This window comes from Dendropsophus ebraccatus, chromosome 1, assembly GCF_027789765.1.
Source record: "Dendropsophus ebraccatus isolate aDenEbr1 chromosome 1, aDenEbr1.pat, whole genome shotgun sequence".
Classification (NCBI taxonomy): Eukaryota; Metazoa; Chordata; class Amphibia; order Anura; family Hylidae; genus Dendropsophus; species Dendropsophus ebraccatus.
Genome location: NC_091454.1, coordinates 104,815,116 through 104,959,294, shown reverse-complemented (window position 1 = coordinate 104,959,294; position 144,179 = coordinate 104,815,116). Strand labels below are relative to the sequence as shown.

Genomic DNA, 144,179 nt, shown 5'->3' with positions numbered 1-144,179 from the left:
AGGAGTATTCCAGGAAAAATTAACAGGATAGAGGAAAAGTTGAAGATCGCGGGGGTCCAACCCCTGAACCTCCCAGTGACCACTGTATTGGACACTGCCAGCTCTGTTATGAATAGGGCCCCGGGTCGGGATGCGCCCCACGGCTCTATTCATTCCTATGGAGCGACAGAAAGAGACGAGTACATCGCTCTTCCAGCATACTCGGCTCTTTCCGTCGCTCCATAGGATTGAATAGAGCCGCGGGTCGCGTGCTGACCCGGGGCTCTATTCATAACAGAGCCGTCGGGGTGCGATACGGAGATCGCCAGGGGGTTTGGAAGTCGGATCCCCCACAATTTCCTACTTTCCCCTATCCTGTGGACAGGGGAAAAGTAATTTTTTTCCGGGATACCCCTTTAAGTATTAGTCAAATCGTTAGTAACCATATTAGAAGACAGAAGTTAAAGTCATTTTTCAAAAAAAACATACATACAGCTTATATTTTTACCTTGGCAATTCAATAACAATTTCTTTTCTCTGACAAATATGAAAGACTAGTATACATCTTTTTTTACATTATCTTACAATTTCCTGCCAATGAAAATTTCTGATTCTTCCTTCCTGCATTCAAGATACGCAGTCACTAAATGTGAATAAGCAGAATCCTGTGTTTTCATTTAAATTTGGATTAAGAACTTTTGTAACCTGTGTCGTAATGTTCACCTGATATGACTCTCATTTTATTCTCATGCATGGTCAGGAAGCCACGGCTTAGTGCATCCCTAGAAGCTAGTCTGATGGAACATGCTTCTGTCAGATTCATGTAAACTCACTCAGAACAAAATCTGCATATCTCTGTGTGAAACTGGATGTGCACAAAAATACAGTAGAACAACTTTATACTTCTTTGGAAGCCCCATTACAGCTCCACACATACAGTAGCTGTAACATATATTTAATTCTAATTTTCAAATTTTCAGTCTATAGTAAAAAATAATCTCGGAGAATCACAATAGATTTACACTTCCTGTTATTTAAAGATGAGCCATGTCATGTAGAAAAAATAAAATATCTTTTGTATAAATAAATTTAGAGGCAGATAACACAGGATCCTCCATTTACTCTAGCTGGTTTTCAAAGTTTACCTATTCCCATAATCTGCACTGTGACTCCCAGTCTAAAGGTAAAACTAGTTGTTTAAAAAGCAATTCATATCAGACCCAAGACAAGATGTAGTATAGCTAATTAATAGTGATGAGCGAGCATGCTCGTCCGAGCTTGGTACTCGATCGAGTATTAGGGTACTCAATGGTACTCGTTACTCGGACGAACATCTTGCGATACTCGAGAAAATCTCATCATCCGTTTTCTATAAGTTTGGGCACTATTTCTCAGCCAATAAACATGCAGGAGACTCTTTGGTACATCCTGCGATCACCTGGGACCCATACATGTCGATAGCGATTAGTTGGCCAGATCAGATGACCCTGCCATTTAAAGCGCACAGCCGGCAGTGCTTCAGACGCATGCTTTGAGAGATTAGGGACAGAGCTGCTGCTTCTCAGGGAAAGCGTCAGTGTAGGATTTAGCGTTCCAGTAGGCAAGGGATACTAGCAATACAAACACACAGCCCTTTTCAGGGCTTCAAATCGTTTTTTAATAGTATTACTACAGACTGCTGTCTGGGACTTGCAGTGCTTCTACCACGATTTAACCAGACTGGTGATCGGCTGCTGGCAGAAAGGGGACATTAGGTGTTGCATACAGACCCCTAAAAAGTGCTCAGTGTACTCTTTTTTGATTTTGGGTCTGGTGGTGCTGCTGTACTACATTGGATTGCTGGGATTTGTAGTACACCTGCATAGAACTTCACTGCTCATTGGACAGGGGTGTCAGAGAGTGTGTCTAGGTCCAGCCACTACCAGATTGTATCATACAGCCCCCCCTAAACTAGTGGGTACTACACTGTATTGCTGGGATTTGTAGTACACCTGCATAAAACTTCACTGCTCATTGTAAGGGGGTATCACAGAGTGTGTATCTAGGTCCAGCCACTACCACATTGTACTGTACAGCCCCCCCTAAACTAGTGGGTACTACACTGTATTGCTGGGATTTGTAGTACACCTGCATAGAACTTCAATAGAATGTTAACCCGACTGCTACAGTTAAATTGAAAACCGACAGGGTGCTGGGGGTAGAAGGCTACTTGTTGGCTACAGCTGGGCCTTCACTGGCATCCATGTTGACTACTGCTGGGCCTTTACTGGCATCCATGTTGACTACTGGTGTGCCTGCCCTTGCCTCCATGTTGGCTACTGCTGATCCTGCCTGCCCTCCATGTTGACTACTGTTGCTCCTGCCTGGCCTCCATGTTGGTTACTGTTGTTCCTGCCTGGCCTCCATGTTGGCTACTGCTGCTCCCGGGAGTTCTCTGTGTGCTCAATGCCATGCTGTGTCTGGCTTATTTTTTGGAAGGCTCACTTGCTTCCTCACTCACTTTTAATGGTTCTCTGTGTGCTCACTGCCATGCTAGGTCTGGTATAATTTTTGGAAGGCTGACTGGCTACCGCTTCTACCTTGTTCACTCTGTCCTCACAGCCATGCTGTGTCAGGCTGAAATTTTTGGCTGGTTCATGCTATGCTACCTCTGTTTTAATGGTTTCCTGTGTTCTCACTGCCATGCTGTGTCAGGCTGAGTTTTTGGGTGGTCCATATGCCTACCTCTGTTTTAACTAGGCTGTTGCACAGAATTAGGCATAATGGTGCCATAGGCAGCCTCAGAGGCATGCACACATGCTGCCCCTACTGCTTCCTTCCATTTCCATGGTGTTTCCATAATTTTTTGAGGTTGACAGGATTTCACACGACCTTCCCCCTACCGAACTTGGGTCCCCTGCAAAAATGCTTGAGTCTCCCATTGACTTAAATGGGGTTCGTTACTCGAAACGAGCACTCTAGTATCGGGAGATATTTGTCTCGAGTAACGAGCACCCGAGCATTTTAGTACTCGCTCATCACTACTTATTAATAAGAAGTGGTTTTAGAACTATTAGCATTTGTTTAGCAAATATTTAGAATACGCAGTAGGTATTGCCAATTAGCAACATGAACAGTTTTTTTTAAATGTATGTAAGGCTTGCATTTTTAGCTTTTTTAAAGTGTTTCTGGGTGTGCATTTGGTGGTTGCACACCAGGTCCCTGCCTCGCACCACTTTCTAGCCTCCATCTTGACATGCAAGGAAAGCCCCCAAAGCCAATCATGGGAACTATGTAACTGATTATAAGCACTTGCAGGCAGGGTCCTCTCTCCCTATGTCAGTCATCTACTTTATTCATGTAAATTTTTGTTGATTTTAAGTTACATTCTGCATTGTTATAGAGTGAGCATGCTCTATATATTGCTTGATTGAGCATCGGGGGTGCTTGGGTCAATTGACAGCATACCTCTGGAGCTCTAGTGTGTCTTGCAGTATTGGGCTGGGTTCACACTACGTATATTTTAGTCAGTATTGTGGTCCTCATATTGCAACCAAAACCAGGAGTGGATTAAAAACACAGAAAGGCTCTGTTCACACAATGTTGAAATTGAGTGGATGGCCGCCATATAACAGTAAATAACTGCTATTATTTCAATACAACAGCCGATGTTTTAAAATAACAGCAAATATTTGCCATTAAATGGCGGCCATCCACTCAATTTCAGCATTGTGTGAACAGATCCTTTCTGTGTTTTCAATCCACTCCTGGTTTTGGTTGCAATGAGGACCACAATACTGACTGAAATATACGTAGTGTAAACCCAGCCTTGTATTGTATGTTTTCATTCAAATTTTTGTATATTTAGTCTTTTGAGGGGATGTGTAAACCAAATATACAAAAATTATCAAAAATAGAGGTGGGGGTCACCTAGCTAATAGTGACCACAACATAGTAAGTTTTCAATTATACTTCAATAAAATGCTTAATTCCTTAATGCTAATTTCCAGTGGGTAAAGTATTTGAGGGGTTTGTAAGAGATGCTATACTGGAGTATCTTAATGAAAATAATCTTATGACGCAGCACCAGCATGGATTTATGTGGGATCGGTCCTGTCAGACTAATCTGATCGGCTTCTATGAAGAGATCAGTTATAGACTGGACCTGGGGGAGGCTATGGATGTTGTGTATCTGGACTTTTCACAGGCATTTGATACTGTGGTGAATGAAAGATTGCTCTACAAAGTGAGGATGCTGGGACTAGGGGAAAACATATGCAAATGGGTAAGTAACTGGTTGAGTGATAGAAAACTGTGGGTGGTCATTGATAGAACATATTCAGATTGGGTTTTAGTTACTAGTGGGGTACCACAGGGGTCAGTATTGGGTCCACTTCTTTTTAATATTTTTATTAATGATCTTGTAGAGGGGCTACAGAGTAGAATCTCCATTTTTGCAGAGGATACTAAACTGGGTAATTAGTACAGAGGAGGATAATATCATATTACAGAGGGATTTGGAAAAACTAGAGGTTTGGCGGTGAAATGGCACATAAAGTTTAATGTGGATAAATGTAAGGTTATGCATTTGGGCCGTAGAAATAATAAGTACACTTATGTGCTAAATAATAAAACACTGTGTAAAACTGCTTCCGAAAAAGTACTGGGGGTATTGGTGAACAGTAAACTGAACTTTATTGAGCAGTGCCAGTCAGCAGCTGCCAAGGCAAATAGGGGTAACATATGGAATACTGTTTACAGTTTTGGGCACCGGTATATAAGAAGGACACAGCTGAACTGGATCGGGTGCAGAGGAGGGCCACAAAGGTCATTGAGGGAATGGGTGGGTTACAGTACAAGGACAGGTTTTCAAGCTTGGGGTTATTTACGCTAGAAAAAAGACATCTTAGGGGCGATCTGATCACAATGTACAAATATTTGAATGGACAGTACAGAGATCTTTGTAGTGATCTTTTTACTCCCAGGTCTATAACCATGACAAGGGGGAATCCTCTACGTCTAGAAGAAAGAAGATTTCACCATCAGCATCAACGCGGGTTCTTTACTGTACGAGCCATAAGACTGTGGAACTCTCTGCCACATGAAGTTGTCATGACCGATTCATTAAATAAGTTCAAGGGAGGCCTGGATGCTTTTCTTGAAAAATATAATATTACAAGTTATGGGCATTAGATTTTTGGTGAAACATTGACCCAGGGATTATTCTGATTGCCATTTAAATTGGGAAGGAATTTTCTCCCTGTGATGGGGCAACTGTTATCTGCCTCATAAGGGTTTTTGCCTTCCCCTGGATTAACAAAGTAGGGTTTTCCTAGGTTGAACATGATGGACTCCTTCTTTCAACCTTATTTACTATGTTACTATGTAAAAAGATGCAATACGTTACTGCAAGACACAATAGAACTCAGGAAGTATTACATTCTTTTGTTCTAATTTCATTTACACATCCCTTGAAAGTGAACCAGGCACCCTCCACTCTGCCGAGCAGGGGGCACCTGGTTAAATGCTCTAGTCTCCCGTTGATTTCAATAGGGTTAATCAAGCACTCAAGCATTGGAAAATGCTTGATTTGGGTAACAAGCACTCAAGCATGTTAGTGCTTGCTCAACACTATTCTGTACATGAAAATTCTCTATGTTAACCCTTATCATTTGTATTGCGCTCTGGAATCAAAGGCCTTTTTGAAAAATAAATATGAATAATAATGTATTAATAACAGTGACCAGTGGAGACCTTAAAGAGGATGTACCATCAGGTACATCCTCTTTAATATGACCCACAGATAGAACGGCGCCGTCACGGGAAAGCCGGTGGTCCGTTTTTTGAACTGCGGCCTGGTTCCCATGTACAGCGCCGTTCTATCTACGGGAACTGGGCCGGGGCTGAAGCACTGGAGGTGGGCCGGACCAGCCCCCAGTCGGAAGGAATTCCCTCCCTTCTATGACACAGCTCCTTTAGAATCAATAGAGCCATGTCATAGAGGGGCAGGGGATTCCTCCCACTGGGGGCGGGCTGGCCCACCACCAGTGCTTTAGCCCCGGCCTGGTACTCGTGGATAGAACAACGCCGTACACAGGAACCGGGCCGCAATTCAAAAAATGGACAGCGGCACCGGCTTCCCCGTGACAGCGCAATTCTATCCGTGGATCATGTTAAAGAGAATGTACCTGATGACCTCTTTAACCCCTTACCCTTCTTGTGTTTAAAAGCCCATAGCACTTGCATTTTTCCACCTAGAGACCCACATGAGCCATGATTTTTTGCGTCACTAATTGTACTTTGCAATGACAGGCTGAATTTTTGCATAAAGTACACTGCGAAACCAGGAAAAAATTCAAAGTGGGGTGAAATTGAACAAAAAAACACATTTTTTTTATTTATGGGTTTTTCTGTTTTTACGCCATTCGCCATGGGGTAAAACTGATTTGTCATGCATGTTCCTCAAGTCGTTATGATTTCAATGATATATAACATGTATAACTTTTATTGTATCTGATGGCCTGTAAAAAATTCAAACCATTGTTAACAAATATATGTTCCTCAAATTCGCTCCATTCCCATTCTTATAACGCTTTTTTCCTTTGATCTTTGGGGCTGTGTGAGGTGTCATTTTTTTGTGCCATGATGTGTTCTTTCTATCGGTACCTTGATTGCGCATATCCGACTTTTTGATCGCTTTTTATTAAAAAATTTTCTGGATTTGCTGCGACCAAAAATTTGCAATTTTGCACTTAAGGATTTTTTTGCGCTGACGCTGTTACCATGCGAGATCAGTAATGTGATTAATTAATAGTTCGGGCAATTACGTACGCAGTGATAACAAACATGTTTATTTATTTTTTTTTATTTATAACCTGGGAAAAGGTGGGTGATTTAGACTTTTATTAGGGGAGGGGGCTTTTTACTAATAACAACACTTTTTTTTTTTTTACACGTATACTAGAAGCCCCCCTGGGGGACTTCTAGTATAAGTGCATTGATCTCTCATTGAGATCTTTGCTGTATAGTTATACAGCAAAGATCAATGAGATCGGCACTCGGATGCTTTCGGCTGCTGCAGCCGAAAGCATCCGAGTGCCGAGCCGGGATCAGCGCCATTTTGGAGCTGACACCCGTCCGGTACAGATGCGTGGATCGCTTCTCCGGGACATGTCCCGGAGGAGCGATCCACCCCCCTAGACACCAGGGAAGTGCTGGATCCGGTAATCGGATGCAGCTGTCATCGCAGCACCCGAAACTGCGGCGGTTCAGAGCGGGGTCGCCGCGCGGCCCCGCTCTGAACACGTCTTGTGGACATATGACATACAGGTACGTCATATTTCCCTAAGAGGTTAAGGATTGTAATGGCAGCAGTAAGGGCTTGGCCTGGTGAATGTTTTTTTTTCTTCATACAGTACATAGCCTGGCCCAATTTAAATAAAATGTTCTAAATGACAGACAACTCATTTACCCCTTCATAACCCAGAACATAACTATACGTCCTGGTTCAGGTAGGGGGGTCAGAGAGGGGTCCCATGGTGACCCTTCTCTGAACCGCCACGATCCTGGCTGCTATTAGTAGCCGGGGACCGCAGCAGTTAACGGGCGCAGTCCAGTTGCCGCGCCGCTAATTAGCGATTTAGATGCAACTGTCAACGCTTTTAAGAAGATTTTTTCTGGGTTAAAAAAGTAGTCTTATATGCAGGAAAATTCAGTATACAAAAGTTAATGTTACCCAATACCACTGCAGCAAGTTTGGATTGCCTAACTTGCCTAACCTGTGAAAGATTGAACTTGATTGCCCAGAGTATTATATTGTTTCCACTGGCTTGCTTTTTGCAAGTGCATCCTGTTACCATCATTTTCCCTATGTAAGCTACACACGGCACCTGGATTGATGTCCATATGTGATTTATCAGAGCAGCTTTTTTCTATGGCTTTATTGTCCAGTTCTGATATATATGTCAATTCTAAGTGTTTTAGGGTTTTACTGGAGTCTGGGGACTTCTCTGAGGCAATGTGGCTCCATACACAAAAAGCTGCAGCACTAGTAGGTAAAAAACACTGGGAACACCCCACAATACTGTCTTCAAAGCTACAACCACATAGTGATCGTAATGTAAAAAATAGAGAGGTTCCTGCAGACAAAGAATAAAAATCTAGACATTTAGAGGGAGATTTATCGAACATAGTGTAAAGTGAAACTGGCTCAGTTGCCCCTAGCAACCAATCAGATTCCCCCTTTCATTCCTCACAGGCTCTTTGGAAAATGAAAGGTGGAATCTGATTGGTTGCTAGGGGCAACTGAGCCAGTTTCACTTTACACCATGTTTCATAAGTCTCCCACTTAGTGTGGTATTTTACACCCCAAAGAGGGTGGATCCTATAGTTAGCTGAAAAATAACTTTCTGTCACTTCCCTAATGGTTCAAATGGTTATCTTTTTTTTTTTTTAGTTTAATTGATGGCCTATGATTAAGATCAGACACTCTAGGGACATTGGGGCAGTGTGCCTAGCTAAAAGCCTATCAATCATGGGGGGGGGGGGGGGGGGCTACAACAGTGGACTCATCTCAGGAAGAATGTGACACGGTGTAAATGATTTAAAACTATACTGTCCTACAGCATCAAGGACAGACTGATGGAGATAGTGTGTCTGTCCCTATATTAGGCTGTCCCTATATTAGGCTGTCTTTTAATATAAAAAGCAAAGAAAATACCACACTATACTGTAATATTTGCAGACATCAGATCCATCTATAATTCTTTTTATTAGCGTTGTATTTCTAGCATTGTATAATCTAATTAACACAATAATCACCACTTAGCTGTAATTACATTTTGTGCGTTTTACGTTTTATTTCCTAACAGAATAAGTCTACAGAACAACATGTTCCAGTGCTTTGAAGTTTAAGTAGTTTCCTGTCATGAGAAGCAGTTATTACATTAACCCCTTCATGACATAGTAAATTTTCATTTTTGCACCTTTTTTTATTTTCTTCTTTAGTATAAAAACTCATAGCTCTTTAATCTACAGACCCATATAAGATCTTTTTTGCCACGCCAATTGTACTTTGTAATTACACTCTTAATTTTTCCATAAACTGCTGCAAACTGAAAAAAAAATATCTGAGATAAAAATAAAAATATTAAAATTTCAGGTGGGTTTCGGTTTTACGCCGTTCTCCATGTGGTAAATGTTACATCTTATCTAAATTCCTTAAGTCAGTACAACAACAATGATTTATATAACCAATTTTATATAACATTTATTTTATTTAACTACTAAAATTAAAACATTTTAAAAACAAATTGCTGAGACTTCCGGTTCCGGCGCCATGCGGTGAGGACGCGTCTGGCCACAGCTCCGTGCCTGCTTCTCTCGTGCTGACAACTTATACCCGCACCACTGATCCTGATACCGCTCGGAAGCGCTCTTGAACCCCCCGCTGCTGTCATGGACCGGTATGTGCAGACAATGGGCCGGAGGACCCGCAGCCAAGCGCAGATCCAATCTTTCCGCGAGGCGGTTGTAATGGCGGGGGTCCACAGTGACGCAGGTCAGAGAGAACTTTCCCCGACACACTCAGCCAGCTGTGTCTCTGAGGGGGAGGAGGAGAGGGATTTGGTCAAGATAGACTATAAAAAGCTGGCTGTGGAGGTGGCCAAGAGACTTGTGCCAGATATACAGGAAACATTAGCCAATACTATTGCCTTGTCATTCCAACAACTGCAAGCTGAGGTGTCCCAACATGGCGGCCGCTTAGATGAAGCGGAGACACGCATAAAGAACCTAGAGGACACTGAAGACTCCTCCTCCTCCACTGTTCATGATCTTACACATGAGACACGCAGACTGTGGGATAAAATCCAGGACCTGGAAGACCGTTCCCGACGGAACAATCTTCGGATTGTGGGGGTTCCGGAGACTGTTGCACAGAAAGACCTGGCTTCATTGTGCGAACATACCCTCCCTAGCATTCTGGGACTACAACGTTCCTGTAAAGTTGAGCGGGCTCACCGGCTAGGCCCGGATCTACGTCCTGCTCCTGGGGACACCTCTCATCCCGCTCTGCAGCATAGAAACCGCCCGCGCCAGGTCATCGTCCGTTACCTGGATTATACTGATAGAATGGACATTCTTAAGGCTTACCGTAAAATGTCTGCGGGTTTGATCTACAAGGACGCTAAACTTCTAGTGTTTGGAGATTATTAGGTGGAAACTTCAAGACAAAGGAGACTGTTCTCTCCCATTTGCTCGGTGCTCTACCGGAATTACACCCAGCGTTGTTACGCATCTTTCACCAGGATGGATCTATGTCTACGTTCAGGTCTCCGGAGGAGGCGAAAGAGGGTCTGGCCACTTTGCTGGACGATGTAACCTCCCCATCAGGTCGTTTGCGACTTAACAACAGCAAGACCTCTCCGCGTCGTACCTAGGCGGATTCTCCTCGGTCTGATTCTCAGAGGGATACTGAGTGGTTCGCCGCTCCTAAAGAGCAGAGGAAACGTCGCTCTTCATTACCGGACATGTGAAGTATATACAGAACTGAGGGACTAGATGTGCTGATTATATTCTGGGTCGCTCGGGAACCAGCCAGCAGTTTCCTCCAGGGGGGAATATAATGTTCTCTTAAAGTATAGTTTTATAGCGCTAACGGTGAATAGTTAGCATGTGCTGCTTTACTGTATCTTTTCCTGTAGCAGGCACGGGGAGTAGGCTAAGGGTAAAGTATTGCAGCCTGTCTGTTGGATGTTCCGTATGGGAAGAAGTGAAGTCTGGAGACTATGCTTCCTTGTTAGGATTTCCAGATATGGGTATACAAGGATGCCTGTCGGGTTATGTTGTTTTTATGTTTGGGGGGGGGAGGGTTGGGAAGGGAGGTTTGGTTTTTGTGTTTGGGGGGGGATGGTTGGGAGGGGAGGGTTGTTCTTGCAGGAATGGGGTCTGATAATGTTCTTCACAATGATTTATATCCTTTTATTTTCCAGAGATGCTTCGCTTGGTTTCCTGGAACGTAAAGGGATTACGATCCCCTCACAAACGAGGGATGCTCTTAAGGCGCCTTAAAAAACTCCGACCGGACCTTGTTCTGCTGCAGGAGACACATTTGGATTCTTCAGATTTTTTTCGACTCCGTAAATTTTGGGTCAGGGAGGTGTATGGGTCTCCTGCAGTAGACCATAAGGCTGGCGTTATAATCTTAGTACACAGGGCATTCCAGGGTACCATTTTAGGTTCCTCTCATGACAGTCTGGGCCGCGGGTGTGCACTACAGGTACGTCTCCCAACGGAGGACATCTCCATTTATAACATTTACGGCCGTAATGGTCCTAGCACATCCTTCTTCAGTGCCTTATCCTCACAAATGTTGGCCGATCCCAATCCTGCCAAAATCGTAGCAGGCGATTTTAATGAAGTGATGTCCTCTGTGGAAGACCGTTCTCAGCAGCGCGCTTCCCATGCCCCACATTCTCCCCTAATCTCTGCCAGTCACAGGCCTTGACTGACACTTGGAGATACTTACACCCAGATGCGCGGGAATTTACCTACTATTCCCCGGTGCATGATGTCTGGTCAAGAATTGACTATGTCTTTGTCTCAGCCCCTCTCCTTCCTAAATTACAGGCTCATGACATTGAAGAGCTGATTCTTTCTGATCATGCACCGCTGCTTTGCACTTTTCATACGCAACTTCCTTGAGGTACTGATTTCCTATGGAAGTTCCCTGTGGGGATTGCCAAGGATGATGAATTTAAAACTCTACTGAAAGCCTGGTGGCTTGAATATGCTCATGATAATACGGGGCAAACCTCACAACCTCAATTATAATGGGATACCGCTAAAGCGGTCCTTAGGGGCCGTATTATGGTTTACAAAGCAGCATTGCAGAAAAAGATTAATGCTCAGGTCCAGAAAGATAGTGTGTCATTACGGGCGGCTTACACTTTGTTTCAGTTGTCTCCTTCAGAGGTGACCAGAGCGGTGTGGAAGGATGCCCGTTCTGGGTATGAGCAGTGTCTGAAAAAAAGAGAGGATATTCATAGATCCTATTATGAGGCCTTATTATTTCGCCATGGCAGTAAGGCGGGGCGCCTACTGGTGCGGTTTGCCAAAGGCCCCTTTGCGACTAACCCTATTTCTCAACTGGTGGATGGGGGGGTTGTGTGCAGCGTGACCCGCAACTGATTACTTCTATTTTAAAGGATTACTATGAGCAGCTGTATGTGGCCCCTCCTTCCCCGCTGGAACCGGTAGCCAGCTGGCTGAGGGATGCTGGTCTGACGACATTGTCGGAGGACCACCTTACCCTACTGAACTCCCCAATCTCTGAGGAGGAAGTTAAACGGTGCATAAAGCAGCTGAAGTCACAAAAGGCCCCTGGTCCTGATGGGTTATCTGCCGATTTCTATAAAATATTGAGTGAGGATATCTCCCCTACGTTACATTCTTTATTCTCTCTTTATCTGCAGGGGGAGATGGTCCCTAGCTCGTCCAACACCGCCTACATCAAGCTTTTGCTTAAACCCGGGAAAAATCCACAGCATCCAAACTCATATCGCCCTATCTCGTTGTTAAATCTAGATTTAAAGCTTATCTCCAAGATTATGGCGGGTTGCCTTGCGGAGGTGCTTCCGGATCTCATTTCTCCGGCCCAAGTTGGCTTTGTGAGAGGGAGGTCAGCTACTATTAACATACGGAAAGTTATGGCGGTTTTGGACGAGATACGGGCTAGACCTCATTTGCATCAATCCCCAGCTCTTCTCTCGATTGATGCCGAGAAGGCTTTTGACAGCGTGAGCTGGGGATGGATGTTTGGGGTGTTGGAGAGGATGGGTTTTGCGGGAACCTTTCTAGATTACATTAGGGCATTGTATGCCTCTCCGGTGGCAAGGATACATATTCCAGGCTTTCTTTCTTCTCCTTTTCCCCTCTATAAAGGCATGCAACAGGGGTGCCCCCTTTCCCCTTTACTTTTCAATCTTGCTATAGAACCTCTCTCCCGTAAGTTGCAAGCTCTGCCTGATGTGGAGGGTATCACAGTGGGCTCTAAAACCCTGAAAATTACCTTTTTTGCCGATGATCTTTTAGTTTTTTTTAGCAAATCCGGCGAGAGATCTGGCTAGGGTGTTTGATTTTCTGGCCAATTTTGTGGCCTGTTTTCAGGTTTTAAGGTCAATGTGGATAAAAGTGACCTGTTAGACTTATCTCCTGCCTCCACGCATAACCTTAAACTCCCTGTCTCTATACCTTTGCAATATTCCCGCACATGTATAACATACTTAGGCATTAGAATAGGGACCCTGTCCCGCTCCCTATGTACCCTAAATTTTCCCCCGATAATTAGGAAAATACAATCCGATTTACAGAAATGGTCACATTTACCCCTGTCACTCTTTGCTAGGGTGGCACTGGTAAAGATGATGGGATTTGCAAAGATTTTATACCCTCTCCAGACGATCCCGCTTTTGCTGTGCCATACTGATGTTACTTTACTAAGATCGGCCATATCTAAATTTATCTGGGCTTCTAGGAGGCCACGGCTTGCTCAGAAAAAAATGTTGCTGCCCAAGGATAAGGGAGGTTTGAACCTTCCAGACGTACGCTTGTATAATTTGGCCTGTCTCATGAGGCATGGCTTTGATTGGATGAGAGGCTCAAGCAATTTTTCAAACTATGAGCTGGAATCACATTTGGCTCAGCCATGGTCTTTGAATTGCCTTCTTCACACCAAATTTGGAGCCCTTCCGCCCGCTATTCGGCAGAGCTTGCTATTTCAGGATTCCATCAAGGCTTGGCAGGCAGGAAGGAAAGTGTTAGGACTGTCTTGGCAGATGAGTGCACATTTTGACCCTTGGCATCACCCGGAGTTCATATCGGGTATTCAGAATCCGCTTTTTTGCAAATGGAAAGAAGCTGGAAAAACTAAAGTGATAGACTTCATACATGTCACTGAACTCCAGACAAAGTAGTGCCTGGGGCCGGGTAATTTCTTAGCATATAGCCAGCTACATAGCTACATACTTTGTCTGCCCTATATTCCACTCTAAGGGATGCTGATAATAGGGGTCTAGCTCAGTCACTGTTTAAATATTGGTAGGATAAATGGCCCTTGCCTGATCTTAATGCACTGATTCTGAAAGGATGGAACGCGGTGCGGCAAGCGGTGGTATATGAACAATGGAGAGAGACCCAATACCGTATTATGCACCATGCCACTTATGGCTTTTCCTTTCCTCGGACCCCGTCCCATCCGGATAGAATCATAGCATGTCCTAATTGTGGGGTGGGGGGTACGGATCTGGAGCATGGCTTATACTCTTGCTCCAAGGTACAGTTATTTTGAAAAACTTTGATTGACTGGCTGAATAGCAGTAGAATAGATTTCCTTTTCTCTGGATCCTCATTTGATCCTCTTACACTTCTCCCCTGCTGATGAGCCTGTCACTCTTTTACTTCATACTTTCATCTTAGTTGCTAAGCGGTGTTTATTAGCTAGATGGTTGACAGCTGAGATGCCAACTACTACGCATGTTTTACAGCAAGCGACGTGGCTAGATTAGATGGAGGCCATACCAGCACGTGAAATGAGGGCAAAGGCATTTTTAAAAAAATGGAAATGCTTCATACCTTTCCGAAATACAGCTTGGTATTTACGAGCGGATATTGCTGGTGCCCTGGGTGCCTTGAGATTACCTGACTGATCTTCTCTCCTTGGAAATTTTCCTTGTCCTTGAGGTGGAGTTGGGACCTCATTTCTGCAAGACGGGGAGGGGAGGGGGGGGGAATTGTTTTTGTTTATGTGAACAGTGTACCTGTTTCAGCAGATCATGTATATATATCGGTGGAGGGGGGGGGGGGGGAGTTTGCTTATGTCTGTTTGTGTGATTAGTTTATCTGCTCCAGCAGATTATGTATACATATCTGTGGAGGGTATGTTTCTCTCCCTCAAGATGCTATTCTTGTGTTCTTTAGACCTGCTTATTTGTATAGTAAAAACTTCTAATAAAAATATGTTTGCAAAAAAACAAAAAAAAAAAAACAAATTGCTTGAAATTGCTCTATTTTGACTCCTATAAAGGAGTGACCCAACCTAGTAGATGCCCAAAGGCCTAACCAAGGGCAACAGGTTATCAAAACAATGCAGACACATGAGGGATTGGTAAATCTATATCTTTAAAACATTTACACTATACAAAATGCTTGTACATTTAAAAAAGGTTTCATTTAACATAATGCACCTAGACCCCTTTAAATCTTCAAGCACAAGTTGATGTGTGATGCTGTATTGTAGAGAAAACAAATGTAGCATTCTGTTCAAAACCCTTATCTGTGGTTTTGTCAGCCACAGGGTATCAATTTATTATGCCCCGTGCAGCAGTAAAATATATAAACTTTCCTGACTGTGAAGGGATTTCAATGTGTGCAGGGCCATTTCAATGCAATCGGTCCTGCATACATTACTATCCCCAAACCCGGGCATAATGACAGGCAGCCGCGGTCCTGCAGATGCTTGTCATCAACCCCCTTAACCCCTTGCCTCCGCAGCCTGTTTTGGCCTTAATGACCAGGCTCATTTTTTCAAAATCTGACCTGTCTCACTTTATGCGCTTATAGCTCAGTGATGCTTAAAAGTATGCAAGCGATTCTGAGACTGTTTTTTCGTCACATATGGCACTTTATATTAGTGGCAAAATTTGGTCGTTACTTTGTGTGTTTTTTGTGAAAAATATCAAAATATCATGAAAAATTTGAAAATTTAGCATTTTATGAACTTCTGAAATTCTCTGCTTCTAAAAAAGGAACTCATAGCACATAAATTAGTTACTAAATCACATTACCAATATGTCCTCTTTATTCTGGCATAATTTGGGAAACATATTTTACTTTTTTAGGCTGCTATGGGGCTTAGAAATATATTAGCAAATTATCAAATTTTGTGAAAGTTTCCAAAACTGATTTTTTTTTAGGGACCAGTTCTTTTTTTAAGTTGATTTAGGAGGCTTGTATGCTGTAAACCCCCATAAATGACCCCATTTTGGAAACTAGACACCTTAAAGAATTAATCTAGCGGTATAATGATCATTTTAACCCTACAGGGGCTGGAGGAAAGTATTCACAATTAGGCCGTAAAAAAATCGAAAATTTTAATTTTCCAATAATATATATGTTTAGATTAAAGTTTCTCCTTTCCAAAAGAAACATGAGAGAATCTGCACCCCAAAATTTGTAACACAGGTTCTCTTGAGTACAACGGTACCCCATATGTGGGCGTAAACCACTGTATGGGCACACAGCCAGGCTCAGAAGGGAAGGAGCGCCAATTAGCTTTTTTAATGCAGATTTTTCTGAAAAAGTTTCTGAGCGCCAGGTGCGTTTGCAGCGCCCCTGTAGTGTCCGTAGAAGAGAACCCCCCCAAAAGTCACCCCATTTTGGAAAGTACACCCCTCAAAGAATTCATCTTGGGGTGTGGTGACCATTTTGACCCCACAGGTATTAGAGGAAAGTATTTAAAATTAGACAGTAAAAATGAAAAACTCGAATTTTTCCAATAGTATGTTCGTTTAGTTTAAAATTTCTCAATTTCACAAGGAACATGAGAGAATCCGCACCACAAAATTTGTAACGCAGGTTCTCCTGAGTACAACGGTACCCCATATGGGGGGCATAAACCACTGTATGGGCACACAGGAGGGCTCAGAAGGAAGGGAGCGCCAATTAGCATTTTCAGTTCAGATTTTGCTGAAGAAGTTTCTGAGCGCCAGGTGCGTTTGCAGTGCCCCTGTAGTGTCCGCAGAAGAGAACCCCCCCAAAAGTCACCCCATTTTGGAAAGTGCACCCCTCAAAGAATTCATCTTGGGGTGTGGTGACCATTTTGACCCCACAGGTATTAGAGGAAAGTATTCAAAATAAGACGGTAAAATTGAAAAACTAGAATTTTTCCAATAATATGTTCGTTTAGTTTGAAATTTCTCAATTTCACGAGGAACAGGAGAGAAGTTGCATGCCAAAATCTGTAACGCAGGTTCTCCTGAGTAGAACGGTACCGCATATGTGGGCATAAACCACTGTATGGGCACACAGCTGGGCTCAGAAGGGAAGGAGCGCCAATTAGCATTTTCAGTGCAGATTTTTCCGAAGAAGTTTCTGAGCGCCAGGTGCGTTTGCAGTGCCCCTGTAGTGTCAGCAGAAGAGAACCCCCCCAAAAGTACCCCATTTTGGAAAGTACACCCCTCAAAGAATTCATCTTGGGGTGCAGTGAGCGGTTTGACCCCACAGGTATTAGAGGAAAGTATTCAAAATAAGACAGTAAAAATGAAAAACTCACATTTTTCCAATATATGTTCGCTTAGTTTAAAATTTCTCAATTTCACAAGGAATGGGAGAAAAAACGTACCCCAAAATCTGTAACGCAGCTTCTTCTGAGTAGAACGGTACCCCATATGTGGGCATAAACCACTGTATGGGCACACAGCAGGGCTCAGAAGGAAGGGAGCGCCAATTTGCTGGAGCAAAACCCCAGCTAGTAATGGTTATTAGAATAGCGCAGTTACTAAAATACAATAAAAAAAATGAGATTACAGGTAATGTGGGGTGGTTGCGGGTAATCTGGGGTGGTTATGGGCAACCTGCGGGGGTTACGGGCAACCTGCGGTGGTTACGGGCAACGTGGGGTGGTAACGGGCAACGTGGGGTGGTTACGGATAAACTGAAGTGCTTATAGGTAATCTGGGATGGGAACCTGTAATTTGGGGTAGTTACGGGCAATCTGGAGAGGGTCACTGGCAATTTGGGGTGGTCGGGGGCAACGTGCGGTGGTCGGGGGCAACGTGCGGTAGTCGGAGGCAACGTGCAGTGGTCGGGGGCAACGTGCGGTGGTCGGGGGCAATGTGCGGTGGTCGGGGCAACGTGCGGTGGTCATAGGCAACGTGCGGTGGTCAGAGGCAATCTGGGGGGAATTACATGTGATTAGGGGCAACCTGGGGGGGTTACAGACAATCTGCGGTGGTTATGGGCAACATGGGGTGGTTTCAGACAATCTGCGGTGGTTACGGGCAACATGAGGTGGTTACAGACAATCTGGGGTGGTTACAGATAAACTGAAGTGCTTATAGGTAATCAGGGGTGCGTACATGTAATTTTGGGTGGTTACGGCAATCTGGTGTGGTTACGGGCAATCTGGAGGGGGTCACTGGCAACGTGTGTGAGTTAGAGGCAACGTGCAGTGGTTAGAGGCAACGTGCGGTGGTTACGTGCAATATGGGGGGGTTACGGGCAATCGGGGCTGATTACGGACCATCTGGAGGGGCTCACTGGCAATTTGGGGTGGTTACAGGCAACGTGCGGTGGTTATGGGCAACGTGCGGTGGTTATGGGCAACGTGCGGTGGTTATGGGAAATGTGTGGTGGTTATAGGCAATGTGGGGTGGTTATAGGCAACGTGCGGTGGTTATGGGCAACGTGCGGTGGTTATGGGCAATGTGTGGTGGTTATAGGCAATGTGTGGTGGTTATAGGCAATGTGCGGTGGTTATGGGCAATGTGCGGTGGTTAGTGGCAACGTGCGGTGGTTAGGGGCAGCGTGCGGTGGTTATGGGCAACGTGCGGTGGTTATGGGCAACGTGCGGTGGTTAGTGGCAACGTGCGGTGGTTAGTGGCAACGTGCGGTGGTTATGGGCAACGTGCGGTGGTTATGGGCAACGTGCAGTGGTTATGGGCAACGTACGGTGATTACGTGCAATCTGGGGCGGATACGTGCAATCTGGGGCAGATACGTGCAATCTGGGGCAGATATGGGCAACCTGCGGTGGTTACGGGTAATTTGGGGGGGGGGTTAGGGGTAATCTGGGAGTAAACTGCAATTATTACTATAATAAAAAGTGTGTGTTTTATTTTTTTGTATGTTTTTCACTTTTTGTACTTTATACATTAATTTTCACTGTATTACTATAATTATTGTGATATTTTCTATCACAGTAATCATAGTTCAGTGACAGAGACGAAATTGGTCTCTGTCACTTAAAATTTTCTGAGATAACTGATTCTGGAGCGCATGCGCACTTCAGAATCAGCCTGGATGTCGAGGAGGACGGACCTCCCTGGATCAGGTAATGTATGTGCGGTAGGGGGGGGGACGGGGGTGACTGGGGGGGTGGGGGGCGACTTGGGGGGGGGCACGGTGACACTTTTTATCCCCTGTCACCAATGATTTATGGTGATAGGGGATAAAAAGTGCTGATCAGCACTGGGAACAGGCGATCGGCGGTATATAGTATATACCGCCGATCGCCTGCTCCGGGAACATCTACTCTCAGGCAAACTCTATGCACAGATTTTATGCATAGAGTTCTGTACTGTATTTTTTATGATTTTTTTTTACGCTGCTAGAGTTACAAAGAAAATAAAAAAAGATGCTATTCTTACCCCACTGCTCTCCCAGGTGTCCTGCTGCGGCGTCTTCGTTTCCCTCTTCTGAACAATCCCACCACCACTTCTGAGACAGACTGACTTAGCCCGCATTGACAGCCTGCTCAACCAATCACAGCACATCGGCCAATGATTAGCTGAGCAGGCTGTCACTGCTGAGACAAGTCCATCTCAGAAGTGGTGGTGGGATTGCAGTTTCATTGCAGTGCGGTCATATTACTGCAGCATTTTCACTGTAATTATGCAGTACCGCAACAGTAATGCAATGAAACTGTAATGTGTTAACACAGCCTTAGAGACCGTTTTCAAATATAGCAAATCTATCAAAGCACATCAGGTTGATTAACAAATCTGGTGTAGCTAAAAACAACACAGTCTTATTCACACGTCCCATAATTAACAGATGCTTATTTCTGTATCCGAGTTAGTGCCCATTGATGTTTATTGGGATATTCACACATCAGTAGATTACAAGGATGCAAAGCACTGCTGACAAAAAAGGAAATGTCCTAGTGTGGACCAAGATTTTTTTACGGATACTCTCATAGAAATCAATGGGATTCGCTATTTATACAGATTACCTGTTTGGCATCCGTATTTCTGTGACTTATTTTAGGGGTTGGGCATGCTGGTGCTAGTTTTTTTTACCTACTCAACTTTATTAACTTGTATTGTGCACTCAGTACAAAAAAACGGATTTCCGGATATATGGATGCGCAATCCGTAATTTTTAGCGGGTTGTACGGGTCATATTACTGAACGTGTGAATAAGGCCTTAGGCCAGATTCACACATTTTCTTAGCTGTCCACAGTTGTGGACCTGCAGCTACGGACAGGACTAAAGATATGCTTCCGTAACTGTCTGCATTAGCACTCTAGCATTTATTAAAAATGTGACTGCAGGGATCCCAATCGATTTCTCTGACTTTCAGAGGTATACTTCAGATTCTGTCAGACTCTATTAAAAGATCATAGATAACTTTGATCAATGCCATGCAATGGCATAGCATTAACTATTGTTAGCAATCCAATGATTGCATTTAATAGTCCACTAACGGGACTTAAAAAGTGTAAAAAAAAAGGAGCCAGTAAACCAGAAAAGAGTCCATAAGTCTAATAAAGCATAATCTATTGCAAAGGAGCTGATGGAGCTGGAAGGAAAGGAGATGTTGATTATTGAAATGTTATTTGAAATACCTTATGACATGTCATCTCACTGCCAAGACCTGCTGCGATCCAGAGATTAGAGTCTATGAAGTAAAAGAGATGTTTGGCTGGCTAGTTGGTGCAGTGCATTACTATGCACCAACCACTCTCCCCCATCCCCCGGCCCCCCCCCCCCCCCGCCTCTATCTCTGATTCAAAGTGGATATCGGCAGTGAGACTTACTGAAATAAATAAGTTTTGACATGTTTGATGGCATAAAAGTTATTTCAATTGACAATCATGCTTTAAGTAACTAGTGACATGTGAAGAAAGAGATTGGATGAGGTATGACATAATAGTCACTAGAAAATGGTCATTAGAGCAGGTGGGGTTGGGGGGGATGGGAGAGGAAGAGAGATTCCTTGAGATTTCTTCTCTGGGTTACAGGCTTAAAGTGTCACCGTCGTTAATTTTTTTTATTGCAGAAATCAATAGTACAGGCGATTTTAAGAAACTTTGTAAGTGGGTTTATTAGCCGAAAAATGAATTTTTATCATGAAAAAGCAATTTGAAGCTCTCCCCCTGTCTTCATGGTTTTCCTATGACCACTGTGACCACTGACCTCTCTGACCTCTGAATAGGGCTCTGAATAGCTGAATAGCTGAGCAATCCTTTGTTTTTGACTCTCAGCTGCCCGCTAATCTCGCCCCTTCCCCCTCCCCCTTCTCCTCTTCATAGACCAGAAAGATACGACTAATGAAAAAACAGTCGAGATTTCCTGATTCTGAGCAGTGGATGACAGAAAGGAGAGGGGGGGACCTGGGAAGAGGGTTTTTACAGGCAGATAATGGCATATTTGCCTAATAAATCCAATTACAAAGTTTCTTAAAATCGCCTGGACTATTGATTTCTGCAAAAAAAAATTTAACGACAGTGACTCTTTAAAGTATTGAAGAGGAAATGTGAAAGGAAGTAGAATCTATAGTACTAGGAAATGATCTCTTGAGGGATGTTATAAATTTTATCTTTGAAATAGGAGGCCAGGTCTTCAGCAAAGAGGTCAGTGAAAGGTGTCTGTACTTTAAGTTTGAAGAGGTGTTTTAGTTTGTTAGACAAAGAAAGAGATAAGTGAGATATAGTAATTGTGCATAACAGAGTGAACAATAATACCTTAAATTAGAAAGTTCAGCACATACTCTGGCACATACTCTAGGTGGGTCACTGTTACTTGTGGGGTACCAGATCTTGCTGAGGGATTGCACAGTAAAGTGTACATTTTTGTAGATGGTACTGAGCTGTGTAAAGTGATACATTCAGTAGAGGACAGTGCACTTTACGAATGGATTTGGAGAGGTTGTAGGCTTGGGTCGAAAAGTGGCAATGAGGATAAACAGTGATAAATGTAAGATCATGCACACAAAGTGGAATATTTAGACTGGATTAAAAACATAAATTAAACAACACTGGGTACTACTTAAAACTAAAAGAACTTAGGAGTTTTAGTTTACAGTAAATTTAATTGTAGCACCCAGTGTCAGGCAGCTACTGCCAATGCTAATAAGATCATGGGGTGAGTCAAAAGGGGCCTAGCTGCACATTACAAAGAAATAGTTCTACCATAGTACAAATTACTAGTCAGACCACACATGGAATAGTGTGTACAGTGTGGGCACTAGTGAATAAGAAAGATATAGTGTAGCTGGAGAAAGTCCAAAAACAGGCAGCCAGTGTAATGAATGAAAGAGGTGGACTAGAATAACCAGAAAGATAATTAAGATGAGGGTTAGAGTGGTCCCTCATCATACAATATTAATTGGTTCCAGGACGACCATTGTATGTTGAAAACATTGTATGTTGAGACCAAAATTCTATGGAACACTGGCCCAGATAAAGAGCAGCACAGGACATGTAGTATCACACTATACTCAGAGAATCACTACTAGACAGCCAACCAGTGCAGACACTTCACTAATACTGGGGTTTTACCAGTAAAATGGCCAGTTTCATTGGTTGATCATCTCGTTATTTACATGTGCTGCAGATCCTGACTGTGCATAGCATTGTATGTTGAGTCTGGTCTCAAGTTACGATCATCCAGAAAGAAACATTGTATGTGGAAAATATTGTATCTTGAGGCCATTGTAAGTTGAGAGATCACTGTATTTCGTTTAGAAAAAAGACAGCTGAAGCAGGACCTAATAGCTGGGTATATATATATATATATATATATATATATATATATATATACACTCACCGGCCACTTTATTAGGTACACCATGCTAGTAACGGGTTGGACCCCCTTTTGCCTTCAGAACTGCCTCAATTCTTCATGGCATAGATTCAACAAGGTGCTGGAAGCATTCCTAAGAGATTTTGGTCCATATTGACATGATGGCATCACACAGTAGCCGCAGATTTGTCGGCTGCACATCCATGATGCGAATCTCCCGTTCCACCACATCCCAAAAATGCTCTATTGGATTGAGATCTGGTGACTGTGGAGGCCATTTGAGTACAGTGAACTCATTGTCATGTTCAAGAAACCAGTCTGAGATGATTCTAGCTTTATGACATGGCGCATTATCCTGCTAAAAGTAGCCATCAGATGTTGGGTACATTGTGGTCATAAAGGGATGTACATGGTCAGCAACAATACTCAGGTAGGCTGTGGCGTTGCAACGATGCTCAATTGGTACCAAGGGGCCCAAAGAGTGCCAAGAAAATATTCCCCACACCATGACACCACCACCACCAGCCTGAACCGTTGATACAAGGCAGGATGGATCCATGCTTTCATGTTGTTGACGCCAAATTCTGACCCTACCATCCGAATGTCACAGCAAAAATCGAGACTCATCAGACCAGGCAACGTTTTTCCAATCTTCTACTGTCCAATTTCGATGAGCTTGTGCAAATTGTAGCCTCAGTTTCCTGTTCTTAGCTGAAAGGAGTGGCACCCGGTGTGGTCTTCTGCTGCTGTAGCCCATCTGCCTCAAAGTTCGATGTACTGTGCGTTCAGAGATGCTCTTCTGCCTACCTTGGTTGTAACGGTTGGCTATTTGAGTCATTGTTGCCTTTCTATCAGCTCGAACCAGTCTGCCCATTCTCCTCTGACCTCTGGCATCAACAAGGCATTTCCGCCCACAGAACTGCCGCTCACTGGATGTTTTTTCTTTTTCGGACCATTCTCTGTAAACCCTAGAGATGGTTGTGCGTCAAAATCCCAGTAGATCAGCAGTTTCTGAAATACTCAGACCAGCCCTTCTGGCACCAACAACCATGCCACATTCAAAAGCACTCAAATCACCTTTCTTCCCCATACTGATGCTCGGTTTGAACTGCAGGAGATTGTCTTGACCATGTCTACATGCCTAAATGCACTGAGTTGCCGCCATGTGATTGGCTGATTAGAAATTAAGTGGTAACGTGCAGTTGGACAGGTGTACCTAATAAAGTGGCCGGTGAGTGTATATATATATATATATATATATATAGATATATATAGATATATATCTCACAGGGCAATACAAAGATCTCTCCCTTGACCTATTTATACGCAGCATGTTACAAAGGGACATTCTATATATCGAAAGACAAAAAAGTTTCCATACTAGCACAAAAAAGGTAGTATGTTGACATCTTTTAGAGCAGTCATCTCCAACATTTTGGAACTTTAACTCAACTTGAAGTTGCAAAAATAATAATTTATGTTGTACTTGAAATGATACAAATAAAGTCTTTCACATAAATAGAATACAAAAAAGTTACCACAGTGTATAGGACGGACGCCAGATGGTCTTCGCACCACGCTCCGGTGCTAGGCAGATCCCAGTCCTATCGAGGCTCTCACCCTCTGGGGAATGATGACGTAGACTCGTACGCTACGTTTCGAGGGAGGAGCTCTCTTTCTCAAGCGCTGTCAGTAAGTGAACCCGCCACCATATTTATACTAAACACATAATATTATTACGTGTTTAGTATAAATATGGTGGCGGGTTCACTTACTGACAGCGCTTGAGAAAGAGGGCTCCTCCCTCGAAACGTAGCGTACGAGTCTACGTCATCATTCCCCAGAGGGTGAGAGCCTCGATAGGACTGGGATCTGCCTAGCACCGGAGCGTGGTGCGAAGACCATCTGGCGTCCGTCCTATACACTGTGGTGACTTTTTTGTATTCTATTTATGTGAAAGACTTTATTTGTATCATTTCAAGTACAACATAAATTATTATTTTTGCAACTTCAAGTTGAGTTAAAGTTCCATTGCTTTATTTTTATTGGTTTGGATACCGAGTCAGTGGCTTGGTTTTTCTGGGACGCAGTCACACAGTGTACTCAGCACCAGCACTACATATACTATCTCCAACATTTTGCCTTTCATAAGCCACATTCAACTTTAAGTAAATTGTAACACTGGGAGAAAATTTACTAATACTGACATCTCATGAGCTAGTCTTAAGTAATCCCCCATCAGCGTAAAATCATGCTGCGGCAGCATTAGAAATCTATGCCAGCTCTAACCTTGTGTTGCTATAATTTGAACGTCCTGTTATATGTTTCCCATTGTCGGAACCGATTGTGATCTTTTAACATGGCTTAACACTTGGACTGTGGACCATGTGTTTCATGTTATACATTTTTTAAATTTTTTTAAATAAAATATTTGTAAAAGAAACCTTTGCCAGCTCTAAATTTAGCAAATGTAAATTGGAGCTAACTGGCCATGCCCCCTTCACACACAACTATGCTTGCTTTGTATAGTATAACAGAGAAAAAAAAAGTAGTAAAAAAAAAAAGATTGCGACACTCACCTGATGACTTCTATTCCTATTTAATTGTGTTGTACACATAAACATTGCAGGGAGGGAGATGAGGAAATCCATCAGGGACACCCTAATGGCATTCCTTTCCTGCTCTCTGCAGTGTTTTTGCATGTACTCTAAGATAAAATAAGAATACAAGAACTTTATAAAAATATAAGGTGAAAATGCCTTTTCACTGAGCACAACCTACTTGATTTTTTCCGCTAGTTCTCACCCTCTGTATGCTCTATCCACTAGGATTAATTGCAGTGCCAAGAGCACCTGCTTCTTGTTTGGTTAACCCCTAGAGGACTAAGGACGTACCTGTACGCCTTGGAAGCCTGTCCCCAGACGATCCTGGGTGTACAGGTATGTCCTATGTTATGAAGTGTGCTCTGAAGAGGGCCGTGCTTCATAGCAGGGGGGGCCGGCTGCAATCAGTAGCTAGGCCCTCACTGCTAATGGCAGACTGCAGCGATTGCACTGCAGCCTGTCATTAAAGGGGTATTCCCCCAAGAGCTAAAAAAATAAAATGCTCCCAAACCTAGCTATTCTTACTCACCAAGTCCCCCTGAGAAATTTGAGCCGTCTCCTGTCTTTCTAGCTGCTGCCTTTCCTGAGTTACAAGTTTTTTAGAAAGCCGAACTATATCCAACATGGCTCCAGCCAGAAAAATACATCTCCCATCATGCAATGCTTACGTCTGATTGGTCCATGATGTAGCAGAGCTGATATCCACAAGATATAACAGAGTTGAGAGCGTAGCATAACAGAGTTGTGTGCGTTGCATAGCAGTGTTGTGTGCGTTGCATAGCAGTGTTGTGTGCGTTGCATAGCAGAGTTGTGTGCGTTGCATAGCAGAGTTGTGTGCGTTGCATAGCAGAGTTGTGTGCGTTGCATAGCAGAGTTGTGTGCGTTGCATAGCAGTGTTGTGTGCGTTGCATAGCAGAGTTGTGTGCGTTGCATAGCAGAGTTGTGTGCGTTGCATAGCAGAGTTGTGTGTGTTGCATAGCAGAGTTGAGAGTGTTGCTTAGCAGAGTTGAGTTATTTGAGTGAGGGGGGCCGCAGGTCAGCCGGTGAGCCGTGCGTGGGGGGTTGGGTGCAGTGGGTTGAGTTGCGAAGTATAATGACCCTATATATCTATATCGAGGAGGGAGGGAGAGAGAGGGTGAAGATGGAGGAGAGAGGAGGTGATGGGGGAGATGGAGGTGGGAGGGAGAGAGGAGGTGAAGGTGTGGGGGGGGGAGATGTGAAAGGGGGGAGAGAGAGATGTGAAGGGGGGGAGAGAGATGTGAAGGGGGGGAGAGAGAGATGTGAAGGGGGAGAGAGAGATGTGAAGGGGGGGAGAGAAATGTGAAGGGGGGAGAGAGGAGGTGAAGGCTTGGGGGGTGAGACACCACCACCCCCGTTCCCACCCTCAGCACCTCGCCCCCCCCGTCTCACCCGTAGCACAGCTGGGAGCGGCGGTACCAACACCCCCGGACCCCACACAGCTCAGTACAGCACCCCCTGCTGCCGGCTACTCTGCTTGGTTGCCGGGATGCGGGGGGTGCTATGCGGCGCTCACTAATCATCCAATTCCCCCCCCCCTCCTATACCAAATACATCACCCATCACCCCCTCATCAGATCTGCAGCGCCGGGCCGTCTCTCAGCTTCCATCAGCTGCAGCAGCTCACAGCCTTCTGTGCGGGACAGAGCACGGTGAGCTGCTGCAGCTGCTGTGATGGAAGCTGAGAGACGGCCCGGCGCTGCAGATCTGATGAGGGGGTGATGGGTGATGTATTTGGTATCGGAGGGGGGGTGATGTACTTGGTATAAGAGGGGAGGGGATCGGACGATTAGGGAGCGCCGCATAGCACCCCCCACATCCCGGCAACCAAGCAGAGTAGCCGGCGGCAGGGGGTGCTGTACTGAGCTGTGTGGGGTAAGGGGGTGTTGGTACTGCCGCTCCCTGCCAGCTGTGCCACGGGTGAGATGGGGGGGGCGAGGTGCTGCGGGTGGGAACGGGGTTGGTGGTGCCACAGGTGAGAGTGGGGGTGGTGGTGCCGCGAGTGAGAACGGGGGTTGTGGTGCTGGTGAGTCCCGGAGGGGGGGCGGGGGGTGCCGAGGTGAGCTGCGGGGGTGGGGGTGGCAACGTCAGGGGGCACAGTGTGAGGGCCACAGGTGTGTTCAGGGGCGAGGGGGCACACAGGTGACCTGGGGGGAGGCAGTCGGGAGACAGCAGCAACAGCTGTCAGTGTCCTCCCTCACTTCAACAGGCAGGGTTAGAATCCAGCCCATTGAAGAGAGGGAGGACACGTGATGCCGTCTCAGAGGGTGAGGGCCGGGAGAAAGGAAGTGTGTCAGGTTGGACTGAGATCTGATGATTCTAAGCAAACGGTGGGGGTGAGTGTTTCTAGATAACAGCAAAACTGTGCAGAATCCGTAATAACTTTATATTGGAAAGATGGAAAGCTACGGGTGGGCAACGTATTAATGCAAAATTTTTTTGGGGGGGAATACCCCTTTAACCCCTTAAATACCCCTTGAGTGTAAGTGACAGGGGAAGCTCCTGTCACTTACCAATCGGGACTCCCGCAGTGTGACTGCGGGGGTCCCTATAGCTGTGTCAGACCGCTGAAGGTATCTAACCTTCCTTCGTGCAGTCTGTTTGGCAATCTGCTCACTGAGTCTGCCACAGACAGGCTCAATGAGCAGAGCGCCTATTACCCTAATCAATACTATGCCCATGGCATAGCAGGGATCAGTGTATGCAATCTGTTGATTGCAGGTAAAAGTCCCCCAAGGGAACGTAAAGTGTGTAAGAAAAAAAAGTAAAAAACGTAGGTAAAAAACTAAAACCGTTATAAGAGTCACAATAGGGCCGTTTTATTAATAATTAACTGCAAAAAAACTAAAGGATTTCATAATATATATATATATATATATATATATATATATATATAAATCTGTGTAAACCTACATATGGTTGTGTTCAGACTGACCTATAGAATAATGGTATCATGTCGCTTTTACCATATAGTGCATTACATAGACACAGGACCCCCCCCCCCCCCAAAGTTACAATATTGCATTTGTTTCCAATTATACCAATTTATATTTTCATAAATAATATTTTGGGGTTCCATCATACATGTTATGGTAAAATGAAAGAAGCCATTACAAAAAACACCTGTTCCTGAAAAAAACAAGCCACCACATCGCCTTGTAGATAGAAAGATGAAAATGCTTGAACTCTTAGAAGCGGAGGAGGAAAAACGAAAGCGCAAAAATAAAAATTGGCGCGGTCCACTGGCTCATTTTGGGCTTGGTCTTCAAAGGGTTAATATGTTTCTATTGTGCTTAGCCCCACCCAGTTTACAAGTGCATTACACAGCAGTAATAAGCTGCAGGAGATCTGAGTTTTGCACCAAAATTTGTGACCTTTTGCTGTTTCGCACAAGATACAGACTTTGATAAATTCCCCCTATTGTTGATTATTACATCATCCAAATTGTAATCGTTCTGTTATTAGGATATGTTTGCAGTGTTGTTGATGTCAGTTTAATCATAACTCATAACCCCATGGAGACCCCCGTTTTAGGTGATAAAAAACCTGTACACAATGAACATCTGCAGCACATGCTTTAAGTACAACAATATGTATAATGTTCTGTAAATTTGGGGAACTTCAAAACCAATTCTATATTGTACCATTTGCTTTAAAAAAAAATTGCTGTCTTTGTATATTCCTAACTTTTGTGTAGCTAGTTTCAGAGATTGCAAAAGAACCAAAACTAGCGAGCTTAACAAAATTTGTCATTTAGGTCAATGGGCATATGTTAAATCAAATCCCAGTGTGCGCTATCTGCATTTGGTTCTGGGTTTTTAGTGAAGTTTAGAAAAGGTCTTTGAACAATCGGTACATTCATCACTGAAATATAATTTCATGCTTGATTCACATTTCCTTGAACCAGTAGATGAAATTAAACTTTTCTAACAATGGGGTAAATATCATGGGGACTGTGTAGCTTTATATAGAAAGAACATGAATAACCATAAATCCATTCATTTATTATTATCATGAGATCCATGTTGACAAACAGTTCAGTAAATAAATATATAACATGGGCAATGTACTTTTGAAGTTATTTCATGTCTGGTAGTGTTCACTCTGTATACTGCCTACACTTTTTAGCTTCTTTTCAGTCTTCATATAACCAAGCAATTGGTGGATTACAACAGACACCAAAAATTTGTTAAGTCAAACTTTTTACGGAAAAAAAGAAAAAAAAAAAGAAAAAAGGGAACAGTAAAAAAAAGCAAGTGTTCTATTTATGGTTAATACCTTAATCCACATTGGCCCCCAGTCAGTGAATTGCAACAGGCTTTCTTCACAGGGGAAGATGGAACTGAGTAATACTCAACCTTAAGATGAACATTTGTAAAAGTGGGATCTAAAGATAATCACATTCATGATTGGATAACTTTGCCCTGGTGCTATATTTGTTTTGAGTGTTTATAACAACACAAGCTAAACAGATTCAAGGACAACTCCGGCCAGAACTATTTTTTAATATGTTATTACTTATGGAAAGTTAGGCAAATTTCAAATGTACATTAATTATGGGAAATGCACATATAGGGTTATTTCCCCTAATTTAGTAGATCAGGGAGCTGGGTTATATGGCTGAGATCGCCGCTGCCACCGCTCATGCTGCCACGCAGGGGAGCCGCTCATCACTGTGCAGCAGCTATTATCCCCCTCCGCTCCCCCCTCCTGCTTCTTCCGGATTCGGGCACACTTTACACTATCTGATGGCTGACTCCCTGCCCGGCCGCCGGCATGTGTGATCGGACAGAGGCAACCGGGCGGGGAGTCAACCTTCAGATAGTGTAAAGTTTGCCCGGATCCCGGAAGAAGCAGGAGAAGGGGAGCGGAGGGGGATGATAGCTGCTGCACAGTGATGAGCTGCTCCCCTGCGCGGCAGCATCAGTGGCGGCGATCTCAGCCATATAACCCAGCTACTATCTCCCATCACCTGCTCATGCTATGAGCCAGGTGATGAGAGTAGTAGTTGAGTGTAGTCCAGAGCGGCGGTGGGCGTTCGGTAGCGGCAGGCAGCGGCGGTTCAGCGGGCTTACTGTGATGTACTGATTGATTACATTTATGGAATACTTTGGGGAGCAAGGACACTTGCTCCCCAAAGTATTCCATAAATGTATTCAATCAAAAACACTGTATATTCCATTTACATACACATCCATTGTAATTCCAATGGAGTGTCCAGCAGGGGCGCACTATATATAGAAGTCAATGGTACTCATTAACTTCTATATATATATAGTGCGCCCCTTCTGGACACTCCATTGGAATTACACACGTGGTTCGTGACGGCACGGTTTTTTGGAGAATCTAAAGTCTCCCTGATATACTAAATTAAGGGAAATAGCCCTATATGTGCATTTTCCATAATTAATGTACATTAGAAATTTGTCATAACTTTCCATAAGTAATAACATATAAAAAAATAGTTTTGGCCGGACTTCTCCTTTAATTTACTGTAAACTACTGTATCAGCAACAAGAACACAAAATCATATACAGTAGTACCTCGGTTCTAAAACTGCTCTGACCTTAAACAGTTCAGGTCTCAAACAGTATTTTTAAGGAAAAGTTGCTCCAGTTGTCAAACACTTGCTCGGTTCTAAAACACATTTTTGGCATCATGTCTTGAAGTACAGTAATACCTTGATGTTTAAACGCATCTGAATTTGAATTGTTCTGTATTCAAACTAAAATTTACCTGAAAGTAAGGTTCGAAATTCGAACCTTGCTCAGTATCTGAGCATGGATTGTGGGTATGTGGTGAGTTTAGCACTGGTAAGGTTTCACATGCAGTACAGTACTGTAGAAGATTGCTGGAGTGCATATACAGTACAGTAGTTATACAGTCAGTTATACAGTCAGTCAGTGCTGGGATGGGGATGCACTATACTAAAGGATGAGGGAAGAGTTGGTGACTACTGTACTATAATTGCTGATTTTGTTAAACATTTTTCTTTAAAATGTGCTGTACAGTATAGTAGTGTTCTATACTGTACTGATTAAACCGGCAATTTTTCAATGTAATGAGTACTGTAGTTAATTATTAGTGGGTGCTGGAACCAATTAAACACTTTTACATTATTTGCTATAGGAAGACACTGCTCATTTCTCAAACTGCCTGCATGAGTCAATTAAAGGGACTCTGTCACCTCCAAAACCCCCCTTTAATTTATCAGTATATTATACATCAGTGGAGCATACAATGCTGATTCTATATCTGCAATTTTTATCTTTCTATGTTCTTGCATTCCTTTGCTATAAGGCGTCTAAGTAGTCTTCTCAATTATATTCTTGAGCTAAGTAGTCCTCATTATGCAGCAACATGCCCAGTTAGTAGGCTTACAGAGGAGGAATACAAAGGAGTAGAAAGCTAATTATCCTATTTACAGAAGACTTTAGTTTAGGGTTTTTGAGGAGGGTCTGTTCAGGTATCAATGTACTGTATTCTGTCATTAACGGGTTAAATGTACAAAGATCAGATCTCCATTTGTGTCCAATGTTTTAAAAGAATACATTTAAAATATTAGGATAAACCAGACTTGTTTATTATTATCGACTTCAGAAAAAAGTAATGACACTGGTACAGAAGTGACTGCGCTTTAAGAAATTAACTTGCCCTGCTTAGCACTTATTATCTCTAAATTGGTAATATTACCAATTCTCTACGTTTTTTTGAATTTTGTGGGTCTGTCACTATGTACCTCTGTACTGTATGCATAGAAAAAAGTGCTGCGGAATCTGTTGGCGCTATACAAATAAATGTATTATTATTATTATTATTATTATTGCACAGTGATTTAAAACACCCACCTTGTAAACATAATGGCACACCAATGGCGTGCCGTGTATAGGGTGTGTCTTTGCGCACTGAAGAGAGAAGCCCTGTATATGGCACTAAATGATCCTCTACAGGGCTTCTCTTAAGATATAGAGGACGAGGTAGGCTACGCCAAAGGGATCCCGGCTGTGAAGGATGATTGCAGCAGGTTCACTATATGCGCATGCTACTTTCTAATGCTGCCCAGCTGTCCCTGTATATACACTTTTTTAGGCTGATTGACGGCTGGTAATGCCAGTCAGCTGCTTGACATGATCTGGGATGAGACTTCTGGTCCCAAAAGTATCCTTAAGTTGTGTTCATTCCTTGCCTGCGATAGAACCTCAGACCCTGAGTTCCCTCTTGACCTAGCATTTGTTTCTGTATTTATTCCCTGGCATTTTGGCTTTCTGGCTTGACTTCTGACTTTGATTATGGACACGTTTTTGTACTGCCTTGCTAGTGTGTTTTTACCTGGACTTATTGACCATGAGCTATTGTGCTTTTTGTCTGTTTGTATTGTTCCGTGTTCTCTTATTTAAACTAGGGACTGCCGCTTGAGGCAAGTAGGCAGGGACAGTGCGGTGGGTGCCAGCGTCAGGGCTGCACCTGTCTTGTGTGGTTCAGTTCCCTACTTTAACATTATCAGAGTACAGAATAAAGATATGTTACGAAATATGTATACCAAGATCAGAAGGTCTAGCATGTGCCTAACATAAAATACAGTCTAGAGACCTTTATGCCAGGTATTTCACATTTTTTTTAAAGATATGTTCCCAAAAGATAAGAAATGCTTTCTGAGAACTTATATTTTGTTATGTATTTATCCTGTAGCTGGAACTGCCATGGCACCCCCAGTTAAAGGGGAAAACTGTGCTCATAAGCAACAATTGTGACTATTAAAGGCTTGTTATGTCTAGTTACACCCAGTAGCATGATGTGACCAGTCACCTAGGGATCGCATGATCTATGGGACAAAAAGAAGCAGCAGCATCACTTAAAGGGGTATACCTATCTGGGATATATATGGAATATCCACAGGATTTGCCATAAGAGAACTCTAGATGTGGGTCCCACCTCAAGGACCTTCTTCTATCTTCAGATCAAGGGCTCACTGTCTATATAACTCTAGAAGTTATACAAACAGAGCAGCTCACAGGGCCATGCTGTTTGCACAACTACCATTAAAGTCAATGGGAGTTCCAAAAATTGCATAACTGCCAAGATTAGAACAGGCCAGGGGTGGGTGGGGAGCCCTCAGTTGGAAGAGGTGGAGCCAGCATCTAGGGGACACTTATGGAATATCCTGTGGACTATCCTCTGCCTTTAGTGTATACCTCTTTATTGACCACCATAAAGGGAATAATGGTGGTCATTACATGGTTAATTAGTGCTCTATGGAAAAAACTGAAATTTGTGGCTGCATTAGAAGAAAAGACAGATAGTAAGATATCATCTTGTACTGGACTATTGCAATGAGGAACTCTTTTTACACAAATGAAGAATTGGTCAATGACTTTCTATGAATCAGTGGCAGATGTTTCCCTCAATTAAATTCCTGTTCTGTATTTCTTACTGCCTACAATGAATGCTTGTGCAATTCACACTGGTTTTAGGTAATTCATTTAGATAGCTGTTGTGTATTCTGCTGTGCATTACTGTGTAAATGCTGTTCGATACAGTCTTTCCTTAACAACAATAATGTATAAAAACAAACCATAGAACTCAAAGTGAGACCTTTGAGTTACACTTATACTTTAGGGAATTGCCTGGATAAAAAAAAATCTTTTTGTACTTTATTAATAGAATAACTGCCTTTAAGAGCAAAAGATTGGTGGGAAATCAATTTTCTATAGTTTCTTTCCTAGTCTTTAGCAGACCCATACTATTTTACTACAACCTGTACTAACATCTTGAATAGACTGTGATAATTCTGTTGCTAAGATCCTGTATAAAAAGGCATTCTATTGACAGCATATTGGTCTTTAAATAATGAATGTCAATCTACGGCTCCTGTCACAGGTGGGGACATACTTCCGGCTTGTGCTACCCTAAGAAATCCAACTGAATACATCCCATCAGGGTGATTCCACATACTTTGTATGCATTCCATGTAGTTTTTTTGCCGATTTACAGTGGATTTCACCTATATATAAACACAGTGGTGAAATCAATCACAAATCCATATCATAAGGAGCATGCTGTGGCTGCAAATCTGCAAAACCATCCATTTACCAGATATGTCATGGGTTTCTCAATAAGCTATTCCTGATGTATCTATTAAACAGATGCCATTATGTCTATGACTGACAGATGCATGAATTGAATGCCTAAAAGTTGCATCTGTCACCTATATCTGAAAATCTAATGCTGCGTTTACACGGAACGACTATTGTTTCGAATTTGCACGATAACGATCGAATTCGAACGATAATCGTACGTGTAAACGCAGCAAACGATCAAACGACGAGCGAGAAATTGTTCATTTTGATCTTACAACATGTTCTTAAATCGGCGTTCAGCGTTCGCAAAACATTCGCAGATTGTTCAGTTTAAACAGTCATTCGCCGATTTAACCTATGTGCAAGATAGGCTTAAGAGATCGCAAAACGTTTTTTCTATACAATATATATCGTTTTGTCTAAACGATGATCGTTATAAAAAAAATTGTTACTTTGAAGCCGTTAATCGTACGATCGGGCAAATTATCGCTCAATCTAAACCCAGCATAACAGTATTTATTACACAGATTACTCTCCGCCCTCTTTATCACTAGGAATGCAACAGGCAGGACTTCTTCTATTCATCACCTGTCTGATCATTGCATAGGTGCCTTAACGATCCAGCATGCGTGCAGTGTTCAGATAGGTGATGATGAGGAGAATTCCTGCTTGAGGTATTCCAAATAATGAGGAGGGCGGGGAGGAGGAATGGTAGTTTTTTTGGACAGTAACTGTATCACCTGCCGAACAGACCCAGGACAGATCTTGGATTAAAAGGAGCTATCTGACAACACAAGCTTTTTTTTTTTTTTTTTTTTGAGGGGGGGGGGGGAGCATATTATGGGTACAGAGTCGCTTTAATGCCCAAGTTATTTTTTCCATTTTTCCATGGTCAACACCCAAGTGGTGTAGCTTTTTTTTCCATCCATATTTTTGTGGGACAAGCTGTACTTTTGGTCTGTACCGTTTTGGAATATGTTTTTTTTTTTATTATTTGTTTGTTTTTTCACCGTTTTTGGGGGTGGATTTGCAAAATACAGGAATCCTAGCCTTTTTTACCGTTTACCGTTAAGTCATTACAAGCAAGGCGATACCTAATATGTGTATAATAAGTTTTACATGGAGGTAGAAAAGAGGAAGGAATAAGGCACTGTGAATGGGGAGATGGTGGGAATGTATTGTATTACATTTTAGTTTTATGTACTTTTTATGTACTTGTTTTTATGTACTAACATGTTTCCTATATCTTGCTATCTGGATATTGATTTCTCAGCAATCCAGGACAGAGTTAAGATTACTATTATGCCACCTGTGGCATGCATATGTCAGCAAATAGCCAAAATGATGAACCGGTACATGCTTGTATAGACAGGCATGGGCTCTATTGATTTTAAAGGCCGCATATAGCAAGCTGGTGGCTATGTTCAGGTCATTTCCTAAACATATACATGTAAGCACTTGGACTCAAAAGCCCATTTGTTTAAGAAAACAGACATATAAATACAAGAAAAGGCCTGAAATTAGTCACTAGATGATCACGTTTTAGCCAGGGAATGTATTGTCTAGATTTCTTTTTACTGATTAGATTTTTCTTTTTTTTCTATTGTTTCTATTTTCTAATTGTAATTATTTTAATAGCATAATATTCTAGGGTTTCCATATGTTAAGCTTTTTAAACAGCATTTAGTTATGTGCTTTACAGTTTCATGGACACATACACAATGAACATCTTCAGACCCTATTCCTTGTATGGGACACATTTGTAAGCATGCTCTGTGACCTTTATTGAGGTAATTCTACAGAGTGGGGGGTGCTAAGTTGTATAGCAACACCAGGGTCACCGTTGAGAGAGGAAACTAGTGATTAGATCCATGGGGGAGGAAAACAGTACAACCATATAAGCTACTTTACTAAAAACTGCAGATTTATATTTTATTTATGCATATGGTACACATCTGATTTTATCATTTTTGCTTCATGCTATAACCACTTTACAAGTTTACCTACAGTATATCACTGCTTACTAGTTACTGTCCTCTATTGTTTCCTAATTTTTGGGTTAAAAATGAAACAATAAGAGGAAATCTATTTTTTTACCTTTTCCCTTAAAATTAGAACTTTAAGATAAAAGGAAATCCCTTTGATAAGCTGAAGTGTGTACATGTGCAGCATTTTACTTAAACTATGTTCTTGCTTCTCTGTTGTATTTTCCTTTACAAAATGCAAAGTCATGTCTTCCATGTAACCTAATATTGCAACCAGATTTTAGGAAGTACACTTATCAGCCACTTCTCTTTTTCTTTTTCCACTCTGAATCTACTGTGCATTCCTACTGGTGATGTTAGCAAAACCTTCTCTGCTTATACCTTTGGTGTTTTTTATAAAAAATGGTGACTTTACTGCGAATCCAGTCTTTAACAGTAAGTACAAGCATTTTAATGGACACATTTTGGCTGTGGTCATACTAACCAAATGAATCTTTCATTTTTTTTCTGATTTCTAATATGTACTTTTCCTCTCAAATGTCTTGCCTGTGGGGAAAATATATATTACTTAAAAAATATAATGATATTTGTTTCCTTTGTGCCAATCACCTCATAAACTCCTGTACTAGAATTCTATTGAATCAATAACAATTTGCCATTGTAACTGAACCGTAAAAGAAAGTTGGCTTTGCACTGCTACAGGTGTGATTTTTCAAGGTGTCATGAGAAAAGTAACATCTTTGCTGTATGCCTGACTGTATTGCTCTATATTTTGGTTTCGGTATTGTAGAGTAGAGTGTACAGTATTAAATTTAAATTATACTGGTGTCCTCAAATTTGCATTCAACATAGTTTTGTGGGGTTTCTTAAGCTATCATTTGTGCTGTTTTGACCCTTGCATCAAGCTTTGATTTTAGACCAAAGGTACTTCTGTCTACAGATGTTTTGTCAACCTTTCAAACTGAGATCAAGGAGAGAGTAGACCTCACAGGCAGGGGCGGATTAACTTTACCATGGGCCCCGGGCTGTTTTCCAAGCCTGGGCCCCTAAACCCACTGTAACTATGGCAGCACTATCGTAGAAAAAGATAGATAATGTAATGATACCCTGATTTGTGCAAAATAGGGGTGATATTTGCAAATCATGGCAATACTGAGAGTATAAGTCTGTTTTGAGTGGCCATGGACCCCCAGGAGCTCAGGACCCCTAAGTTTTGTTAATACCATAGAGCAAGTTTATTATTCTTTTTTTCCCATTAAATTCTGCTTTTAGCTGAATTTGTGTTAAATAGGCATGACAATGGTGCACTATGTCAATAATTTCATCTGAAATTGTTCTTATAAAACAAATAAATATATGTGACCAAGCCATTACATTCAGATACCACTTGACAAAATAACGGAAACATTCACTTTGCTATTTGATCTTTTGTGACATTGTCATTTTGTCGAAATAGAACTAACCCAATTGACTTTTTTGGCCCAAATGTAGTCAACTAGTAGTTTACTGTGGGACTCAAAGTCAGTGTATTATCATTTATCCCCCACCCTGCTCAAACCACTCTGATCAATAAGTTACATGTACCCCATATTGGTTGAATTGAAAATGATAATCCTTTTTGTAAAAAATAGGAGCCACTAAAGGGTGACCTTGGGGTCTGTCCGCTTGGCTCCCCTAGAATCTCACAATTATATTCCATGCTGTGGAATATGGGGCCACGGTCCTTTACTCCTCAAATCAAATGGCCACCCGGTTACTCCTTTTTGCAACCCCCCCTAATGAATACTGAGCCACCCCAAGTGCAGCAGCTTTCATTGCAGTAGAGAAGCTCAATATTCATTAAGGGGTGTTGCTAGAGGACCTGGCAGATGTTTTGGGGAGTAAAGAAACGCCTAGTGCACCAAATGGGTTAATCAGCATAACAGCAAAATCTTTTACATAAGAAGGTGCACCAGAGAACCATACTAGAGGTACCCTATACCTCCAACACCCCCTATTACAATTATGATACCCTAACTAGTATTGATCGAACTGTTCGAGAAAAGTTAACTTTGAGTTGAACATCTCGATTTTCTAGAACTGGAACATAGCCAAACTTTTTACCGTTCATTCAAGTTCAAGATCGAGCGCCTTTTTGTCAGCCAATCGGTGCAGAGCTCATAGAGGTGTCAGAAACGTCATTGCTGAGGAGTAGTCTCATTGGCTGCTAAAATCACATAACCATCTCATATATATATATATATATATATATATATATATATATATATGTATATATCACTGTGATGTGTTCTGGATGCCATTCTCAGATCACTCACTATGCTGTACAGACTGCTCTCTGTCTGTTTACATGCTGCTATTTAGCTTAGCTAGTTAGTGGGTTGTTTAGCAAGCTTAGGGACTTAGGGACAAGCTTAGACTTAGATAGTATTTCCCTCTCCATAGACAGCAATACTTGGGTTTGGTACAGCTGGGTGACCTCTATTATTTTCTTATTCACACTCAGTGCCCAAAAGTCCATTTTTGTCAGTTTTGGGGGTGAAATATTGACTTCCATTATAAAAAGAACGGATTAAAACGGATCCTTTTTTTTGACGGACACAAAAACGTCGCTGACACTATTTTTTTTTCCGTAAAAAAAAAACAGATCCGTTAAACGGATTGCAAAAACGCTGTGTGAACCCACCCTTACTTAATCTTTCTCAATGGCAAAAAGTGTAATTTTCACAGGGGTATTCCCCCCAAAAATATTTTTTTGGCATTAATAAATAGCCCAACCTAAGCTGTTTATCTTTCCAATATCAATGCTGGGTGACCTCTACTATACTGACTATTATAAGATGCTGGGAAAGCTGGGTGACCACAATTATACTACTATTCAAGATGCTAGAAAAGCTGGGTGACCTCCAGTATACCGACTACTATACAAGATGCTAGGAAAGCTGGGTGACCGCCATTATACTGACTACTGTACAAGTTACTAGGAAAGCTGGGTGACTGCCATTATACTGACTACTATACAAGATGCTGGGAAAGCTGGGTGACCTTGACTATACTGATTACAATACAAGATGCTAGGAAAGCTGGGTGACCGCCATTATACCGACTACTATACATGATGCTTGGAAAGCTGTGTGGCTGCCATTATATTATTATGTTATTATCCAAGGACTTTGTAATATATTTTTCACTACCAGTACTTTTGGCTATTAATGTCTCTTTTGATATCTCTGCTTCCATAAAGAATAGAGTTGTGGTGTCAAAGTGCTACTATTTTTGATCCAGAGAGATAGACATACCTCCACAGAATATGCAGTGAGATTGGCTAATTTAATTCAACAGTTTATGTGTTGGAGTTGTGAAGTTTTAAAGTACTCATTCAAACATTGACATTTAAACAGTAATAAACTCATTCAAAGAGTGACAAAGAACATGATTTAAATTATAAAGTGGAAGTATAAGTTGAAAAGGGAAGTACAAAAACTGGAATTCTCATCTCCTGGGTCTTCAATGAATTAAGGAGGCATGCAGTTCTTATTAAATCAGGCAAATCTACAGCCAGGAGGATTTAACAGCCAGGAGGATTTAACTGGATTTACATTTATCCAGCGGTATTTGGATGGATGGAAATGGATCTTTGAACTCATCCCGTTCATTTGAATGGGACACACTGGATGGCCAGACAGGCCTGATAGCAGAACACTGCTTGCTGCTTGTTCATGGTTTATGGAAAAAATAATAGGATGCCTGTTGACAACTGATATATTTTTGCCACCATGTGTGGCATCAGTTATCATTGTAAGAAGGATGCATCAAATATATGTAAACCCAACCTTAAGCTGAAACTTAAGTTTAGGTTAAACTGAAGCATCTAACCTGCTGATATGTCCCTATAAGCTCTGTGCATGCTTTCTAATGAGAGATATGTATCTCCATAAATGTAATAAAAATGGGACAAAAATTGTCAATATTCCCCTGTCCCCAACATACATACCTAGGTAAATGAACCTTAAAGTTTCTTATTTAATACTTGTGTGGAGGAAACAAAGTCGGGGACTGTATTACCATTGGCATTTTATATGCTGGCCTTAAAGGGAAATTATCAGCAGGTTAGAAGCATCCAGAAGCAAGTGTCCAGTGTTATCTGCAAAGCATACAAATGCTTTGTCTTGAGATTGTAAATGAGCTACTTGCAGTTTCAGTGATTGTAATGTAGTTTTCCTACAGCAGGTGGTGGGTGGTTGAACACATGCCATTTTTCTGGAAAAACACAGAAAAAAATAAACATGGAGGATGTAAATAATAGCTGGGTATCAGTAGGGAAATAAATGCTATAGAGGACATTTATTATTGGGCACAAGTGGCCCAGACAGCATAATCGCCCGAGCTATAAAATTATCACATTCCTGATCTTGCACAGTAAACTGCGCAAAAACCCACCAAAGTGCTAAATTGCACATTTTTGTTTACATGAAATCTAGAAATGTAATAAAAAGTGATCGAAAAGTTGCATATATACAAACAAGGTACCGAAAGAAAGAACAGATTGTGGTGCAAAAAATGACACCTCACACAGCCTCATAGACCAAACAATAACGGCGTTATAAGGATGGTAATAGAGCAATTTTAAACATTTTGTTTTTTTTAAGTTTAAATTTTTTTAAAGCCATTAAATTAAATAAAAGTCACACAAGTTACATATTGTTGTAATCGTACTGACTTGAGGAACATAGATGTCAGTTTTACCATAGGGCTAACTGCGTAAATACGAAACCCCTCAAAAATAAAAAGAATTACACCTTTTTTTTTTATTTACTGCACATGTAATTTTTTTCTGATTTCGCAGCATATTTTATGGAAAAAATAAGTCTTTAATTGCAAAGTATTATTGGTGTTGTAAAAAATAAAGGCTCATTTGGGTCTGTAGGTGAAAATATGCAAGTGCAGTGGCCTTTTAAACACGAGGAGGAAAAAACAAGAGCACAAAAATGAATACTGGCTCCATCCTTAAAGGGTTAAATCTTTGCGATACTGTACTGACACAGCCGTGCAGTAGCCATATGGTAGCACAAATATTTAAACTAATTTGCAGCTCCCAGTTTCATAATGAATACTGATGCTGGGAGCTCAAAGGTCCTTGCACGGACAGCATTTGGGAACGTATGAATGCCCCCATTAAAAAAAATATAGTGGAATAGAGCTTCTGAGTATACTGGCAAGGGTTCTTCAGCTGCCTTTGCCCATTATGTTTGGATACGCAAAGGTAGAACTTCTACTACTAGGACAGGATCTTTAAAATCCTGACCTATTTTCCAGAACAGAAATAAAAATCCTAAAGGGTGTCCACAATTAATGTGGCCCTATTGGTCCAGAAATTAGTTTGGATTTCTGATAACAAATCTGGACAGATTTTCCGGTTGTGTGAAGGGTCTTAGTTATATCTACCCAAAAATGTTGACATCATAAGACAAACAACTTGTCCTAAATAATAATGATGATAATAATAATAATAATAATAATAATAATAATAATAATAATAATAATAATTGTGTATGATATAGAATAATACCACACATATCACATTCATATGCATATTCCTGTTTTGCTGTTAATTCAGGGTGTCGGGGGATCCTGAGTCCAAGGTGTGAAAAGGAAGGAATGAAGAAAGCTCTGTATCAATCTACAGCACATACATGGGGATTTATAGTGTGCATGGCACTAGTCCAGTAGAATTTGTACATGGTAGGTGGGGAGATGTAAGAATTTCATATGAGCTTTAGTGCTACAGTCTTGTATACATAAGAGAAAGTGTCCTGATATCCCTGGGCTGAGAATATAATAGCCAATAAAATATATTGGGCCGCTACAGATGGTCTACTTAAGGGGTTACTCCTACATTACAAATTCATGGTTTTTCATACCTCTCTGACCTCTGTGTTTGGTAACTGGGTATGGCCAGAAAGCCATTTATGCAATCGCCATGATTGTCAATGGGAGTTACTTAACTTGCATACCTCACCTGCTTTAACTGTTTTAGGATTTCTGGCCACCTCAGGCCACCTCAAACAGGCCAGAGGGGGCCAGGAGGCCATAGCTTTGCTATGTGGGAATACCCCTTGAAGAGCAATAATGGCTATACATGCATAGCTCTGCTTACAGGGACATTGTACTACTGCTATCTTTTATCAGGCAACCTTCATTTATCTTTATTATTAAGGTACAGACAGATTCTGTGAAATACCTCTGGGAAAAGGTCATAATAATGGAGTTGCCCACCTTCACCAAGAGTGCTCATTGTACCTTTGATTACTTAGGTGATAACTAGAAATATAAATATGTTGGTTTGGTTATAATTATTGACATCCAAACTGCCAGGAGTGCTCAACACTCTTTTTAGGTATCTGCCAGCTAAACAAATACTAATGCATGCCCACTAGTGATGAGCGAATAGTATTTGATTGAATACTACGTTATTCACGCTATTCGATTGCGTTCGAATATTCGAATGATAACACAGTGAAAATTCTATTCACCCTCCCACATCCCCTGGTGCATTTTTTCCAGCTAATAAACATGCAGAGGGGTAGGACAGGTACTAGGAATAGGCAGGACTTTGAAAAAAAAAAATGCTTTAACTGTGATTGGCTGGCAATACTACGTCACCTGAATATAAGATTAGTGGATTTCAGATTCGTGTCATTTGCTGGTTGGAGCTAGAGAGGGACAGGCTGTATACCAGGGAGAGAAAGCTTTTAGGTGAAGGCAGGTAGGAAGGGACCCCCAAAAGCCCTTTTTAGGGCTAAAAGTATAAAAACCATTGATTTAAAAGCTGTTGTGAGACAGGCAGTGTGTTCAGACATCTACTGATAGTGTATATGGCTGTATACTGTCATTGCGGGATAATATCTTGCTACTACTGATTTGTACAGTCTGCATCCTGTAAAGGAGTTGAACGGCTCTTTCATTTTATTATTGTAAAAAACAATTATATATCCGGTATACGGCTGTATTCTGTGGTTGCGGGATAATATCTGTTATCTTGCTACTACTGATTTGTACAGTCTGCATCCTGTAAAGGAGTTGAACGGCTCTTTCATTTTATTATAGTAAAAAAACAATTATATATTCGGTATACGGCTGTATACTGTGATTGCGGGATAATACCTGTTATCTTGCTACTACTGATTTGTAGTTATCGTTAATTTTCATTATTACGTATTTTACACGGCACCTGACCTGATACGTACACAAGTGCGTACCGCTAGACCGAAATGTACGTTTCTACTTTTATGTTCATAATTTGTTTGTGAATCTTCTGAACCGGGATCGGAAGCAAAAATTGGGATGTTCGCTCATCACTAGAGTTAGATGCAGCCAGGCATGCTTCCCCTGCTGTCCCATATGCATTCCAAAGGTGTTGGCATCATTTCCTGAGGTTTCATTGTGTACTTGGTGACCTTGTGGTCGAATATTGATTTCCAGATCCCAAGTATTTTTGTCCCATAGACTATAATGAGATTTGATATTATACGAATATCGGGAGCTATTCGAATCAAATTTCAAATTATTGAATATTTCACTATTCACTCATCCTTAATGCCCACAACTCTAATATCTACAATACAATACTATGACTATGGGCCTGTTAGGGCAACATATTCACTTGACAGATCAGCTTTAAGATATGACTATATGAATATATAGGAAATGAAACTGATAGCCTGCTTTATTATAATATTAAAAGTACAAATTGCAGCAATAAGTACAGTCACTGTTGAAGTGAAACTGTGTTTCATAATCTCTCTACTCTTAGAGAACAGACGACAGAGGTTTTTTTTTCTGCTGTCAATTTAAAATCTCAACATTTTAAATTGGTACAATGTGTGTTTTGCACTTATGAAACAGAACTAAGGCTAGGTTCACAACTAGAAATGAGCGAACCTCGAGCATGCTCCATCCGAACCCGAATGTTCAGCATTTGATTAGCGGTGGCTGCTGAACTTGGATAAAGCCCTAAGGCTATGTGGAAAACATGGACATAGTCATTGGCTGTTGGCTTTATCCAAGTTCAGCAGCCCCCGCTAATCAAATGCCGAACGTTCGGGTTCGAATGGACTCAAACCCGAACCCGGTTCGCTCATCTCTATTCACAATACATTTCTGTCTTCTTTTTTTTTTTTTTTTTTAAACAGTGTACTACTAAAAAGGAGTGGAATTATATGTCAACTGTAACTTTTTTTTTTTACAAATACTACAAATTATATAAAAAAGAGAGTGTGGCATACTAATACCTAAAATATACTGGTGTAGATACAACAGAGTACGGCAAAAAATTGATGAAAAATGGATGAAAAACGGATGCATGTGTGTGCATCCATTTTGATCCATTTTTTTAATGTACAAAAAAACGTTATCTCTTTTGTGTCCGTTATAATGGTAGTCAATAGAAAAACGGATCAAAACAGATGCACACAAATGCATCTGTTTTTTTTATCAATTTTTCATAGTTTTTTTTTTTTTTTAACTGAAAAAAAAACAAAAAAACAAAAAACGAATTGCAAAAACGTAGTGTGAACCCAGCATAAAAATGCATAAATAGAAGCACTATGATAAACTGAAAACCAGCCCTCAAGACACCATGAACAGGCTCCTATAGTGTGATTAAACTATAGGCGCTTGTTCATGGTGTCTTGAGGGCTGGTTTTCTGTTTAAAATACTTCAAATTGATGTTTTAAAAATACACCATTGCATACAGTTGTTTTCTGTTTAATGAATCACTTTTACCTTTTTTTTCCTTTTCTTTTTTTTCGAAGGACTTTTTTTTTTTAATAAATTGTTTATTTTTTATTTTAAACACAAACTCATTACATAGAGCTTTTGCAAAATTAGGGGACGTTGAATGTTATACAACTCTTGAGTAAGGAAGCAAAAGAAAGGATGCATGAACCACAAACAGTCGAGACTGTGCTCCATAATCATAAGGATATGCATATCTGCAAGAGACTACACAGTGCTATCAGTAGTTACTCAACACTCCCTAGTCAGCAAGTAAGAATAAGGGGAAACACACCAAAAGAGCCAACAGGGCTCTATAACCGATTAAAATAATGAATGTTTTCAACCATCTAAAACAAGCAACGCAACACATAACAAGGGGTAGACAAAGACTTAACAGACACAAAAGGATTTTAAGTAAATACTGCTCATCTAGGAAGGACGGGAGAGATCATAGTAGATGTCCCAGGGTTCCCACACCTTCAGGAATTTATCTATCCTGTTCTCATGGGTTGCTGTAGTTGTTCCAGTCTCCTGATATCCTGAATGCGGTTAATGAGTTCCATGGCCGATGGAATAAGGCGTTGTCTCCAATATTTAGCAAGAAGGCATTTCGCAGCAGTCAGGATATACAGGAACAATCGAGTCGAGTGTTTTTTCATAGTCTTAGGCGGAACATTAAGCAAGTATGTGAGTGGGGTGAGAGGCACTACCTGACCCAACACTGCTGCCACTAGGCCCTGGATCCCCCCCCAGAATGGTTGTAGAGACTGGCATTCCCAAAAAATGTGCGGTAGAGTTCCTTTCTCCGAGAGGCATCTCCAACACGTCTCCGGGACCTCCGGGTACATGCGGTGTAGGAGATCGGGAGTATGATACCAGATTTTATACTGGTTCTCTCTATATGAAACACATGATGATGATTTGGCCGCCTGGGACCAAATTATTTGCCATAAACTCACCGGTATTGGCCGCTGCAAGTATTCCTCCCACCGCACCATGTATTTGTGTGGAGCAGCTGAATCACCCAGCTTGGAGTTAACCAGGGAATATATTACCGAGATCAACCCTTTCGTGGACTGGGTACCCCTACATAATTGCTCAAACATCGTGGGCTTCTGGAATGGCCTGTAATCTGGGCCGCATAATAGGAGATGTGTTCATGGTAAGCCGCTGCTCGTAAGGGCAAGTCAAACCGCTCACGGAGGGTTTGAAATGGTAGTACCTGTCTAGTGAAAGGGCATACCACATCGGCATAGTGGAATAATCGTTTCACCTGCCAAGGAGAAATAGCCTCAGAGGTGTATGCCCCTGGAATTTTATCAGTGTAAAGGAATGGAGTTAACAGGGATGGTTGGGATTGCAACGCATAACGCTCACGGCTATAGAGCCATACATCCCTGATATGCTTCATTGGTCCTAAGAGTGACGGCAAGGACGAAGGGGGATGCAAAGACCAGATCAGACCCGACTGATGATATGGAGCTATCCATAGTTTTTCAATTTCGGCCCATTTAGTATAGGCCAATAGGTAGGTCCAAAACGGAACATTCCGTAAATGTGTCGCCTGATAGTACTTGAAGAAATCTGGCATTGCCAGTCCCCCTTCTCCCCGACTCGCACACAGCAACGACTGAGCCACCCTGTGCCCTTCCATACAAAGTTCAATACGGAGCTCTGAAGTTTACGCAAAGCTCCCCTTGGGATAGGAACCGGGAGCGTCTCTAGTAGATATAAGAACTGTCGGAGAGCAGTCATTTTTACAGCATTAATTCTGCCTATTAGGGATAAGGGTAATTGTGACCATTTTTTCAGGTATTGGGAGATATCCTGGAATAATTGGGGGAAATTCTGCTTTTATAATGTAGTATAGGACGGGGTAATGTTGGTGCCCAGGTATCGAATTGAGCCACCCCCCCATTTGTACGGATACGAGGAGCGCAGCGAGGCCATGACAGTGTCAGGGATATTAATCGCCAAGGCTTCGGTTTTGTGGGAGTTAATTTTATACCCTGATAAGGAACTATATTCATCTAGTAGGGAGTGCAGGCTAGGGAGCGAGACCAAGGGGTTGTTCTAAGGACTTTTTAATTCTTCAAACAGTTCTTCAAAATGTAGATTGCCTGGAATGTCTGAGCTTATCCTTGTTCACACAAAGTAAAAAAAAAAAGAAAAAGACATCCATTATTGCCGCATTTTAATTGAGCTTAATGTAATGTATGAAAGTCAATGGAATGATGGCTGCCCAATGTACACAATATATAAAATGATGGATGTTTTCTGCGCATTCTTCTTATCCAAACAACGGCCAATATTTTTTAGTTGCTCACACCCAGTTTTTCACTTTCCTTTCACTGTCTTTACCATCAAATTCAATGGACTTTTCAAATAAAGGGGTTATCCAGTGCCACAAAAAATGGTCACTCTCTTCCAGAGACAGCACCACTCTTGTCTGCAGGTCAGGTGTGGTTTGCAATTAAGCTCCATTCACCTTAATGGAACTACAGTAAGTTGCAAAATCCCACCCAAACTGGAGACAAGAGTGGTGCTTTCTCGGGAACAAAGTGGCCATGTTTTTTTTTTAGCCCTGGATAACCACTTAAAAGAAACACCCAAAGGCCAAGTTCACCTAAACTAGAATAATGTACCAACAGCCATCATTGCACTGACAAGGGGCCAAACCGTGAAATGACGGATGTAATTTTGAACTCAAAATAACAGCTGCATTTAAAAGCTCTACAAAGGACATCCCTGGTGGACGGACTACTGGCCACCCCCTTCATCGCTCTGTGTAATAGGGCCCTTATAATTAAAGTAATTAATTTAAAGAAGGCAATCCCATTATAGACAAGAAATTCATGGACAGATGCCCCTGCTGTAATGATAGGGATGAGCCTGTCAAAAAATTGTGTTTTTACAGTCATTCTTGGCTATAGCCACTTTTATCTTTTTTATATTTCTCCTATAAAAGGATGTGAACTTTACTGCTACATATCCATAAGTTAGGTATGTAAAGTAGACACTAAGTGATGGAGCTGATAAGGTGAGTAAGACAATAAATCCATATGTGGCACGGAAACCTCTGCCCCTCTATGATGCGGCTCCATTGATTCTAATGGCGTTTTTTTTCTCCCACTCCCTACAGTGCTTAAGCCTGGGGTGGTGTTCGGTAATAGATCGACGCCATTTACGGGAACTGGGCTGCTGTTCAAAAAACTGACCGCAGCACCGGCTTCCCTGCGCCATTGCAATTCTGTTCATGTGCAAAACATAAAGTGTCACTGTCGTTATAACTTTCAAATCAACAGTAGATGTGATATAAAGCAAGTTTGCAATATACATTCATTACTTTTTTGTTGTTATGCTATAAAACAAAGCTGAACTTACCAGAAATCCAGGTCCAGTCTGTCCAATTCCGGACAGTACAGAGAATCCCGGCTCAATGTGTCTATCAATCACATGACTGTCTGTGAGCGCTCAGATGTCCTGGAATACACAGGACTTCCTGTTTTTGACAGTTTTTTGAGAAAAAAAGTCAGAAAACAGGAAGTTCTGTTTTTTTTAATGATAACTTAAAAAAATAATGAATGTTAATTGCAAACTTTCTTTATATCACATCTACTGTTGATTTAGATTTTGAAAGTTATAACCACAGTGACACTTTAAAGCTATGTTACTGATTTCAGTGGTCAACTGCTTTAAGCCATGAGGACAAATCCTTCATAGTAATACATGTATAATGGCAGATCAGATCAGAATTATAACAATGCTGTTACGGATACAGGAATAAAAAGAAAATGATAGCAGAATTTCAATAATATATATTGAATTACTCTTATAAAGCTCTATTCCTCCAGATTTTATAGTTTGTATACAATACTGAAGCAATGAAATAGAGAAACATAAAAAAGAATAAAAAAAATCCTCAGTTCTCTCCCCCCAACATTCCTGAGATCAACCATCATGTAAGTTAAAATTTGTGTCTTTCAGTAATAGGGAACGTGTAAACATTTAGGTAACCTTGGACAATGTCAGGAAGGCAAATTGAGGAGTTACAAAATATTAGCTAAAAGATTATGCTTGGTAAATGCTGTTCTTATAGTATTCCTTTTATCATTGTTGTTTGTTTCTCTATTTTACCTTGCTGCGATAGTCCAGATGTTATTGTTATCCAGGATTAGAAAATACAAAGTTTTTTTTTTTTTTTTCCAGAAACAGCCCCCAGGTTGTGTGTGGTTTTATTACTTGAATAGAACTGAGCTGCCTTTTCTTGGCTGTCATTAACCCCTTTGCGTCAGTAATATGTATATATACGTTCCTATTGCACATACCCCATGCAGGAGGAATGTATATATATATATATATATACAATCCTACACTGACGGGGGCTTCCTGATGCAGAAATAGCGATCCCGCTCACATCTTTGTCCGGGCCGCAGGTAATGAGAGTTAGCTGCGATCTCACAGCTGAATCTCATTAACCCCTTAAACACCGCAATCTACAACGATCGTGGCGTTTAAGGTGCTCAGTGACAGATCAAGCATCTGTCACTGAGTGATTGGGACCCCTGTAGCCGTGCTGCGAGGGTCCCCATCACATGCGCTGACAGACGGGGGTAGGCTTCTTACCTCCGTCTGCTCTCAGACAGACTCTATACATAGATGGCCGATAACACTAATCTATGCTATGCTATGGCATAGCATAGATCAGTATACGCAATCTAATGATTGCATATTTTACTGTGAATAAAAGTGTAAAGAAAAAAGTGTAATAACCACGTTTTTCAAAGTATTAAAAAAACCCTTATAAACCCCTCCCAATAAAAGTTAAAAAGACCCCCTTGCCCATTATAAAATAAAAACATAAATAAATAAACATATTACATATCGTAGCGTGTGGAATTGTCCGATTTATTAAAATATAACATTATTGTTCATGCACGGTAAACGGTGTAAACACAAGAAAATGCACCAGGATTGCGGATTTTATTACATTTTATATGACAAAAAAATTAATAAAGAGCAATCAAAATTTTTCTGTTACACAATATGGCATTAATAAAAACTAGAAATCACGGCGCAAAAAATAACACCCCAACCAGTCCTATAGGTGTTAAAATTAAAGCGCTATGGCTCTTAGAAGGCAGGGAGGAAAATTGTATTAATCTGATCCGGACTTTTGTGCATCAAAGGGCTCTGTCTTGAGGGGTTAAGCATACTTTTTATGGCAGGCCTAGAATACAGTAGATTAATCCTTTACATGCTGTGGTCAGATTGTAAACTTAGGGAAAAAAGGAGAAAAAAGGCCCGGCGCCTCATGTATAGAGATCAGCAAACCGGTTCAGCCGGTATGGGATCCGGTTCACATTTTTCCAAAAATCCGAGTCCGATCGGATTCGGATTTTTGGAAATTTGCTCTGATTTTTTCTTCTTGCTTTCTAAAATGGCAGCCACCATTCTAGAAAGCAGGAAGTGTTCCGGGCAGGAAAAGCACTTTCCCATGATGCCCGGAACACATCCAATCAGCAGGGATCTTGCACTATCCTACCCCCTGTGTGAGGTCGGTATTGCTTTAACCTCTTAAGGACATAGGACGTATGCGTACGTCATATGTCCTCACTTGCACTTCAAAGCGGGGCCGCTCGGCGGCCCCGCTTTGAAGTGCCGCGATCCCGGGTGCCGCGTGTAGCCCGGGACCGCCGCTATTAGCGGGCACGGTCTGATCGCCGTGCCCGCTAATTAGCTAATCGGAGGCAGCTGTCAAAGTTGACAGCTGCCTCCGATTACCGGAGGCAACGTTTCCCTGGGGTCTAGTGGGGGAGATCGCTCCTCCGGGACCTTGTCCCGGAGGAGTGATCTCCGTTACTGATGCCGGCCGGGGACGCGTCCAAGATGGCGCCGTCCTCGGCTCGGCACTCGTTCGTTTTCGGCTGCAGCAGCCGAAAGCAAACGAGTGCCGATCTCATGGATCTCTGCAGCATATCTATGCTGCAGAGATCTCAATGAGAGATCCAAGTGTATATACTAGAAGTCCCCTAGGGGGGCTTCTAGTATATGTGTAAAAAAAAAAAAAAAAGTGTTGTTGATAGTAAAAAGCCCCCTCCCCTAATAAAAGTCTGAATCACCCCCCTTTTCCCAGGTTTTAAATAAAAGTAAACAAATAAATAAATAAATAAACATGTTTGCTATCACCGCGTGCGTAATCGCCCGAACTATTAATTAATCACATTCCTGATCTCGTACGGTAAACGGCGTCAGCGCAAAAAAATCCCAAAGTGCAAAATTGCTCATTTTTGGTCGCATCAAATCCAGAAAAAATGTAATATAAAGCGATCAAAAAGTCGTATATGAGCAATCAAGGTACCGATAGAAAGATCACATCATGGCGCAAAAAATGACACCTCGCACAGCCCCATAGACCAAAGGATAAAAGTGCTATAAGCCTGGGAATGGAGCGATTTTAAGGAACGTATATTGGTTAACAACGGTTTGAATTTTTTACAGGCCATCAGATACAATATAAGTTATACATATTATATATCGTTTTAATCGTAACGACTTGAGGAACATGCATAACAAGTCAGTTTTACCCCAGGGCGAATGGCGTAAAAACACATTTCCCCCAAATAAAAGAAATGCGTTTTTTTTTTTTCAATTTCACCACACTTTGAATTTTTTTCTGGTTTCGCAGTGTACTTTATGCAAAAATTCAGTCTGTAATTGCAAAGTACAATTAGTGACGCAAAAAATAAGGGGTCATGTGGGTTTCTAGGTGGAAAAATGCAAGTGCTATGACCTTTTAAACACAAGGAGGAAAAACCGAAAACGTAAAAACGAAAATGGGCCATGTCCTTAAAGGGTTAAGAAGAGTGGTCACATGACCGCACCACGCAGTGTGTAGAGAGATAGAGAGAGGAAGCATACTGTTAACAGAGCTATTGTAGGAAAGGAAAAGAAAAAAAAAAGATTAGGAAAGCGGAGAGGAGAAAGATCTAGTGATTGAGAGAAAAATATAGAGAGGGCGAAAGATAGATAGATTAGGATAAGAAGGCAAAGGGTGCACGGAACAAAAACGTGCTGTACAGATATACAAGTCCTATACTTCTGATAGTGTGTACACATCACATCTGTCTTATCCTGAGAGACAAAAATACCTGGTGCAGGTGTATAGCAGAATATCTTAAAAAAAGGGATATATACATATTGTAAGAAGGCGCATGGCACCCTCATAGATGGTAGATATGTCTCACCAAGGATCCTGGCCTTGGTGAGGTGGAAGACTGATTGCTGGTGTCAGCGGCAATAGGCCACTGGCACATGTTTAACCCCTTAAGGACAGAGCCAATTTCGATTTTTGCGTTTTCGTTTTTTCCTCCTTGTGCTTAAAAGGCCATAGCAGTTGCATTTTTCCACCTAGAAATCCACATGAGCCCTTATTTTTTGCGTCACTAATTGTACTTTGCAATGACAGGCTGAATTTTTGCATAAAGTACACTGCGAAACCAGAAAAAAATTCAAAGTGTGGTGAAATTGAAAAAAAAAAAAACGCATTTTGTTTATTTGGGGGAAATGTGTTTTTACGCCATTCGCCCTGGGGTAAAACTTACTTGTTATGCATATTCCTCAAGTCGTTATGATTAAAACGATATGTAACATGTATAACTTATATTGTATCGGATGGCCTGTAAAAAATTCAAACCATTGTCAACAAATATACGTCACTTAAAACCGCTCCATTCCCAGGCTTATAGCGCTTTTATCCTTTGGTCTATGGGGCTGTGTCAGGTGTCATTCTTTGCGCCATGATGTGTTCTTTCTATCGGTACCTTGACTGCGCATATACGACTTTTTGATCGCTTTTTATTACAATTTTTCTGGATTTGATGCGACCAAAAATGCGCAATTTTGCACTTTGGGATTTTTTTGCGCTTACGCCGTTTACCGTACGAGATCAGGAATGTGATTAATTAATAGTTCGGGCGATTACGCACGCGGTGATAGCAAACATGTTTGTTTATTTATTTATTTACTTTTATTTATAACCTGGGAAAAGGGGGGTGATTCAGACTTTTATTAGGGGAGGGGGCTTTTTATTCACAACAACACTTTTCTTATTTTTTTTACACATATACTAGAAGCCCCCCTGGGGGACTTCTAGTATATACACTTCGATCTCTCATAGAGATCTCTGCAGCATAGATATGCTGCAGAGATCCATGAGATCGGCACTCGTTTGCTTTCGGCTGCTGCAGCCGGAAACAAACGAGTGCCGAGCCGGGGACGGCGCCATCTTGGAGCGGTCCCCGGCCGGCTTCAGAAACGGAGATCGCTTCTCCGGGATAACATCCCGGAGGAGCGATCTCCGCCACTAGACACCAGGGAGATGCTGGATCCGGTAATCGGATGCAGCTGTCATGTTTGACAGCTGCATCTGATTACTGTATTAGCGGGCACGGCGATCGGACCGTGCCCACTAATACCTACGGTCCCGGGCTACATGCGGCACCCGCTCTGAACGCCCTTACCGGCAATAGGGCGTACCTGTACGCCCTTTGTCGTTAAGGGGTTAAAATTTAGTATGGCTGCAATGCAGTTTAGTCCGGGACGGTCTTTCATGGGAGCACGCCAAAGAGAGGGTGGGTGGCTGCTCCCACACTCCAGGTCCAGGTTTTAGTGTGGCCTTTGTAAGCCTGGGAGAACCAGCTGTCTCAGTGTGTGCTGCTGTGGAGAAGGAGCTGTGTGTGGCTTCTCTGAGGCCAAAGGAGACTTCCAGGAGTTGCTTGGTGTCTGGCAGCGTCTATCCGAGTGAGAGCCCTATGTGAACCAATTGACTGTGTTGCATAACTGCCAATGACTGTTTTCACGGACTCTGTTCCATACCTGGGTGTTGGCTGAAGAAAGCTGTAGGTTTTGTTTGCTGTTATGGACAATAAACCACTTATTTTTCTTTAAACCTGCTGCTGGTCTCATATGAAAAGACTGCTTTTGAGACTGATCCCCACAAATTGGTGCTTCGCATGTGGGCAGATCCCTGCTAGTGGATTGTATGTCCTGGGTTAAGGCTGCAGCTCAGATACAGACCCAGGCAGAGACTATGGAGGACATTATCAAACAACTTGTGCAGGCCAACACCCAGCAGCAACAAGCTCATGCTGAAGCTGTACGAGTCCAGCAGGAGACTAATCAGCTCCTCATCAGGCAGATGGCTATAATGAATGAAGCCATTGAGGTTAAGGAGACCCCACCTCCTACCAGCACGGAGCACAGTCAACGAGCCCGAAAAAATCTGTTCGAGAAGCCCTGCAAAAGATGACTCCAGAAGATGACGTGGAAGCCTTTCTTACCGTTTTTGAGTGGGTCGCTGAACAGGAGAAGCTGCCAAGTGAGCAATGGGCTGAAGTGTTAGCTCCATTCCTCACAGGCGAGCCCCAGAAGGCTTATTATGACTTGTCTTTGCAGGATGACAGGGAGTATGGCAAGCCCAAACAGAGATCCTGGCACGTTTGGGCGTAACCGTTGCTGTCTGGGCTCAGAGAGTGCACCACTGGGGGTACAAAAGGGATAAGCCCCCGAGATCCCAAATGTTCGATCTCCTGCATCTTGTCCAAAAATGTCTGCAGCTTGATGTTTTTTCTCCAGCAGAAATGGTTGAACGGGTGATGATGGACCGGTTCGTGCATGCCCTGCCCAAGCCAGTGCAGTGCTGGGTTGCCCAGAGAAATCCCCAGAATGCGGATGACTTAATGGGTTTGGTGGAGAGATATCATGCTGTTGAGACCTCTCTGGCTGACCCAGGACTCCTTCCCTCTCCGTACTGGAGTACTCGGAGTGTCTCTGCAAGCCAAAGGAAGGGTTCTCAAACCCCACGTGATGGACGTTCTAAGGCCAAGAGTATACCTGAGTCAACCAGACAAACCCTCGGAGAGATCATCTGCTGGAGATGCCAGGCCCCGGGTCATATAGTGGCTCAGTGCCCCCCCTGTGGGGCAGCGGACTTCCATGTTTGCCCATGTGGCCTGCAGTGCCATGCCAAATGCCAGAAAAGGACTGCCCCTTTGTACCATTAGGGTAAATGGCATCCCTGTCACTGGACTCCTGGACTCGGGAAGCCTGGTCACCCTTCTGACAGCTCATGTCCCTCATAAATTAATCCCCGGGAAAACCCTGGGGGTCACTTGTATTCATGGGGATACCAAGGTGTACCCCATGGCCAAAGTCATCCTAAAAACAGATGGGAGTACAGTGTCACACCCTGTGGGAATCGTGCAGGGACTGATTCACGAAATGATTGTTGGTCGAGACTGTCCACTGTTCTGGGGTCTGTGGGAAAGTGTGGTACAGAAAAAAGGTCCCAGATACCAAGACAGCCTCGGGAACACTGGTCATGATGTAGTCCCTGAATTCCCTTTATTAGTCATGGTAGGGGAGGGGGAGGAGGAAGTGACCCTTGAGGAGGTCCCAGACCTAGAGGGGTCCCGAGGAGATTTTGGGACGGCCCAAATACAGGACGAAACCTTAATAGGTGCTTTTAATACAGTAGTGGTACTTAATGGGGTACCGTAAGAACTAGGGGCAAATGAAAGGTTTCCCCACTTTGCAATGAATGGGAACTTACTGTACCAAGTATCCAAAATCCGTGAGGAAGTTGTGGAACAACTTCTAGTTCCTAAACCTTATAGACGTATGGTAATGGACCTGGCCCACAGTCATATGTTGGGAAGACACCTACGGGCGGATAAGACCATAGAGAGAATTCTTTTACGTTTCTATTGACCAGGGTGTTACCGGGAAGTGAGGGATTACTGCCAGTCCTGTCCTGTATGTCAGGTAACCTCCCCGGTCACAAACTTCCGTAGCCCTCTAATACCACTACCTATTATCGAGGTCCTCTTTCAGAGAATTGCTATGGATCTGGTAGGGCCCCTGGTGAAGTCAGCAAGGGGTCACCAATATATTCTGGTGGTCCTAGATTATGCCACCAGGTACCCAGAAGCAGTGCCCCTAAGAAATTCCTCCTCCAAAGTCATTGCTAGAGAGTTATGGCACATATTTTCCCTGACAGGGCTGCCAAAGGAAATCCTGACCGACCAGGGGACGCCATTCATGTCAAAGGTCATGCAGGATCTTTGCAAGGTATTAAAGGTCACCCAACTCCGCACCTCTATATATCACCCACAGACAGATGGCCTTGTGGATCGTTTCAACAAAACCTTAAAGGCCATGTTAAAGAAAGTAGTTGAGAAGGATGGCCGGGACTGGGATTACCTGTTACCCAGTCTTCTGTTTGCTATCAGAGAGGTCCCCCAAGCTTCCACAGGTTTCTCACCCTTTAGTTGCTATATGGCAGACACCCCCGAGGCCTGTTAGATATAGCCAAAGAGACCTGGGAGAGTGAAGTCACACCCTATAAAAGCGTCATTGAGCATGTTGCTCAACTACAAGATTAGCTCAGGTACTTCCCATTGTCAGAGAACATCTCCAAGAGGCACAAGCTAGAGTATATAATAGGTCAGCCAGGGTGAGACAGTTCAGTCCAGGGGAGCGGGTTCTTGTGCTAGTATCCACGGTAGAAAGCAAGTTCCTGGCAAAGTGGCAAGGGCCATATGAAATAGTTGAGAAGCTGGGGGAAGTCAACTATCGGGTACACCAGCCAGGTAGGAGGAAACCCTATCAAATATATCATGTCAACTTGCTCAAACCGTGGAAGGATAGGGACCCTCCAGAATCCCCTTGTCTGTTATCCCAACCAGAGGTCACCTGGGAGAATGTGAGGATTGCGGAAACCCCATCCCCCTCCCAAAAACATCAGTGCAGGCAACTATTGCAGCAAAATAGGGACTTATTTACTGATGCACCAGGGCTAACAAATATGGTGGAACATGAAATCATTACAGAGCCTCATGTGAGGGTAAATTTAAAGCCATACAGGATTCCAGAGGCTCGTTGGCAAATTGTGGCAGGGGAAGTGCAGTGGATGTTAAACCTAGGGGTGATTGAGGAATCTAAAAGCGGCTGGTCCAGTCCCTTAGTGCTTGTCCCTAAACCCAATAGAGAGTGGCGCTTCTGCAACGATTATCGCAAACTAAATGAGGTGTCTAAGGTAGATGCTTACCCCATGCCCCGGGTAGACGAGCTAATTGAGAGGCTAGGTCCGGCTCGTTACATCACTACCCTAGACCTAACAAAAGGATATTGGCAGATCCCATTGTCTAATGAGGCTAGGGAAAAGACGGCTTTCTCTACACCTGAGGGTTCTTTCCAATACGTTAGAATGCCATTTGGTTTGCAAGGGGCCCCAGCTACTTTTCAGAGGGCCATGGATCGGGTCCTACGTCCCCACAGGAAATATGCCGCTGCTTACTTGGATGATATAGTGATATTTAGTCAAGATTGGGAAAGTCACCTAGGTAAAGTTCAAGCCATCCTGAACTCGTTAAGGACGTCCGGTTTTACCATTAATCCAAGTAAGTGTGCCATGGGGATGGAAGAGGCCCGATACCTGGGGTACATTGTGGGAAGAGGGGAAATAAAACCCCAGCTAAATAAAATAGAGGCGATTCAAAACTGGCCCCGCCCACTTAACAAAAAACAGATCAGGGCATTCCTAGGAATTGTGGGGTATTATAGAAGATTCATCCCCAAGTTTGCAGAGATAGCGGTTCCACTAACTGACCTAACAAAAGGGAGGAAGTGAGCCATGGTTAAGTGGTCCCCAGAGGCTGAAAAGGCCTTCCAGAAATTTAAGTCGGCCCTCTGTAAACAGCCGGTGTTGGTAGCCCCAGACTTCTAAAGAGAATTTGTCATCCAGGCTGATGCATCAGATGTAGGTCTAGGGGCTGTGTTATCCCAAGTGATAAACTGAGAAGAACATTGTCATGACTGGCAGGCGTAGACAAGACAAGAGACAGTGGGCCCTAGATCTGAACCCACCCACTGTCACCTGCCTACTTGCCTCAGTCAACCCTAAACGGTCACGGACAACCACGGAGTTGGTCCCTACACTGCGTAGGTGAATACACAAAACGTAGACAGACAAACAAAACACAATAGAGGATGGTCAACTAGCAGGGTCAAAACCAAACAGACAACGCAGTACAAAATCAGAAGGAGAGCGGATAGTCAAATGTCAGGCAAGAGGTCAGAATAGGGGTAGAGCAATAGCAAGGGGATTAGGACAGGGAACGCTGGGAAAGGAGCAGGGGAGCTGGGACTAGAAACAACTAATAGCCAGCAGGGAACTGAGGATCTGACTGCTTTTTATCCTGGATCAGAGACTAGGTCCAGCAGCTGATTGGACCAGCCCTGATCCCAGCACCAAGCTCAGCTGAACAGATCTAGCAGTGCAGTAACCCCTGCACTGCCAGAAGTCTGACAGGCAAGGCAGGTGTGGCTGGAAAGTAAAACACAGTTCATTCAGTGCAAACACAGACAGAAATTTAGCGCTTCCTCTGCCGCCCGGCACGGACTGAGGAGCGCAAAGTCACATTCCTAACAAACATCCGGTGAGTTATTTGAGTAGGAAGCTGTCCCCCGCAGAACAGAACTACTCAATTATTGAGAAAGAGTGCCTACCCATAAAGTGGGGCCTAGATTTCCTACGGTACTATTTGTTAGGGCGCAAGTTTAGGCTGGTGTCAGATCATGCCCCTCTTAGGTGGTTGAGGGAGAAAACAGGAAAAAATGCCAGAGTCACCCGCTGGTTCCTGGCACTACAGGACTTCAATTTTTCAGTAGAGCATAGGCCAGGAGAATTGCAGGGTAATGCAGACGCCTTATCAAGGGTACATTACATGGTTGCTGAAGGTGCCCAGAACCCCGGCTTTGTGGGGAAGGGGGGTATGTAAGAAGGCGCATGGCACCGTCATAGATGGTAGATATGTCTAACCAAGGATCCTGGCCTTGGTGAGGTGAAAGACTATGATTGCTGGTGTCAGCGGCTATAGGCCCCTGGCACATGTTTAATTGGCACATGTTTAAAATTTAGTATGGCTGCAATGCAGTTTAGTCTGGGACGGTCTTTCATGGGAGCACGCCAAAGAGAGGGTGGGTGGCTGCTCCCACACTCCAGGTCCAGGTTTTGGTGTGGCCTTTGTAAGCCTGGGAGAACCAACTGAGAGTGTGTGTGTGTATCTCCAGTCTCAGTGTGTTGTGCTGTGGAGAAGGAGCTGTGTGTGGCTTCTCTGAGGCCAAAGGAGACTTCCAGGAGTTGCTTGGTGTCTGGCAGCGTCTATCCGGGTGAGAGCCCTATGTGAACCAATTGACTGTTGCATAACTGCCAATAACTGTTTTCACGGACTCTGTTCCATACCTGGGTGTTGGCTGAAGAAAGCTGTAGGTTTTGTTTGCTGTTATGGAGAATAAACCACTTATTTTTCTTTAAACCTGCTGCTGGTCTCACATCAAAAGACTTTTTTCGAGACTGATTCCCACAATATATATATATATATATATATATATATATATATATATATATATATATTTATATTTAGACCCTTCTGAGTGTGTATATCACATCCGTCTTATCCTGAGAGACAAAAATGCCTGGTGCAGGTGTATAGCAGAATATCTTAAAAAAGGGATATATATATATATATATATATATAAATATATATATATATATATATATATAGAGAGAGAGAGAGAGAGAGAATTTCTATACTTGTCCTATATATTACAAGTCCTATATATAACAGAAAATACTGCTCTCATCCACCAAGTGTAGCAATCAGAATTTGAATATAAAGTCATGGCACAGTTGCAGCAGGAAACCTCACAAAGCGTTTCAGGCAGAGGGCAGGGCAGAGAGTCTGGCTCAAAGGGCAGAAGAGGAAGTAGCGCAGGAAGAGGGTCCAGTGGCAGGCCTGAGCTTCCTTTGTTACACCAGGGTCGTGTCCACACATCTAATTCCACAGTCCTGAAGTGGCTGGCTCACACTTCGACGTCCACAAAGATGAGTAGTAAGACAGCCAGCCAGGTATCTGTGGGTACCTCGGACACAACCCTGACTTGGCACGGGCACGCAGCAATTCCCCTACGTCCTCCATCTGACATCCTCAGCAACATCCCGCTAAATTTTGACCCGCTGCCTGCAAGGGAACTGTTGGCGTCTATGAGCAGCCAACTGCTCTTTGATGATGATGAACACATGGGGGAAGAGACAGGGGACAATCAAGGGCAGGCTATAGCTGTGTCGGAGGCGATATCACAGCAGGCCCACGTTAGGCCTGGCAGGAGAGCAGTAGGCAGTAGACGAGAGAGGGCTCGAGCCTGATGAGGATGATAGCATCATTCTGGAACAGGATGATGCTACATAAGATGTTACATGGGATCCACGGCAGGATTTGGCTTATTCGATGGATTCGTCAACCGGGAATCCGTCTACCAGCAGGCCCGCCACAACTAAAAAGCAGACAGGCAGCAGTAGTCAACTAACAAGTCGGAAGCGTAGCCAGGACAAGCAGATGACCACTGGGGAAACCTCCTCCACTGCAGGTCCTAGTATCGACAGCGCCCGCCCATCTATGCAGCCTGTCGGTACTAGACTCTACACCTCGCCTGTGTGGCAGTTTTTTAAAAAGTGCCCAGAGAATACCTATGTGGTCATCTGTCGCCTTTGCGACAGGCACATTAAAAGAGGCAAGAGTTGCCATCCTGGCACCAGCGTTATGGCTGCCCATATGAAGCGCCACCACCTTTCCGCCTGGGAGAAACGGGGTGATAGTGGGTCACAGCAGGCCCAGGCAGACCCGCAGTCAACAGCAGCAGGAAGCATCAGTAGTCAGGGGGGGCCTTTCACAGAGTCAGACCGCCTCTGTGGAAGGGAGTGTGGCTTCACTCCCTTCTTCGGCTGGTGGCCCCTGTTTTGCTAGCAGTGGGTAGCAGTGGGTAAATGTAATATTGCCGGCGGACCCCCAGCAACTTGTCCAAGGAAGGGCGATGACACCACCCTGTTGTCACAGCAGGGTTCCTGTGTCATGGTCCTCCTCCATCTCCTCCAGTAGGTCCAAAAACTCCTCAACCGCCAGTGTTCCTCCCTTGTACCACCTGGGTGTAGCACGGAGGTGTAAGGCTGTGCTGCATCTAGCCTGCCTGTGTGAAAGGAGACACACAGGGGAAGAGCTGCACCACCTGCTCGAGATGGAAATCCTCTCATGGCTGACTCCACGCCATCTTAAAGTTGGAACGGTGGTGAGAGACAATGGGAGCAACATTCTCTCTCTGCGTCGAGGAGGTATGAGGCACGCCCCATGTATTGCACATGTTTTACACCTAAAAGTTACACACTTTCTAAAGTCTTCATCCCATTTACAGACTGTGCTGTCAATGGCTCGAAAGCTGTGTAAACATTTCAGCCATTCAGGTCGCTCTCACCACATCCTCCTCGACCTGCAGCCGAGAAATGGTCTTCCCAACCATTGTCTCATTTGTGATGTAGCCACGCGGTGGAACTCCACCCTCCACATGCTGAACCAGCTCTATGAGCAGAGGAAGGCCTTGACGGATTTTCTCTTGATGCAGGCAGACACGGCGACTGCCCTGTGTAACCTGGAGCTCAAGCAGTGGCAGCTCATGCGTGACACCTGCCGCTTGCTACGACCCTTTGGGGAGGTCACCTTTCTGGTCAGTGGGCAAGACACAGGACTGAGCGCCATCATACCCATACTTCATGTACTGGAGCTGATGCTGATGCGACTTAGTGGCGAGGGGGAAGAGGTCTTTCCACTGTAGCAGCCTGGGTCGCTGGAGAAAGGCTTTGCGGAAGAGGAGGGAGAAGAAGTTGAGAAGGAGGAGGAGGAGGAGGAGGACGTGAACGCACAGGAACTCTTAGGAAAGACGGGTGGAGGAGAAGGAGATGAGCCTTCCTGCCAGACCAGAGGGGGGCCAGAGGAGGATATGCAGGGCTATGAGGAGGATGGAGGCAGTACCCATTAGCAGTATGCTGTGGAGACGGAGGCGGGGACTCCTTTCCACTCTCTGGTGGAAATAGCTAAGCGCATGTTGATATGCTTTCGGGCTGACCCACGCTTGCAAAGGATTCGTCAACGGGACAAGTTCTGGCTGGCCACACTACTGGACCCACGGTTTCGCAACAAGCTGTGTGAATTCATTCACCCTTCCCAACGTGAGTAAAAAATTATTTATTATAGAGGAGCTGGGTGCACAATTATTGGCACGGCGCTCTTATTCACACCATTCCCACCAGGGCCACACCAGCAGCGCTGCCTCCTCCACATCCTCCTCTAGCAGCTTGGGTGGCATGAGCAGCGGTACCAGTATGAGCCTGATGTCCATGATGCACGCTTTCATGCAGCCACAGGCCGGGGTAACAAGAGCACCTGCACAGCAGCAGGACATGGCGGCACACCTCAAACAGCAAGTCCAGGTGTTTTTGGTCTCTACGTTGCCACCTAACGTGCCAGAACCCCTGGACTACTGGGAGGGAAAATTAGATGTCTGGCCACAACTCGCTGAATTTGCTTTGGACATACTCTCCTGTCCGGTCAGCAGTGTGTCATCCGAGCGAGTTTTCAGCGCAGCAGGTCATATTGTCAGTCCCAGGAGAACCAGATTGTCCTGTGATAGTGTGGAACGTCTGACTTTCATCAAAATTAACGCCACATGGATCGATAAGGACTTTGTGACACCTGCTCCTGATACTACAGAGTAGGATTTGGTCCTGTTGTCACCAAGATATAGGACCTTTTCTGCATCTATTATGGCCTATATGTGAACTAGACCTTACTGGTCATACCACCATTCCTGCTGCCCTGCTACCTCTCGCCTGTCCATGGACCTCATTATTCTGCTTCTGCTGCTCATGTCACCTCATTACAACTGCTACTCCTGCCCTGGCCTCCATCTACTGCTACTGCTACTGCTGGGCCTTCACTGGCTTCCACAATGGCTACTGATGGGCCTTCACTGGCTTCCACAATGGCTACTGCTGGGCATTCACTGGCTTCCACAATGGCTACTGCTGGGCCTTCACTGGCCTCCATATTGACTACTGCTGGGCTTTCACTGGCCTCCATATTGGCTACTGCTTGGCCTTCACTGGCCTCCATCTTGACTACTGCTGTGCCTGCCCTTGCCTCCATGTTGGCTACTGCTGTGCCTGCCCTTGCCTCCATGTAGACTACTGATGCTCCTGTACTGGCCTCCATGTTGGCTACTGCTGGGCCTTAACTGGCATCCATGTTGACTACTGCTGTGCCTGCCCTTGCATCCATGTTGGCTACTGCTGGGCCTTAATTGGCATCCATGTTGACTACTGCGGGGCCTTCACTGGCATCCATCTTGACTACTGCTGTGCCTGCCCTTGCCTCCATGTTGGCTACTGCTGTGCCTGCCCTTGCCTCCATGTAGACTACTGCTGCTCCTGTACTGGCCTCCATGTTGGCTACTGCTGTGCCTTAACTGGCATTCATGTTGACTACTGCTGTGCCTGCCCTTGCCTCCATGTTGACTACTGCTGCTCCTGTACTGGCCTCCATGTTGGCTACTGCTGTGCCTTAACTGGCCTCCATGTTGACTACTGCTGCTCCTGTACTGGCCTCCATGTTGGCTACTGCTGTGCCTTAACTGGCATCCATGTTGACTACTGCTGTGCCTTAACTGGCATCCATGTTGACTACTGCTGTGCCTTCACTGGCCTCCATATTGGCTACTGCTGTGCCTTAACTGGCATCCAAGTTGACTACTGCTGTGCCTGCCCTTGCCTCCATGTTGACTACTGCTGTGCCTGCCCTTGCCTCCATGTTGACTACTGCTGTGCCTGCCCTTGCCTCCATGTTGTCTACTGCTGTGCCTGCCCTTGCCTCCATGTTAGCTACTGCTGTGCCTTAACTGGCATCCATGTTGACTACTGCTGTTCCTTCACTGTCCTCCATATTGGCTACTGCTGGGCCTTAACTGGCATCCATTTTGACTACTGCTGTGCCTGCCCTTGCCTCCATGTTGACTAAATCTGCTCCTGTACTGGCCTCCATGTTGGCTACTTCTGCTCCTGCCTGGGCTCCATGTTGGCTACCGTTGCTCCTGCCTGGCCTCCATGTTGACTACTGTTGCTCCTGCCCTTGGCTCCATGTTGGCTACTGCTGGGCCTTAACTGGCATCCATGTTGACTACTGCTGTGCCTGCCCTTGCATCCATGTTGGCTACTGCTGGGCCTTAATTGCCATCCATGTTGACTACTGCGGGGCCTTAACTGGCATCCATGTTGACTACTGCTGTGCCTGCCCTTGCCTCCATGTTGACTATTGCTGGGCCTTAACTGGCATCCAGGTTGACTACTGGTGTGCCTGCCCTTGCCTCCTTGTTGGCTACTGCTGGGCCTTAATTAGCCTCCATGTTGACTACTGCTAGGACTTAACTGGCATCCATGTTGACTACTGCTGCTCCTGCCTGGCCTCCATGTTGGCTCCTGCTGCTCCTGCTTGGCCTCCATGTTGGCTACTGCCTGGCCTCCATGTTGGCTACTGCTGCTCCTGCCTGGCCTCCATGTTGGCTACTGCTGATCCCGCCTGCCCTCCATGTTGGCTACTGTTGCTCCTGCCTGGCCTCCATGTTGGCTACTGCTGATCCTGTCTGGCCTCCATGTTGGCTATTGCTGCTCCTGCCTGGCCTCATGTTGGCTACTGCTGCTCCTGCCTGGCCTCCACGTTGACTACTGCTGCTCCTGTTCTGGCCTCAAATGACTATTGCTGGACCTCCACTGGCCTCCAATGACTACTGCTGCTCTTTCACTGCATTTGTGACCTTTTTCCTGCATAGACCCTGTAATGGTGAATTTCCTGCATAGACCCTGTAATGGTGAATATTGAAGTCTAAAAAAAATTAAAAATGACTTTGAGATATCGAAAAGATAACGATGTTACTGACATGTGGAGCCCTAAATTCAACCAAATACACTACCCTAGTATCATATAGATGCTTTAACCCCTAGACGACCCTGGACGTAGGGTTACGTCATGGAAGTCTGTCCCCAGACGACCCATGACGTAACCTTACGTCATGGGTGTTATTCCCGCTATGAAGCGCGCTCCGGAGCGGAGCGCGCTTCATAGGAGGTGGGGGCCGGCTGCAGTGAGCAGCCGGGACCTCACCGGTAATGACACGCTGCAGCGATCGCGCTGCCGCGTGTCATTAACCCCTTAAACGCCGCGATCGCGGCGCGACCGCAGCGTTTAAGTGTAAGTGACAGGGGGAATCCCCTGTCACTTACCGATCGGGACCCCCGCAGTGTGACTGCGGGGGTCCCGATCGGTAAAACGGACTGCAGGAGGTCTCTCACCTGCCTCCGTGCGGTCCGATCGGCGATCTGCTACTCTAAGCCTGCACAGGCAGGCTCAATGAGCAGATCGCCGATAACACTGATCAATGCTATGCCTATGGCATAGCATTCATCAGTGTAGAAATCAGACTAATCTATGTACAAGTCCCCCAAAGGGACTTCAAAAGTGTAAAAAAAAAAAAAGTTCAAAACACTATTACACTACCCCAAAACCCCTCCCCCAATAAAAGTCTAAATCACCCCCCTTTCCCATTATATAAATAAAACATATAAAAATGAATAAATAGATAAACATATAATATACCGTAGCGTGCGTAATTGTCCGATCTATTAAAATATAACAAGCGTTATTGCGACCGGTAAACGGCGTACACGAAAAGAGGGGAAAAAGTGCGCAGATTACCGATTTTATGTTACATTATATATTAAAAAAAATCAATAAAAAGTGATCAAAACGTCCGATCTTCACAAATATGGTATTAATAAAAACTAGAGATCATGGCGGAAAAAATGACACCCCATACAGCCCCATAGGTGAAAAAATAAAACCGTTATAAGCGTCACAATAGGCCCATTTTATTAATATTTAATTGCCAAAAAAAAGTATTTCATTAAAAAAAATATATATAACATTAGAGAATCTGTGTAACCTGCATATGGTTGTGTTCGGGCTGACCTATAGAATAATAGTGTCATGTCGCTGTTACCATATAGGGCATTACGTAGACACAGGAACCCCCCAAACGTTACCATATTGCATTCTTTCTTACGATTTCACCTATTTATATCTTCATAAATAATATATTTGGAATTCCATCATACATGTTATGGTAAAATGAATGACGCCATTACAAAGTACAACTATTCCTGTAAAAAAAAAAGCACTTACATGGCTTGTAGATAGAAAACTGAGAGTGCTAGAGCTCTTAGAAGGGGAGGAGGGAAAAACGAAAGCACTAAGATCAAAATTTGCGCGGTCCACTGGGTCATTTTGGGCCTGGTCCTCAAAGGGTTAAACTATAAAATCCGAAGAAATCCGAGATTCGGTCGAACCGAACTTTCCGAAAAAATCTGAAAGTCCGGTCGGACCGAACCTTTGAAAAGTTTGCTCATCTCTACTCATGTATTACCCTCAGAGCAAGTGATAGAGGGAAATTAAGAAAGCTGCTCAATTTTTGCCACTTGGGCTTATTGCATATCACCCCTCCAGGACAGTGGGGATACCAGTGTTGGTATAGGTCTGCAAGCGGAGAAGTGGTTGTTGGCCAGAAAAGTCCGGGGCTGCTAAAACTAGTAGGTATAGCAAACAGGATACTCCTGAATGGGGCCTGTGTAATTCAAGGAAAAAAAAAAAAAGTATAAGAAATTTATTGGCATAATCACAAACGTAACGTGTTTCAGGAGTAACCTCCTTTTATCAGACAATAGTGCATAACATACAGTAAGACATCCAGGTTTAAAAGGTTGAGAAAAAGGGCACCCCCCCAAAGGGGAGGGGTGTGATTTACAGAGTTGTTTACTTGTCGTGTGAACAATAGTTGTTTACACTTTTTGTTTACTGCACTTTACTGCAACTTACCTGTTGGCTTCCAGATGACAAGACCTACACAAAAAATGTTAGAATTGCTGTGTTTTGTTAATCAGTCTCCCAAAAAAACTGAAAAAAAAAAAAAAAAATACAAACCAACATTAAAAATAGAAATGTTACACTGCTTGGGAGGCAACAATGGCATTAAGGCCCAGAATGTATGCCGGGCGAAGGGGTTAATCAACTTTCATACAATTTGCAGATTTCAAAATGAGCTAATTATCAAAGTAACTATATTTTACAATGCAGCATGATTGATACCAAATTTATACAGTATAAATTTTATGTTTCAGTACTTGCTTTGCATTTCATTGTTCTTACTTCTTTACTAGTGATGAGCGAGTACTAAAATGCTCGGGTGCTTGATACGTGAGACAAATATTTCCCGATGCTTAGGTGCTCGTTTCAAGTAACGAACCCCATTGAAGTCAAATGGAAACCCGAGCATTTTTGCAGGGGACCCAAACTCAGCCTAGGGAAGGTTGCTTGAAAACCTGGGAATCTCAGAAAATGATGGAAACACCATGGAAATTGACAGAAAACAGCAGGGGCAGCATGCTTAGATGCCTCTGACAATGAGCAGTAAGGTTGGATATGGCTGCACTTAAAAAGGAAGCAACCCTGCAGACTGGCTGCAGATGACAAAAGATACTGGTGACACTAGTTTTTGGAGGTTGTCATATAGTCTGTGTGTAAGTGGTGCTTTATGGTGTATGGCACCCCTTACACAGGGCACTGAGCAGTGAGGTTCTATGCAGCTGTACTACTAATCACATCAATCTATATCATAAAAATGAAAGTCTGTCTGTCTGTCCCATATAGACTTCCAAACGCCTGAACCGTTTGACCCCAAATTTGGCAGGCAGATACATTTGGTGCCCGGGAAGGTTATAGTGAAGGTCCTGTCCTTGCCAGATGCACAGGAGGGGAGGGGGAAGTGGAAGAGCGCCCCATAGAGATGAATGGGAAAATCTCCACACTGCACACACAGGAGACATAATTAGCTGCCTCTTTGCCCAGCAGTAAACAGCAGTTGGGAGCCTTGGCAACCAATAGGATTACTACTTTCATTTTCATAGGGAGCAATGGTTGCTAGGGCAGCTGCCTCACAACATCCACAGAAATAACTGGTAGACCCCCTACTCCATCCATACAGTACATGTGTACAGGACCCCCTACTCTATCTATACAGTACATGTATACAGGGCAGTATTACCAGCTGCTGCTACCCTAAGCACTAAACCTGAGGATGCCCCATCCTCACTCATCAATTAGCATCATGATAGATTGGTAGATAATAGCTCCAGAGGTCACATTTAACACTGCCACACCAGACCTGACCAATACCGCCACACCATGACTGGATAACACTGCCATACCAGGCCTGACCAATACTGCCACAGTGTGACTGGATAACACTGCCATACAAGACCTGACCAATACCACCATACTGTGACTGGATAACACTGCCATACCAGACCTGACCAATACCGCCACACTGTGACTGGATAACACTGCCATACCAGACCTGACCAATACTGCCATACTGTGACTGGATAATACCGCCATAGCAGACCTGACCAATACCACCATACTGTGACTGGATAACAATGTCATACCAGACCTGACCAATACCGCCACACTGTGACTGGACAACACCGCTATACCAGACCTGACCAATACGGCCACACTGTGACTGGATAACACTGCCATACCAGACCTGACTAATACCACCATACCATGACTGGATAACACTGCCACACCAGACCTGACCAATACTACCATACCCCCCTTCGAAAAGACTAGATTTTCTGGCAAGTGTGAACAGGAACACTAGAAAAAAATAAAAAATAAAAGTTGTTACCTCCCCCTTGCACCCTGGTGCTGCGCCCATGCATGGTGCTGCCCTAGGCAGACCACGAGTGCCTAATAGTAAATACGACCCTGCAGGTATACAGGACACTACAGGTATACAGGACTCCACTAACTCTATACTACAGGTATACAGGACCTCCACCGACTATATACTACAGGTATACAGGACCCCAAACTATACACTTCAGGTATACAGGACCTCAACCAACTCTATACTACAGGTATACAGGACCTTCACCGACTATATACTACAGGTATACAGCACCCCCACCAACTCTATACTACAGATATACAGGACCCAAAACTATATACTACAGGTATACAGGACCCCAAAACTATACACTACAGGTATACAGGAACCCCAAACTTTACACTACAGGTCTAAAAGACCTCTACCAACCATAAACTACAGGTACACAGGACCCCCAAACTATACACTACAGGTATACAGGACCCTCAAACTATATACTACAGGTATACAAGACCTCCACCAACTATACACTACAGGCATCCAGGACCCTCAAACTATAAACTAAAGGTATAAAAGACTTCCACCAACTATACATTACAGGTATACAGCACCTTCACCAACTATATATTACAGGTATACAGGACCCCCAACTATACAGTACAGGCATACAGGACCTCTACCAGCTATACACTGCAAGTATACAGTACTTCCCAAACTATACAGTACAGGTACACAGCCCCCCCCCCCCCAATTATACACTACTGTTAGACAGGACCTCCCTCAACTAAACACTACAGGTATACAACCCCCCAATCCCCCAATTACACACTACAGGTATACAGGACCTCCTCAACTATACACTACAGATATACAGCCCCCCCCCCACCCCCAACTATACACTACAGGTATACAGGATGGAAGTTTTTTATTTCTAATGTGCATAAGCTACAATTTACATAAACAGTGCAGAATTGTCAGGTATATAGGGGCATATAGGGCTACTGGCGATTTCCCCTTAAAAAAAAAACAAAAAACAGGGACATAGATTGGCCTCCTGGGCACCTTAGAATAAATCTAATTAACACACTGAAACTTTATACCCAGGCAGCGCCGGGTACATTTTCTAGTACAATATACAAGAGCAGCAGCACCAGCAACAAAAAGTATGATAGTACTGAGGACTTCTTTGGGGTCTGTATGGACAACCTGCTGTCCCCTTTCTGCCAGCAGTATATCGCCACAGTGTGCAGCTAAGACCGTGGTAGCTGCACTGCAAGTCCCAGCCAGCAGTTTGGAGTCCTCCCAAAAAAAAGATTTTAAGCCCTTACAATGGCTGTTGGGTTCTTTCTCAAGTATCCCTGCCTACAGGAACGCTAATTCCCACCCTTACACTCTCCCTGACAATCAGTAGCTCTCTCCCTATGCTCATCCAGCATGCATATAAGCCGGGCACTGCCGGCGCAGATTCTTATATGTCCAGGTCATCTGATCTGGCCAGCCAATCACTGCTATCGACATGTAGGGTTTCCACGTGATGCTACGAAGTCCCAAAGACTCTCCTGCATGATGATTGGCTAAGAAAAAGCTGCCAAACATGCAGGAAGAGGAAGATGCCATTGTCTTGAGTATTGCTTGTCCGAGTAACGGGTATCATCGAGTACCCTAATACTCGAATGGGTACCAAGATCGGACGAGCATGCTCGCTCATCACTATTCTTTACCTTTTTTTTTTGTGTCTTGGAGCTGTGTGGCGGCCTCATGTATTGCATAGTGAGTTACTATTGCTACTGTGTTGGTTAGATGGGATTTTGAAATACTTTTAGTACATGTTTATTGGGATGTGACATGACCAAAACACTGGGTATTTTTTTTTTTACAATGTTCACCATGAGGGCTAAATGAAAAATTTTAATAGTTGGAACATTTCCACATGTAGAGATACCAACTCTTAAAGGTTTTTTTGTAGATTATATATATCTAATATATGTTTTTTTTTCTTTATTTTTTTCACACATTTTTTAGTCCATTTTTAGATGCATCTAGTTAAACTGTTCTGTCTCCACATGAGGCGAATAAAGGTGTAACTGGCTTGCCAGTGGCTCTGAGTCTTTCCTACCTCTGTATCCAGAATGTGGAGCAGACTGGACCAGCACCAGCTAAGCTTCAGACTCATATAGTACACAATGATATGAATGAGGATGGTTTATTCAACTGAATACAGCACTAATGGATGATAAAATACTGTAGTTACTGATGCTGATGTGGAAGAAAATTGCTGAGGCTATTGCTGGTCAGAAATTGATGCCTTCACAAGCCCAAGAACGAGTGTACTCCCTTTCTCACAGTGAGACCAAAATGGTACCTCAGAGCAGGTTGCTAGGAGACAGACCTGTGAAAACACACCCAGTTTGAAAAAAACTTAATTAAAACGAACAAGAGTGAGCAGATACAAATTCTGTCCAGCAAATGCAGCAAAGGAAACAAACAATGCATAGAATAGAAATGAATAAAAATGAATGTAGAGCTATAAAATAATATGAACAGCTGAAAAACTGTATATATAAGGGAAGAACAGCACACTCCCCGTCTGAAACTCCCTATGGGGATTTCACCATAAAACTAGTATCCTTAAAATATAGTCCAAAACCTGTAACAAACATGTAAGAATGCAACATAAGACACTTAGACATAGTTCTCGAGAGCATCCATGAAATTTAAGTTCAGTCCTGTTCATTCAGTCCTGTTCAGGAACTTTCTCGGTAGTCCCAGAACAAGCTAATTAATTGGCCTTGCGAACGTTTTTCGGCTCACCCTTTCTGAAGATTTTCAACTCTGCCTTCCGAATTTTTCCGTTTTTTCTGGCAAGAACGCTTGTAACTACTCCCATAGGCCATTCAACTCTTTCAGTTTGTTGCTCTTTATCAGAAGGAAGTGGGGTATCCGAATCCTTGACATTTTCAGAAAGCTGTCTCAGTTGGGATTTACCTTGTATGGTGATTGGTGCTACAAATCCCAGCGGATTGTATAGGCCGTTCACCACTGACAAGACACAAGGTTTTATAAAAGGTTTGTCTGCATAGGGGGAGGGAATGACATCAGGCAGCTGTAAGAGATCTGGCATTTTCTCTTTTACCCCATAGTGATGAGGGCGTGGCTTGATGCAAGTTGTGCGTCTGTCACTGTGCACATAAGTCTTAAAGGAGTCAACTTTTGAGTGCTCCAAGCATACATTTCCTATGACTAGCCATCCTAAGTCCAGTCTCTGGGCATATGGGGCATAGTCTGGACCATTACACTGTTGACGCACCTTGTGTACCCTTAGATTGTCTCTGCCAAGCAGAAGTAAAATCTCTGCTTCCGTATCTATAGGTGGGATAACACTGGCCAGGTGCCTTAGGTGAGGTTGGCGGAGTGCAGCTTCTGGGGTAGGAATTTTATCCCTATGGTTGGGTATTTTATCACATTCAATCAGAGTTGGTAGGGGTATTTCTGTATCTCCATTGATTGGAGAAGCGATAAATCCCTGTGCCCTCCTGCCATAAGTCTCTATGCTGCCTGAGCAAGTGTTTAAGGTGTAATGTTTTGCTGGTCCTTTGATTCCAAAGGCTTTAAAGAATTTAGGCCCTGCTAGAGACTGGTTACTTTGGTCATCAATGATGGCATACACTTTTACTGCCTTTTCTAGTTGTCCCTCTGGGTAAACCTTGATTAGGCATATTTTGGCACAACATCTGTTGCTCTGGCTCTGCCCACATACCTTCACGTATGAGCAGGAAACTTCTGTGGCAGTGTTATAGTCATTCTGGGGCTCCCCGCCATGACTTGGAGCAGGACTAACTGTGTATTCGGCCAGTGAGTCTTTGCCATATGGGGTTGGATGCATAGCTGTGTCATGTCTGTCACTATGACACTCCTCACACTTGATAGCAGATTTACAGTCCTTGGCCATATGCTCCAATGAAGCGCAGCATCTAAAGCATACTCCAAGCTCCGTGAGGATTTTCTTGCGCTCTTGAATGGTTCTAGATCTAAATGCTCTACATTTGTTTAGTGAGTGAGGTTTCTTATGGATGGGGCATTCATGATTGAAGGAATTGCCCCTTGAGGAGATAGTGTTGTATTGTGTACCCATGCTTTCTGCAGATGGTGACAGGTTTGTCTTCTTAACATTCTTCTTGTGTTTATAAGGGACACTTTCATACCTTAATGATGATTTCACTGAAGGTGTAGTGTTGAACTCCAGGAAATCGAGGCTGGGGTCATTCCTCATCTGGGCCTGTTCATCAACAAACCTGCAAAAATTAATAAATGGTGGAAAGGTGACATCATGTGCTCTTTTGTATCTTGAGACTAATGTTGCCCATTTCTCTTGCAAACTGTAAGGCAGTTTTGTGACAATAGGGTTCACTCCATGGGCAGTATCCAGATAGCACAGTCCAGGCAGACGTGGGTCTTTTTTAGCAAGTTCCAATTCCATGAGCAGATCGCTTAAGTCCTGAAGCTTCTGGACTTCCTTTAGACTGATCTTTGGGACGTTCTGCAGTCTCTTAAATAGGGCTTTCTCTATTGCTTCTGCACTGCCAAAAGTGCGTTCAAGTCTTTGCCAGGCAGCAGCAAGACCTGCCTTTGCTTGTCCCACATAGACAGTTCTGAGGCTTTTGATACGATTTGTAGAGCCCGGGCCTAACCATTTGACCATGAGATCAAGCTCCTGCTCTGCGGTTAGGTCAAGGTTGGCAATGGCAGCTTTGAAGGTTGCCTTCCAAGCTCTGCACAGTCATCAAATTTTGAGAGACTGGTGTTGATTAGCTCTCTGCTCACCATGAACCTGGCAAACTCAGATATATCTGATTTCTCAGTGCTTGTTGCCGTGACGACCTGTGGTGCCTCTTGGGCGTATGGGCTGCCTGGCGTAAAAGGGTGAGATGTTCCCGGGTAGAATGATGTTGCTGCAGGATTGAGCTGTGGTTTAACCTCTGGGGGTTCTGATGGCCCCTGCTGTGGGCCAGAAAACATCTTGTAGCCATCTTGCTGTGATACCTGTCCTTGAGAGGGCACATCAGAATATTGGTATTTAGTTTGCGTGGGTGCTGAGGATGACACTGCAGGTAGTGTTGACTCAAAGGTTTGAGCATTGTCAGCTTGGACAGTACTGGAAATGGGGGCCACTGCAAATTACTGTCTCAGCACGTAGTCACTGGTTCCATCAATTGGATTGTCTATTTCTTTTAATGGCAAGCAAACTGGATCAAGATTTTGGTACAATGCTTGCTCAAGTACCTTTACTTTAGCTAATGCAATTTCCTCTTCCATCTCTGTTTGAAGGAGCTTTATCTGAGCCTCTGCTTTTATTTCCTTTTCCACAAAGGAACACCTTACTTTGGATTGCTCTGCATTTATGTGGGCTTCTAATATTCTGTCACTCAAAACTGAGCTTCTTGAGCACGATGATCTGTAAGACTGAGAGGAATGTTTAGATGAATTTGATCTGTGTGATCTAGTTTCTTGCAAATGAGAGATACAGAGTTCCACTTTATCTTTAACATCCTGCACCATGGCGTCTCTTTTTCTGGCTATTGATTCTACCTTGCTCAGTTCTAATAAGGCTTCATCGATATTAGAGTCTTTTAAAAAGGTGATATACTTTGCAGACAGTATCTTTCATGAGCTGTGTTTAACCTTCCAACAGCATTTTGTAAACTCTCAGCGTCACACTTGGTGGATTGAAATCCTGACAAGAGGGAGGCAACTCGTTCCCATAGCTCTTCTAAGTTATCACAGAGCTCATCTTTTGTGGTATGGTAGTTCTCAATGACTTTTAGTGTTGGTTTGGTAGAGCGTTTTGGTCGTAGGACTTGGTCTGCTGGAAGTGTACGATTTCTGAGGTAACTGGACTCTAAGGCAATTTCTGACTGTTCTGTCTCCACATGAGGCGAATAAAGGTGTAACTGGCTTGGCAGTGGCTGTGAGACTTTCCTACCTCTGTTTCCAGAATGTGGAGCAGACCGGACCAGCACCAGCTCAGCTTCAGACTCATATAGTACAGGGCCGTCTTACCCATTGGGCATGGTAGGCGGCTGCCCGGGGGCCCTTTTGTCTTAGGGGGCCCCTGCCCTCTGGGACATACCTGTATTTTTCGCTTTATAAGACGCACTTACAAAACTAAGTGCGTCCTATAAAGCGAAGACGGCTCCCAATTAGTGCCGAGCACCGCAAGGAAGCCGTCCCGCCCGCCCTCTCTATTGCCACTCACTATGCATATGCATAGTGAGCGGCCCTGAGCGACGGGAGACATCAGCGGCTGGGGCCGCCGGACAGGTGAGTTCCGGGCCCGCCCCTTCTATCGCCGCCCAGCTGAGCCAATCAGAAGCCCAGGAAAGTGCAATGAGCAACACTTTCCTGGGCTTCTGATCAGCTCAGCTAAGCGACGATAGAAGGGGCGGGCCCCTCACCTGTCCGGCGGCCCCAGCAGCTGATGTCTCCCGTCAGCGCGCTCCCGTAATCCTCCAGGAACAGGCAGAGGGGTACAGAGACGCTGCCTGTGTCCCGGATGTGTTGTGCAGCCTCTATCATTCATGATAGAGGCTGCAGGACATTTCCGGCACAGGCAGTCTCTCTGTACCCCGCTGCCTGTGCCGGAGGATGATGGGAGAGGAGCTGCTGGGGCCGGCGGATGGGTGAGTAACTGGTTTGTTGTTTTGAGGGGCACTGGCTACTATGGGGGCACTGGCTACTATGGGGGCACTGGCTACTATGGGGGCACTGGCTACTATGGGGGGCACTGGCTACTATGAGGGGCACTGGCTACTATGGGGGGCAACAGGCTACTATGGGGGGCACTGGCTACTATGGGGGCACTGGCTACTATGGGGGGCACTGGCTACTATGGGGGGCAGTGGCTACTATGGGGGGCAGTGGCTACTATGGGGGACACTGGCTACTATTAGGGGCACTGGCTATTATGGGGGCACTGGCTACTATGGGGGGCACTTGCTACTATGGGGGGCACTGGCTACTATGTGGGGCACTATATGGGGTGATTGGCTACTATGGGGGCACTATATGTGAGCATTGGCTACTATGTGTGGCACTATATGTAAAGATGTGGGGGATTTGATGGCGGCGGTTGGGGGGGCCCAATTCGCACCTCTGCCCAGGGGCCCATAATGCTGTTAAGACGGCCCTGATATAGTACACAATGATATGAATGAGGATTGTTTATTCAACTGGATACAGCAATAATGGATGATAAAATACTGTAGTTACTGATGCTGATGTGGAAGAAAATTGCTGAGGCTATTGCTGGTCAGAAATGGATGCCTTCACAAGCCCAAGAACGAGTGTACTCCCTGTCTCACAGTGAGGACCAAAATGGTACCTCAGAGCAGGTTGCTAGGAGACAGACCTGTGAAAACACACCCAGTTTGAAAAAACTTAATCAAAACGAACAAGAGTGAGCAGATACAAATTTTGTCCAGCAAATGCAGCATAGGAAACAAACAATGCATAGAATAGACAATAAAAATGAATGTAGAGCTATAAAATAATATGAACAGCTGAAAAACTGTATATAAGGGAAGAACAGCACATAAACTGCCAGGATCGTTGGAAGATGGTGTCAGCTACAGATGGCACTCCCATGTATATACATACTAAAAATGTTGGCAAGGGGCTAGGGGCATAGCTATTACATTTACATTTGTTTAGGATGGCTCCTCTGACACGCCCCTGATTAAGTCTCTGGGTCCCTGGTCACTCACAGCAGTGATTGGCTGAGCAGGCTGTCAGTAAGCAGGGACCCAGAGACTCAATCAGGAACGCAGCGAGGGAGCGTGGACAGTTATGCAATTGTCCTTTACTTGCTTTACCAGCAGTTAATTAGTAAAAGATGGCTTTCACCACATTCTCGCAGGGGAATGAAAATCCTCTGCAAGCATGCAGGGCCATAGACTATAACGATACTTAGGGTCCTATTCCACGGGACGATTATCGTTAAATCGTTCAAATCTAAACGGTAATCATATGTTTGAATAGCAGTTAACGATTAACGACCGAAATAGAAATCCTTGATTGTTTAAGACCTGGACCTATTTTTATCATTGCTCATTCGCAAATAGTTTGCATTGAATAAGATGTCATTCGGTCGTTCGCAGTAGTGACGAACGCAATAGCGACGATCATAAATAACGATTATCGTTCCATGTAAATGGGTGAACGATTTCAGGTCTTTGGCAATAGCAGACGTTTGGATCATTTATCGTTAACAATTATGCGAAAGATAATTGTCCCGTGGAATAGGGCCCTTAGTATCGCAGTAGATTTGCCACAAAACGCACAGCTTGAAATCTGCTGCGAACTCATTACATGTATCAGTAAAATTGTGTATGGCATAAAACAATAAAGAGTATTGACTTCCATAAATTATGTTATAGTGATGCTATTAAGTACATTTTGTATGTTAATTTAACACATTCCAAAACAATAAGTATTCAGTTAAACACACATGCTTACTTAAATTGTTTCTTTTGTAGCTTGTTCAACAAACTCCACATGGAAGATTCTTTACTATTTCTATGCAGGCCTCATATTTCACACTTTTTCCTTTACATTGGAATTCACGTGAACAATTAGGGACAAGTATAAATTGTCATGCTTTTTAACTGGTATAGATTGTGTTGTCATAACATATTCAGACTTATTATAATAATATTTCCTAAACTATGCTAACAACATTTGGGGGGTACTGAGAGATCAGTAGTATGAAGGCCTATTTGCAGGCAATGCTTCACGTGTGATTGTATGCAAATTAGCTCTTCTCCAGAAAGAAGAAGTAATATAGTCACCTGCAGGGGCATAACTACCACTATAGCAGCCATAGCGGCTGCTATGGGGCCCGCCGCATCAAGGGGTCCCATGGCCTGCTCCTGCAATACACTGGGCCCCCTGAGCCGTCATCATTTGCAGCACGGGGTGGCCCTGCTGGTCTCCTGGGTTTTGCAAATGTCCCTTTAACTGCAAGCACTCCTAACCAGAGCTAGCAGTTATGTAGTTATGACTTCACTTGACCGTTTAGTGGTCAGTCGGGGGGGGGGGGGGGGCAATCAAAAGTTTGCTATGGGGCCCAGCCATGTCTAGTTACGCCCCTGTTAACCTGCCTTGTCTTCAGTAGCATCTCTCTCCCTTCACGGTGCATTATGGCTACCAGCTTCATTGTCAGGAGAACTGGTCAGCATTATTACATTTAACATTAGAACACACAGAGGGAGATTTATCAAATATGGTGTAAAGTGAAACTGGCTCAGTTGCCCCTAGCAACCAATCACATTCCACCTTTCATTCCTCACAGACTCTTTGGAAAATGAAAGGTGGAATCTGATTGGTTGCTAGGGGCAACTGAGCCTGTTCCACTTTACACCATGTTTGATAAATTTCCCCCATAAGGTTCTGCCTTTGGCAAGTGCATGTAAATGAGATTTTTCTGGCTTATAATCCTGCCAAAGTGCAAAATTGCTGATTTTTGGTCACATTAAATCCAGAAAAATGGTAATGAAAAGTGATCAAAAAGTCGCATATACGCAAGCTATCGATAGAAAGTACAGATCATGGCCAAAAAATTACACTTCACACAGCCCCATTGATAAAAAAAAAAAAAGTAATAGAAAATTTTAAACACATTTAGTTTTTTTTTTTTACTATGCCAAGTGAGTTGGCATAGTAGCTTCCTTCATTATTTATACAGGACTATGAATTTAGTTTTGTTATATAAAAATAAAACCAATTGACAACTTCTTGAAAAATGATTTGTAAAGAAAACGTACTAACTTACTTTACAAATAGTTACAGTATGTGGTAACAGTTCATGCAAATAATGCAAGAAAGGAGCATTTTTATTGGTTTATATCAAGCCTACGACTACATACTGTACATCAGTATCCAAAATTGTAGCAATCATCTGTGGCTCTTCAGTACTGTTCCCTGTTAAATCTAAATTAGTAATGTAAGACGCTGAACCAAATATAGTTTCCATTTTTCTTTTTCATTCATGAAAAATTTGATGTTGTAGAATATGAATCTTTTCTTACATGAATATAAAATAGAAGAGACGTTAATATATAAATACAAATCTAAAAATAGGGACATTAAGTCATTGCAAAAGTCTATAAATACTTATATAGTTTATTTCTAATAATCCGTGTCTGGCATGACTGCTAATGTAATATTTTGTGTCATACTCCATCATTTATAGCTGTTTGAGTTATTTTAGGTCATTCATTTACCAAAATAGAGAAGGCGCTGGTAAATATGGGAGATATTTAAAGCTTGACCTTTGTAAAAAAAGGAGGCAGTGCAGCTGCCGTTTTAATCAGTTGATCCTCAAAAGAACTGAACTTCAGAAAGTTTTTTTTTCCCCATTAACAATAAATGAACAGGATGAGTGCAAATCAATTTACTTTTATCATATATATGTACATATATTAAAATGCTATTATATTTACCACAGTGATAATAACACTCCATTGGCATTACTCATCTCAAAATGACAGAGGAAGAGGACAGTATGTAGCTGTTTTTGTTTATAGCAGACACATGATTATTTTTTGTTTTGCTTGGGCCTGTGGTTGGCAATATATGCACTTTGTGGTAGTACTCATTAACAGTGAGGCATTGTTACAAACTACTTTTACTATATTACAACCTACTGATAACCTCTAGGCTAAGCAGCCAGATGTGTTGCATTCGTAGCCTTGCCAAATAAGTGTCAAATAAGAGGCTTCAGACTTGGAGACTGGTTTTACAACCATCTGATAATCCATTGTGCTATTATGATCATGGGCATAACTAAAAATTGCTGGGCCCCATAGCAAACTTTTGATTGTCCCTTTCCCTCCGATTGACCACAAACTGATCATGTGTAGTCATAACATTTAACATTTAACTGCAAGTGCTCATCGGGAGTGCTTGCAGTTAAAGGGACATTTACAGATCCCAGGACACTTGCTCTGCCAACAAGTGCTGCAAATGATGACTGCTCAGGTTGCCCAGTGTGTTGCAGGGGTGGGCAACTGGGTGCCCTGATTCCACGGACCCCGTCACAGCCGCTATGGTGATAGTTATGCCCCTGACTATGCTAGCACTAAGTGGGTGCTGACTGTATTTGGAGCACCTTTGGAATGTATTTTAGGCATTTTTTTTGGTTAACCCTATTATAAATGCGCCCTAGTGTAATCTATGGGAAACTTTGGTAGCCACTGCATAGGGGAATTGTTTCTAGTGCTATTCTGAAGATGGTATTGTGGTTAGCATTAAAAGTAGGAACAGTTGAATCATAATATAGTTTATGGAGTAACTAGTGCCATATGATGCCTCTCTAAGGCGCTGTATTCTCTCCTGGGCACAGTCCAACCAGAGGGAAATTCGTGCGTTATCGCACACTACAGTTTTGTCAAAAAGATAAAACTATATAGTATATTTTATATTCTTAAATAAAACTACACTACAAATGGAATAAAAAAAACCATCATGCCTCACGTAAATGACACAGCGATCAGCTGACGAACAAGCAAATATGTAGATCATGCAGGCCTATAAATCATTATCTGCCAGTAATAAAAGTGAAGGGCTGCATGCAGGATCTAAAGATTTAAAGGGTCCTTTTAATGCACACTGGCTGACTTGTACAAAGTGAATCAGCACTTATATCAGCACTCACTCATATCAGCACTCATTTCAGCACTCATATCAGCACTTACATTTAAAAGCATCCTTGCTCAATTAAATAACACATATAGCTCTGTTCTGTGTAGATAAAACTTTTTTGTTGTTGTAATACATGACTTTAGATTTTTTTCACAGCAATTAATATACTATTATGCCTACTAACCCCTTTTAACACCATGATGTACAGTTGCATTGTGGTGCCAGGGCATATGGGGGGTGGGTGGGCGGTCACTACGTGACCCCTCTTTATATCGGCCAGCTTCAGCAGTCGGTGGCCGCCGCTAGTAACCAGCATGGTGCAATCCTCTGTGCTGGCTACTTAAACTTAACCATTTAAATGTCATTGTCACTTACAGCGGCATTAGAATGGTGTTTGAATGCCTTCCCTGGTGGCCCAGTGGCCAGATCGGCTCACCACCATGCAATCTGATCCATTATACTTTACGGCCAGGGCCTCTTCTGTGTTTCCATGTGGTCCTTGAATTGATGAAGGTAGCTGCTGAGGGCAGCTTGAAGCAATTGAGTGCAGATTCAATGAATAAATGCAGTACATATGATCTGTATTTATCCCTATGAGCAATCATGGGTTTGCTAAGGGGACAATAAAAGTCTGTTAAAAAAAAAAAATATATATATATATATATATATTTATTTATGTTTTTTAAAATATCAATGTATCCCATCCCATATTAAAAAATATGCTCAGGTGTGGAGCATCAGTTGGGACTCCAGTGGGGGCTAGGACTCCAGTATGCTCCCCTGTGTGTCCTTCCTTGCCTGCGATGGAGCCTCACTATCTGAGTGTCTTTTCACCTACAATTTATCCTTGTTTTCTGATTCTGGCTTTTGGCTTACTGACTTCCCTTTTGTCATTTTTTACTGCACCGACTGGCTGTTATCGAACTAGATTTCTGACCAGGAGTTATTGTGCTTATTTGTCTTGTCTGCATTTTGTGTTTCACCTGTTCAGGCCAGGGACTGTCGCCCAGTTATCTGCTGCCACTTCGGGCAGTTGCAGTGGTAAGCAGGCAGTGTTAGCGGGCGGGTGTAAGTACTAGGGCATCACCTGTCTTATGTCCACCAGTCCTATTCCTGACACATATTTGATATCACCACATGTGGAATGATCGTAGCTATTAAATTATTACATACCTGATCTTGCGCGGTAATCTTTATAAGTGCAAGAAAACCCACAAAAAGTACAAAATTTCTTTTCTTTATTTCACTGCAAAAATGTTTTTGTTTTCCCTACATATTTTATGGGAAAATGAAGATTGCTATTACAAGTAAAATTAGTTTAGCAAAAAAATAAAAGCTTGTATAGGTCTGTAGGTGAAAAAAGAGATATGGCCTTTTAACCCCTAGACGACTTAGGATGTACCGGTACGTCCTGGAAGTCTGTCCCCAGACAACCCTGGACGTAACGGCACTTCCTGAGCTATGAATCAGCGGAGCGGAGCGCGCTTCATAGCAGGTGGGGGCCGGCTGCAATTAGCAGCCGGAACCTCACCGTTAATGACACGCTGCAGTGATCGCGCTGCAGCGTGACATTAACTCCTTAAACAGCCGCAGCGTTTAAGTGTAAGTGACAGGGGGAGTCCCCTGTCACTTACCGATCGGGACCCCCGCAGTGTGACTGCGGGGGTCACGATCATTAAAACGGACCACAGGAGTTCTCTTGCCTGCCTCCTTGCAGTCCGATCGGCGCTCTGGTCACTGAGGCTGCACAGGCAGGCTCAATGAGCAGAGCGCCGATAACACTGATCAATGCTAGCAATGATCAGTGTGTAAAATGAAACTAATGAATGTACAAGTCCCCCAAAGGAACTTAAAATGTATATAAAAAAAAAGTTAAAATCACTAACACACTACCCCAAAGCTCCTCTCCCAATAAAAGTCTAAATCACCCCCATTTCCCATTATATAAGTAAAACATATAAAAATAAATAAATAAACATATAATATACCGTAGCGTGCGTAATTGTCCGATCTATTAAATTATAACAAGCGTCATTGCGAACGGTGAACGGCGTACACGAAAAGAGGGAAAAAAGTGTGCGGATTACCGATTTTGTTACATTATATATAAAAAAAATAATAAAAAGTGATCAAAACGTCCGATCTTCACAAATATGGTATTATTAAAAACTAGAGATCAAGGCGGAAAAAATGACACCCCATACAGCCACGTAGGTGAAAAAATAAAACTGTTATAAGCGTCACAATAGGCCCATTTTATTAATATTTAATTTCCAAAAAAAAGGATTTCATTAAAAAAAATATATAACATTAGAGAATCTGTGTAAACCTGCATATGGTTGTGTTTGGACTGACCTAAAGAATAATGGTATCATGTCGCTTTTACCGTATAGTGCATTACGTAGACACAGGAACCCCCCAAACGTTACCATATTGCATTCTTTTTTTCGATTTCACCTATTTATATCTTCATAAATAATAAATTTGGGATTCCGTCATACATGTTATGGTAAAATGAAAGACGCCATTACAAAGTACAAGTAGTCCTGTAACAAACAAGCACTTACATGGCTTGTAGATAGAAAACTGAAAGTGCTAGAGCTCTTAGAAGGGGAGGAGGGAAAAACGAAAGCGCAAAGATCTAAATTTGAGCGGTCCACTGGGTCATTTTGGGCCTGGTCCTCAAAGGGTTAAACACAAGGAGTAAAAAAAAATGAAAGTTCAAAAACGAAAACTGACTGTGACATAAAGGGGTTAATACATTAAAATGTTAAAGATTTTTTATTTCTCTATATGTATTATTTAACATGAACCCTGTGGACTGACATCAATTTTACAAATTGCACCAAAATGCTTTTCTGCCATGTAGAAATAAGAACGAAAATCAACTTTCTAGTTAGGGCATTGTGTCAACAACTGATCTACCTAGTAGATAAAAGACATTCTTTTAGATGGGAAATGCCAGTGACATGGATTTAGCCTAATTCAAAATGTAAACTGGTATGGCTTGACCGAACAGCCTTAGACACTTAATTTGCTGCCCCAATTGAAGCTGAAGAATCCCAAAAATGTAAATTCCTACATATTTCCACTTTTTAAAAAGACAATTCCTCCAGCCCTGCTCCTTTCTCTCTCTAATAAGGTTTAAAATACAGGTTAGGCGTTTTCCTAAGCTTTAAGTATAGTGTTTGTGATAACAAATGACATGTAAACCAATCATTGTGTAAGGGAATCAAGCCTCTGTGATATTATTCTGGATTTCTCAGAGGCACTGAATGTCTTGAGGTATATACTGTATGTTCCAGATAACATGACTACTTGGTTCTATCATCCACAGGTCATACTTTTTATTCGCAACCTAAGCAAAAAAATAAATAAAAAAAATTTAACAATTCCTTTTTTTCTAGCCATTGTTAATTGAAATTTTAGGGTATAAACCCACACACCGTATACGCAGCTTATTTACTGCTGCGATACGCAACAAATACGCAGCAGATTAGATCTAAATAACTGGACACAGCATCAAATCTGCACCACCAAATCTGCTTCAAATCTGCTGCGTTTTTGCTGCGTATCTGCTGTGTATACGGTGTGTGGGTTTGTACCCTTAAAGTGATATTTACACCTGCATATTTTTAGTCTAATGTCTTTTGTTTACAAGTCAATAATTTAAATGATTTTATGCTTTGTCAGCCAGGAGAGAGGACCTATTTGTTTTTTTTTTCCTTCCAGGAATTTTGCAAAACTCTTCTTATAGTTAGTGGCTACCCCAGAATGTAACACATTGATGGATTTAAGAAGTTTAGAAGATGTCATGGTTTTCTTTAAATGCATAAATCATGATGTTGCTCTTTCTTGGAAGAAAAAAAACCCAAAAAGATAACTTTAACCCCTAGGCGAACAAGGACATACTGCTACGCCATGGGTGCCTGTCCCCAGACGACCCTGGGCGTACCAATACGTCCTTTGCTATGGAGGTGGGGGCCGGCCGGAGGTGGGGGCAGTGGGCAGCCCGGCCCTCACCGTTAATGACAGGCTGCAGCATGTTATTAACCCCTTAAACACCACGATCGCAACGCGACCGCAGCATTTAACTGTAAGTGACAGAGGCAGTCCCGATCGACTGTGGGGTCCCAATCGCTGTATTGGACCACCGGAGGTTTCTTACCTTCCTCTGTGTGGTCCGATCGGCAATCTGCTCATTGAGTCTGCCACAAGCAGGCTCAATGAGCAGAACGCCTATAACACTGATCAATGGCATAGCATTGTACAGTGTTTGCAATCTAATGATTGCAGTTAAAAGTCCCCCAGGGGGACTTAAAATGTGTAAAAAATAAAAAGTAAAAATGTTTTTATAAATACCCCAAAGCCCCTCTCCCAAATCAATGTTTAAATCACCCCCCTTTCACATGATATAATTAAAACATGTAAAAATAAATAAATAAACAAACATAAATATAGCATGCGTAGTTGTCCGATCTATTAAAATCTAACAATCGTCATTGCGAACAGCGTAAATGAAAAGAGGGAAAAAGCGCTAGCATTACTAATTTTGTTTGTTACATTATATATATAAAAAAATGTATTAAAAATGATCAAAACATCCAAGCTACACACATATGATAATAATAAAAACTAGAGATCATGGCGCAAAAAATGACACCCCATACAGCCCCATAGGTGAAAAACTTAAAGCGTCACAACAGACCCATTTTATTAATAATTAATTGCAAAAAAAAAAGGATTTAATAAAAAAAATATATAACATTAGAGAATCTGTGTAAACCTGCATATGGTTGTGTTCGGACTGATCTATAGAATAATGGTTTCATGTTGCTTTTACCATATAGTGCATTATGTAGACACAGGAACCCCCCAAAAGTTACCATACTGCATTCTTTTTTTTACGATTTCACCAATTTTTATCTTCATAAATAATATTTTTAGTGTTCCATACATGTTATGGTAGAATTAAAGATTCCATTACAAAGTACAACTACTCCCGTAAAAAACAAGCCCTTACATGGCCCTGTAGATAGAAAACGGAAAGTGCTAGAGCTAAAAACGCTAAAATGATAATTTGCGCAGTCCTCAAAGGTTTAAAGGAGAAGTCCACAGTCTGAATTTTTCCCCCCACTCAGGCAGTCAGCAGCCAAAGTGGTGTCCTGCCTTGGCTGCTAACTGGCTGAGCAGGGAAGACCGGGAACTGTAGTGGGGGACAGCGGACTCCTGTGCTGGAGTTGGTGAGGTAGGGCCATGTTGTTATGTTTATCTGACGACCCCAGACTTCTCCTTTAATGTCTTAAATCAATACAATAGATTAAAAAAGTTTATCTAAGTTTTGTTTTATATAGAGTTTATGTGAGTAGTATAGCAGATGTCTAGAAGCTCACACACTGACAATTGAATAAGAGTCTGTAGACCTAATCTGAACTGTCAGCAGTCAGTATAACAGAGTTCTAAGAACCTGACTAAGCAGGACAGGTCTCATTATATTTATCACACCATTGTCTTGCAGAGTCAGCTTTCTCAGTACAGTATGTATAAAACTAGTTGTTCTAAGACTGTAACAACACTTTCATTAGACATGACAGTAAAACTATTCATAAAAACCAAATATAATATGCTATAAAGGAATATTGTAAAAGGTATTAATATCAAGGACTATGCTTACTGCAAACAAAGGGTCTCACATGTTGCACAGGCTCCCATTTTGCACAAAAATTTACAGGCTTTTTACCAGTGTGGGTGACATTTTCCAAGTGGACAGGAAGAGAGTTGTGGCTTTGTGTAAAGAGAGTGTGGCCTTCTCATGTGGCATAATAAGTAGCTGAAATCTCGGCCAGCTGACAGCTGGCATATATTCTGAGTCTGCCAGATGCACATAAATGTGCTAGATTTATGGTATGCATTACTAAATCCAGTGCAGCAGAAACAGGTCTACGATTAAAGGTGCCCCCTCTTCCCTTACCCAAGGAGCAGTGTTGATCCTTACCCTGCAGCCCCCTTCTGTTAGCAGGTGGTGCTGCCTATGGCAGCCTCTACAAATAGCCTCATGACAGAAGCGCCTCTAAGTGGTTGGCAGATCAGTAAGGAAGTATATGAAATTTAATTCTAAGATTATGATAAAGCTACGGAATCAGGGAGGAATTTCAAGTGGAGTTTGCGCCGCGGACTCCTCTTGAAATTCTGCCTGTCCCATTGATTCAATGGGATTTCTTAAGCTCAATCCGCCATCCGCCCAAAGAATTGACATGTTTAGCATATTCACAAAAACTGATATTTATTAAGAACAAGGCAGTAAATTTTCCAGTAAAGGGCACTATTGGACAACACAGGACATAAATGTATTCTAATTCATGTTTTCGACAACCAGACACCACCATATCTAGACAGTGGAGCATGATATGTTGCTAATTATTCTTGTTTTAGTATCACACATGATTTCCCCCATACAGTGGTATTGAACTATAAATATTTCTCAATTGTCTTTGCAAGTTTAAAATTCCCACTCTTCTATATGGAACTGATGCAAGAGAAACATTCTGTTTTTTTCTTGGTGCTTAAAGAGTTTAGGCAGGATTAGAAATAGGCTATGTTCACACAACGTTTTTTCAGCTCCGTTTAAAATGACGTCCTTGACGTCCGTTATTTAGTTGCCTGACCTCCCCTTAGTGCACTGATGGGTGTTTGCACATTATTCTAGTTTGGTTACTAATCGGCCGTTGGATGGGGCTTAATTGAAAAGTCCATTGAATTTAATTGCAAAAATGGAGACAGAACGGTGACAAAAGGAAAACTGTGTGTGAACTACAAATAAAAAACGTCCACTGTTTGCAAAAGACATCCGAAAATGTTCATGTTGATTATTTTGACGTCCGCGGCAAAAAGGTCAGTTTTTCATTGCATTGTGTGCATTGGACGTCCGTCTTCCCATTGACGTCAATGCATTGCCAATGCAGTCGCAGTAAAAACAGACGTTGTTTTAAATATAAAAATCGGACGCCTTTACAATATTTTTGACGTTGTGTGAACATAGCCATACATTTATTTTTTATTTTTTGCAAATATACCTGTCAGGTTCTGTGCGTATTGCAAATCAGCTTCAGGCTAAGGCTATGTTCACAAACACACACACTATTTCTGTCAGTATTTTGGTTAGTATTTCTAGTCAAAAAAGACATACGCAGTTTCTGTGCTTTTGACACACTCTTCTTTTTGATTGAAAATATACTTACCAAAATATGCATGAACATAGCTTATAGGAAATTGGCTGCAATACCACGTACAAACTGAGGACAGGAATGGCACTTTTTGAATGAGAACAGCTGTACTTTTATATTTCTAGGCATTTATTCTAAGAGAAGTCCTAATATCTATTTAAACCAATTTGTCTTTAAAATGAAGGACATATATACAGTATGTCAGCTGTTCCTTACAACAAGGGGATTTTAAATATGACAAAGCTGCTGTTGGCACTAGTACTGTTAGGGGGTATTCATATGTTCTGTGCACGATCATAAATACGGACAATATGCTATGAAACAGAGTTTGGAGCTCCCAGCTTCATGATGATGTCAGGAGTTACAAAACAATTTAAATCTTTATATTAATATACTAATACAGCTGCATGGCTGTATCAGTACAGTAGTGCAAAGATTTCTGCTATTTCATTGCTTCTGGCATCATAATGATACACGATGCCGCGCGTTCTGCATTCTGGTCTGAAGCACATCTTCTGTGCGGACTGTAATCATAGAATGTGTGAACGCCTCCTAACTGCTTCAGGGATTTGATTTCCAGGTTACACTTTTTTTAAATTTTTTTAATAGAACTGATATATAGATTATATCATAAATGAAAGCAAAAACACACAAAAAAAAAATCACTGAAGAAATGTAAATCTATTTTGAGAGTCTAAACAATAAATGTCTGTTTTATGTGTATATTTTGTACATCTTTTATCTAGTACTACAGATGTTAAATAAAATGTTCAACACACATTACATTTCTATTGGAGATGCCAGCCCTAATATATTTCTTCACATTTTTTCTTTATTTTTTAAAGGGATAATTAAGTAATAGTAAAAATGTCAACTGACTAAGACGTAAAAGGCCAAATAACTAGTGCAAAGTGATGACAAAATATGCTTAATTTAAATGCAAATACTTCATGTGGATTACTGCTGCATGTTAATGTATGTTAGGGGAATTCTAAATAGATTGTATAATTGAAGCACAGCAGAGAGATAAATACGTGTTGTAAATCAAGCATTACTACCGATCATAATTAAGAGCATATTAAAAATACTCACACATGGGGCACTTGAGAGGAATTTATTACTACAAGTTTGCAATTAACCACTGAAAAAGCCCCACTGGACTAAGGATGCAAAACTCAATTGACAATACAGTTTATGTTGTATCTAGTATTCCTGTCGTGGTTAAATTAAAGGAATGTGACATCTACAAGAAACAGAGCTATTTGAAGTAACTGTCAATCTTTGCCATCAAAGGATGGCTTCATCGTAGCCAATTAGATCCTTTATCATGCTTAGTAAGATTATAAAGTCCTACTGAGTTCAAACATTGTCCCTATTGATCTGCAACCACCAGAGGACTGTGTGGTTGGTACCTCGATCGCTAGGACTGAGCTGAGATAGTTCTTCAAGATGCCTCATTTAGCTGACTGTTCATACTATGAGGTAAGGAGCAAAGCTTATATATTTGACAGTTTCTAAATAATGTTGGCTTTTTGACTACTTTTTTTTTCAAAAGAGATAAATGAAGAGGAAATGTAGCTACCTGCTTTATATATATATATATATATATATATATATATAGTTTCTTATGCTATTCAAGTCATTTACTACATAACTATTTGGAAGTACTGAGCAACTTTCGCATTAAGCACATCACTCATGTTACAACCTATTTGTGTGTGTGTATATATATATATATATATATATATATATATATATATATATTCTGTGTGTGTGTTCATTTTAGGTATGAGAATTCATAGTCATAGAAAGCCATAGTGAGATTTTTAACAGTGTTTTAGTATTTATGTAAACTTGCAAAAATATTGAAGGATGCAGTAAATGTATTAGCATGGTTGCGCAGGGCATAGTATATTTGATGGTCACCTAGTATGGACGACGTACATACACATCAATATTACATATATAATACAACATTTCTAGTAAATTGACCACATTTAAGTACACATGTAAACCCTTCCTATTTTTCTTGAATTTTTTGAACCATTGACGTAAGAAGTGTTGAAAAGAACACAGAATAAATTCACGGCATCCTATACCCGCCAATTCTCTGGTGCAATTTATAATAAAGATCTTGTGAATTTGGCTTCATAACCTTAATGTGTTTAAGCATTTATTATCAATACATTTTAAAAGGTTCTTTTTATCCATAAAGTATAATTCTGGTTAATATTACTTAGTATGTGTATGGCTCAGTATGTATTTTTAAGTGCATTTTCTGAGCCAACCCACCTTGACTGCATTTATTGCCTTTATAAAACTTTGTCCATAATGTTCAAAATGTTTTTTTGCATTATAGGTTCAAACACACCTGGAAAATCCAACAAAGTATCATTTGCAACAATCACAAAGACAGCAAGTAAAGCAATACTTAACAATTGGAACTAAGTTTTCAACCCAGGCGCTTTCCTATTCACATACTCAACCTGCAGGAATAACTCCACCACTACGAAATGGACATATGTCTCCTGTGGCGGAAAGCTGTACTCCAAATGGCACTGTATCTAAAATACTGACATTAGGGAATAACCATGAAAATGAGGTAAAAAAGTTACATTCTTAATACTTTACTTACAAAATATTTTTATAATGTTTACAATTATTATTATAGCACTATATTGATTGTCCATTTCAAAGCTAATATTTTTGTAGTAGCAATTATAGTTGGAAATGTGCAGTGAATCAATCATGAATAGTATTTCCCTATTTTATAATTGTGAATTAACAGTCTAAAAATAACACTTTTTTAAATATCCACATTCCTAAAAAGGGCATTCAAAAGATAACATTTTAACTTTTAAAAAGATTTTAAAAAATCACTCTATCTGCTCTGTACTTAAAGAAATGTAAAATTACATACTGCCTGGCCTAAATAGAACTGCCCGCTGTAATCAGAATGGAGCCTTATGGCCATATTAGACAGTCAAAATGGTGCACGTTTACAAAACCTATTACATAGCTTCATAATGTGTCTTATCATGGTTGGACATGTCACTAAATGGTAAGTTAGCAAACAAGCACAAAGAAGCAATAGCATTCTGCACCCTGTTAATGTAAAGTGTTTATATATATACATATATATATATATATATATATATATATATATATGTATATATATATATATATATGTGTGTGTGCCCCATGCATTAGCTTGTACAGAATTCTGTACATATATATCATTCAGGCCACATGGGCACAGAAGCTTACTGACAGCCCAACTCTAAATTCCTCATTCCCTGGATGTGATGGTCAGTAGCAACTGCAGAATCTAAGTGGACTGACAGAGGGAGAGGCCCCCTCTATCACCAATTTCCTAAGCAAAGACCTCCAGGGTTGCGATGGTTGTATATCCATTGGAGTATTGTAATATTCTCTACTGGGACTACATACAATAAGTTAATCTATTACTCTATGTTGTCCATGTGCTGTAGATTTTTACCTATTTATTTCACATAGGATGTGATAAATAGCATTACATTATACATGTGGAAATGGCAACTGCATTTCCCTTATGCACTTCACCTATTTATTTAAAGGTGTTTTTGATTAGCTGTCCCCATTCTCCCACACAATGCTACCAGGACTATTGGATAGAGAATAGTGGTTTCCCTAGTATTTGGATTGCAATCTGAATGCATATGGGGATACACACCCTAAGTGTAAAAACCTACAGTATATGGACTAGAGTGAGCTTGTCATGCACAATTCAAAAGTAGCACATGTATAGCTTCTTCTGAGTGCTGAAGCATCTCTATGCCTGTTTGCATCCCTGATGATTTCTCATTTTAGTATAAATTAGTATGGGTAGTTTTATATCTGGCATTTTATTCCTTGTCATGTGATTGCTTATTTTGTGATTCTGGGATTTCTAATTGAATATATAGGGAGAAAAAACACCAATACGCATATAGATATAGAGGGGAATTTATCAAGATGGGAGTACCTGTATGCCAGGCTTTCATGGATCCCCTCCTCTATGCCTCATGAAGGATTTACTAAGAGGCGCGTAGATTTCCTGAGCAGATGTAGGTTTCTGCTGTGATTTACACCTGCTGGTAGGCATAAACCATGATAAATCTAGCACAGGAGAAGGCCAAGCCTCCTCCTAGCCTTGCCACACCCCCGCCCATTGGGCAGGCAGAGCTTTGCTCAAAATCTGTGCCTTTTCCCTGGAGTATGCCAGGCATATTATTGATAAATCCTCCATGTAATATTTATTCAGCCATTTTTACCCTGCTAAAGAAGTCTATCTGCGGAAAAAATGCCAACATTTCTGTGAAAAAAATTCAAATGCAGAGCCTGGTAGGGGGAGCAGGGCATCTGTATGCCCACACTAGCCTTATGCTGGTGAAAGAATAACATTGTCATTGGAGTGCCTCTTTAAGAATACTGGCCGTAATTTATTAAGATAGGTTGTAAAGAACCCTACACCTTAGGGTTTTATCTTAACAAACCAACAGATTTATTAATGTGTCCCAAAGTCCTAATGCAAGTTTTTCACATGGGAAAACCAAAAACCAAATGATTTGAGAAAAAATGGGAAAACGTGATGGTTTATTTAATAAATATGTAGGTTATGGCGGGTTTTAAAGAAACACGCTCATGACATTCCCAGTTTTCGTTTTTAAAGAACAAAATGATGGGTGTAACATTTTTTTAGATTTCTGTGGTACAAAAGGTTACTAAATATGGTGAAACGTGAAAACAACAGGAAAAAAACTAGTAAAAAACTTCAATGTTCTGACGAAACAACATAACAACATTAGTAAATCAGCCCCATTGTGTCATAAGCCAATGTATACATCCTTGTTATTTATTGCAATTAAATATTACAATAAGTCTGTTAGGACTCGGGCCATGCCTTTTGCTCGGCGTCCATAGCAGCCAGACTGTTTCTCAGGTTTTGCTCTGCTCTGCTATTCCATGTGGTAGCAGAGCCCAGTGTTTCACTCTCTGGCTGATCAGCATAGGTGTTTTGAGTGTTCACTGATTATTGACTGACAGCTGACTTACCAGTTAGCTGTCTGTATCTGGGCAGGACCTGGAGCCTCAGCCCCAATCATGTCAGGGGCTGGGACTACAGGGTGCATAAGTATCCTCAGTTGTCTCATGTTCCTTGCCTGAGATACAGCCTGTTTCATAGTGTTCCTTGATCTAGCGGTTCTCCCTGCATTGTATTTTTGGTTACCTGACCTTTGGCTTTTGGACTTGACTATTCTCCTGGATTACGTTTTGTACTGCGCAGCCCTCCTGTTGCTGACTTGGACCTCTGACCTTTCTGTATTGTGTTGCGTTTGTCCTGTCTGTTGTTTTGTGTTCACACTATATAGGGTAGGGACCGCCGACAAGTTGTCCACTGTCGCTAGGACTGCTGTGGCAAGTAGGCAGATGCAGCGGGGCGGGTGCCAGTGTTAGGGCTGCACCTGTCCTTTGTCTTGCTGGTCCTATATATCCTGACAAAGTCATTGTAATATTTAAAGATATAAATGTACATTCATACCATAAAGAACTCTCTGTTTTAAGTTAAATTGAATATAAAAGAATAAAGAATTAAAAACATAAATTACAATAAGTCAAACACTACTGCCAGATATTGTGTAGATGACTTATACTTTAGTAATGGTGTTTCCTGACTCTCCTCAACTAGTCATGGCTAACAACTAATGAAAGACACACTATCTTTTCAAGATTGCATGGTCTACTGTGATTGGTATTGGTTTTAAATGCCCACAGGTGAACAAGAACCAAACGGTAAAAAGCTTTGAATGTACATTTTGTACCTTGCATGCACCATGTGTTTATTATGTTTGAAGGGGTATTCCTATTACATAATATATCATAAATGTCCCCTAGGTGCGGACCACACCTCTTGCCCCCTAATTGCCTGCCAACCCTCAAAAACAGCTGAGCTGGTACTTTTACATAATTTACAAAACTCCCATTAACAGTTGCACCACATGCAATGGTATTTACACGGCACAAGAAGCTACAGAAACAGTGCAGCTATTGCTGCCATGCTATTTAGGCAACTTACATTAAGGGTGCCCTCACACTTACCGGATGTGCAGCGGATTTGACGCTGCAAATTTGCAGCGAAATCCGCTGCGGATCCATTGCCAAGTATGAGAATACATACTCCATGCTCCGGCCTGCTTTGCGGGTTCCTGGTGTCTGCATGTCCCGCTAAGCCAATCAGTGCGCTGCCCCGCCGCTGATTAGCTGAGTGGGACGTCCAGCCGGGAACCCCCAAAGCAAGCCGGAGAAAGGAGCAGGTAATGTATGTTCTGGCCAGCAGGAGGTTAACTTATTGTATGTATTGCAGAAAAGAAAAGAACTAGCAATGGATATGCAGTGGATTTCACTGCGAATTCACAGCATGAAATCCACTGCAGATCTGGTACATGTGAAGCTACCCTAAAGAAGATGTATCCAATAGTTTTCTATGTGCTCCAAAGCCCACAGCCTGGGCTGTGGAGAACATAGCAGACATATATACCTAGCTTGCCTGCTTATCCACCATTGTTGGTTTCCCAACCTCAGAGAAGAATGAGAGATATTCAAATAGCATAAAACTGTTTCAGCTGCTTTCAACTTCTCTGCCACCCTCTGCAACCTCAAGCAGGGGATCAGGGAGCCCCCACTCTCCAGATAAATGCAGGCCCCCTTTAAGTAAATAAAGAAGAAGCAAATTTTTTCTTAAATACATTATTTTTTCTTTTCAACAGATGGAAGACGTTATTGATGACATCATTAGTCTGGAAACAAGTTTCAATGATGATGGCCTGAACTGTTCAGAACCTTCACTGCTAATGCCAAATAATGTAAGAGTTATATATCAATGCCTAGATATGTGGTAAAATAAAGACTTATTGCTTTACTCTTTACTATGGTAGCAGAGCCATAAGGTAAAATAGATGTGACTAGTCTAAGTTTAGATCACCCATTTGTTAACCTACTCTGTGCCAAAATTGTGTGCCTAAACCTTAGGGCCATTTTGTTGCACAATGTTGCATTTACACCAAGCCGCTTTCAGCAAGGTTCCCTTCTTGCACCACACGTGTTATGCTGGTACTTTGCAGCTAAGTCAGGAGTCATCTGACAAAGCAGCAAAGTGGCTGCATAGTGCATGGGGTATTCTCTACCCCCCTGTCTGTCTGGGTCCAGTTCCTACAAATCATACTAAACAGTGGTACCTTGGTTTAAAAGTAACTTGGATTAAGAGTGTTTTTCAAGAAGAGTTTTTTAAAATTGTAACTTGGTTTTGGAGCATTGCTTTGGTTTAAGAGCTCCCTGTACTGGGTGGGAGGGTGGGTGGGGGGAGGGGTATGGTCTGCATAGCGTGGTCTATAGCACTGCACTCTGACCCAGGAAGTCTCCCTCCCATTCCAAATCATAGCAGATCCACTTCAGGCTGGGGCTTACATCAGGGGACAGGACTGAGGAGGTAATCTCTTGATAGCTCTAACCCCCCTCTCTCCCTGGACAGAGTGCTACATGTATGTGCCCACATCTCTGCTGCTCATTCCATCATGTTCCCTGCAGTCTCTGTCAGCCCTTGTGTTTCCCATCCTCTCCATTCCTGCTATAACGTGTCTGCACTTACACTTAGCTATACAGACTGCTGCTATATTGTGCCTGCACTCACGCTCAGCTATACACACTGCTGATATTATGTGACTGCACTTACACTCAGCCATTCACACTGCTGTATAGAGAAGTTTCTGTCACTGTCCTCCTGCACAGCTCTGAGTTCCTGATACTGGTCTATACTGAACACACACACCTCCCCCACTGCTGTCATATGACCACACAGACCTCTGACAGCAGCCCTGCTTCTCTATTCTAGCCTGTTGTACTACGCTACTGCATTATGGAGATCTGCACATCCATCCTGTATCTACAAACTGCTGCAGTGCAGTTTGTTCATTCGTATGCACTTACTATACATTATACTCCATATGCTGATTGCTATACTCTACAGTAACTTTTAATATGACACATTCAGATGTTTCTGAATGTTTGTTTCATTTGTATTACGTTATTAAAAATAAAAAATCATTATTTTGGGGGGTGTGGAACAAATTGTCTGCATTTCAATGATTTCTCATTGGAAAATTTGCTTTGGTTTAAGAGTAATTTGGATTACAAGCACAATCCTGGAACGACCTATGCTCGTAACCAAGGCACCACTGTAGTTGCATATGTTTGCATGTTTTCATATTGTTTTATTCATTATGACTCTACCCATTTATCATATTATCTGTACTCTGTACCCATCCCTCTTTTATGTATATACCTTATTCTGACTTCAGTGGGGTGCACGGTCTGGATTGTAGGATGTTGTATGTTCCAATCTGTTCCAGTTCCAATGTCGTTCCGTGTAATAGGGCCTTTAATCCTTGGGACAAACAAGACAGGTCAATAGTAATGCAATTACTTTTAGTTGTCAGGTTGTTTTAGTTACTAGGGAAAAAGATAAACCAGCGTTTCATTTGCTGGACCTAATCGGTAACTTTTTTCTCTTTAATATAAATTCTGATACAGAATGTAAAGCCAAATATCAGTGCACTCAGGTGTGAGGAGGAGACATTTCCGTACAAGAAAAAAAGATATTATCTGCTTTTTGTCTACACTGGCATTTCATTTTAACATATACAGTATATTGTCAAATCAATTCCTACAAAAGTTTTCTTCATGTATTAATGTCACTAGAAACCCTGAAACATAATAGAATTTCAACATGAATAATGTAATAAAGTGTAAGCCAGGTCTTGTAATACAGTTTAGGAGTGTTTATTGTACATGTGACCTGGCTGCATAAGTTTTTTTGTATTTATTGATAGGGAATTGGGAGGAGGGGATCCAACAGATAGAACGCACTATTCACATTGTTCCCATTAACTGCATTAGACTCTTGTAAATAATGTTTATTAAAGGAGAACTCCGGACATGACAACTTTTTCCAAATACCGGGTAGGGGGTGGGTGAAAATAATGAAGTCCACTTGCCTCCCTGGCTCCTACGCTGGTGCCCACATACTGCCACTCTGGTCCCCAGGTGATTAGTGCTGCAGAGATGGGATTTGGGATATAACCTTCCAGGCCCACGATCAGCTTGTCAGCTGCATTTTGAAAAAAAGTTATCCTTCCTGGAGTTGTCCTTAAAAATGAGCACTATATTTATATTGAAATCTAGTGGTGTGTTTACACAGAGAGATTTATCTGAAAGATTTTGGAAGCCAAAGCCAGGGATAGATTTGAAAAGAGGAGAAATCTCAGTCTTTCCTTTATGACCTGTTTCTTGTTTATAGTCTGTTTCTGGCTTTGGCTTCAAAAATCTGTCAGATAAATCTCTCTGTGTAAATGCGCCATAAGTAAAGCAGTGCTGCATATCTGCCTATGCTTCAAGGAGGGGAAAACCTCCTGTTATTTTAAGGCACACTGCTGGCACTATTAAAAGGGCACACTTTTCTCACACATTTAATAGGAGGCACTCTGCTGGAGTTATTATAGCAGACACAAAGCTAGTACTAGTAGAAAGGGAGCCCTAGGATTGCACTATAAATAGAGCAGTATAATGTTGTTGTTAATAAGGACACTCCAGAGAGTTAACTTGTTATTTTGTTTCTAATATGTTGCTTTAATGAAGTGATCATACTTTGTAATATAATTTCATTAATATAAATGTGTATTTTTTTTCAGTACTACATAATCTCTGTTGAGTGGTAGCAGTAAGGGGTGACAAAGGCTCCTCTGCTGCCACCAACATTCGTGTCGAAAACTGCAGGGCTATCTAAGCCCTGTAATTCCCGGGCCCTGCTCTGATAAAGTGCTGGCGCACATTGCTATATGGAGCAGAGTTCTCCCCCTCCATGTACAGTATATTTTTACAGTACCCAGGAGACGCCACCTGTCACTATAGCAGAGCACCGCAACCTCTGCATAGCGAGCTATCATTGCTAGCACCACACACTCTGCTAGTGTCTAGCATGGTGAGCACGAATGTTGGTGGCAGCAGAAGGGTCTGTGTTGCCCCTTACAGCTGCCACTCATTGAAAGTTGATTAGTACAGAAAAAACTATCCATTTATTTTAGTAATATATATTCTAACTTTATTAAAACAATGAATTAATAAAATAACTCTGGAGTACTTCTTTAATGTGCACCAATCAAGCTACTGTTATGATGGTGTTAACAGTATTTTTATGTAAGATTTATGTAAAAACCTTTTTGTGAAAAAAAAAGATTCTGAGAAAGATTTTAATAGTAGTAGATAGCTTTACGCTAATACAGTACCTGTATGCAGATCTTGGTGCATGTGGGTTTGGAAAATATGGTTTGCTTTAATTCAGCTTATTCATGAATCTGATATAAATTACAGTCCCCTGTATATACAAAGTGCAATTGCTTGGTTTTGAGATTCATGGTTGACTAATAGGCAACACAGGAAAATAGTCATATGCGTAGAGAGAGAACCCAGCACTACTACTTTGCTGACCAAAAGGACTCTGCTATTGGATAGGGCAACACAATGACTCTGTGGTGCATCTTGTTGTATGAACATAGCTTTACGGTGCTTTCATTCTATAATTTGCAGTGCCCATAGGAGACATACATAGGGAGGTTTCCTTGCATATCCCTCAATAAATGTCACTGTGTAGACATACAGTGGTATGTTACCCATAGGCATCCATGCATGATAAAGGTATAGCCATTCATACTCGGTTACTGTTAGCTCTGTCAGCTAAATGGGAACCTACAAATAGGTGGTACAGGAGTACCCTGAGTGGATCTTTTTTTGCTATATGCTCAGAGACGGTTTAAAAATAAGGGACACTTACCTTCCTGGCTCCCATGGCACTGCAGGTATCTAACCTGCTCTGTCCTGCTGTTCGGCCACTTTTAGGTCCTGGGCCATGACGTTGCCTGTCTTCCCAATCAGCGACAGAGGTGGGATACTGCTGCAGCCGCTAAGGCTGGTCAGGCCTGCAACGTGATGACACCGGGTCCCAAAAGTGGCCGAACAGCAGGACCGAGCAGGTGAGATACTGACAGCACCATGGGAGGCAGGGAGGTAAAGTCTGAGGCTATGTGCTCATTATATTTTTAGGCTGTACTTTATGGTTCAATTTTTTTTACTTTGGGAATGTTTGTTTAAGTCATACAATACACAATTTATTAAGCATATATTCTTTTTTATCTTTTTTGTAACATAGTCTATGCTATTTATGCCCCCAACTTTGTCCCAAATTACAGGCCAATGTGCTATAATATGGCCATATTTTGGTATGTAAATGGCTGAAAAAAGGAAATTAAAGTCTGTTTTATCATTAAATTCAAAAGTTTTCTTTTTTTTTTCTGGAAGTTAATTTACTTTACCTTTGCATCAGGAATTTGTGGTTATAAATCAGCATGACAGAATGCACACGATTCTTAAAAAGGTATCTGCACACTGCACTGAACAAACATTAACATGACAATTTGCCTAGCAAAGGGAAAAAAGAAAAAAGCTAGGAAAACAAAGTTACAAGAGGAGGCAAAGTTCACTTTGGTGGCCAGAGCAAATCCTTGTTCTAGCACACTTTTCCAGCTGTTTCAGATACCATATACAGTATAACAGATTAGGAAGATAAGAAGATAAGGTAAGAACATGCCTTCACATCATCACTACATATTTCATGTAAATAAGGAACACTTTAATATTAGCACACATATGTAGTAACAGTAATGGGGCAGATGTTTGATATAAAATAAGTGTACAATACAAGTAGTGTGAGACTTCTTCCATTCCATTATAAAAGGCCTGGTGAACACTTAGGCCTGGCAGAAGTGATGATATACATTGGACAGTAGGACAACAGAGATATCATGGAGGATTTCATTCTTTCTAATCCAATTTCTAAAAATAGTAAGGGTATTCTTTTAAACCTAAAAACTTGCACACTTCATTCACTAGATGGTGCTAATTACATACTAATAACAGTAATATACATCCAGGGCACATATTGTGAAAGTCAATATAACAATCATGGCCATTGAATTGTATGTATGTGTAACTTACACACAGTTTTTTTTTATTCTTTTAAGCTACTGTATGTATTAGCTAATAACATTTTATCAGTTTATTCTTTTCCAGCACACAAGCCCTCCATTATGTTACCTGTCCCATTACCACAGTACGGGTCAAGTTGTATTTAATAGTCATATATGGGGTCCAAGATTTGTGATGCATACTGTAACAGTGCCATAATATAATAATGCCAATAATTTATAAAAATGATTCAGTCTACACATTGTAAATGATCTAAAGCCAAAATAAGCCGCAATAAATTTACTGATAAATATATAACCTTTGTTAAAGAAAACAAAGCAGTGCTTGGTATAGTCCACAACACAGCATATTACAAAGCCAATGACCCTCCTATGTAAATATTGCACAAAGATGAATAAGGGTAGCAGCAGATACAAAGTAATCAAATACTAGCAACAATTTGTCCTAGTGACCTAAGAGTAAATGTAGTAAGGCATACCAATCTGACAGAATAAACATAAGGGCTGGACATCCTCTTAGCCCTCAGGTCACATCAGGGCAGTATTTACATAGAATAGTCATTGGAGGCTGGCTTTGTGAATCCTGTTTTGTGGACCTCTAGTATACCTGTTTTCTCGGTAGGTGTAAACATTATTAATTGTGTGAATATGTTAAATGGATTAACAATAATTCTTTTAATTCACATTATACTATGTAATAATTTTCATTTATTTCCTTTACATGGCAGTGTATTAGTCAGGTTTTTTTTTCCCTTTTCAGCTTCCATTATCCAGCAGTATTTTGGATGTCTACAATTCTGACCACAGTATTTCCAGTTCCACAATGGGATTATCCAACACATCTTGTACAGCTGGTGTTGGTGTAAAGAGGGAAGTTGCAGGTAAATTATAAAATGTATTGCTCTATGGAAAGTACACAATTTTAAATTCAGTCACTTTTACGGTATGTTCGCATTTTTTAGGCAAAAATATGTAAGTATTTTCACCTCAAAAATCGTCATACCCTAACAGTTGTTGAACATAACCCAGTAAAATTCTATTTTTAAACCATGGCATGCATGGTTTATTTATGTTTTGACATAACTAGTAATATTATATGTTGCCTATAGCACCACATAGAGACCCTAGGGGCAGTATTACAGACCTGTTGGTACTTTTTGTTTTGCTATATAGTTCTTTTGCAATACACTATGGGGGATATTTATCAAACTGGTGTAAAGTAGAATTGTCTTAGTTGCCCCTAGCAAACAATCAGATTCCACCGTTTATTCCTCACTTTGACGCTTTGACTCTTTCGACTCTTTGAATGAAAGGTGGATTGAAAGGTGGAATCTGATTGGTTGCTACGGGCAACTAAGACACTTCTACTTTACACCAGTTTGATAAATCCCACCCTTCAAGATCTGAGTAAATATTTTCAAAATATGTCATACCATGAGACTATTTCAGGGCATGTGAAGTCTTTCATGGGAATATGATCCCAAGAAAAGAGGGACCTTTGCACATAGTCATGAATGATGCCTAGTGCCATATAGTTGGTACTCTCTTTCTGAAAGACTCAATACACAGAGCCCTTTTCTAATGACTGATTTATAAAGTTTATGTTAATGCATCCAATATTATTGTGAAAACTCAGCCCTATGAAAAGTTAAACATAAAAGATAAAATTCTGGAACAGGAAGCGCCTTAAAAAATCCACTAAAAAATAGTTGAGGGCCTGAATAATGCTTTCTATGCTGAAGAAATGCTAATAATCTTACAATCACAACGGCACATGTGTTTTACAAAGCTTACTATTTTAGTAAAGGCAGAGCAAAGATCAACAAGCATGTTTATTCTGTCCTCTGAGTTTAGAAGCTCCAAACAATGGTGGTCTTGTGAGCTATATGAACATCATGCATTTCCATAATCAAATTATTTTGGGAAACACAAGATTCTTTCAAATGTTGGCTGGAGATCAACTGCATAAATTCATTATCTCCTATTAAATGTGTTTTATGATAGAACAAATGGCTTTTTAGAGCTTACAGAAAATCCATTCAATAAGTATCTATATTAACGGATTAACAGCTTGAAAAGTTACATTCAATTAGTACTCCACATTATAAAACCTTTTACTGTTTATTAATGCCATAGAAAGGAAACACAGGCTTCTTTCAGTGCAAATTTTTAAGAAATCTGATTGGAACTGAACTAGGGAATGCAGAAAGCCTTAGCTACTGGATAATGTTCTTTTTTTTTTAATCAGCTTTTCATTGTGTCACAATCAATACTAATGGCATAGTTCGGTGGAAAAAAATCTATCCTATCTATCTATATATATGTTGCGATCGCAGAAGGATCTGAATCCCTTGGGTGGCTGTTCCGCTTCTGACACAGCTAAGATACAAAATTTTCCGGAAGTGCCATAGACTGCATTGTAAGTGCATGACACTTTAGTACCTTGGCTATTTTAGGATTGGACCACCTATCCTCTGGATGTTATCGGTGAATTATTCAGTGATAGTGACATTAGAGGTTCCTTTTAAGTAAACAGCACCAAAACCGCATTTACAGGTAGTAGCTGCTACACAATGAATGGAGACAAACATCATACTGTACACTGTGATGTGTGTGCACCGAACAGCACTATTCTGAACAGTGATGATGTGGATAGCCTCATGTCCTCCATGAGATGTAAGACATGCCCAAACCTGCACGTCATGTCCTCCAATAGCGGCAAGGTTTCGGTGCAACATTAGAGACACTGTGCAACTACTTGACATCGTGTGCAGGCTAAACCATGCATAATCAATGCAATTTTTTAAAGCAAAGTGTCCATTTTAACTATATAGCTCTATATCCTTGCTATAGTAGCTGGGATAATCTAAACCAGTGATCCAGAATCCACTCTTGGTTGAGACTTTTTGCTCTTCTCTGCTCTACTTAGCTACATTCAAAGAGTAAGGCTGCATTATCATGTTCTGTGTGAATCACGGACGATACGGATGGTGAATGCCTGTCCAGTACTGTATCCCTGTGCGGCATGATGTTAAAATATCATGCCGGGAGTGGGGAAACCGTTTAAATCTCTACAGCACTGTAATGAGCCCCTAAGGACTTTATAGGAACCCCCAGTGAATAGGGACCCCCACTTTGTGAACATCACGGCCTATGGAAAAGTCCTCTATTTGTCAAAATGGAAAGCCAAAGCAAACAATGCCTTTTGTTTTGGAGGACTTAGCTTCACCAAGTTTTATTTAATTTCCTCTGTAGTTATTTTTAGAGAGAGTGAGGATTTTCCTAATTGAAAACCCATTACGTAAATACTGTTGCTGTTTTATCATATCATGTGATGATATGACTATAATACAATGTGCCAGTGCTAATTTACTTCTCATGCTTTTGATTACAGTGTATGTGTTTCAAGATATTTGGTTAGGAATTTAATCATCATTTAATCATCTCTGCAGAATCAAATAATGATTCTGCAGGCCGGTGAAGGTCTTACAACACACCTTTAATGCATAAAATGGCAACAATCATAACAAAATATATTAAAGAACCATTGTATTGCATAAAATAACTAACATGCCATGCCACTGATTTTTCTTTAGACACTGATACAAGAGCAATGGCCAAAGAGAGACAGAAGAAGGACAATCATAATCTTAGTAAGGATAACTGCATATTAAATAGTAGATATTGCTTTTGATAAAATGAATTGTTAAAGCGTAACTGTCATTTCAGGGTCATTTTTTTTAAAACATTAAATATCAATAGTACAAGCGATTTTAAGAAACTCTGTAATAGGTTTTATAAACCAAAAGAGTTTCCTTCTGGACTGAAACAGCAATCTCCCAGCCTCCCCCCTCACTTCAGAAGCAGCAGGATTTCTGTTTCCATTATTTGGCTATGGAGAGGGGAGGGGCTGTTAGGAGTGACTGAGCACAGAGCAGTCCTGCACAGCACAACACCCTGCAATCTTCTTTCAGTAAGTTCATAGATAAGCACTGACCTCTCTGACCTCAGAATCCAGAGTTTTAGATGCCCAGACAGTCTACAAACAGCTGACCTTCATGTCACCTCTTCCTCATCTCCCTCAGCCCCTCCCCCCTCCATAAGGATAGAATGGAGAGAGCAGAGCCCGTCTTCACTGGCTTCTCTGTAATGAAGACGTGTTTGCCTGATAATGCACAGATAAGAAGTCAGGGGGGGAGGCTGGGAGATTGCTTCTTGAGTACAGAAGGAGGCTTTTTTGGCTAATGAAACCTATTACAGAGTTTCTTAAAATTGCTTATACTACTGATTTCTGCAATAAAAAAAATATGACCGTTACGCTTTAAGATATCAAACTGTCTACTGTCTTTGTATAACCAATATAGTTTTTGTCATGTACTTTTGTGATATTACTACTTTTGTAAAAAAAAAAAAAAGTCCAAATAATAGTTTTTTATGTTAAACATTAATTAAACATTAATTAAATATTAATTAAACATTAGTATTACAGACAAATATTTAGGATCCGATATATCTATTCTTAAATAAACCCTTATCATGTATTCATTGTTTTTCAGTCGAACGCAGGAGACGTTATAATATTAACTACAGGATTAAAGAACTTGGAACACTGATTCCAAAGTCAAATGATCCGTGAGTCTACAGTAAATTTACATTATATTTTATTTCTCAAATGCTTTATATATATCTAGAATGCTTGACTATTAGATCGATAATCGTAGAAAAAAGTATTAATATTGTTCATGTTGAGATGGCAGATAATAGGAGAACCTCACTTCAATATACAATTAATTAAATTAATATTTAAAGAGGTTGGCCACTAATATATATATATATATATATATATTTATTTATTTCAGCGTACAATATTAAGTGTAATCCCTGAATTTTCCCTGTGTACCTCATAGATCAGGCTCCCCTCCTCCAGGCTGTGCTGCCCTGCTCTGTGGTGTTTCTGTCCATAAGACAGAGCATGTGACCAGCCATCTTATGGACAGCCTCACCACAGAGCAGGACAGCACAGCCTGGAGTAGTATCTGATTTTAGCTGTATGAGGTTTACAGGAAGCTGCTGCCAGTAAGTTCTGTGAGTGTACTGCATGCTGAAAAGTTTTACTATAAAGTGGCCAACTCCTTAAATGCAAAAGGAGATACATGTTGTCATACTAATCAACAAATGCTTTCTCTTGTAGACATTGGAGAAGATTTATCAAAATTAGCGTATAGTGTTGTCATTGCTCCATAGCAACCAATCAGCTAAAAGCTCTCCTTTGAAAATGTAAATAAGTTACTTGCTCGATTTCAGTGGGCATCTACTTAGCCCCTTAAAGTAAATATGTCAGCTGCATTTCATGTTCCAAACTTCTGACACTGTTGGATAGCTGTTAGGTTAAGGAAACACATGGTACCTTTCATATATCCAGCTGAGCTTTCAGAATGTAGAAAAATTGTTTTATTGTGCGGTGTAACGTATCAGAGAGGCTTTCTAAGCTCTTGATCTGCTAATTTGCTGCAAGCTGGTAAGCCTCCTAACTGCCCCTCCATTACTCGAACCTGCTTGAAAGACAGTCAGCTTTAAAGTGACTCTGTACCCACAATCTGACCCCCCAAAACCACTTGTACCTTCTTATAGTTGCTTTTAATCCAAGATCTGTCCGTTCAGCAGATGATTTAGTTATTGTCCTAAAAAACAACTTTAAACTTGCAGCCCCATGCCCAACGGCCGGGGCTTAGAATGTCTATGCATTAGGCTGGCACCACCCCTCCATCCCTCCTCCCCACCCTCTTCATCATTAGGAATGCCACTGGAACATTTTCTCCATGCTGAACATTGCACAGGTGCCTTAACGATCCAGCCCATGTTCAGTATTCACACAGCTGAGGAATAGGAGACAATCTGCCTGGAGCATTTCTAATGATGAGGAGGGTGGGGAGGAGGGACAGAGAGGTTGTGCCAGCCTAATGCATATACATTGTAAGGCCCGGCCATTGGGCATAGGGCTGCCAGTTTAAAAGTTGTTTTTTTTAGGACAACAACTGAATCACCTGCCGAATGGACGCCAGGACAGATGTTGGATTAAAAGCAGCTATCTGAAGGAACAAGTGGTTTGGGGGGGGGGGGGGGTCAGATTGTGGGTACAGAGTCGCTTTAGGCTAAACTCCAATTCCAAGGTATAGGAGGGGGATTGAAGAGGCGTTATAGCTCTCAGCATTTCAGGAGCTTGGGAAAGCCTCTATGACACTGAGCTCCAGAATAAAAGCATTATTCTACATTATCGAAGCACAGATGACTATATGAGAGGTACCATGTATCTTTGTCCTAACAGCTATCAAACAGTGTCAGTAGCAAATCCCTATAGAAAACCTCTTCTGCTCTGGACAGTTCCTGACAGAGATGGCAGCAGAGAGCACTGTGTCAGACTTGAAAAGATAGATTGCCTCATGCATGGCATGTAGCAGCTCTGAAAGACTGGAAGACTTGAGATTTTTAAATGAAAGTAATTACAAATCTTTCTGATAACAGATGATTTTAAAGAAAAAAAATATTTTGCCAAAGTACCCTTTTAAAAAGACATCAATGGTGGAATAGTGTAATGATCAGCCTCCACCGATACAAATAGGAGAGGCTAATCATGCATATTTACCGGTCTGTGCCTTAGCGACACTTTTTTCCGGTTTTGCAGCATATTAAGTGTGTCATTGCAAAGTACAATTGGTGTTGCAAAAAAGCTCATTTAGGTCTGTAGGTGAAAAAAATGCAAGCGCTATGGCCTTTAAACGCAAGAAGGGCAAAAAAAACCCTGCAAAACTAAAATTGTCTCTGTCATGAAGGGGTTAAAAATTAAACCACTCAATGAATTCCTGACAGGGTTTAGAAAGTTACTTAACCTTTTAGGTAGTTTTGTCATTGAGCAAATTAAGTCCGTTATTCTTAACATTTTTACGTAGTGTGAACCTTGCCTTAGATTGTAATCTGCATTCTTCTTCAAAACAACAGGTATTAACTGAAACATTAAGTTATTTTTTTTCTTAACCAATATTCAAGGTTTTGCACTAATTCACTCACATGCAGGCCTCAGAAATAAAAGAGCACCCTGTGGATTTGAGTACAGCAGTAGCTCATATGTGGTCATAAACTGCTGTTTGTGCATATGGCAAAGGTCAGAAGCAAAGGGGCAGCATTTTGCAAACGCTTTTGGGCATCAAGTGCATTTGCAGTGCTACCCCAATCTAGACAATCTGTATGGTGTAGAAAGTATGCCAATTGCTTTATGGCCATTAATTACTTAATTAAAAGGGTTGGCCACTTTATAGTAAAATAGGTCACTACAAAGTATTAGTAAATGTACTTACTGTATATACTGACAGCAGCTCCTTCATAGAGCTAAAATCAGGCTCCCCTCCTCCAGGCTGGGTTGCCCTGATCTGTTTTGTTTCAGTCCATAAAATGGCTGACATGGAGGAGCATGTGACCATGCCCTGTCCCCTGTGTCCTTCAGAGATATATACAGGCTCAGTGGTGGACACTGGGGGGCGGGGCATGGTCACATGCTCCTCCATGTCAGCAATCTTATGGACCAAAACACCACAGAGCAGGGCAGCCCAGCCCGGAGGAGGGGAGTCTGATTTTAGCTCTATGAGGTACACAGGGAGCTGCTGTCAGTATATACAGTGAGAACACTTACTCATAGTGTACACAGAGCAATTTTACTATAAAGTGGCCAACCCCTTTAACTAATTTATTAAGTAAATGTTCCTGTGGATCAGAAACACTTTCTTCCCTCCAGCTTTGGTAATACTATGCACTTTTAGTATTTATACATATTTATAAATAAAGGTTCCCCATAGCATAATACAATTTGATCTTTACTACAGTACTTCATTGTGAAAGTTTGTTGTGTTAATATATAGTATAGATGAAATCTTTTAGAGTTGATGACCTTAACACATAGCTAATCTAAACAGCTAAGAAGCCGTTTCCCTTGATGTTGTACTTTGATATTATGTATACTTTTAAATAAGAATCACTATTGAGAATACAGTTTATTTCAATGTTACAATGAAACACTCCTTTTTCTAAAGAGTCAAATATAAGGAATATTATACTTAAAATGATCTTTAAAATGTAATCTGAAGTCCTTGGCAATGTACATTTTCTTCTCCATTAATGTATAAGTACTGCACATAGATTTTAATCTCAAAGTTAATAATAAAAGCAATTTTCACTTAAAATATAAAAACTGTAATGGTGGAATCATAATACATTTAGGGCTCTCACAAAAAGTCTCTCTATTAGTTTCTTTTGACACATATTTTCATTCCAGGATCAATTTTACTATATAAGGAGTTCTTAACTATTCTATTAAAATTTCCATTCAAAAGCAATAATATCTAACAGTGAATAATAGTCATGTAAATCATTATTTCAGGTTAATGTAAAAGATTTTGTAAGTTCTTATGAATTCTGCTGATGTGCACAATTGTGAAAAGGTTATTTCGCCATTTTGCAGTGATATGCGCTGGAACAAAGGAACTATTTTAAAAGCTTCAGTTGAATACATCAAGTGGCTACAAAAAGAACAACAAAGAGGTAGAGAATTAGAACACAGACAGAAAAAATTAGAACAAGCCAACAGACGATTGCTGCTGCGTATTCAGGTTGGTTAAGTACAAAAAAGTTTTAAAGTTCTAAAAATTATCCCTGTCTATTCTTCTACTAGATATTTATTTATTATAACCATTACCTGCCGGGCCCATTTGTAGCGACAGAATGTGTTTAACCTTTTACAAAGATTGGTTAGATGAATGTACTCTGACATTGCTTGAAAAGTAGCAATGATTTTAAACCTGTTAGACATTAAGAATCAAGGACACCAATTTATATCTCCACAGTGTAAAAAAGTATTTTCTTGAAGAGAAATACAGGTGATTCCTTCAAAGGGGTTTTAAATGAATTTTCTCCTTTAACTGAGCACCCAGTTTGTACTTTCCATGCTTTCAAAATCATGTTCCATATGAAATGATTAGTAAATTAGGTTTAACAAAGTAGATGAGGACCTGACTAACAGCCACCACAAACAAATTCTTTAAATATAGCAAAAAAAAAAAAGAAAAAAAAAAAGACCCTACCTAAACGTCCCAGGCTAGCACACACTATAATGATTAGACAGAAATCCAAAGGAGGCCTTGCCCTCCCAGATTGTAAAGTATACTATAAAGCTACTATACTCACAAGGGTGCTAGATAGTTTTCACAACCACATTCCAAACTGTAGGTGTCACTGGAATCTCACATAACAAAGACCGACCCAGTCGCTATTCTGTGGCTTCCCAAGAATCTATTGAACACGCGTATCCCTTCCTAGTCTTCCTCAGTGAGTTTATCCATAGCTCCTCTAAATATGAACCTACCTCAACACCCCTGCCTTTTTTATCCAGATGGACACTTTTTTCCACTGTGTGGAAACTCTGCCTTTTCCCCTGCTTTAAAACTCTCCACTTTGTACTGTAGGTATGCCACAATACCAGGCCATTACTATGCTACAGGTATCCAACTCTAATAGCATTAAACCATTAGGAGACCTTCCCCACCCTAATAAACACACTTTATTATCAGCAATCCTTTTATCCCTGAAGAAGATCAAAAACTCCTTATCTTGTCTTCTGCTAATTGCTGCATGCACAGTTATTCCGCCAAAGTGGAAATCTACCTCTCTTCCCACCAAGGTGGAATGGTTTAGGGAGATCAACCACATCCAACGTACTGTATTGAAGAGCTCCTATCAGATTAACTCCAATGTGGAGAAAGATACTATTGGTGTTGGCAACTCCCCACTCCCCAACTATTCTTCTTTCTCCTTCCTCTCAGTTGTCCTAGTTGCCACACAGACGCAACTTAGATTTGACAACTGCTCTTGCGTTGTCTTTCTCTTGCTCACAAGGGTGGCAATAAGCTATTACAGGATGACACATAGTTGTTTAAGTCCAGCGACCTTATATGCTGGATGGTATTAGAGCCATGAAGAAAATATACACATGGTTCCTACCTTGACTTCTTATTGCTCTCTGCCCAGATGAGCTTTGAAGTTCCTCTGGTGTTCCTCCTTTTTCCTTTCCTCCCCTGCTCGCCTCCCCTTTTTTCCTCCTTTCCTATTTTTCCTCTTTTATTATGTTTTTATGTAATTTTTCAGATATGTTTTGAAAATTTGATGTTAATCATACAGAGCTAGAACTTAGTCACTTGACATCCATGTTTTAGACATATAATATTTGTGAATGCTATATTTTTTCCCTTCTTATTAATAAAAAACAGATAAAAAAAAAACTGCCCTACTGTCACTCGAAGGAGGAATTAGAAAATTGGGAGAGGGGTGGCAGGTAGTAATCTGGGCAGCTCCCTGCCCATGTCTAATCATCGCTCTCTCCCTGTCAATGCACTCTGCAGGTAGATTGACAGGAAGAGGCACCAATGCCAGGCCTCTCTGCCTGTCACTCATCCCCAGTGAGCGTGCTGACAGGGAGAGAGAGGTGACTAGACATGGGCACTGCCCAGATGACTACCTGTAGGCCCTCTCCCTGCTCTCCAAAATTGCCTCAGAATTGTTATTTATTGGGACTGCAAACATTTAACAGCCATAATAAGAGAGTGGACAGGTTGTCTTTAAACAATATATGCACATTAACAAATTATCTTATTCTGGCAGTAAAAATAAAAAATTAAATTCTTGCCAGTGCCATTTGAACTATTTTGCTTGCTATAAGGAAAATAAAATAATCTACCGTATGTTGATAAAATCTCTACCCTATACTCTCAATGCACCACTTTGTATATTGCGATTAACTTCTTACTTTTTTTTTAAGCTAAATATTAAATTGATAAAAGGGGTTTTATCAGCACAGGATATCTCATCAGTCACTGATTGGCAGGATATCTCTGTTAACTGTGTAGGGTTTGGAGACTTGAACGTGACCTGAGCATCAGTTACATATTGCCACCACTACACTACAGTGAACATTCCCATTTACTGTGTAATGTGGGCACTAGAGATGACCAATGTGGATTCTGGGTGTCCACATCCTGCCAGTGGCTGCCGAGCTATCATGTAAATAGCTTGTCAGTCTATTTTGTCCAGAAAAACCTCTTTAATAATTTAATAGGCTGTAACTCTGCATATACAGATGTAGCCTGTGTTAACCTAATTACAATGACAAGTTAAACTCGATATTCTAATTGACTTAACATGCCTCCCTGGCACAATTTTTGCATCAGGGAATCATGCTAACAATGGCTACATCTGTATACTTCTATAATAACACTGTTTTTCCATTAATCCTTAGACGATCCAGGGTGTATAGTTACGCCATGGAAGTCTGTCCCCAGACGACCTAGGGTGTAACTATACGTCCTGGGTGTTTCTCCCGCTATGAAGCGTTCTCCGGAGCGGAGCGCGCTTCATAGCAGGACTGGGCCGGCTGCAATCAGCAGCCGGGACCTCCTAGGTAATGACACGCTGCAGCGATCGCGCTGCCGCGTGCCATTAACTCCTTAAACGCCGCGACCGGAGTCCCCTGTCACTTACCGATCGAGACCCCCGCAGTGTGACCGATCAGTAAAACGGACCGCTGGAGGTCTCTCACCTGCCTCCGTGTGGTCCCATCGGCGATCTGCTGCACTAAGCCTGCACAGACAGGCTCAATGAGCAGATCGCCGATAACACTGATCAATGCTATGCCTATGGCATAGCAATGATCAGTGTAAAAATCAAAGTACTGTATGTAAAAGTCCCCCAAAGGGACTTCAAATGTGTAAAAAAAAAAAAAGTTAAAAACACTAACACACTACCCCAAAACCCCTCCCCCAATAAAAGCTGAAATCACCCCCCTTTCCCATTATATAAATAAAACATATAAAAATAAATAAACAAATAAATAAACATATAATATACCATAGAGTGCGTAATTGTCCGATCTATTAAAATATAACAAGCGTCATTGCGAAGGTAAACGGCGTAGACGAAAAAAGGGAAAAAAAATGCTCGGATTTCCGATTTTGTTACATTATATATAAAAAAAATATTAATAAAAAGTGAACAAAACGTCCGATCTTCACAAACATGATATTAATAAAAACTAGAGATCATGGCGGAAAAAATGACGCCCCATACATCCCCGTAGGTGAAAAAATAAAACCGTTATAAGTGTCACAATAGGGCTATTTTATTTATAATTAATTGCCAAAAAAAAGGATTTCATTAAAAAAAAATATATAACATTAGAGAATCTGTGTAACCTGCATATGGTTGTGTTCGGACTGACCTATAGAATAATGGTATCATGTTGCTTTTACCATATAGTGCATTTCGTAGACACAGGAACCCCCCAAACGTCACCATATTGCATTCTTTTTTACGATTTCACCAATTTATATCTTCATAAATAATATATTTGGAATTCTGTCATACATGTTATGGTAAAATGAAAGACGCCATTACAAAGTACAACTATTCCTGTAAAAAACAAGCACTTACAGGGCCTTGTAGATAGAAAACTGAAAGTGCTAGAGCTCTTAGAAGGGGAGGAGGGAAAAACGGAAACACTAAGATCTAAATTTGCGCGGTCCACTGGGTCATTTTGGGCCTGGTCCTCAAAGGGTTAATGGTATTATAATAAGCAAAATGTCAAGCTTATATTTTAACTTTTAACCAAGTAAAATACATTCATGTTAGGCATCCTGGATATAATATCTTGCATATAGACAGTCTATAGACAGTCTATAAACAGTCATGGCTTGTGTCATGTAGATAGCAGCTGGTTTAGCTTGTTTGTGTGTTTGAAGTAAATGTGTCTCCCCCTGACTGCCTACTGAGCTGGTGGCACTGCTGGATAGATTTCAGTAAAACCATTCATAAAATATTGAAGTTGTCTGCGTCTCTGTTTTTTTTTTTTACTTGGGACCTTGCACCTCTATGCATGACTGTGACAAATTTAGACACAGACAACAAAGGTCTGCTCTAAATGTTTTTAGTTATATCTATCCTGCACTGCCTCTAGCTAATTGATGTGGTCAGGGGGTGACAGATTCACTGTAACTGTCATTCAGTAACTGCTATCATGACTTCCATATCAGTATGCGTAAAATGATTGTGGGAAAATAGTGCAAAAATTACTACAACAACTACTTAAACACAGCTGCCACTATATTCCTCTCACCTATCTATTGGTTGGTCTTCACCTATTCTAGCATTGAGATACGCCAGCTAATTCTTAGCTGGTTTTGAATGTCAGAATAGCATGTATGGAAGCCAGTTCAAACCAGACCAAGTAATCTATATCACAATGTTTTCTTTTGCAGGAACTTGAAATACAAGCCCGAGCTCATGGTTTGCCAATGCCAGCAATGTGCACAGTAGAATTAGCTTCACAAGTCATCAAGCAGCAAACCTATGGAGAAAATATGTCAGAAGATTATGTTCATCAACTTCCAATGTCTATTGGACAATCAACTGACTTATGTGATGGATCAACAGGATTTTCTGATCCACTGTCACACTTTACAGATCTATCTTTTAGTGCTGCATTAAAAGAACAGATGTTAGAAGAAATGTCTCCATATGGAACTGACCCCTTTCTGTCTGCAACATCCCCTGACCTTTCCAAAGAAAGTAGCAGAAGAAGCAGTTTCAGCACTGATGATGGAGAAGAAGTATAAACATGGATGACAGATCCCAAAGACAGTAACACATAACCTGTTATCAGGACTTTTTTATATTTCAAACCTTACAAACAGTATAAAAGGAAAATCAATTTTCAGTGCAGGGAAAGAGTGCAGAATGAACAAGTCCATTCTCTAAAACATGAATGTCAAAGTGACATGTTTGTATATTATATTTTACACCCATTAAATTACATGGGCCTAAATGATTTTCCACTATTACAGCTCCAATTAGTAAATACTGCTCAATATGTTTACCTTGGGGCTAACAATCACCTGGTGGCTGAATGGAAAAGCCTTAATGATTTTGTGCATATATATTACAATATAACATTTCCCACTTGTAATTAAGTTGCCATTTTCCTACTTTGGTAAATGGATCATCCTGTTAGCAAATTTAATTAAGGGTCTTTGAAGGGCCTTAGCAACAGATATTTACTATAAAAAGTACTATTCTTACACTCCAGTAAAATGAAAATGTTGTGGCCTTTAAAATGTGAAGAAGTTATTTCCATTTTTCTAATTTCATAGTTGACTGTGATTTTCAGGTGAAAATTACTCTTCTATATTTCTACTGCACTCTTCTACAGAATAATTTTAACAATCAGCTTTCACAAGCTCATTAAGACATTGATAATTTGGTGTATAAGCCATGCATACTATCATCAGGGGACCACTGTGTTGTGCAAGTGTGTCATACTGTGATACTGGATAATAAGCTAAGAGCCTAATAGATGAACTCCATTGCAGACAAAAATAACAACTGGCATTTCTCTAGCACAGGTTTTGACATTACACTTTCGGTCTTTTTTTGGCTGCATTAATTTGAATTTATTACATTCCAGTTGGTGTACTTATGAACAGTATGCTAATATGAATGTTTTGTGTAACGTATGATATATACCCCAGTTCAAAGTATGTAGATTTATGAGTATGGAGATGTAGCTACAAAGCTGGTTAAGATACCTTGTGTAAAGGCCCTATTACATAAAACGATTATCGGCCTCTCCTGACCAATTACCAGCTGTTCAGGCTGATCACTCTTTCAAGTAATAGGGCATGTTAAAAGGTCGTGATCAACTGCACAATGTCGGATTATTTTTTTTCAGCGGCTGTCTGCTGCCCGTCATTCACTGCGCTAGGAGCATGCAGCAGTAGACCGCCCCTAACTTCAATGGGGAGCCCAAACAATCTAAGGATAGTTTGGACAGCCCTTCCTGCTTCTCCCTACAGCTCCTCTTGACTTTTTAACGCTCACAGGAAGGCAGTGAGAAGGGAACAAGGGGGAGGCAAAGGTTGAGCTGATCTCACTTCTTACTATTGTGCCATGTAAAACAGCCTGTACTTTTTAGAGAAAAAGTTGCACAGTGCACTACTTGCAAGCCATGTCATTTGTTAATGCTATAAAAGTTTTGTAACCACTTTGATAAATATGCATCAGTGGGGTGAATTTACCATGGATGTAAGCTGTAAGCTTTCTGGCATACAAAAGTCAAAAGTTTTTGTAGATAAATATGCAACTTTTTGCAATACTTACAGTATCACATTTAGAAAAAGTGGACAGGGGCTGAGCATTAGAGGCATAGCCTCTGTTACTTATTTATCATGACTAAAGCTGTGTGCATAAGGCCTAAGGCTGAGTTAAGACCATGTGCATTTGTTAAAGAGAACTTATCAGGTCCTTGAAGCCTCACAAATCAGCCATGTAACCTGCAGGTCAGGAGAAGCTGTTTTCCAAAAAACTGGATCTGGGATCTGGCAGAGCAAAGAAAATGATGTTCATTGACTGCGGTATTTTCCAGTCATGGCAAGTGGTTATGGTTAGGGAAAAGTCCTGCACTAAGGCTGTCTATCAGGAGTCACTGGCAGGAGGAAGGGCAGCTTTGTGACTGTAACCGCCCTCACCATGACTAGAAAATACAGTTACGGACACCTGTTATATGGCAGAGTGCTCTGGAGAACAGTGACAGAACGAATGGTAATATAGAAAAGAATGAGGACGGATTGATTGTGTATGTAGTTCAGAACAAAAATGCTTTAGGTACTTTTTGTCCTTTTTAGTACATATTGGGGAAGGAGAGGATGGGAGGTAAAATATTATACTTGTGTGATATTATCTCATATTGAACCATTATAATTTGTTCTATATTTTCAGTTGGCCATTACTGCATTGTAAAATATCACATTGCTCATTTTCATACCACCTTTACACTGATAACAGATGTAATGATTTCATGGAAAAGACTGATCTCCACAGATTCTAAATAAATGAATATATTCCTATAGGAATAAATCTGGCCCTTGAGATCACAAACCCTGTAGAATCGCTCAGTGATTTACAGAAGCACTTAAAAACTTCAGTGTCCTAAAACCTCAGTAAAACAAAAGAAATAACTGAATAAATTGACTCAAATAGATTGCAGTACATTTTCCTGAGCAAATCTTTATATACCAGAGGCTATATCTAAGCTAATTTGTCTTAAACACATATTTTCCTAATATAATTTATAGTGTGGTCCATATTTATTATGCAGTTTAAAGCCATAGAGATCTTTCCACAAGCAAAAAAGCCTTCAGCCTATTCATTTCACATGCCCTTAGGTGTGTGCCAGAGCTTCTAGGTACCTTATGGCATGTACTGTTTAGTAGCAAATTCTTTCTCAAACTCTAAGTTAATGTGTTTAAGCAATAGTTTTTCCATGAGGACATTTAGCTCCTTATAGACAGTTTTGTAATTGCTTTAGAAATATTTCTAGCATTTGTACAATTCTTTATTAATGTCCAAGTCTAATTTATTTTAAAACAAAGGGGGAAGGGGGAGGATGAGTTATCATGTCAGAGAAGCACATTTTTTACATTTTTACATATTTTTTACTGATTGTCTTGCACAAAAACTATGAAAATATTTCCCCCCTCCACCACTCTTGCCAGAGAGGGGCAGGTTAGTGGGCATGGCTGCACACAGAGGGGGGCATGACTCGCCGGGGTAAATTGTTAGTGAAATGTATGCCAGCTCTGAGTGTGCATAGGAGCTCACCTAACCTCAGTCTTATGAATGACTAAAGGAAATTTATCTTTTTATTATATAGTTTATCGATGTAAGTATGAACATTCCTAAAAAAAAGACTTGAAAAAACCCTACCAATCACAATTCAACATTCATTACTTAACAAGCTCTGGTAAAATGAAATCTGGCTCTGATAGGTTGCTATGAGCATATCAGGCAGTTTTTACCAGGTGAAAATGTAGAAGTAATTTAAAAAATCTGCTTAATATCATTAAAGCAAATCTCTACCCCCCCCCCCCCCACACACACACACACATTATTAGGATATTGTAGCATGCCTTTATTATCAGCTATAACAATGCCCTAGGATCTAGGGTTCCCATGCCCTACACCTTTCTTTGCTTTAACTACGTCAATTTCCATTCCTTGCCCACTGTTTGGTCTAGGAGCCCTTTACAAAACTTGCACAGAAGCCACATCCCACAAATGGATTTTTTGTAACTGCAGGATCACAGTTGTGGTAGCTTGCCAGTAAAATAAATCTGATCTGTGATGCTTCAGGTAGAGTAATAAGTCTGGGCCAATGTCATGTGTATTAAATTTGTCAACAGATAATAAAAAATTGTCTAAGAGACGGGTGCCAATAACGAAGAATGTTTATTGTATTATCAGCCTATAAAGTCTCTGTATTTGAACAATATTAGCATTTTGGTTCTAAATGTTATTTTCAATAATAATGTAAATCTCAATTTATTATCTTGTTTTTCATATTATTACAATGTAAGTGGCATTACTTTTTCTTTTTAATTGTATCATATGTGTAAAACACAATGCAAATGTCATATAACAAGCCTGGGAAATGGCAGAGCAGCCAGAGACCGTTGGCACAAACCTATGGGACTCCTTCAATTTACTTTTTTATTTTTAGATCATTTTTAATGTATGTACAGTATTAATATACTTGCATTTTATACTGACTATTCAAATATTCAATTTTATAAATCTAGAACATTTTTTTTTACTACATGTGTTTGTAAATTGATGACCATATAATCATCCATACTGGTATTAAAAGTCTTTTATAGTTTTTGTTCAGCTTTGCTTTTATACAGTATAATGACTTAAAGTAAATGACCTACAGTAAAATGACCTTGCATTTTTGTATTGTGTTTATTATTTGCTTTTGACTATCAGCAGAAAAGATCCAAGTTATGTTTGGAACATTTATGCCACGCTATTGCTGTACTACTTTGGAGTGGTGTTGATGATGTTCACCCAATTCATGTTTAATTTTCAGATGTAAAGGATTGGATCGCCTTGATCCATGTCTTTGTCACACCACAAAGAGGTGCAAAAGTTGGCATAGTAGCCTGCACTTCACTTACTGAAAATCAGTTCTCCCTGTTTGATTGATTGACATACAGGTTTTTGCTTCCAGCCATGCACACCAAGGGCTTTTTACATTGGCTAATTATCGGCCAGGAACGTAGCTGGAAATTCTAATGCGGATAATCAGCCCTGTAAAAGTGACAGTAATCAGCTGAAGACTGGGCAAACGCCCGATTATCGTCTGATTGTCTGTTTGGAACCTGCTTTTAAATTTGTCTTTATCTGCCGCATGTCATCCTGTGTACACAGGGGTTTGTGCAGCTGAAAAAATAAAGGGGAACTGACAGCACAGATTATATATATATATATATATATATATATATATATACTACCGTTCAAAAGTTTGGGGTCACATTGAAATGTCCTTATTTTTGAAGGAAAAGCACTGTACTTTTCAATGAAGATAACTTTAAACTAGTCCTAACTTTAAACAAATACACTCTATACATTGCTAATGTGGTAAATGACTATTCTAGCTGCAAATGTCTGGTTTTTGGTGCAATATCTACATAGGTGTATAGAGGCCCATTTCCAGCAACTATCACTCCAGTGTTCTAATGGTACAATGTGTTTGCTCATTGGCTCAGAAGGCTAATTGATGATTAGAAAACCCTTGTGCAATCATGTTCACACATCTGAAAACAGTCTAGCTCATTACAAAAGCTACAAAACTGACCTTCCTTTGAGCAGATTGTGTTTCTGGAGCATCACATTTGTGGGGTCAATTTAACACTCAAAATGGCCAGAAAAAGAGAACTTTCATCTGAAACTCGACAGTTTATTCTTGTTCTTAGAAATGAAGGCTATTCCATGCGAGAAATTGCTAAGAAATTGAAGATTTCCTACAACGGTGTGTACTACTCCCTTCAGAGGACAGCACAAACAGGCTCTAACCAGTAGAAGAGTAGAAAAAGTAGAAAAAGAGTAGAAAAAGAAGTGGGAGGCCGCGTTGCACAACTAAGCAAGAAGATAAGCACATTAGAGTCTCTAGTTTGAGAAACAGACGCCTCACAGGTCCCCAACTGGCATCTTCATTAAATAGTACCCGCAAAACACCAGTGTCAACATATACAGTGAAGAGGCGGCTGCGGGATTTTGGGCTTCAGGGCAGAGTGGCAAAGAAAAAGCCATATCTGAGACTGGCCAATAAAAGAAAAAGATTAAGATGGGCATAAGAACACAGACATTGGACAGAGGAAGACTGGAAAAAAGTATTGTGGACGGATGAATGCAAGTTTGAGGTGTTTGGATCACAAAGAAGAACGTTTGTGAGATGCAGAACAAATGAAAAGATGCTGGAAGAATGCCTGACACCATCTGTTAAGCATGGTGGAGGTAATGTGATGGTCTGGGGTTGCTTTGGTGCAGGTAAGGTGGGAGATTTGTACAGGGTAAAAGGGATTCTGAATAAGGAAGGCTATCACTCAATTTTGCAACGCCATGCCATACCCAGTGGACAGCGCTTGATTGGAGCCAATTTCATCCTACAACAGGACAATGACCCTAAACAAACCTCCAAATTGTGCAAGAACTATTTACAGCAGAAGCAGGCAGCTGGTATTCTATTGGTAATGGAGTGGCCAGCGCAGTCACCAGATCTGAACCCCATTGAGCTGTTGTGGGAGAAGCTTGACCATATGGTACGCCAGAAGTGCCCATCCAACCAATCCAACTTGTGGAAGCTGCTTCTAGATGCGTGGGGTGCAATTTCTCCATCTTACCTCAACAGATTAATAGCTAGAATGCCAAAGGTGTGCAATGCTGTAATTGCTGCAAAAGGAGGATTCTTTGACGAAAGCAAAGTTTGATATAAAATCAATGTTATTTCAAATACAAATCATTATTTCTAACCTTGTCAATGTCTTGACTCTATTTTCTATTCATTTCACAACGTATGGTGGTGAATAAGTGTGACTTTTCATGGAAAACCCAAAATTGTTTGGGTGACCCCAAACTTTTGAACGGTAGTCTATATATATATATATATATATATATATATATATCAGCCATGCTGCTTATGATTCAGTATCTTGTTCTCCGGTCCTTCACTGCTGATGTAATTTCAGGCCACCAACTTGTCCGGAATGATTGACAGCCGGAAGTGGGGCCTGAAGTTACAGCCTTGCACGAGTACTGGAGAGCTATACACCGGCTCACAAGCAGCATGTCTGGTAAGTAGAAACTGCTTGGGATTTAGAAACTGACAGCATGAATGTGCTTTCAGTTTCCTGGGCTGCATGAAAGATATGAGGATCATTCATAGATCCCATCTGCTCGATTTCTCGTGTCGCATGGAGGCACAGCAGACCAGCTGCTGATCTCGCTGATCGTGCTTGTTTGTGGCCCGCATGACAGAATTCTCAACGTCTAAAAAATCCTTAGTCTTTTTAGGGAGAGGTGGCAGGAGGACTAAGCCTGCATCCTGAGGCTTAGCAATGCCTGCTTGACACAGAGCACTGTTATCTCTGATTCTACTGATCGTCACGGTCTGGACATTCAGACACTGATTGCTAAAACTTTGGACAAAGTCTATTTTTATGACAGGTACACTTTAAACAAATGTCCCTAAATAAAAAACTTTTAATAAGCATTGTTAAAGAATACACTTATATGTTCAATTTACATTGTATATATGATCTGGGGAAAGAAACTAAACCGGAAAGGTATAGATAGGTCAACCTGATGTAACAATTAATTTAGATTTTTTTTAATTGTATTTTTATTAAAGAATTTCAGGGGGAAAAGAAAAAGTAAATACAGAGCTAATGGTTCAACGGTGCATACCAGTGATTTTCCACACAATTTTCAGATACAATTATATAGTACAACAGTTGGCATAATTAATCATTGTAAATGCAATAAAAAGGAATATTGTGTACTAAAGAAGAGAAGAAAAAGACAAACCAAGACTAAACACGACACAATGATGAGTAGGGAGAACCAAAAGGAAAAGGCACAGACAGTTACGTCACCCTGTCGTGAAATGAATCAGAGTTTCTAGCCCTTCTCTCCTCCCAGTACACATCCCACAGTTCCCATACCTTTTTAAATTGTTACATCTTGTTATCCAGCATAGCCATTAAATGCTCCATATACCTTACATCAAGTATATGAGCATAAAGATTATCTCGAGATGGGGAGACACTCCCTTCCATTGTTTAGTTATAATGTATTTGGCAGTGAGACAGTGGATCAATAGTTTCAAGACGTTACACCTCAGCTTCAGCGAGGTTACATTAAAAAGGTAAAATACTGGGTCTAGCGGAATGTCCTGTCTTGAGATATCCTTAACTACATTTTTTACTAGAGACCAATATGGAACAATACGAGGGCAGAGCCAATAAATGTGATGGAGGAAGCCCACCGCCCTTTGACATCTCCAGCAACTGTTTGGAAGTGCCGGATTCAATGCGTGCAAGGCTTCTCGCATGTATTACTAGAACAGCATTATCTTATATTGGTTTTCTCGTGCATATACAAGTTTTTGCTGCTCTATCCCATATTACTCACCAGACAGCCCGAGGCAGCTTCCTACCAAAGATTCTTTCCCATTTATCCATGTATGGGTAACGAACCTCTGACTTGGCGTTAAGGTGTTTAAGTATCCTATATCTGATATAAGTCCCTTAGTTGAGACCCTGGCTTTACTTAGTCTCTAGAATTCCGTAGGGATTGAGACTGACTGTGGGAAAACAGTGAGGTTATAAAATGTCTAATGTGAAGGTACTGATACTGTGCCGTCAACAGGAGGCCATGGTCTTTAGCTAAGGTTGGGAATGGTAAAATATTTCTATCTGAAGGGTTTACAATATCAGCAAAATGAAATAATTTATTAGTGTACCAATACTGGGTCATGTTACTCGTTAGGCTATCCTTAGGTTGGAATAGGAATGACGTTATTGGGGAGCACTTTGTAGAAAGTGGGAATTTCTTTATACATGCTCTCCACACCTATCTAGTGTGGGCTATAGGACTTAGGGTTGGGCCTTGCAAAGGGATATCAGATGTGGACCATAACAGTGAGTTAGGGTGAACTGATCCAGAGCTTTTCAATCATCATCCATTTTGAGTTTGCTGATAGTGCTTACCAGGAGGGGATATGTTGGAGGTGTGCAGCTCAATAATTTGATTTTGCATGGTTTCTGCATGAATGTGCTGATTTGGTACTGGTTTGCAGTTTCTTTGCTACTGTAAAATTTAAGAATTAAGAATATATATATATATTGTGCTGTAGACACTATGGCAATTCTTTTGTAGACATGCAAGAATCACCAAAGAAATATTGTACAATAAAAGAATTACCACAGTACTACTGAGCTTTACCATTAACAGTGTTTTTATGAGAACGCAAGCTTGCACTAGGTCCCTCCAACAGTCTGTCAGAAACGATGCCCTCCATGTCAGAGGCTTGCAATTCTCCATGAAAGAGGCAATTAGAGGCAGAGGACCACTATAGCAGAAGCCATTTGCAACAGCACACCTATAGTAACAGCTCAAGAAAGTACCCATAACAGATTTATTTATTATTATTTCCACAGTAGAATAAATTTACTTAAAGGTGACAGCTTGTAGTATCTATACTCTTTTAGTGATCGGGATGAGCACAAAATGTCTGCAGTACAAGTACTCATGGTGTGTACCCCAAAGATAAATATACAGTGTCATAGGTTTGCATATCAGCAGAGCCTACTGTAGAGGTTAGAGGTCCTGTTAAATGTTTTCTTTCTTAAAAGAGTACTCCCATAAATATAGCTTAACAGATCCCTCCTATTTGCAGCTGCCAGTGGGGGACAGGAAGCCAAAAATAGCTGAGGTGTGGGAGTTATTCAATTTGCGTAATTTCTATTAAGCGCAAGCTACATTGTTTATGTGAATGCTCTGGCAGCCGCAAACAGATCAAAGGGGGCCGGGAAACAACCTTTACAAGTTGGGAATACCTCTTTAAGGACATAGAGTTCCCAGACTGTAGGACTGGGAACTACTTTGTCCTTCAATGGCTAAAATTTGCCATTAGGAAGCCTTTTTGGGAATTTGCAATGCCTTTGTAGTTGTCAAGGTTATGTGTAGCTATTGAACTATTTTCTGAGCTCATGTCTCATCAGGTAGAATGCATACATGATACTGGAGGTCATGGCCATTTGTGTGGCAACTGTATGCTATGGAGGGTGATTACCTGACTGGGAGATGCTTCTGTTTGTGTGTTTCCCAGTGGGTGAATCTCTAGGTTATTTAAGATTGCGTGGCAAAGAGTGGTGGGTTGCGGTCACAGGTGTAGGCAGTGCAGCACCACAGAAGGACCACAGGCTGCATCACAGAAGCTAAAACCACCAGCCACCGGGGCACCAAGGATTCTCTCAATGATCAGTTTAACACACCAGATGCTCCTTCATTATGCCCCACCACACAGACAGGTTTTTGGAACCCTGCTGGATAAAGCATCCCATTGCACAACCACAAGCCCCAGTAGATTCCCGCCTCAAACTTGTAAGCAATAGAAAAAGAGGACAGCTTTCTGAGTTGTGCAAATGCAAGTAACTGAGTAACTGGCTCAAAGCTGATTGATGGGTGTCCAACCACTGGGAATTCCCCCCCCCCCCCCCATCATAAGAAAAGGGTGCTCCGTTCATCCTCTATGGTGAAACAGAAGACGTAAAAGTGATATTCTTGGAAAATTTTGCTGTTGATTTTTCACTTTTGGTTACGCTGGGTTCACACACTTGAAAAATGGCGTAAGAAGAAGTATAAATGTTATTAAAAAAAATGCCTGTAATTCTAATGCTGAAGTTTTGGTCGTTTGTTTATATAATTTATCCACTGACAGCAGCTTTACCATAGCCTTTAATAGAACTTTACTTTACCACAGCCTTTAATAGAACTTATTAGATAAAAAAAATACCTATGTTACTGTCTTTTTGTTTTCATTCTGGGTCAATGTGTAAACCCAGCCTTAATGATGAGTAGGTTTTTCAACATTCACCAGGGTGAATCTCCAGGGTGCTAGTTGGTAAGAAGAAAACCCTCTTCCCCCTAATGAGATATATTGTATATATTATACTGATTTATTTAATTACAATTACAGCAAAGGGTTAAGACATATTATCTATAAACATGACTTGGGATCAGAAATCCACAGACTATAATTGTTCTTCCACATTGACATTCCTAATTGTAATATCCCAATGCCCTAAGCATTAAGATACTACCCTAAACGAGTAATTACTGTAATCCTCTATGTATATATTTAGGTTGCATTAACTGCCAGCTTGTCTAACTTGGTACTTTTTAAAGAGTTAACTCATGAGAATCTGTGTCCTCAAGAGCTTACAGTTGTAATTTTTCTGCTTGGATGTTGTGAACGTCATTTCTAGTATACTTTTGTCTTTTACACAGTCTCTAACCTCATGCTGGTTTTAATAGTTGATATAGTACATTGTTCCATTTTACGAAATGCTACCTTAGCAGACATTCAGCTTAAATTCTGAAAAATACATTGATGCAGTACTCAGTTTAAATGACTGCAAATGCGACAACACCTTTTCATTTTTCATACTATTCTGTTATATATTGAAACACTATATTTGCTCTGTTTATAGCACAATACACTTCAAATTATGCTGCGAGAAATGAATGAATAATCTTTCATCTTCAAAGGAGAACATTCAGTCCCTAGTAACAGTTATTAGACATTCAGTAGACACAATTATAAATAACAATATGTGGCACCTGATTCTAATGATGCAGTTCAGGTTCAGAGTTTTACAACTATTCATAAACTGCTCCAGCAGACCTTTCCTGATTTATGATGCCAATAGATCCCTTTAAATTACCTCTTGTATTAAGCTGTGTGCAGTGTATTGTCCTATGAAACAAAATGTGACTGTAAGATGAACATTAAACACTGAATGCATAATCCATTGTGAGACAAAAAAGTGAGTGTCACCTGAAAGTTTTTTTTTTCTTGAAGGCCAAGGTTAAATGTTGCTAGACATTATATTGGATAATAGCATACTTTAAAAAACATTTAATATGGTAAATCCAATTCAATCATACAGACATTTTATCTTTCAAGGACATCCACTTTTATGTGAACATGACTCTTCATTTCATTCGTTATTGCACCCATAGTGTAGCTTTGTCGCTTGCCTTGCATTGCTATCAGAAACCTTTTATATATTCTAGCGTTCAATGCAAAGAAATTGCTTTGTTTTTTTCTTTATACAGTATTATCGGGTTACCATTGAAAGGATTTAAACATATAAGTAAAACATTAGTAATATTGTAAATAACTATTACTTCTTAAAATGACTACAAAGCCTCATTTTAGCAGCCATTTCTCCTTGTCCTACTAGATAACTCTCAGCTCTTCCCTAATATATCTTATTAGATAAATCCTAATTTAAAGAAGCAGTTCACAAAAAAATATTACTATGATCAGCTGCGGTGAGTATATGTTCCAGCGCCTACCAGGGGGGCCAATAATATTTTTTTTGTGAACTGCTTCTTTAACCCTTTAAGGACGGAGCCAGTTTTAATTTTTGCGCTTTCGTTTTTTCCTCATGTTTAAAAGGCCACTGTGCTTGCATATTTCCCCCTACAGACCCACATGAGCCCTAATTTTTTGCGACACTAATTATACTTTGCAAATACAGACTTAATTTTTTTATAAAATATGCTGAAAAAACTGAAAAAAATTATATGTGCAGTGAAATTTGCAAAAAAGGTGCAATTCATTTTAATTCAAGGGATTTCGTATTTATGCCGTTCACCCTATGGTAAAACTGACATGTTATCTATGTTCTTCAAGTCAGTACGATTACAACAATATGTAATTTGTATAAACTTTTATATTTTTTGATGTCTTTTAAAAAATTTCAACCTTTCAAGAAAAACTAAATGTGTTTAAAATTCCCATCCTTATAACGCTTTTGTGGTTTGGTCTATGGGGCTGTGTGAGGTGTCATTTTTTGCACCGCGATCTGTTCTTTTTTTTGGTACCTTGCTTGCATATAGCCGACTTTTTGATCACTTTTTATTACATTTTTTGTAAATTAAATTTTGTACAATAAATGTAAACAAAAATGCGCAATTTTGCACTTTGGCAGGGTTTTGCGCTTACGCCGTTTACCGTGAGAGATCAGGAATGTAATCTTTAAATAGTTTGGGCGATTACGCATGCGGCGATACCATATATATATTTTTATTTATTTATTTATTTTTTATTTATAAAATGGGAAAAGGGGGGTGATTCAAACTTTTATTAGGGGAGGTTTTTTAATTAATAAAAACACTTTATTTTCACATACAGTAATTAGAAGCCCCCTGGGGGATTTCTATATACACAGCACTGATCTCCCATTGAGATCAATGCTGTGTATATAATAGAGCAATGATCCATCAAATTATAATGGTCTGCTGCAGACCATCTACATGGATTGCCGAGTCAGGATCAGCGTCATTCCGACGCTGAGCCCTGGCTGGCTCATTACAACGGATCTCCCCTCCGCGATTGCATCGCTGGGGGGGGGGATCCCCCACTAGACACCAGGGTAAGGGGCACAATCCCTATTCAAATGCAGCTGTCAGCTTTGACAGCTGCATTTAAATAGTTAATTAGCTGGCCGTGGCGATCGGCAGCGGTGGCAAATACCCGCGGTCCCTGGCTACACATAGCAACCGGGGACCGCAGGCTGCAGAGAGGGCTCACATAGGGAGACCTCTCTGATCCCCTATAACGGCCGTATGACGTCATATGTCGTTAAGGGGTTAAATGTAAGTTGTGAGGCAGCTTTATAGATCAGACTTGTTTTTCCAGCACATCCAACAAATGTTTAATTTGATTGAAATCTTGAGAACTTAGTAGCCAAGTAAATACTCATGGTGCTTGTTCTGGTAAAAAGTTGTTTTTATCACCTGTGGATTGGTATGTGTGGGCGGGGCCTCGCAGATTATGTGCCACATTGCTCCGCCCCTAGTGCCACTTATCCCTGCCCCCATCTGTGACGTCATCGCAACATAGGCCGCGCCCCCTCAGTGGCCATTGGTGTGGGACATTCTAGGGGGTTAAGGTCTAGGGCTTTAGGCTGGCCCTTCCAATGGCTGCTGAGGGGGCGGGGTCTATGCAGTGATGACGTCACAGATGGGGTGGGGCTAAGTGACGCTAGGGGCGGAGCGATGTAGCACATAAGCCATGAGGCCCCATCCACATATACCAATCTACAGGTGATAAAAACAACTTTTTACCAGAACAAGCACCATGAGGTATAATATAAAATAAGTAATGAAAGCTGTAACATTTACCTTTTACACCTGTGGAGAGCAGCCAAAATGAAAAAAGGGGGTGACAGTGTCACTTTAAACTTCTTGTCAAGTTCCTTAAACCATTCCAGAGCAATTTAGTACAATGTAGCAGGGTACATTATCCTCATGAAAGAGGCCACACTTTTTCTACTGGCTTGCCTTCTCCCAAGTTTACATCTTTGTATCTGTTCTCTAGGAAAGTGATGCACATACCATTGCAATTGACATGATATGAATGAATATAAATCTGCCCAGGACACCTTTTTCCTTAATGGATCAAATGGGCTACGAAACACTACATGTAGCACACAATGAAATTAACCCCTTCAGGATGAAGGACGTAACTTTACGTCCTTTTTTGCAGTGAGTTACTACTCAACAATGTACCGTTACATCCTGGGATGAAACTGGCGCAGGAGCTGCGCCCGTGCCATCCCACGGGAGGTTCTGGCTTTCAGTGATAGCCGAGCACCCGCTGCATCTGCCTCGAGCACAGATGGCTGCAGTTAACCCTATAGGTGCTGCGATCAGGCCAATCGCAGCGCCTATAGTGTAGAATAGAGGGAGGAACTTCCCGCTATTCCCATTGGGGCTGTGCAGAAGTGATTGCGCGGCCCGATGGTACTATGACACCAGGAAGTTTCTCTGAAGCCTCCTGTGTTATAACTACGGTGGCTGATCAGGCTCAGCCTAAGGCTATGTTCACACTACGTAAGTTCTGTGAAAATCACGGCCGTTGTTACAACAGCCGTTACCTCCACTGAACTTACGTAGTGCTGCAGGTTGAAGGTAGCCCAGCCGGAGTGTATACACATAGTATACACTCCGGCCGGGATCCCTAGCGGTGTCATAGAAAACTGACATGTCAGTTTTCTGCAGCTGCTATTCATTGAATAGCGGCCGCAGAAAACCCGTTAGTGCACACTGGGGAGTTCTGACACAGTGGGGAGTTCTGATGGGCCCTGGCCGGGAACATGGAACAGCCGGTCTCATACTGAGCCTGGTTAGTTTTATCGATTTTACAGGCACATTACAATACAATGCAGATCTGCATTGCAATGTAATGTGCCTGTAATCGGGCAATCAAATAGTGAAGTCCCCATGGTGGGACAGTAAAATAAAGTATAATAGTAAATAAAACACACAAATAAATAAATAAACAAATAATGTACACAACACATACAAATCCCCATAGCACTTAATGCAATAATAAATGTAAAAATAAATAAATAAAAAAGTACACATATTCAGTATTGCCGTTTGCGTAATGAGGCTGGCAATAAAATTATCACATAACTGTTCCCGTGTTTTGAGACTCGTAACTAAGGCTCCACGGATTTTTTTTTCTTCATCCGTACAAAAATGGTATGGCAAACATTAAATAACTTCATTTTGTATTGCTAATAGTATTTACCATCACTGGTGGAAATGTAACAGTATAATAGGGTATTTGAGTGAAGTATTTCATATTATAGTAAAGGTACAGTATATGGGATTATTATTGAGGATGAATATAGTCGTGCTTTGTTAGGAGTTATGAAATCACAGGATATAAACAGAGTAGGAAAGGGGTAGTTTACAAATAGTTTTTCACTGTATATCTGCTACTAGTGAGGAAGTGGATTTCAGATAAAGCCCCAGAAATGAGGGAGTGGAAAGGTGTGGCAAATACAATATTGAGATATGTAGTCTGTAGCCAAGAATAAGAGATGGTGCAATAAGTTAAAATAATATGTGAATCTCAAGGAAAAGAATTGGAATGATCATACTGGCTTAGCCTGGGTTCACACTTCGTTTTTACAATCCGTTAAACGTATCCATTTTAAATTGTTAACTTCTAACGGACAGAGAAACGTACTCAACACTACTTTTGTGTCCGTTAAAGAAACGCTTCCGTTTTAGTCCTTTTTTTTTTTTTAATAGAAGACAATGGAAAAACAGATCCAAACGGATGACACACAATTGCATTGGTTTTTGCATCCATTTTCTCCCGATAAAACGTATATGTTAAATAGATTGCAAAAACACAGTGTGAACCCAGCCTTAGGGTGAAGTTTTTATAATTTTATTTATTTTAGAAATAAATAAATAATAACAATAATAAAAATGCAGAGAGGTTGATATGGAAGATTGACGTGACCCTGGGAGCTTCTCCTTGAACACCCAGACCTACCTTTCCTTTTTCCTACTAGATAGAGTAAGGGCAATTAATGTTGGGGGTTGCTAAAATATGAAGAAGACAATTAAATATCAACATGTGAACATATTGGAAAGTGGTGATATATATAGAAGTGGAGAATTGTATATAGGGACTGTTGGTATCATGTACTCCAAGTATGAAAGAACCTGAAATCCACCATGGCAGCCTGCTGTTTGAGCGGTGGGCAAAGGCTGATGGGGAGCCGGGATGGGAGGGCAGTGCTCGGCATCATATATGTTTTGCCTGCCCTCTGTGAATGGAAGCAATAAGTTGGGGGTCTCCAGGGGAGACAGGCTCCAAAGTATGGGGCCTTGTTTCTTCAGGGAGAGACAGTCAAAGTTAGAATGAATAAATGATTGCGATCAGGAGTGAGTGCTTGATAAAGATATCTAATATTTAAAGCTTAATGAATAGACATGAGAAATAAATACCATATGGTTAGAATATACATGAGGCTCGAATTGTATGGGAAGGAATTGACAAGATAGGTGAGATAGAACTCTTATGTAGGGGTGGGGATGGAGAGTGAGGGAAAAGAGGAGTTACATACATAGGAAAGGGTATATGGGGGGGGAGAGGGGGGTATCCCCTAGAGCGAATTTAGAACTGTGTGAATAATGGTTAATTGAGTAGAATTAGCTTAAATATGGACTACACCACTTAAATGGATGGGATTATCCCCCATTATGAGGTATGAGGCTCATAATCCTAGATTTAAAAAAATAAAAATAAAAGAAATAAAAGATGGCAGACGCATAATTTAATGCACATAAAACAAAAAACAAAAAAAGAGCCTTCTGTCTACACTTTCCTGGTTTCTTCCTATGGTTTCTGGTGCCCCCCACTTAAGGTGCAGTTTGCAGACTCCATAGTCTTTTTATTAGACAGCCCACAGTTGTAAGATAATGATGATGCCAGGACAGACAGAGGTGTCTGAAGCCAGCTTAACTATGACAGTTAGTGTCAGTATGCGGTTCTGCAGATAGATAGTGGAGCTGTGCTATACAAATGCTAGTTGATACCAGGGGATTGGATGGGATACATACAAAATGGTGCTAGAAGTACCTCTAACCCCTCTCGATGTCCTGGTCAGGTGGTCCGTCAGTTTTGTTCCCTTCGAACTTGCATGAATTCCTCACGATAAGGCAGTGTAGAGTGAGTGGTCTTGTTTTGAGTACGCTATTCCAGGAGTGTCCCCAACACAAATGGCATATGCAAGAGAGCTCCTGGCATATCGCCAGCTCAGGTGACAAGGTGGATGGTGTGATTATGAGAATCCTGATGGTTTAAACGCAATAAAGGTTAAAATGACTTTGACATGGCCATTCACTGTACACTGCCCTATCGGGAGGAACATGCATACGAGTAGAGGAAGCGACACAGATCGGCTATTGTAAATGTATGGGCAACTTTAGGCCGGGTTCACACACAGTATGACACCGGATGTTCTGTGACACAGCCGTGTCACAGAACAGCTGGTGTCAGTGAAGTTCATCCTGGCTGGTACAGCAGTACTGGCCGGATGAACCTTACTTCTTTTGTTTTGGAATGTGAGCAGCTGAGCATGTTCCATTGCGTCTGCATTTCAAATCCACATAGCTGACAATGTAAAGTGAGACCAGAGACGCACTTTACATTGTCTGCTCTGTCAGTCTTGTGCAGCCACTATTCAATGAATAGCGGCCACACAAAACTGACTCGTCACGGCCGCTGGGAATCCTGGCCGGAGTGTATACAAAGTGTATACAAAGTGTATACAATTCTTCCGGCATTCCATAGACTTCAATGTGATCAGCAATTTCATAGTGTACATAGTGTGAACTTAGCCTTAAAGTGATTTCATCCCAGGGAACAGACTTGAATCATAAGGAGGAATGGCAGCAATGAAAAGAGAAATCAGTGCACTAGGAGTGCTGTGCCCATCTCCAGTACACGAGACTAGTCTATTGGCATATTCAATTAAAGGATGACACCGTTATGAGTAATGATTGGCACCTTTAGAATCACCTGTAGATAGGGAATAGGTTAGCTTTAGATGGAAAATCCCCTTAGCAGCTTTAGTGTAACATAGCCTTGTCAGTACTCTACATTACCATGTTCATGCTAGCTGGCAGTCTGGTGAATGTTGTTGGCAAAGAGAGAAAGGTTTGCAGCTTGGTAGAAAGGTGCTGATGTTGTAATAACCAGGAATAATGCTTCCAGGATGACATTCTTCTATTTTATCACCGAGTGACTGGCTCTGTCTAAACACTATGGCTCAGTCCAAACTGTATATCACCTGGGAGGGAAGCAGAATGATGAATTAAGTAATATATGCATTTTATCAAGCTGATCCAATATTTCCCTGGGTATATTTTAAGGGTTATCTTTTATTTCTTTTCCTAGTGTAGCAAACATTTTCTACTGAAAAATGATACTTTAGGGATAGTAATAACACTTTTCTGCTTTATGTTTCACACAATTGGAGGCTGCATAAGTATTCACAGAGTCTCTAAGGTAAAACATTGTTGGGTATAAATGATTCTGATATTAAAGTTACCTTACCTCTGCATTATTTTGCTTTGTCTAATCTAAAGTATACATGTATCTTGTATACTTTATTTTTATAGTACACATCACAACATAGTAATAAAATATTGCCTAGACCGAAATGTGTCAGTGTAATAGAACTTTTTATTTTTTACTTTAAAAAGTTACTTGCATCCATAAAATAAATCAAATGCAAGCATTAAATATTAAGTACGCACATTCCTGAAATCTTTTTTCCCCAGAGGTAACCAATTATTATGACAACTTTGTGCTTTTATGTGTTTTCACTCATTAGTATTCATGGATAACGTGTATTTGATGGCAGTTCAGTTGTAGCAGCTTGAGTTTAGAGACTATGACAATTGCTAGTAGTGACAAAAAACATAAATTCACCTAATGTTCCTCTAAGGGATTCTAGAATGACCCTGTTAAGACCAAGGTTATTTGCTGTGAGGATGGCTAATGGATGGGTTATGTTAATAATGTCCACAGAAAGGTGCCTAGAGAGAGTCGTGGTGGTGGCACATCACTGACAGCTAATAGATTTTACTTTTGCTGTAAAAGAGTGCTCTTTTAGGGCTACAGGTCATATACCTTGCTTAATATTTAAGTAAAGATGGTTGACTAGTGTTTGAAACAGATTTTTGGTAGTGATCGAGGCTCCTTAATATACAGAAAGCTTCACAAAGTTATGTTAATTCATTCCTTCTTGGAATGCAGGCTAACTTTTCATAAATCTATCTGTACCATATGTCCTTGAAAATGACAGATACAAAGTTATAAATGAATTGTAATATAAAATAAGAATGACATATTTAAAGACTTTAAACTAGAACAAAAGTTTAAGATGCATTATTAAACCTTAATATCCTAAGCAAGTGAATCACAATGCATGCCTACTGAAAATAAAATTGTAATTTTCATATGACAGCACCTCTCTGCTCATCTCTCTGCGTGGATCTTTATCTAATATTAATACATGTTTTCATCCACTGATGACCAGCTCTGGGAAGAAAAATTAAATTGACCTTTTAATTTCTCTGTGATGCCTGAAAATGCCACTGTTCAAGGCTTAATAATGTACATACAGCATTATAAGATATGTTATTGTTGATTATATTAATATGGTTCCTAAGTTTCATCCTTCCGGTTTCTAGCGAGCATGTATGCTTTATATTTGTTGTTAAGTAAAACTTTACTTCTACAGATGACAGGAATCTGTTCTCCTAAGTATAAAACCAAATTCAACCAATCAACAAGTATGACATATAGCAGGGGCGTCAAGATCGCTACCATCCAGCTGTTGCAAAACAGCAATTCTTATATCCGATCAGCGACTTTAAAACTTGTGACATATAGTATGTTTTATTTTTATTATGGCTAAGCTTTTCTATCTTAGATCTCTTAAACTGTACCCGATCTGATCTGATCTGGAGAAGCATATTGCAACACTGAGGGAACTTGGCCACCTTGAGAGGGAACTTCGGCTCACTGAGCAGGAAGTTAGTGGGGTAGAGATGGAGGGTGGTGATATAGATCAGGAGGCCCCAGTAAGTAGCTGGGTTGATGTAGTTAGAGGGACCAGTAAGGGATCCAAGAAAAGGAAGGCCACTTCTCCTACTATATGCCCAAGCAAAATTGCCAAGTTAGGTGATGATGCAAGGGCATCCGTGTCAGAAATGGCAGCTCTAGTGGAACCTGTTCTCCCTAACAGCCGGAGGAACAGTCCAACTAGTAGTGGAAGGGATGGCATTGTAGGTAGGCCTAGACAGTTAGTGGTTGTAGGGGATTCTATAATCAGGAAGACGGATAGAATAATTTGTCGCCAAGACCGCCAAGACCGAATGGTTTGCTGTCTCCCTGGTGCCAAGGTTCGGCATGTGGTGGAAAGGGTGGATAAATTACTTGGGGGGGCTGGGGATCCATGTGGGAACCAATGACAGGATACAAGGTAGGTGAAGGTCTATTAAAAATAATTTTAGAGTGCTAAGTTGAAGGGAAGAACCTCCAAGGTTGTATTCTCTGGAATACTGCCTGTGCCATGCGAATCGCAGGAAAGACAGCGGGAGCTTAGGGAGTTAAATGCATGGCTCAAGTCGTGGTGTAGAGAAGAAGAGTTTGGGTTTTTAGAGAACTGGGCTGAATTTTCATTGGGGTACAAATTGTTTTCTGCAGATAATTTGCACCTTAATGGAAGGGGGAGAGAATCCTAGAAGGGGTGGAGAGGTTTTTAAACTAGGCATGTGGAGGGAGGACAATGTAGTGTGTAATATAGTGGCGGACAGGTTAGAGAGGGGACAGAACATTGAGTTGGGAGGAGAAGGGTCCTGTGGGGGGAGGATAAGACCAGTGGATAGGGAGATCCATATGTTGCGGATGAACAGTGGGAATGATTGTAGCCACAGCACTGTAATAAATCCTATTTCTTATAATGTAGCGGTTAAACTTAATGGTAATATAAAATGTATGGTTACTAATGCCAGAAGTCTAGCCAGCAAAATGGGGGAGCTAAAGGCCTTGGTTCTGGAGGAGTCCATTGATGTGGTTGGTGTGACTGAGTCATGGCTGGACTCCTCACATGACTGGGCTGTCAATATTCAGGGATTTGCGTTGTTCAGAAGGGACCTGGTGGGCAGAAGGGGAGGAGGAGTATGTCTGTATGTCAGAAATGATATTAAAGTGAGTGTAAAAGATGCAATAGTGGGCGATGACTGTGATGATGTGGAAGCATTGTGGGTAGAACTACAGAAGGAGGTAAAGAGTGAAAAAAATATTCTTGGTGTAATCTATAGACCCCCCAATATTACTGAGGAGGTAGATGGCCAGTTGAATAGACCAATAGAGCGGGCTGCCCGGAAGGGGACAGTAGTGGTAATGGGGAACTTCAACTACCCAGATATAGATTGGGGTCACGGTTCAGCTAAAACCACAAAGGGGAGGGAATTTCTTAACCTCCTGCAGGATAATTTTCTGGGCCAGTTTGTGGAGGAGCCAACTAGAAGTGATGCCTTGTTGGATCTGGTTATTTCTAACAACGCTGAGCTGGTTGGGGATGTCACTGTCCATGAACACCTGGGTAATAGTGACCACAATATAGTGACTTTTAGCTTAAAGTGTAGAAAAGAAAAACATGTTGGGGGGGGCAAAAACTCTTAATTTTAAAAGGGCCAATTTTCCTGGGTTAAGGGCTGAACTTCAGGGCATAGACTGGGAGCGGCTGCTGTCACATACTGATACAGCTAATAAATAGGAAATCTTCAAATCCACATTAAATAACTGTACTGCCAAATATATTCCTATGGGTAATAAATATAAACGGTTAAAATCAAATCCCACATGGCTTACAACTGAGGTTAGAAGGGCTATAAATAAGAAAAAAGGGGCATTCAAAAAAATACAAATCAGAGGGGTCAGCTGTAGCCTTTAAACATTACAAAGAAGTCAACAAAACCTGTAAAAATGTAATAAAAGCAGCAAAAATTCACAATGAAAGACAGGTAGCTATAGATAGCAAAAGAAACCCCCAAAAATTCTTCAAATATATTAATGCAAAAAAACCAAGGTCAGAGCATGTAGGACCCCTAAATAATGGTGACGGGGAGTTAATAACTGGGGATCAGGATAAAGCTGAGTTACATAATGGGTTCTTCAGTTTTGTATATACAAAAGAGGATGGAGCTGTGGTGGGTGGGGCCAGTACTGAGGTGGGTGGGGCCAGTGCTGCTAACACATGTAATGTACTGAACTGGTTTACTATAGATATGATCCAAGATAAATTAAATAAACTCAATGTAACCAAAGCTCCAGGGCCTGATGGATTGCACCCCAGAGTTCTTAGGGAACTCAGTTCTGTAATTTCTCTACCCTTGTATGAAATATTCAGTTATTCTTTGCTTACTGGTATTGTGCCGAGGGACTGGCGTAAGGCAAATGTAATGCCGATTTTCAAAAAGGGCTCTCGAACTTCCCCAGTTAACTATAGACCCGTAAGCTTAACGTCCATTGTGGGGAAACTATTTGAGGGGCTTATAAGGGACTACATCCAGGAATATGTAGTGGCTAATAGTATTATAAGTGATAACCAGCATGGTTTTACTAAGGACAAAAGCTGTCAAACCAACCTGATATGTTTCTACGAAGAGGTGAGTAGAAGCCTGGATGGGGGCGCAGCTGTGGATATCGTGTACCTGGATTTTGCTAAAGCGTTTGACACAGTTCCTCATGGACGTCTGATGGGTAAGTTAAAGTCTATCGGTTTGGAAAGTTTAATGTGTAACTGGATTGAAAACTGGCTTAATAATCGTACCCAGAGAGTGGTGGTCAATGATTCCTACTCCGAATGGTCCCCGGTAATAAGTGGTGTACCCCAAGGGTCAGTACTGGGCCCCCTTCTTTTTAACTTGTTTATTAATGATATTGAGAATGGAATTAACAGCAATGTTTCTATCTTTGCAGATGACACCAAGCTTTGTAGTACAGTACAGTCTATGGAGGATGTGCAGATGTTACAGGATGACTTAGACACTCTGAGTGTTTGGGCGTCCACTTGGCAAATGAGGTTCAATGTGGATAAATGTAAAGTTATGGACCTGGGTACTAATAACCCGCATGCATCATATGTCCTGGGGGGAGTTACTCTGGGAGGGTCACTGATGGAGAAGGATCTGGGTGTACTTGTAGATAATAGACTACAAAACAGCACACAATGTCAGTCAGCTGCTTCTAAGGCCAGCAGGATATTGTCATGCATTAAAACAGGTATGGACTCTCGGGACAGGGATATAATATTACCGCTTTATAAAGCTTTGGTGCAGCCTCATCTGGAGTATGCTGTCCAGTTTTGGAACCCGATTCATAAAAAGGATGTTCTAGAGCTGGAGAGGGTACAAAGACGGGCAACTAAACTAATAAGGGGAATAGAGCATCTTATTTATGAGGAGAGATTAAAAGAATTACATTTGTTTAGTCTGGAGAAGAGACGTTTAAGGGGAGATATGATTAATTTATTTAAATATATAAATGGCCCCTACAAGAAATATGGGGAAAAGATGTTCCAGGTAAAACCCCCTCAAAGGACAAGGGGGCATTGCCTCGGCCTGGAGAAAAAAAGGTTCAACCTCCGGAGGCGACAAGCCTTCTTTACCATGAGAACTGTGAATCTGTGGAACAGTCTACCACAGGATCTGGTCACAGCAAAAACAGTAGAGGGCTTCAAAATAGGGCTAGACAAGTTCTTAGACCAAAATAATATAAATGCATATGTATAGAACTTATCGTCCCTCCCCCTTCCCTGTATCCATCCCCTCCTTGGTTGAACTTGATGGACATGTGTCTTTTTTCAACCGTATTAACTATGTAACTATGTAAATATGCAATTATGCAAATGTCAGATATTTCAGATGTGCCTTTTTAGCAAATATACATTATAAAAAACTATTTATAGATCACTAATAACCACTTTTAACTCAATTTTCATGTTATGTTTTTTTTTTTTTTTTACCATTTTTTCTACTTTTTTCTTTCAATTCTTAGTAATTAAAAATGAAAAAAATATTACATTTCTACAAGCAGCCAGCAGTTAGGCTTCTAGCTCCTTAATAGCATAGGAAACTATTGTCACTCTACTGCTGCTGTAATGGGAAGATGTTATCTGTAATAATAATGGGCGGGGAATTGAATGACAGAATGTCACAGTGACGATCTCGGTTCTCTGGATAAGGCTATGTTCACACAATGTCAAAAATAGAAAGAAGGCGGCTGATTTTTATATTTAAAATAACGTCCGTTTTTGCCGCGATTTAACTGCCTGCAATGGCAGTGCATTGAAGTCAATGGGAAGACGGACATCCAGTGCACACAATGTATTGAATAACGGACGTTTTTACTGCGGGCGTCAAAATAATAAACATGATCATTATTTTCGGACCTCTTTTGCAAACAGCGTACATTTTTTATTAGTAGTTCACACACAGTTTTCCTTTTTCCACCGTTCTTTCTCCGTCTTTAATATTAAATTCAATGGACTTTTCAATTAAGCCGCACCCAAAGTTCAATTAGTAACCCAAACTAGAATAATGTACCAACAGCTGTCATTGCACTAAAACGTTGTGTGAACATAGCCTATGCCTAGATAAACATGGACCAGACAGATAGAACAATGACAGGTGGAAAATTTTTGGAAGAAAAATGACCAAATCCAGTATACCAATATTTACAAGGAGGAATATTATTGCCATACATATTACCTCCATACTGTGCTGAACAAATCCTGTATACTTAGACTTATACTTACTCAAATAATACATTTATACTGTTATCATGTAATACTGCTTGACCATGACCACTACACTCAATATTATCACCTCTCTATATACAGCAATACTCCTGCATACACTGACCGGTATAGTAATACAGTATATAGCAGCACTACACAGGCTCTGCACACATATCATTTTTTGCAGTAAAGGTGCATCCAGTGACTACAGGTGATGTCCTCTGTGACTGGAGTTGTTGACTTTCACTTTTATTTCAGCCACAATTTAGCTCTCCAGAATTTGCCTAAAAACACCTTAGGCCGGGTTCACACTACATTTTTATTTCTGTTTAACTTACACTATAATTTAAAAGGGAAAAAAAAAACACATACAGTAATAGGCTGGGTTTACACAGTATATTTCAGTCAGTATTTGGTCCTTATTTTGCAACCAGGAGTGGATTGAAAACACAGAAAGGCTATGTTCACACAATGGTGAAATTGATTTATCTAACATTGTGTTAGCATAGCCTTTCTGTGTTTTCAATCCATTCCTGGTTTTGGTTGCAATATGAGGACCACGATACTGACTGATATACTGTGTGTGAACCCAGCCATAGATGGTAAAAAAACAGATGCTGCTGTACAGGGGCGGTCTTGGCATTTCTGGGGCCCCAAGCGAAGGTATGTCTGGGGCCCCCCCTCGACATGCGTTCCAAAACAATAGACCGCTGTGTGTTGCCCCCAGTAGTATATACCCCTTGTGCGCTACCGCCAGTAATATATACTCCTTGTGTCCTGCCCCCAATAGTATATACCCCTTGTGTCCTGCCCCCAGTAGTATATACCCCTTGTTTGCTTCCCCCAGTAGTATATAGACCCCTGTGTGTTCCCCAGTTATATATAGCCCCACGTGTGCTCCCCCAGAAGTATATAGACCTCCTGTGTGCTGCCCCAGTTGTATATAGACCCCCTGTGTGCTGCCCCCAGTTGTATATACCCCCTGTGTGCTCCCCCACTAGTATATAGGCCCCCTGTGTGCTCCCTCAGGGGTATTTAGCCCCCCTGTGTGCTCCCCCACTTGGATATAGACCTCCTGTGTGCTCCCCCACTTGGATATAGACCCCTGTGTGCTCGTCCAGTAGTATATAAACCCCCTGTGTGGTTCCCCCAGTAGTATATAGACCCCCTGTGTGCCCCACCAGTATTATATAGACTCCTTGTGTGCTGCCCCAGTAGTACACAGACCCCTGTGTGCTCCCCCAGTTATATATAGACCACCTGTGTGCCTCACAAGTAGTATATAGACCCCCTGTATGTTCCCCCAGTAGTATATAGACCCCCTGTGTGCCCCACCAGTAGTATATAGACCCCTGTGTGCTCCCCCAGTAGTATATAGCCCCCCTGTGTGCTCCTCCACTTGGATATAGACCTCCTGTGTGCTCTCCAAGTTGTATATAGACCCCATTCTGCTGCCCCAAGTAGTATATAGACCCCCTGTGTGCTGCCCCCAGTAGTATATAGACCCCTCTGTGAAGCTCCAGTAGTCTATAGCCCCCCTGTGTGTTCCCCCTGTTATATAGCCCCCCTGTGTGCCCCCCCCCATTTATATAGACCCCCGATGTGCGCTCCCCCAGTTAAACAGACCCCTGTATGCTCCCCCTCCCATATAGTATATAACACAATAAAACAAACACTTATACTCACCTGGGTCCGGGGTCTCCTCTTCACTCTTGTGGCCGCAGGAAGGGTTTTCCCTGCGATCACAAGAGGCCGCACTCCCCTTGTCCTGGCACCAATGCTCCAGTGATGTCACTGGAGCGCCGGCACCACAAGGACAAAGCTGCCACTTGTGACCGCAGGGAAAACCCTTCCTGCGGCCACAAGAGTGACTGACAGGAAGGGAGCCAATGTCTCCCGCCCTGTCAGTGCTACTGCATGTAACTATGAGCGCTCATTACAAGTGCTCATAGTTACAGTTCAGATGGCAGCAGCGAGCGGGGCAGCGGCCCTGTCCAGCGGTCTTGAGCACAAAAGGGGGGCGTGGGGGCCCCCCTGGATGTTGGGGGCCCCAAGCGATCGCTTGGGGTGCTTGGTGCCAAAGACCGCCACTCCTGCTGTATACTATATTGCAAAATATGTCCCCATTTACTCACATTATAACTATATACTGATTGAAGCGGATATTTTTTTTTTTTAATGTACGCAAACACATTTTTCTGTACGTTAAAATTAAATGTACTGAAAGAGGAAGACTGAAATGGACAGAAATAAACAGTGTGAACCCAGCCTTAGAGCCCTTTTAGCTGGGCCAAAGTTTTCACTAAATTACCACTAAACTCAAAGATTGGTGCTTATTTAGGCTATGTTCACACTACGTAAATTCACACTACGTTCTTGCCGCAGAACTACAGCCGTAGATTTGCGGGGTGGAACATAGCATTGTTTGCTATGGGATCCCGGCCAGAGCGTACACACATCGTATACGCTCCGGCCGGTTCCCATGCGGTGTCGCAAACAACTGACAGGTCCATTATTTATGGATGGAATTCAATTAATTCCGTCCGCAGAAGGACCTGGCAGTTCACACAGTGAAGCGAGCGGCTCCGGCCGCTTGCTTCACTGTGGGCTATGGGAAGCTCTGATGCGGGCGCGTGCTGATGCGCCCGCATCAGAGCTCCACAGAGGAAATATCATCCGGCCGGTACTTAAGTTCCGGCCGTGATGATCCGGGCCGGTCTCATCCGTAGTGTGAACATAGCCTTAATGAGCCTATCACTGTGATTAGTTATTTTAAGGGCAGAACTACAAAAACCCAGCAGACTGCCGCCTAATATACATATACATGTGAGGAAAGGGCCGAATGTAGTCACTGATATATTTTGTTCTGACTGTCCACTACTCTTTAGAGCCACATCCTGCTGACATATACCTATGCATACTAATCACAAATAGCTTCATAATATATTAAAAATAGAAAATTGATGGTAGTGTCTCTTTGGGGATGCAACTAATTTTGGCCTTTAGGACACAGCCCCAGTTTTTTAATCTGACCTGTCTTACTTTACGTGGTAATAATTCTGTGATGGTTTAACATTCTGGAACTGTTTTCTTTTGTGTGTGACACAGTGTACAGTACTTTACATTAGTGGTACATTTGTTCTTGATACATTCAGTGAACATTTGAAACAATTTGTATTTTTGGAAATTTCTATATACTGAATGCAGTATCGTCCGGGATGATCTTTTTAAAGATCGGCCATTCCGTGACCCGACTGGGTCACGGAACGGCCGGTCTCTTATGCTGTGGGAACATAGCATAAGTGTGTATGTGTGAGGAAGGGGGTGTGGTCAGACATTGACATTATTTCTGTGAGGTGAAATCTTACCTGCAGAACATTTTACCATTTATTTCTATGGGTCTGTTTTGAGGCAGCCTCCCCTACAAACCAATCAGATTCCAGCTCCCTTTGAAAATGAAAGTAGTAATCATATTGGTTGCTAAGGCTTCAGTATACCCTCCCAACTACTATTATTTTGTGTGTGTGTCTCTGTTACTGAGGAGGGGTGTGTGGTCAGACACTGACATCATCTTTGAGAGGTAAAAATCAGATCTCTAGAACATTCTACCATTTATTTCAATGGATCTGTTTTCCCCCAACCCTTTTCTCGTGAGCTACCAACAGGCCTGGCTGTCATATTTGTGATTGTGATTCTGTGGATCTGCACATTCATGTCTCTACTCATCTGTGCATTGCTGGGGAGACACGCGGCTCTAATTTTGTCATCTGTGTACTTGTGTGGGGATTATCCCATTTATTTCTATGGGGCTGCTGACTTCCCCATTGCCTTCCTCTTCTGTATATCTTTGGTCTAATCTTCCTGGGCACCCAATGTATCTGAATGCCAAATTTGGGGCCAAACGCTTCTGGTGTTCGGAAGTCTATAGAGGACAGACAGACATATGGATGGACATTAATTTTTATTATATAGATGTAATATATCATTTTTTTTTGTTTTGTATGGCACCTATACAGAACTTTGTCACTTTTTGGTATAACTATTTGTACATTCAAGTGCAACAGAAGTGTCTCTAACATAAATGCAAATGTGGACAGACTGCAGACCCCTTCATTTCTACAGCCCCTTACACACATCCTTGCATGTTACAGATCTCTGTTGGGTCATTAATCTATAATGCTAAAAAAAAAAAAACACAGGCAAGTTGTGCATTGTGCACCCCATGGTTGCAGCACAAACTACCTAATATGAATGAAGTGGTCTGTGCAAATGCGGATGATCGTGGTTTAGGATGCACATCCCTAGTCCTGTCTGTAGCTGCAGGTCCGTGGCAAAGAGAGCAACAGATGTGTTAATCAGGCCTAAGAAAATACAAAACATTAGCAACCTTTAACCCTTTGAGGACCAAGCCAAAATGACCCAGTAGACCGCGCCAATTTTCATTTTTGCGTTTTCATTTTTTCCCTCATCCCCTTCTAAGAGTTCTAGCAATTTCAGTTTTCTATCTACAGGGCCATGTAAGTGCTTGTTTTTTAGAGGAATAGTTGTACTTTGTAATGGTGTCTTTCTTTCTACCATAACATGTATGACGGAACTCCAAATATATTATTTATGAAGATATAAATTGGTGAAATCGGAAAAAAGAATGCAATATGGTAACTTTTGGGGGGTTCCTATGTCTACATAATGCACTATATGGTAAAAGCGACATGATACTATTACTCTATAGGTCAGTCCAACCATATGCAGCTTTACACAGATTCTCTAATGTTATATTTTTTAAAATCCTTTTTTTTTGCAATTAATTATTAATATTGTAACAGTTTTATTTTTTTCATTTACGGGGCTGTATGGGGTGTCATTTTGTGCGCCATGATCTCTTTTTGATCACTTTTTATTATTTTTTATTTATTTACAGTTCAAGGCTGCGTTCACACTACGTATATTTCAGTCAGTATATTTCAGTCAGTATTGCAACCAAAACCAGGAGTGGATTAAAAACATAGAAAGGATCTGTTCACACTATGTTGAAATTGAGTGGATGGCGGCCCTATAACAGTAAATAACTGCCATTATTTCAATATAACAGCCGTTGTTCTAAAATAACAGCAAATATTTGCCATTAAATGGCGGCCATCCACTCAATTTCAACATTGTGTGAACAGATCCTTTATGTGTTTTCAATCCACTCCTGGTTTTGGTTGCAATATGAGGACCACAATACTGACTGAAATATACGTAGTGTGAACCCAGCCTAAGGGTATAAACCCACACACCGTATACACAGCATATTTACTGCTGCGATACGCAGCGAATACGCAGCAAAAACGCAACAAATACGCAACAAAAAGCAGCAGATTAGATCTAAATAACTGAACTCAGCATTAAATCTTCACCATCAAACTGCTGCGTATTTGCTGCGTATTTGTTGCGTATTTGTTGCATATTTGCTGCGTATACGGTGTGTGGGTTTGTACCCTAACAAAAAAAATAGATAATCCTGGCGCTTTTTCCCCTCTTCTCGTTTATGCCTGTCACTGTTCATGATGACGCTTGTTATATTTTAATAGATAGGGCAATTGTGCACGCTATGGTATATAAGATGTTTATTTATTTAATTTATTTTTATGTTTTATTTATATTATGGGATAGGAGGGTTATTTTATTTTTATTGGGGGAGGGGCTTTGGGGTAGTTTTAAAAACATTGTAACTTTTCTTTTTTTACAAATTTTAAGTCCCCCTGGGGGACTTTTACATGCATTAGATTGCATACACTGATCATTGCTATGCCATCAGTGT

General features: G+C 41.4%; 1 protein-coding gene across 2 annotated transcripts; it reads left to right on the top strand.

Moving 5' to 3' along the window:
* The first annotated feature begins 36,799 nt into the window (after window positions 1-36,799).
* On the top strand, window positions 36,800-117,750 carry TFEC (transcription factor EC). 2 transcript variants are annotated; one of them, XM_069976354.1, is made up of 8 exons: window positions 36,800-36,879; window positions 90,224-90,466; window positions 94,650-94,745; window positions 100,735-100,855; window positions 103,571-103,627; window positions 104,531-104,606; window positions 108,484-108,631; window positions 113,324-117,750. In XM_069976354.1, exons 1-8 carry the CDS (start codon window positions 36,847-36,849, stop codon window positions 113,678-113,680), a joined length of 1,131 nt encoding a protein of 376 aa, XP_069832455.1. In that variant the 5' UTR covers window positions 36,800-36,846; the 3' UTR covers window positions 113,681-117,750. The 2 variants fall into 2 exon arrangements, with proteins under 2 accessions (XP_069832455.1, XP_069832449.1); XM_069976348.1 differs by lacking the exon at window positions 36,800-36,879 and adding an exon at window positions 88,567-89,346.
* The last annotated feature ends 26,429 nt before the right edge of the window (window positions 117,751-144,179 follow it).

What these genes read in the sequence shown, in the direction of transcription:
- TFEC (XM_069976354.1), top strand. Translation starts at nt 36,847, where the DNA reads ATGGTGACTTTACTGCGAATCCAGTCTTTAACA. An exon ending in GGAATAACCATGAAAATGAG is followed by an intron (nt 90,467 to 94,649) that starts GTAAAAAAGTTA and finishes TCTTTTCAACAG; the next exon opens with ATGGAAGACGTTATTGATGA. An exon ending in ATTCCAAAGTCAAATGATCC is followed by an intron (nt 104,607 to 108,483) that starts GTGAGTCTACAG and finishes GCCATTTTGCAG; the next exon opens with TGATATGCGCTGGAACAAAG.